The sequence below is a fragment of the Henckelia pumila genome, chromosome 4 (assembly GCF_033568475.1).
Source record: "Henckelia pumila isolate YLH828 chromosome 4, ASM3356847v2, whole genome shotgun sequence".
Classification (NCBI taxonomy): domain Eukaryota; kingdom Viridiplantae; phylum Streptophyta; class Magnoliopsida; order Lamiales; family Gesneriaceae; genus Henckelia; species Henckelia pumila.
Window position 1 is genome coordinate 41235649 of NC_133123.1, and position 144179 is coordinate 41379827.

Consider the following 144179-nt stretch of genomic DNA (forward strand, 5'->3'; position numbering starts at 1 on the left):
GTGACTCGCTACCTCCCCATCGCGGATTCTTCTGTGCTTCGGCATCTCCAGCCAAAGTCTTGGTTGTTTTGATGATTTTCGACCAAGGAAGGGTGAAAGTCAACCTTAGGAACCGGCTGCTCGAAGCTCAACCTCTTTCTCTAAGTTTGAGTTCGTTCCAGCTGCGTTTTCAAACTGTCCGCCGCACCGTCGCCGTGGAAAGTGGCTGTTTGGATTCCAACCTGATTTAGCTTCGATTCTTGTTATGGATTTGAGGTCTGCTCTTTGCCAATTTTTTTAATTAATAACCGAAGACTAAATTTTTAAGTAATGTTTCTTTTGCCCACATATACTTGTCTTTTATATTTTATATCATCTTTTAGTTAACTTAAATATGTTTGTATTTAGCTTCGTGATTTTACATCATTTTCTTACCAGCTTTTTTTGTAAAAAAATAAAAGCAATAAAGATGATCTTGGAGATTGCTCTGCTCCTGGTTCTGATGGTGTAATTCTTGTTCACCTACTGGTAAGAATAGTTATGATTCAATATATTCAATCTCAATGTGAAATTTAGGAGTGCTTTTATTATGTTCATTACTTTTTTTTATCTACCCCTTATAGAGTATAATGGTAGTTCCAATAACCCATATATACTCCCGTTGATTTGTCTACTAATTCATTAATTATTTATCTTCCCCTTCAAATATTTCTTTCAATTTAAATCTATTAATCCAAAAAACGACAAAATGTATTTAGTATTTTATTTAAACCATAAAGTAAAAAGAATTTTCACAAATTGATTCCATGTTACACGTTGTTTGTCATGTAAAGATGGTTTTTTTCTATAGACGTTTGGTAAAATTTAGTGTGTTTGTTTTTCATAGATTGGATCTCTTTTTACAATAGCTTTCTATAGAAGTTTGGCAAAAAACATTGTATGAAATTTCATGTTATTACGAGTGTTCCGAGGAGTAATTATACAGTCCAGGTACTTCAAACTTTTAGCTTTGCTCAGGTTTTTATTTCCTTCAGTGTGCTTGTTTTCATAGATACCGGGAAATTTTACTGATTTATGAAGTTGATTGGGAAGATTTTATATTGTTGGGGCCCGTCCCTGAATTCCAGTAGTTTTTTGGTGGGAGAACGAAGGATTTGGAGGTTGAGTTTTTGAAATTTCAACGTTTTTTGCAGTTAGATAGTGTTTGGGGGCACATTTTACTTACATTGGATACGCGTGTGTGTGTTGTTGAATTGAATGACGCTTGCTATTCTGTGGGAGTGGTTGATAAGTGCATTTTGTGTGCATTATTTTATGTCTATTTTGCATGCATATGTTTGATCTCATATTGTTTTATGTATTGTTTTTGTGTGATTTATTGCTTATTTGTGCATTTCACTCTTCGGGTTAATTTTGTAGGAATATGGGTTTTTGAAGAATGAATTACGGAGTATCCTTGGTCAAAAATTCAAATTTAATTCTAAATTGCTCTAAATTCAATCTCCACCATTCAGATTGTAGTACAAGATGTTTTGAAGCTTCTGTCCAAATTTCAACTCGATCCGACGGCTGGAACTCAAGTTATGAATTTTTCAAGAAAACTGTGCGCTGGGAAGAAAATATGGCGCCTAGGCGCAAGTTTTGAGCGCCTAGGTGCGACCTGGACGGAAAAAAGACATTTGGGACAGAACTTTTCACGCCATGGCGCGACACGGAAGGAAAAAAATCAGAATTTTCGAGATTTTAAAAGTCTTGAGTCACGGGCTTTATTTTACGGGCTTTCAAGTACATATAAAAAGGAGATCAGAGGGAGACGAAAAAGAGGAGAGAGGCGGCCACCAAGCGATAACCAAGAGCAAATGAGGGAGACGGCGTGAAGATCTCAAGAACCGCGCAAACTAGTTTCTTCTTTTCTCTCTTATTTTTGTTGGGATTTAGGGGATCCTATCCCCAAAACTTTGTTTTGATTTCTTCTTGAAGATTGAATTTGGTTTTTATGCATTCTTGATTATATTACTGTGTTTATTGATTATTTGGAGATTGATCAACTTCGAATTGATTTTATGTGTTATAATTGATACTGAAATGAGATTTTATAACATGATAGGGTAATATAGTTCATGGATCTACAACTTTCATAGACATATGAGGTTGGATACATGTTGATAGTCATAGTCCAATAGGTCAAAAGCTAGTGGATTCCACAAATCGTAATGCAATTGCAATTGTTAAATAACACAAGTACACTTGGTTATTGCAATTTGTTAATTAGATTAATATAGCTCGACAGAGTATATTGATAGATTAGGGAATTCCGTCAAAAGCATGACTTGAGAACCGAATTTCGATCATTAGAGAAGAAAAATGGGTAGGTGAACCGAGATCCTAACAATTGTTTATTTATTTATTTTTAATTTAATTTTATTATTTTGCTTTTATTTCATTTTTTATTTTAGTTTATTAATTTATTATCATCTTATCTTAATTAACTAAAGAATAATACTTGAATAATTTTGTCAGACATCAATCTCTATGGGACGATACTCGTACTTTGTACACTATATTATTACTTGACTCGTGCACTTGCGATATATTCGAGCTTAATTGATATATATATATATATATATATATATATATATATATTTAGGTTGATTTTCAGTAGTAGTATTTGCTCGATCAGTGGTGTTTATGTATTTGTTGACTGTTGTAGCTGCGATTGATCTGCTAGAAGGAAACCTTGATTCTGAGGGCTTAAGCTGTAAGATTTAAATAAGCCCTGCAAATATTTATAGATCAAACATGTACCTCAATGGAGCAGAGAGGTGCCCTTTAAAATCCCTTTAAAATCAAAAGGAAAAATTAATTATTTGGTGTGTAAATTTCTTCTAAGGTACAAGTTTATTGAATTAAATTGTATAAAGTTAGTTGGCCTCTCTTTTTAAAACCTATGGTTACACTTATTTATAGGTCATTTTGACCATACTGACAGCAGCAGCCGAGGGGAATCTCTTGTGATGTTTGTTTGAACCTACTGCAGCTGTTTTGATGAAGTTTGAAGTTTGAAGTTTGCACTTTTAGTACTCTTCATGTAACGCCCCACTGTATCAAGACAGGTCTTTTCAGCGTGCTTATGTCCTCGCTCACACGCACCCTGAGAAACTTTCCAGGGGGTCACCCATCCTATAATTGCCCCAAGTCAAGCACGCTTAACTTTGGAGTTCTTATGTGATGAGCTCCCGAAAAGAAGATGCACCTTCTTGATATGAGCAGTTACATATGAAATCTTTTAATCCCTCCTCAACTATGTAGTCTCATACCTACACAGTCTCAGAATCCCCTCTCATTCCGGCACGGGATCGGTTCATTCATGTCTCCCTCCGCCTAGAAGCCTACCAGGAGCCGCTCATTGTCCGTGCAACCTCTTGGCACCGGCGATCACTCCCTGCCTCTTCAGCCCCGGGCGTCACATGCCCACCAGCTTCCGCTTGGTTCGTCCCTGAACCATACCGTACTAAGAGAGGTCGGCTCTGATACCATTTGTAACGCCCCACTGTATCAAGACAGGTCTTTTCAGCGTGCTTATGTCCTCACTCACACGCACCCTGAGAAACTTCCCAGGGGGTCACCCATCCTATAATTGCCCCAAGTCAAGCACGCTTAACTTTGGAGTTCTTATGTGATGAGCTCCCGAAAAGAAGATGCACCTTCTTGATATGAGCAGTACATATGAAATCTTTTAATCCCTCCTCAACTATGTAGTCCCATACCTACACAGTCTCAGAATCCCCTCTCATTCCGGCACGGGATCGGTTCATTCATGTCTCCCTCCGCCTAGAAGCCTACCAGGAGCCGCTCATTGTCCGTGCAACCTCTTGGCACCGGCGATCACTCCCTGCCTTTTCAGCCCCGGGCGTCACACTTCAAGCTTTCAATTTGTTTATCATATCTTATCTATAGGTGATGGAAGTTGAGTCATGTTTGTTTCCATTCCAGAATTGCACTTGTCTGCCTCTTTTTGGTATTTAAAAGATTGCATTTCGAAGAAGAAACCTGTGGTGGATGGTTATTTGGAAGACTATCGAGGTCTGTGCGACAGAAGACAGGTTAGTTTCTGTTTTCTAGTATTTTCATCACATTTATTGGATCTGGTAACTTCATTGGGAGGATTAAGCAAAAGGGCCGACACTAACTTCTGTTTTCTAGTATTTGGATCACATTTATTGGATAGTGTGAATTTTGTGTTAAAGTATATCTGATTCTTTTTTTCCCCTTTTTTCTTTCTGAAAGGAGATGGAATCAATTTGCTAAATATTGTGCAAGACGGCTGCCTCAAAGCACAGAAGTTTGGAGGATAAGATTGAAACGAGGGCTCCAAGTTTATCAAGACTAGTTCATAGGTCTATTTTCTAGCGTGTATCGAATTAAAATTTGAATTTTGAGTAATTTGTAATATTGAAAAAGTGTATATTAAACTTATTTTTGAAATTTTATATTTTTATTGATTTATAATATTGAAATTTGTATATTAAATTTTCAAATGTTTTTTGTTTTCTATTTGAAAAAAGACAACGATTTTTATCCGTTGTTAAATACTTAAAAAACTGTTGTTAAATGATGTGGTGTTCCAATGTATTGCTCATAGACAACAGTTTTTAACTGTTGTCTTTGAAGAAAAAGACAACGGTTTTTTTATTGTTGTAATACTGTTGTCTTTGTCATCAACGACAACAGTTTTTAACCGTTGTCTTTGAGCATCACATTTAACAACACAACATTTAGCAACAGTTTTTTATGGCCTTTAACAACGGATAAAAACTGTTGTTGTTTTGCATTTTTCTTTTAGTGACGTTTTTCTTATCTGTAGGCATATCAATACCAGATTGGTCACAAAATTTACCAAGTTGTCTTTTTTCTAACAAATTTTGTCTTTTTATTTGTTTATCTAGCTTTATTTCATTACAAAGAGCTAGACCTTCTTGGACACAAGTGCTAATAAGTTTTTCATAAGTATAACTATCATAAGGAATAGACAAATTATCTTTTCTTAGAATTTTTCTAATTCTTTCAGCAAATAAACCTGGAAGACCATCAATAAATTTGGCTTTTCATTGACTAGTATTACAGTCAGGTAATTCATAAATTCTAGAAAGAAAAGTATTTTTATACTGTTGAATCCGACATTTTGGTGATAACAAACAACAACTCATTGTATAGGAATGTGCTACCAATCTTTTGTATTTCAGGAATCTACTACAACTCCTACCGCAACCGTCTAAACCCTTCAAGTTATCTACCGAAAGCTTGTCAACCGCCTTTGTCTCTCGACCGGTTGCTGTCACAAGCCTATCAACTGGTTATTCAAACCAGCAGAGGATAAATCTATCTACCGGTAGAGTGCCAACTGCTTATCAAGATATCTCAAGACAAGTACTTGTGACAAGACGTTCATTGCAAAATCTTTATCAAAAGCAGAACCGGCGTATCAGAAGATCTGTTGACTCTTGCATCGAAACAACAGGTTGCACTAAAATGGCAAAAACGCAGAATGGCTACAGATAAAGTATTCGACCGTTTATACCAGTTTTGGACCCTGGAAGTTGTCTGCATTTAAAGAAGTGTACGATCTTCATGCAGAATCATCAATGCATTTATGAAGCATTAAATGTGCATTCAATGCAGCATCAGAACGTTCAAAATAAAGACGTTGATGATTGACCTATATAAAGGGAAGATTGCTCAAGAAGTGAAAAGAAGACAAGCAACACAAAAAATCTCAATCAACTCAATCACTTGAATACTATCAGAAGTCCTCATCTGATATACTGAAGCAATACTTGAGCACACTTACAAGATCATTCACTTGTTGCTCAAATAAACCCTCGCCTACAGTTTACATATCTGATCTTCAAGGATCATCCTAGGGTTTCCAAGCCTCTCGACCGCTCTGCAGTTCGAGAAGCTCAACCGAACTATACTCATTATTGAAGAGACTTGAAGCTACTCTGAAAGCTTCCACCAGTCTGATGAGAACTGAGAATCTTATCTGTGTAAATCTAGGAGTTTCGGATTAGGCATTGGATAAGTCCTAAGTCTGAAGTGGGTGTATTGCAAGACGTTGTAATAACCAAAATCTTCTAGTGAATTCCTTCCTAGTGGAAGAAGGGGAGACGTAGAAGGATTAAGCCTTCGAAATTCCAAAAATCGTGCCTTAGTCTTTACTGCTATTTATCTTACATATTGCTCATACATTGTGTTCTAAACTTTGCATCACTAAAACCTCTGAACTATTTCCGCACTATTTAAGTTGTTCAAACCGTTTTAGAAGTTGAGAAAACAGATTAAGTGAACTAAACTTCACTTGATCATTTTGAAAAGAAAGAAGAAAAGTTTCAGAGTGTATTCACCCCCCCCCCTCTACCCTCTGAACCGATCCCAACATGTGGTATCAGAGCGGGTTCCTTTCTCAACTGCTGATCTAAAGTTTTAAAATCATGACTTCTTTCAACAAAATTCCTATGTTTTCTAAAGAAGATTATGATGACTGGAAAATTCGCATGCAGGCACATCTTGCAGCACAGGACGATGACATGCTATATGTCATAACAGACGGTCCCATCAAAATCATGAAGGTCAACCCAGCTCTAACCGATGGTGCAGGACAAATGATTGAGAAACCAAGAGCTGAGTGGACTACTGAGGACAAAAAGAAGGCCAATCTTGACAATGTGGCCCGGGACATCCTATACAAAACACTGGACAAGAACATGTTTAGCAAAATCAAGTCATGCTCCACAGCAAAGGAGATTTGGGAGAAGCTCACTCAGCTGTGTGAAGGAAATGACCAGACCAAGGAAAACAAGCTCACCATGGCCATTCAAAAATATGACAATGCCAAAATGAAGCCAGGGGAAACCATGGCTGAATTTGATGAACGGTTTAGTAGTATCATTCGTGACCTTATTGCTTTAGGAAAAACTTATAATAACCGTGAAATTGCTGTGAAGGTTATGAGAGCTTTGCCCAAAGAATGGGAAATCAAGACAGTGGCCATGAGGGAGTCAAAAGACTTAAGCAAGGTTGAACTGCATGATCTCTTTGCAGATCTCAAAGCCTACGAGTTCGAGCTCAACATGAGGACAGAAGATGAACCATCTAACTCTCAACCAACCAAGGCCTTAACCTCAATGGTGATGCGTCCACCGGTCGAGGAAGCTCCAAAGAGATCAGCTGAGCAAATCAGCAACGAAGTCATGACACTCTTTGTCAAGAAATTTGGTAGATTTATGCGTAAAAACAATTCTAAATTTAAAAAATATCATAAATCGGACCATACAGACGATGGTCCCACTTGTTTTAACTGTGGCAAGCCAGACCATTTCATTGCAGATTGCACCAAGCCTAAGAGCAATGATCAGAAGCAAGTCTTCGAAAAAAGAAGGGGCAAGGAGGACAAGAGGACGTTTAGAAAAGGTAGAGACCAAAGGGTTCTAGTAGCAGATGAAAGCAAAAGCAAGTGGGCTGAATCTGACTCTGACAACCCCGATACCGGAAGCTCTTCAGATGACAGCGAAGATGAAAAGGTGGAATGCCTCATGGCTGACATCGAAGAAGAAGCTGAGGAGGTATTTGACTTTGGTTCACCTGAATTTACTCACAGTGATCTAGTTACTGCTTTACACGAAATGGCTAATGAATACAAAGCATTATCCAAGGAATTCGAGGAGGTAAAGGCAGAAAGAGCTGACCTAAAAGATAAGTCAAGCGAATCAAGCTGCATGCAGCGAAAAGAGCTTGATGGTCTTAAGGTCAAGCTAAGTCTGCTGGCTACTGAGAATGACACCTTGAAAAGAGTGTTCCAAGCAACCTTGACTGAGAACAAAAAACTACTTGAAATAATTAAGGCTTGGAATAAATCTTCTGTAACCATTGACAAGATTCAGGAAATCCAAAGACCGGCACATGACAAAACCGGTCTAGGGTTTGGAACAAATGAACAGTCTATGGAATCTTGTATTCAGTCAAGCCTGGACAAAGGCAATCTTAACAAAATAAGATTTGTCAGGTCCAGCACGATATATGAACATGATGAGTGCAGCTTTGACAAAAATCAGAAAGTATCTAACGAACGAAGCTCTAAGCATAGAGGGCTGGGATATGTGGATCCCCAGATCTCCAATCAAAGAGGAACTTGGGTCAAACCAAAACCTAATGAAAGAAGAAAGGGAAACCAATCTAATTTCAAAAGGCCATGGAATGAGTCTAACTACTCTAAGAGAAGATGGTCAAAGGAGAAGCCTTACCAGTACTTTAATTGCAGGCCAGTTCAAAAGAGGTACAGGCTAACTGATAAAGATCAAAAAGGCAAGCAGCACACAGCAACCTCACAAGCACACACATTTACTGCTTATCGACCGCACAGATTTCTGGACACACACACGGGCAAACCTGTAAGGGTGTTTCAGGTGTGGGTCCCGAAAGGGCTAATCCAACCTGGACCCTACTAGATATGGGTACCAAAAGTTCTTCACTTTTTGCAGGTACTAAAAGTCCAAACGGGCGAGAAGACCACTTCTATCAAGGACACTACCTGGTACTTAGATAGTGGTTGCTCACGGCACATGACAGGGAATCCAGAACTTCTAACAGAAGTGGTGTTGTGCAAAGGACCAAAGATCAGCTTTGGAGACAACTCCAAAGGTAAAACCGTGGGTAAGGGTAAGATTATCCATGGTAACATCATTATTAAAGATGTGTTGCTTGTTGACAAACTGTGCTATAATTTGATAAGTATTAGTCAACTATGTGACAATGATCATTCGGTCGAGTTTCACAAACACACTTGCATCATCAAAAATGACAAAGGTGAAACTCTTATGACCGGTGTAAGAGACCTAAACACCTACAAGGTAAACTGGTCTTGCTCACATATTTCTTCACCTACTTGTCTTACTGCTCATCATGATAAACATTGGTTGTGGCATAAGCGGTTAAATCATCTAAATTTTAAGTCCATTTCTAACTTGAGGAAGCATGATTTGGTTTCTGGTCTGCCTGAAGGAGATTTTATAAAAGACAAAGTTTGTCCTTCTTGTCAACTAGGAAAGCAGGTGAGAGCAACCTTTAAAAATAAAGGGTGTATGTCTTCTTCCAAATGTTTAGATTTACTTCACATGGACCTATTTGGTCCTATACCAGTAAGAAGCATAGGGGGAATGAGATATGCTCTTGTTGTTTTAGATGACTTTTCTCGATTTACCTGGGTCATCTTTCTCTCTTCAAAAGATCAAACTGCACCTCACCTGATTAAGCTTTTTAAACGCTTGCAAAATGAACAATCTACTGTGATAGATAGAATCAGGAGTGATAGAGGGACTGAGTTTTTAAACACCACTCTTATGACTTATCTAGATGATCAGGGAATCAAGCATGAGCTGTCAGCTGCTAGATCCCCACAGCAAAATGGGGTGGCTGAAAGAAGGAACCGTACTTTAAAAGAAGCAGCCAGAACTATGATTGCTGATTCAAATGTTTCTCAAAGGCTTTGGGCAGAAGCAGTTAACACAGCTTGTTATACTCAAAACAGATCTATGATTAATAAACGATTTAACAAAACTCCATATGAGATCTGGAATGACACAAAACCTGATATTTCTTACTTCAAAATTTTTGGGTGCAAATGCTTTATCCACAACAATGGCAAAAATCATTTGACAGCCTTCGATGCCAAAGCAGACAAAGGAACTTTTATTGGTTACTCAGCCGTTAGCAGAGCTTATCGAGTGTTCAATCAAAGGTCACTAACGGTCGAGGAAACCATTCATGTTGTTTTTGATGAATCTACTCTTTGTACAGAACAAACTCAAGGGAGCATAAATGATCTGAGTCATAGACTGGAAAACACAAATCTACAGGAAGAGAGTGACAGTGATCCATATCCTCCAAAGAAGGATGATCCAGTTCCCTCTACCGTGTGTGATCAAACAAGGCCAGAAAAGGATCCATCAGTTGATAACGATCCTCCTGCCAATAATGATCCAGTAAACGAGGACGTTCATCAACCAATTGATGACAACCCTTTAGGGAATTATTTTAGGTGGAACAAAGATCATCCACCTGGGTTGGTCATAGGTGACCCTTCTGCTCCTCGAAAAACACGTGGTCAAATGATTAATAAATTCTTGCATGCAGCTTTCATATCTCAGGTAGAGCCCAAGAAGATAGATGAAGCTCTATCAGATGCCAGCTGGATTGAAGCTATGCAAGAAGAGTTGAATCAATTCACCCGCAACAATGTTTGGCATCTAGTTCCTCGACCGGAAAATCAAAATGTGATTGGAACTAGATGGGTGTTTCGTAACAAGCTCGATGAACATGGCACTATTGTGCGTAACAAAGCTCGACTTGTTGCCCAAGGATTCAGACAAGAAGAAGGCATAGACTTTGAGGAATCCTTCGCGCCAGTTGCAAGACTAGAAGCAATCCGCATCTTTCTTGCCTATACAGCTTTCAAGGACTTTAAAGTTTATCAAATGGATGTCAAGTCTGCATTCCTCAATGGTCTACTTCAAGAAGAGGTGTACGTTGAACAACCACCAGGTTTTGTCAATCCAACTCATCCTCAATATATCTATAAACTTAACAAAGCCCTCTATGGATTAAAACAAGCACCGCGTGCATGGTATGATACATTACTAAAATTTTTACTGGAACATGATTTCCAAATTGGAACGGTCGATAAGACCTTGTTTAAATTTGTAAAAGGTAATCATGTGTTACTAGTACAAATTTATGTTGATGACATTATATTTGGGTCAACTAACCCCAAGTTGTGCTCAAAGTTCTCTAAGATGATGCAGGAGAAATTTGAAATGAGCATGATGGGCGAGCTAAACTTCTTTCTTGGATTGCAAGTAAAGCAACTTGAAACTGGAATATTTATCAATCAATCCAAATATGCCAAGGAATTGGTAAAGAAGTTTGGAATGGAACAGTGCTCAACTGTATCTACCCCCATGAGTACATCAATCAAGCTTGATAAAGATGAAGGGGGAACCCCGGTCGAGGTAACAATGTATCGAGGCCTTATTGGCTCATTGCTTTATTTGACTGCCAGTCGACCGGATATCATGTATTCAGTTTGTTTATGTGCTAGATTTCAAGCAGCACCTAAGCAATCTCATTTCATTGCCGCCAAACGAATAATTAAATATATTAAAGGAACTACTAATGTGGGTCTTTGGTATCCCAAAGATTCAAATCTTAATCTTATTGGCTATTCAGATGTAGATTATGCAGGTTGTAGAATTGATCGCAAAAGTACAAGTGGCACATGTCAATTCCTTGGAGATAGACTAATTTCGTGGTCAAGTAAGAAGCAGACATCAATTGCTATCTCGACCGCCGAAGCAGAATACCTTGCTGCTGGTAGCTGTTGTGCTCAAATACTCTGGATCCAACAGCAGCTTAATGATTATGGAATCCAGTCGAGTGAAGCTCCAATCTACTGTGACAATACAAGTGCCATAGCCATCACTCACAATCCAGTGATGCACTCTAGGACAAAGCACATTGATGTCAGGCATCACTTTATCCGAGATCATGTCTTAAAGAAGGAAATCAGGCTGGAATACATCTCTACCGATCAGCAAGCAGCAGACATATTCACCAAGCCTTTACCGGACGCTAAGTTTTCATATTTTCGAAATATTCTTGGCTTAGTAGATCTAAGTTAGTATGCATGTTTTTAGGGGGAATGATTGCCAGTATGACGTTAATAGCTTAGCTGTTACATTGCCATAAATGTTGGCATATCATCCGCCTTTAGCTAGTCTCTGACAGGCTCCGTACTAGCAGCTTTGTGCTTTGAACCAAATGACATTAATTGGGCACGGTGATTATACTCTTCAAAACTTTTTGAATTTCAAAAATACTTTTCATGACGTCACCCTATGGCCCATAGGTTCCTATATATACTTCTTTACACTCGTATATCAACCTTTCACCGTTGCTAAAGCTTTCATATTGCATTAAAAGTTCTACCGTATTACTATCAAGCTTTTGCTTACTCTCTGCTCGAGTTCTTATCTACAGCTATCATGTCGATCCAGAAGACTTGCCTTGCAATCAACTTTGATTCCGTTATTGAGGCAAACAATGCAGGAATCACTGAGGTCTTCACCATGCTTGAAGCCTCTGGACTAAAGAAGTTTCTGGGAAGCAGCGCCATCTGCGATCTGCCTGTATTGAAGGAGTTCTTTGCAACCACTCAAATCGAGCATGGGACTGTCAAATGCTTGATACGGACAGAGTCTTACTCCTTCAATCAAAAGTTCTTCGCCAGCACATTTGATCTGCCCTCCAGGGGTTTGACAAAATGCGCGGATCTTCCCGATGGTAACTGCTCATACTGGTTGAAGGAGTTCTCAACCACTGATGCTCCGATCAAACTGCCGGCTCAGAAGACATCTCTTAAAGCTCCATTCAGGCTATTGACCAGCATCGTGGCCAAAAATCTTCTTGCCAAGGCTGGATCATACGACAAGGTGACGATGGAGAAATTCCAATACATGGCTTGTATCGCCTCCAAAATCAACATCAACTGGTCAGACATATTGTTCACTACCTTATGTGAAATGATCAGGGGAAAAGGGCAATTCGAGGGATTTTCTCTGCAAATTTGCCACATCTTGAGCGTCCTTGGAGTAGACTTCTCCAAGACTGAGCCTCTGCATCCCACCAAATGGCTCAACAAGTCTACAATCTTCAAATTTCTGAACAAGAAAGAGGTTGCGGTCGACACTCTGCCTTCAACCGCAAGTGTTGTTGCTGTCACTCAACCGCTTTCAACAGTTCCGGTAATGGCCAAACCAGCCCATACCAAGAAATCTGCCAAGCGTCAACTTATCATAGAGTCTGACTCTGAAGACGAATCACGTGAGAACGTTCCACTGATTCAAGCCTTCAGCAAGTCATCTCCTTCTGTCTCCAAAGCATCCGTGTCATCCACGTCTGCAGGCGAGAAGAAGAGGCAGCACAAGAAGTTAAAGTTCCTTTCTGGACTTGCTCCTACCGTTCCAACACTAATTCTGCCAACGGTTGAGACTACTACCACTGCTGCTACTACTGCTCCACGTCCTACCAAGGGTGTGATAATCAGGGAAGGTGCCTCATCAACTCCAAAGGTCACTCTCGCTGATCCTAAGGACAAAGGGAAAGGTGTGATGATCTACTCACCTAAGGCTCAACCAGCAGCTACTGTGGAGCTCAACTTGATCATCTCTCATGTTTTCCGCACTGTCAAGCGTCACCTACAGCGCTTTGACAGATGGCATCATTCCCGTACTCACCTGACGCTTGCTCAAATATTTCCTAAGTGGAAAGCTCTGAATGTTATTGAGCAAAAGATGCTTCTTTTTGCTGACACTGAAGACATCGTGGAGGCTCTGGGAAGAAGACAGCTCATCGACTTGAAGCTTCGAGGAAGCCTGTTATCTCTGTTGATTAATGAGCGTGTCAAGAACTTCAAATCCAAGAGTCCTACCGCCGCCGATGACTTTGTAATTTTGACTGGACTACAGAATAGTCTACGTCAAATCACTCAACTACTTCAGCACTTCCAAGCTCTTAACAACGTAAAAACGACAGCTTCAGCAGCTTGTTTACAGGCTTATGGACTGGAAGCACAGGTGATGATGAAGACTTTTCTTACCCAAGATCAGGGTGAAGAAGACGTCTCTGCTCTTACTCTTTCAGATGGGATTCTAACCGGTCTCATCACTGCTGACCTGTTTCAGTCATCCGCTCTAGGATCGATTGTGGGCGCATCTTCATCGGTCGACCCCGCCTCAACCGCAGTCCAAGCAGTAATTCAACCGGAAGCAGCTGTGACTGCTCACTCATCTCCAGCGACGACCGTTCACACCTCTCCCAGTCGTCCACAAGATTCTTTCGAAGTGATTGAAAAAGAGATTCCTGTCACCTCTGTGACAGAGGCTCCTTGCAGCAGTGAAGCAGTAGTGCCCCCAACAGAGATACCAAGCACTATTGTATCATTTGCACCTCCAGAACAGCCAGTGACTGAAGCTGACCCAACACTTCAACCGTCTCCATCTACTGAAAAGTTTGTGGAAGATCTCCTAATGGATGAACCGAGTGCTGATCCTGCTACTCCACCAACCATCTTGGATGCAGTCGAGACTCCTACATCTCCAACTGTACCACTATTGGAAGGTCCATCAGCTAGCTCTCCAGCCAGATCACTAGCACCACATCATCTTGAGTCTGGCCCGGTTTCACCAAGGAATTACCCACAGAGTCAAATGCTTCAGACTGATGACTCATTAATTGAAGCCATGGCCGCAGCTCTGGATCACACTTTGATAAATAGGCTTCATGAGCTTATGCAAATAGTTCGATCCTTCTCACAAGACATCACAAACTCATCCTTATCGGTTGACAATTCACGCCAGACGATGATTCGGCATTTTGAGACCGTGTCTCGCGACCTTGCTCATCTGTCCAACGAGATCACTGCCCATCATCGCACTCAAATCAATACGCTCTCTACCGTCTCCGAACAAGTTGTCAGATCCGAAAACCGCCTTCATAGGCAGTTGAATGATCGGATGGACACTATGCAAGCTACTCTACTTGCTCAACTAAATGCAAAAATTGATACTATGCAAGCCTTCCTTGGCACTCAACTCACCGAGATCATCCTTCGACTCAACCAAGGTGATGCCAAAAAGGGGGAAGAAGAGCAACGAAGAGCAGAAGAGGCAAGAAGACATGAGGAAGAAGCCGACAGAAGAAGAAGAGAAGGCGATAGGTCAGGAGGAGCCAGTTGGTTCAAAAGATGAACAACTTGTCTCTTCTTTACTTATCGCAGCTGTATCTCATTTTGTTTTTCTTCAGTAGGTGTAATAAGAATGCTTATTGTAATTAATGAAATTCATTCTCTCAATGAAGTTCATTTTAATGCTTTCATATTGTTCTTGGAGCACTTAAGTTTGGTCATCACCAAAAAGGGGGAAATTGTTGAATCCGACATTTTGGTGATAACAAACAACAACTCATTGTATAGGAATGTGCTACCAATCTTTTGTATTTCAGGAATCTACTACAAATCCTACCGCAACCGTCTAAACCCTTCAAGTTATCTACCGGAAGCTTGTCAACCGTCTTTGTCTCTCGACCGGTTGCAGTCACAAGCCTATCAACTGGTTATTCAAACCAGCAGAGGATAAATCTATCTACCGCTAGAGTGCCAACTGCTTATCAAGATATCTCAAGACAAGTACTTGTGACAAGACGTTCATTGCAAAATCTTTATCAAAAGCAGAACCGGCGTATCAGAAGATCTGTTGACTCTTGCATCGAAACAACAGGTTGCACTAAAATGGCAAAAACGCAGAATGGCTACAGATAAAGTATTCGACCGTTTATACCAATTTTGGACCCTGGAAGTTGTCTGCATTTAAAGAAGTGTACGATCTTCATACAGAATCATCAATGCATTTATGAAGTATTAAATGTGCATTCAATGCAGCATCAGAACGTTCAAAATAAATACGTTGATGATTGACCTATATAAAGGGAAGATTGCTCAAGAAGTGAAAAGAAGACAAGCAACACGAAAAATCTCAATCAACTTAATCACTTGAATACTATCAGAAGTCCTCATCTGATATACTGAAGCAATACTTGAGCACACTTACAAGATCATTCACTTGCTGCTCAAATAAACCCTCGCCTACAGTTTACATATCTGATCTTCAAGGATCATCCTAGGGTTTCCAAGCCTCTCGATCGCTCTGCAGTTTGAGAAGCTCAACCGAACTATACTCATTATTGAAGAGACTTGAAGCTACTCTGAAAGCTTCCACCAGTCTGATAAGAACTGAGAATCTTATCTGTGTAAATCTAGGAGTTTCGGATTAGGCATTGGATAAGTCCTAAGTCTGAAGTGGGTGTATTGCAAGACGTTGTAATAACCAAAGTCTTCTAGTGAATTCCTTCCTAAGTGGAAGAAGAGGAGACGTAGAAGGATTAAGCCTTCGAACTTCCAAAAATCGTGTCTTAGTCTTTACTGCTATTTATCTTACATATTGCTCATACATTGTGTTCTAAACTTTGCATCACTAAAACCTCTGAACTATTTCCGCACTATTTAAGTTGTTCAAACCGTTTTAGAAGTTGAGAAAACAGATTAAGTGAACTAAACTTCACTTGATCATTTTGAAAAGAAAGAAGAAAAGTTTCAGAGTGTATTCACCCTCCCTCTACCCTCTGAACCGATCCCAACATATACCATCTAAAATCAGTAAGAGTTTTGCAACGTAAATTACTAAGCAAAATACGAATATTCTCATTATTATCAGTAAATCTTCATGTAAAATGATCAATCATAGTCATAATTAAAGTATATACTGCATTCTCAGTCGGAATATTATTCTCAATTTTAATAGTTCCTAAAATTTCATCTCTGTGAGCTTGAGATAAATAATTATCCCACCAACCTTTAAGTTGTCCAGTAAAACCAGCTATAAGCATTTTAGCAATATTCTTGTCAGTATTACCATTATTCTTACAAACAGTACTATACATAAGCATACGGTGAGCAATATTATAAATATGATTATCTGCAAAACCATCAATATTCCATTCATTAATGCTTTTACCATTATAATTATTAGAAATAATATATTCTTGTTCTTCATTAAGAACATCCATAGGAGTAGACCCACTATAATAATATTTATTATGAGTAGGTCTATCAGCCCATTTTAATTTATTAATCTCATTATCTGAGATAGAAGAATTTTCATTCATTTTACCATCTAAAGTGGGAACATTAAAATTTTTAAAATTTTCTTCTATGAAATTTTCTAATTCAGACATGGAAGATTTTAACTTAAAATATTTTATTTCAGGAGGAGGCTGAACAGAAGAAGAAGCTATGAGGACAATATTGGTCTCTTCCTTCTGTTGTATATGAACATCTGGTTTAATCTGATTTATAGCAGAAATAATCATTTCAACTCTATTATTTAAAGAAGTAATTTCTTCTCCTAAAATAGTCAAATATAAATTTGTATAATTTTGTTTTTCCAATATTTGGTTAATATGTTTAACAGTAACTTGTAAAGTGTCATTCTCAAACAATTTAGAGAAAGAAGCAAAACTTAAGATTTTATTATTATTTTTAATTTGAAAAGATTGCTGAGGGAAATACAAAGATTTCTGTATAGAACAAGAACAAAGTTTATAAGTTCTTTCAATAACATTGATATAATCAATCACATAAGTTTTAATAAACCAAGAGACAAAAGGAATCAATTTATTATGCTTTTCACAAAAGGAATAAAATTCATATCTTATTTTATCATATTTTTTTTCAGAAAAACTTTAAAAATATCATTTTCTGAAAAGATTCCATTTTGGAAGATAAAATTCACAATTAATCTTTTTTCTAGCAAAAGATCCTTTAGCAAAATCAATTTTGGGTGTATTATCCATAAAAATCATATAAAGTTCATTTCTGATATCGTATCAGTTTCTCTAATATTTTGAACATTATGAATACCATGAACAATATTATTCTTGTTGATAATTAATTCATCAACTACATCCTCTTTAGAGGACTGAGATCCATTGTCTTCTCTTATTCGAGAAGTGGATGCTCTGGACGATTGAGGTATATCAATCATGTATAATCTACATGAGAAATATGAGAGTACATAGATCTAGATCTAGCAAGAGATCTGGCAGAAAATGACAATAATCTTATTTGTTTGTTATGAAACTGTATTTCTACAGATCCTTCATTATTCTGAACAATATTTTGTAAATCACTATTTATAATAGGATTTCTAGGAACAGCTTGTTCAATTTTCCAATTTTCAGGAAATATAATTTCTTCCCATTTTATAGATCTACGAGTAATAATCTTCGATCTACTAAAATTGGTTTCTATAAGAATTGTCTCATTTAAATCTTTATCTACACTTTTACACATAAGATTAAGAGTAAATAAGAGTTTAAAATATATTATGTAACAAATACATATAACCTCTGTTCCAAGAATATAATTATAACAATGAGTTTTAACATTTAATGTTAAAGCATCTAGAATATTTATATCAGTTAAAGATAAAGAAAGATTTGGAAAAACATCAAAATAAACTGGTCCATGAACCAGACTAGATTGAATAATTCCCATAAGGGATCGTTTCCAATTTAAATTTCTACCATTTCGTAAAGCTGCTAAAAAGCTTTCTGGTAGACCTTCTAAAGTAAGAGGTTTAAAAGCAATTTGTACTAAACCGATATGTAAAAACTTATGAGTTTTTTGAAAAGGTAAAATATCCTTTTTGTTTAACAAACCAATTACCATTTCATTTCTATAGAGAGGAATAGATTCTTCAGTAGTTTTTACTACTTGTTTTAAACCTAATCTTTCAAAAGTTCATAATTTATAAACAATTTAGGTTCTACTTTAGGAATAGTCCATTTATTCAATAAATCCAAATTATCAGGAATATCATATTCTTCAATAATACTGTTTTGAACAGTATCATTATTAATCTTAGAAAGATTCATTTCTATGAAAATTTTGTACTAAATCAATCACTAACAACACATTATTTACCACCAAGGCTCTTATACCATTATGGAACCAGGAAAACATAAAGATCGCATTATTATAGGATATTACAAATCAGTATAGGATATTAAAAAATCATACACAAGTTCAAATATTTGATTAAAAGTTCTCTTTCAGCTCTTTAGCCGTTTTAAGCTGTGTGAAGGCGTTTAGGCGTTTCCGAGCGATTTTTTTGAGAACTGATAATCAAATTATTTTTATAAGTAGGTCTATCAGCCCATTTTAATTTATTAATCTCATTATCTGAGATAGAAGAATTTTCATCCATTTTACCATCTAAAGTGGAAACATTAAAATTTTTAAATTTTTCTTCTATGAATTTTTCTAATTCAGACATGGAAGATTTTAACTTAAAATCATTTATTTCAGGAGGAGGCTGAATAGAAGAAGAAGCTATGGAGACAATATTGGTCTCTTCCTTCTGTTGTATATGAACATCTGGTTTAATCTGATTTATAGCAGAAATAATCATTTCAACTCTATTATGTAAAGAAGTAATTTCTTCTCCTAAAATAGTCAAATATAAATTTGTATAATTTTTTCCCAATATTTGGTTAATATGTTTAACAGTAACTTGTAAAGTGTCATTCTCAAACAATTTAGAGAAAGAAGCAAAACTTAAGATTTTATTATTATTTTTAATTTGAAAAGATTGCTGAGGGGGATACAAAGATTTATGTATAGAACCATGATACTATAGTGTTATTGTAGTGTAAATTTATTTATACTATAGTATAATACTAGTGTAATATAAGTTATAATGTAGTGTTATTGTAGTGTAAATTAAGTAATTTTACAGTATAATACTAATGTTATTTTAGTTATAATATAGTGTTATTGTAGTGTAAATTTAGTTATACTATAGTGTAATCCTAGTGTAATTTAATTATGCTATAGTGTTATTGTAGTGTAAATTTAGTTATACACTATAGTGTAATGCTAGTGTAATTTGAGTTATACTATAATGTTATTGTAGTGTAAATTAAGTTATACTATGGTGTAATTTTAGTTTGTCTTTGATCGAGTTTTTCCCATATTGAATTTAATCCAAAATTTCTGCTACGTTTTTAATTGAACTTTAATTGCAATTTAATTTCATTTAGTTATAAATCTGAAAATTCATCACTTTTATTGGCCAGTCTAGATTAAATAGGTATAATCATATTTTGGTACTCATACATATACAGTCTCTGTGAGTTCGACATCTGGACCTTTGTCCACTTTACTATTACTTGACTCGATACGTACGCTTGCCAGTAGATTTTTATCACACCGATTTAAGTGATCAGTAATCCTAGCATTATTTTAGTTATATTATAGTGTTATTGTATTGTAAATTTAGTTACACTATAGTGTAATCCTATTGTAATTTTAGTTATACTATAATGTAATGCTAATGTTATTTTTGTTATGATACAATGTTATTGTAGTGTAAATTTAGTTATATTATATTGTAATTTTAGTTATACTATAGTGTTATTGTAGTGTAAATTTTGTTACAGTATAGTGTAAACCTAATGTAATTTTAGTTATACTATATTGTAATTTTAGTGTAAATTTAGTTATACAATAGTGTAATTTTAGTGTAAATTTAGTTATACAATAGTGTAATTCTAGTGTAATTTTAGTTATAATATAGTGTGATGCTAATGTTATTTTAGTTATACTATGATGTTATTGTAGAGTAAATTTAGTTATACTATAATGTAATCCTAGTGCAATTTTAGTTATACTATAGTCTAATCCTAGTGTTATTTTAATTATACTATAGTGTTATTGTTGTGTAAATTTAGTTATACTATAGTGTAAACCTAGTGTAATTTTAGTTATACTATAGTGTTATTGTAGTGTAAATTTAGTTATACTATAGTGTAATCCTAGTATAATTTTAGTTACATTTTTATTGTAATGCTAGTGTTATTTTAGTTATATTATAGTGTTATTGTATTGTAAATTTAGTTACACTTTTGTGTAAATTTAGTGTAATTTTAGTTATACTATAGTGTTATTGTATTGTAAATTTAGTTATACTATAGTGTAATTATAGCGTAATTTTAGTTATACTATATTGTTATTGTAGTGTAAATTTAGTTATACTATAGTGTAAATTTTGTTTCTAAAAAAAATATTATTGTTTTATCTTGCTATAATTGTTTTATTAAACTTATTTCGTGTTTTCAATTTTTCCATTAAATATGCATTTCTAAACAAATATTAAATACGTAAAAGTACCAAAATATTGAACTAAAATGATAAGTTCAAACATATTACTTATGACTATATAGTATTGAACCAAATTCTAAATTTTTGAGAAGATGAATTGCTTAATTTGCAATAAATAATAAAAAAAATAAAATGGTTATATAATGATAAAATTTAATATTAATTCTATATTTAATTGAATAAAATATTATTTTTAATTAAATAACTATGAAAATTATTAGTTATTTTATCTTACTATTAGTTATATGAAAATTATATTTTAATAGAAAATTTATCATTATATATATACTTTATTTTTTTATTATTTAATACAAATTGTGCAATGCATTTTTTCGAAAAATTTAGATTTTGGTTCAATACTATATAGTCCTAAATCGAAAAGTAATATGCATAAACTTATCTTTTTGGTTCAAGGTACTTTTAGGTATTTTTCTTGTTTATGACTGCATGTTTAATGAAGAAGTTGGAAAGAGTTTAATAAAATAATAATAGCAAGATAAAATAATAATATTTTTTAGAAACAAATTAATTAAGAATAATAAATTTAAAATAAAAATAAAATAAAAATTAATAAAATATAAAATATTTGATAAATATTTTATAATTGGATCTTTATAAAAATTGTGTATTATGCGTTGAATGGATTTAAAGATTATACTCTCAAGGGGTCATATATGTATTTTTTATATTTCACAGGGGTATTTTGTGCAAAAAAGATTAAAATGGTTTTTCGGTCGCATGAGTGGCGCGTGCGCAAAAATCACTCATACGAAGGGACAAATATGCTAATTTTTATAAAAGGTCATGGTTGAAGATGTCTATTAAATTTCACAGGGGAGAAGTGTATATTTTCAATATTTCACAGTGGTATTTGATTCAAATAACTCTATAATAATATGTATATGATTGATATATATTGACTCGATATATTAACGTAGTTTTAAAAATTTATTAACACGAATGTGTGTGTGTATATATATATATATAGATATTAAATAAATAAGGATATTATATAAAATTAAATATATTCAAATTTTATAGAGTTGTATTAATTTCTTAGTTACAATAAATTACTACTTATCGATTTTTGTAAACCAAATTGATAAGTAAACATTATTTTACATTGATAGATAAAAATATTTTAAAGAAATATAATTATTTTAAAGAAAAATGAATATAAGTTATTGACACTCTATTAATAATTTTAAGAAATAAATCAAAATCAAAATCATGAATTACAAAATTCATAAGATTTTAGGATAAGTTTACAAATGTCAATAAAAATCATGAAAAACAAACCTGCAAGATTCTGTGATAATTTTTAAAAGTATGTGAGATTCTATAAAAGTCTGTAGAAATCAATCAACTAGTACTACACAAAAGTTTGTCATTTAAAAAAAATCAGTAAATCTCTGCAACGAATACATAGAAGACAAAGATGAATAATATTATTTTTGAAATGTTAAAATTTTTTTATTGTATAATTGTCCAAACACATATTTATTCTTAAAATAATTTTTAAAATATTTTATAAATTTTTTTTAAAAACACTTTTATTTACAATTATTGGTTCAAACAAAACATCAAAAGAGTCTTAAATGTATATTAATATTAATATTATGCAATGTTTGGTACAAGAGATTAGTTAGGTTTGTGTGTGATTTTTGATTTAATCCATTGTTTGATAAGATTTTTATTAAAACAAGCTAATCTAACCTAAAAAGAATAAAGTTGTGTTATGGTAGGTTAACTAAACCTTCCTCCCACCCTAGTATCATTTATCCTTGTTTTTATCTTACATAAATTCCATAATTACTCTTTTCCTCCAACTTAAAATCACTAATCCAATAAAATATAAATGATATTTTTGTCAAAAAATTTTAAACTATTATTTAATCTTATTATTAATAATAAAATCAAACACAATATTATTTTCGACACAAATTACCAATCCTTATTTATCATATATTTTATCATGCATTTAATAACCATTCAATAATCCCGTCAGTTAAACCAAACACTCCCCTAAATGACTCTTGATTAACTAGTCGCATTTCCTTGATCAAGTTAAAAAGTCGGAACGGCGCACTGCAGAACTCATCACTGTCCCCTGCTCTCTTTGAGCCACCACCTAAAACCCTAACACAGAGCCCCAGTGAGAGCTATTCCCACCGTTTCATTCACTTCTCTGATCGAGATGGAACCCAATGGTGGCAGTCCAATGGAGTTGCTGATTGTTGTCTCTCCTTCAGTCTCGACGCCGTCCACGAAGCGGCGAATTCAGATCTTCCGCAGTCAGATTCCATCCATTCTCAACAATTTAGGTATTATTTCCTCCATATAAGGCAATGGATTGTGCTTTCTGATGTATTGGTTAATGTGCGATTTTCTAAATTGTTATCAGTCGAGTTAGAAAATTTGGATGGTAAGGATGATACTGTTTCCTTCTTTAGAGGTGCAAAAGTTTAATCCCAAGTTACACTTCTAGGGGGCTTGGAAGCAGAATTTTTCTCTTGGATTTTAGTTTAATTATGTATGGTTCAAGGACTAAAATTTGGCTTCATCTCCGTCTGCAGATAACTTATATGCTTTTTGTAATTATCACATGATAATTTTATATATATATAATATGATCTCGTTTCTTATACAAAAAAATGTTCTAAGTGCTAAGCCTGTCTTTTTACTGGTATTATTATTATTATTATTATTTTACTAGTTACTACATATGCTTTCCATGTTATTTATGTGATATTGTTCATATGATGCAGTATGATGTGGACCCTCAGGGTGGGTGGTGAGTCGGTTTAAACAGGTCTTGAAACATTTTTCAATTTCTTTGCATTTCTTGGAAACAAACCAAATGATAATAATGGGAGAACTTGTTTGCTCTGTAATCACGTCTGTAGATTCTTTAAACTAAGATGTAAAATTTGACGGATGGAAATTGGAATAAACCTTGCAAGTTGTACCCGAGTTAGCAAGTATATGAAATGCTTCACATACTGATTTTAAACTTTACTATTTGGCGCAAGAGCAAAGAATGTAACTACAAATCATTCATAAGATTTTTAGGAGTTTGAAGTTAAGGCAATAATTTCATCTTCTTTTCTAGGAGACTAGGAGTGGACGAAGGGAGGAATTTACTAGTGTTGATCTCTTAGACCACCTCACTCAGATTATAGGCCTGCAATACTAGTAGACATGCTTAGATGTCCCTCGAATTTCCTGGGGCTGATTTCGTAGACAGTTAGACTGATACCGTTACAATGGTTATTGAATCTTTAACTTCTATTAAATGGTTAAGCTCATCCTTTTTCTGTTAGATCGAATTCTCTTGTGTTGGTTTCAATGCTTGTGTGCTAAAAGCATCCTCTAAATTTGTTTAACAACAAAGGCATCTTCTTGCGGTGCTCACCATCTTCTTCTTCTTTTTTTCATTGACCCTACATCTCTGCCCAACTGATTGTCTGTAGTCCAAAGGATGATTTCGTTGTTAGACACCAAAATATAGGCATGGGTGATTTTTCTGCAGTGTCTCTACTGCTTAAATGGTCGTATTTTCTAAGCTCAGCTGTCTGTTCATCTTTATCTCTCCCCCCCGGTTGTTATTCTGTTCATTTCTCCTGTTGAAAAGAGTTTCTATGCTATCTGGAAGTGCTTTTTGCTCTATGCTTGTCCATTCTGTTACTTTTTATTGCCAAGAGTAAAGGTATATTACACTAAGACATAGCTATTAAAATCCCATGGGACGGGCACATACATTCAAGGTGTAACAAGTCCCAAATCTTCGCTCCTAAGGACATGCCCAGGCTTGGCACTTTAGAGAGGCTCGTGCCTTGGGCATAATGCTCCCACCTTGGTCTGACTTACATAACATGCCCAAAACGCATTTGAGTGCATCTCAAATGGAAGGATTGCATAGTTAAAGTGAATTTAAGCCGATTTGGCTGCTGGAAAGCTCGTATTTCTCTTTCCTGCACTTGATCTTCTCTCTTTGTTTGACAATTCAGTTTTCTCTTCTAAAATCTAACCATTATTTGGATCCCGATCAAGTTCATGTAGTTTTGGAAATGTATTGCTTCATATTTAGAAAGATTCACGATGTATCAGCGAGGAAACAACTTTCGATGCCTTCGACATCAAAAAGTGCATGTTATAAAGCTTGTGGGGAATATGAATATTATATCTCGCTGTTCAAATTTCAGAATGTTTTATTGGTGTAAGCTTTTGAGATGATTGAGTTTTCACCTGTTTGGCCAGCAAAAACAATAGGTTTAAAGGAAATATGTTATTTGCTTAGAAGACAAATATGCTGAAACTATGGCAGCAACCAAGGAAGTAATAGTGGCAGTTGTTTGGGAATCATGAAAAGAGAGGAAGATATAGGGCTAGGGGACACGACTCAAATGTGAGAGAAAATCAACTAGTGGATGCATCACGGGAATAATTAGGCAGGACCTTGAAGGTTCCCTCTATTGTTCATTGCTAACTGGATGACAGCTCACAGCATATATTTGTCTGACCCAGGGTTTTGTATTTATTGTATGCTTAATTTTTACGATTATAAGTTGGAATGATTAAGAATGCTTTGGTTTTGTTTTATTGAAATTGCTGCCTGTTGGCTGTCGCCACTCTCTCAATCACGTTGGCTATAAAAACAAACAAAGCATGCTGAGCAGTTGAAGTTCTTACAATTAAAAACTTGAAAACGTGCAGAAACAAAGAAGCACAGACTCTCATCTTTCTTTTTTTCTTTTTTGTTTCTGTAGTGGCAAATTCATGAATAAACGAACATCCTGTTTGACATTTCTATCCCCAAAATTTGTTTAATTTGCCTGAATATCGATGTTTGAAGGTGTTTGTCAAATATCTGCACAGAAAAAATAGATACTTCTGACACAATTCTTCAGATTCTTCGCAGATGACTATCGAAATCGTGTCCCTACTGGTTGATTTAATTTTTCAAACATTATCAATATATGATGACCATGGATCAAGGAAAGCAGTGGATGAAGTTATTATCAAAGCTTTACTTGAGGATCTATTTATGAAAAGTTTTGCTACAACCCTTGTACAGGCCATGGAAAGGCAATCAAAGATCCAATCCATCACAGGAAGCTACAGGCTTCTAAAGTGGTCTTGTCTCCTCTTAACTTATAGTCAGTTTGCTACTTTATCGAACAGTGCTTTATGCAGAGTAGCCCAAGCTCAGGCATATGTGCTTAACATCATCTTGCAAGGATCATTTCGTGTGAGAAGGGCAAGCAAGAAAGCCCTTTTTCATTTGTTCTCTAAGGTCCCATTTCTTCTTTTGCCATGAATAACTTTTCGCCAATCTTTTGCGGTTTCAGATTTGTATAGGGAATGGAGATTAGTCTTGGGTTAACTTACTTGGTGGCTTTTCTTCTAGATTCTATGCATGGACCCTGGTCCGCTTTTTGTAATTATCACACCCTTTATCTATATAATATTATCGTTTCTGATAAAAAAAAAACTTTTACCATTTTTCTTGGGAGTGATTTTTTTGTCCCCCAGGTCAATTGTACCATATATATTTACTTGCCTTTGCTGTTCAGTCACCAGACATATATAAAGCGTACATGGAGGGATTCCGAGATTCAAGGATATCATACAAAGACAGTGCAGAGTTAATATACTTGATGCTTGATTTTTTGAATTCAAATCCTGTCACATTTGATGAACGAAAGGTGAAGGTTACCTTTTTCATTTATAATATCCACGTTAGTGAAAAGAATATGTATATTCCGTAGATAATGGGGTTTTATCTGTGTTTATTGTTTCCTTTTGGTTTTACAGGAACTATTTCTTGATATCTATGTTAAAGCAGTTCTAAATGCAAGGGAAAAGCCAGCCATAGGCCTCAGTAAAGCATTTCTGCCATTATTTTCTCGTTTATCACACGAGGATTTTAAGAACACGATACTCCCATCATCTGTCAAGATGTTGAAACGGAATCCGGAGCTTGTCATAGAATCAATTGGAGTTCTTTTGAAATCTACGAACCTTGACCTTAGTAAATACGCTGTGGAAATTCTCTCAGTAGTATTGACTCAGGCAAGGCATGGAGATGAAGGAAGAAGATTTGATGCTTTAGCCATAGTTAGGAGCTTGAGCCAAAAATCAAGCAGTCCTGATTCTGTAGAATCACTGTTTAATGCTGTCAAATTGGTTATGGGAGGTTCGTTTATTTGTATTAGCTTTTCTGTATTCGGTTAATAGCAAGACTGTTGGTAAGGACTCCTTCAGTTTGCAGCTAACCAGTTGCTTTATGTTTGGTTGTCATATACTCACTGCTTTAGTGCATAAACAGGTTCTGAAGGCAGGCTTACATTTCCATACCAGAGAGTTGGAATGATTAATGCGCTGCAAGAAATTTCTCATGCTCCTGAAGGAAAATATGTCAATAGCTTGGCACCTACCGTATGCAGATTTCTTTTGTCTTGTTACAAGGATGATGGTAGGTTGTTTACTTCATCTCTCTATATGTACATATTACACATGCATTGTAAAATTGTCGCATATATGCTCCGATCTTGTTAACTGTTGTTTTCCTTTTGCTTTTAAGATATCTAAATGTGCACATATGCAAAAAATGCACGTATAGAAAGTATGGTTGGTTATGTACATTCTTTAGTAGTATTGATTTGTTTAAAATTATTCCCATTATGCTCTCACTTTTTTTTAATTTAATTAATATCGATGTTTATTAATCTATTAGTTAAATGTAATTCCAGGAAATGAAGAGGTGAAACTGTCAAGTTTGACTTGTTTAGCAGCTTGGACTGTAAAATCGGCAGATGCCATTTCCCAAGATCTAGTTACTTTCTTTGTTCATGGGCTGAAGGAGAAGGAAGCTCTGAGAAGGGGTCAGCTTCGTTGTTTGCGATTAATTTGCAAAAAAACTGATTCAGTTATGCAGGTGAGATTATACATGATTTATGATCTGTATTGTTGCTCTTGGCTGTTCTAAATGTTATACGAATATCAAAGTTTATGATGCATACTCCAGATGACAGAGTTGTTGCTACCTCTTCTCCAACTTGTTAAAACTGGTTTTAGCAAAGCTGTACAGAGATTGGAGGGTATTTATGCATTGTTCTGTGTGGTGAAAATTGCTGCTGTTGACGTGAAAGCAGGTTTTATTACTTGCTGATTTTTTTTTTTGCGTGAACTAACCATCTCCGTTTTACATTGAATGGAGTTACTTTATGATTTACGTACTTCCACTATGAGCGGTCGTAATCGTTTCCAATATTTTTCGTTTCTCATTCCTGCCATTTTTCTAGAGGAAACGGTATCGAAGGAGAAGATCTGGCAGTTGATATTACAGAATGAACCTTCAGTCATTCCAATTTCTTTGGTAAATATTTAACTTCTTTACTCTTTCTAAGTCAAGTTACAGCCACAGATTAGTAATATAAATCTCCCCCCGATGATTTTTTGAAAGTAATTCTTTCTTGAAACACTTTTGATTTAGCCATACATTTTCAAATCTAATGAATATTTTAGTTTCCTATCACATTTTTTTTGGAAAGTAATTAGCTTGTGGTGCTATAAATGAATTTCATTATATGAGGAGTTCATAACTGTGTCTTAAAAGATTTTGGTTGGAAATTGGGTTAATGGGATTCGATACACTAAAAAATGAGAGTTTAAAATCCTGATATCCATTGACGATAAATTGATAATGGAGGAAAATGATTATATAATAAAAGTGCTTTCATATGTTCATGTTCATGTTCCTTTCTGCCTTTTTCTGGAACCTTCGAGCTTATCCTCATGTAACTTGACAGGCTTCAAAATTATCAGCTGATGATTTGTTGGCATGCATTGACCTTATCGAGGTTCTCATTGTCGATTATCCTCAAAGGTGTGCTTTGAACCATCTTTGATCATATTGATGTGTTATGTGCTAAAGAAGAAATAGTTATCCTTTGTTGGATTGGAACCGCTTGCAGTTCTTATTTTATTTTAGATTGAATCTCTCACTTATTGTCTACTAAAGCTCTAAAAGAAGCAATGGTTCTACCAATGCGTGAAGACATATCATTCTTGATCTAGGCAGTAAGGGCCAAAATTAGATGAACTTTTCATACTCTTGAGAAACCCAGAATGTTTCCGATCTTGGAGGAACTTATATATTTTCTAACATGGGGTTTTAGCATCTTCAATCTGGCTAAAAGCCCAAATAACATGCAAATCGGCATGTGTAGTAGGCTTCTAGGAAGAAATCCAACCCTAGTCCAATTCTTTTGATGGGCTGAGGGTAGTCTCTTCAATTTCTTCAAACTAAATTGAAGAGAGTAGGGCCTGCTATTAAGATGGACTTGGATCGATGCTTTCGAACAGATTAATGAGCAAATTATATTTTCAGCACCAGACTCAAATAAGTGTAACATTGTGGGCCCTTCTTTGGAAAGTGGTAGAGCCACAAGCAATAATAATTCACAGAAGAATAGGAGCTGCCAGTCTAAACCTGGAAAACTCAGATATGCTAGTTTTGGCTACTGGAGCCCTTGCATTATTCTCAGGGGAATCTAGTATGGAATTTTTTTTAGGAAACGAGATTATATTTATATAATAAGCGGCTATTAATTACAAAAACGGACAAGATATCCGCGCACTAAGCACCCAAAGCTCAAACCATATTAACAAAATTTAACACTTCAATCCCTAGCTAAATCTGAGAGCGAGAATGTAATCTCCTTTTTTTCGGATAAGAAACTCATATTAATATTATTAAAGAAAAGGATAACTACAAGGGTGGACCAAAGCTCAAGATGACAGAAACGACCCAAAAAAAATCAAGCTAACACCTCATAATAATACTCCAAACCCTATACATATCAGGCACTAGAAAAAGGTTTAAATTCCGCAATCGAATGAAGCCAACAGGGAGCCCGAAACTTAATCCTGTCCCAACACCCTTCCACCTATTCAGAATCTTTGAAAACCCTCTTATTTCTTTCTAAGCAAACAGACCAGCAAATGCACTGAACCACTATATTCCAAAAATTCCTGCCATTCCTTCCCAAATCTCGACCTAAATCCAGTTCAAAAAGATCCCAAGTAGATTTAGGAAGTTTTTCAAGAACAGATGCCCACGTGAACACTTTGACCTTGGAAGGAGTTTGCGTTTTCCAGATTATTTGAAAAAGAGGGAAAGAAGGGACCAGGAAAAAAGACTTGCAAAAAGATTTAACAGAGAATTCACCCGAAGATTCTAGCGCCCAAGATCTACAATCTGCAACCCCTTGAACTAGAGAAACTTTCTCCAAGACACCTAACAGCACGGTCAACTCATTCATCTCCCCATCCCTATGTTCCTTGTGGAAATGCAAATCCCAAGAAGTATACCGGAAGACAAAGATTTAACAGAAAATTCACCCGAAAAGTGTAATAAACTCCTTATGCTTTCTTATCTAGGTCGATGCCCGAATCTTGATCTTTTTCCCAACACTCTTCGCCCTACTCTTTTATATCATAAAAAATTCTTTTATTCCTTTCCAACCAAACCGACCAACAAATACAATGTACCACCGCTGTCCAAAAAATTATACCCCTCCTACCAATGTCACGACCAAGATCAAGAAAAAATAGTTCCTTCGTAGATTTCAGAGCTACCCAAACCAGACCCAGCTCTCCCAAAGCTCAAAACCATAGAGGCATAGATATGTCGTGAAGGGGCAGTGAATAAAGATGTGGTCCTAGGTCTCCACTTCTTTCCGACACAATACACACCAACTCGGACAAAGGCAACAAGTAGGCCAACGCATTTGCATTGTCTCACAAGTTGATAGCTTTTCTTCCACAGCAATTCACGGAAAAACCCTGTACCTTCGATAGTTCGATGGGATAGGCATTGCCCACAAGTATGGAAAATCAATATTGTAAAATCTTAAACCATCTCAAATACCCTTTGTGTCCGGCTCGACTGCATGATCTCATAAACAACCTAATGTATTAGCTCGTCAATAAAATATTCAGCTATAAGTTCGCGAAACATTTAAACTAGAAAGGAGGAAGAAGTCTTGGGTTGAGGAAATTCAATAGTTCGAAGTAGATTGCGAGATTAATGACTCTTTTGGATTTTGACCAGTTGCTATCATTCCTTGGAATAGTCTGACGAGGAGATGGAAGAATTAAAATTTAAAACGTTTGATGGCATCTCTTGAATTGCCTTGGAGGGGGCTAATGGATTTTATCCGGGAACACAAAGGGGGCTCCAATAATAACAGGAGTATTACTAAAAGCATTTGTAAGAAGTCTGGGGGCTCCCTATCTAAATTTTAGCTTAACTTGTGTAATTGTTTTATTGTATTTTTCACGAATGGTGATTTAATGTTTGCACTTCCTAATAGTCCCCCTTCCTGGTACGTGTTTTTATCATTCTCAATAATATCAAACCAGCGTGCCTGTTAAATTTTTTTTTGGTTACACTAGAAACACCCTTGATACTTGTGATTCTTTCACTGTGAAGCAAAAATATATGCTCGCACTTCATGACTATTTTGCCCTTGAAATGATAAAAGATGCTGTAGAAAGGAGAGGCGGAAGTGTTGATAATAGCATGCAATAATCTGGCAAAATTTTTAAGATCTGGTTGTTCATTACTTGTATTTGTTGTGCTGCAGACTGTTGGAGATTTTTCCGACAAAAAAATTCCTTCAGGTGATTAATACGACCTTTTTTCACTTTATATTTTGAGACGTGGTTATTAACTGATAACCATTATGCTTCAGTTCATGTTGTTTTTGCAATGCCATCCTAATTGGAGTATAAGGAAAGCAGTCCATGATACTATGAAAAAGATTCTTGCTGTTTCTCCTCCGCTGTGTGATGCTGTTCTGGTTGAGTTCTCGAGTTATCTCTCTGTCATGGAAGAAAAAGCTACTTTTCTAAGGATGAGGTGGAATTCAACTGTCTTTCACTCTCCTTTCACCCTCTTTGACTACTCGTGTCTTGTTTCTTATTCACCAGGATAGATTACTTGATATTTCTGAGATGGAAGATATAATGTTTTTACTGTTAAATTTAACGAAAACGCACCTTTAATGTTGTATACATTTGGTTCTGATGAAAGCTTGACTTTTATTATCTTTGTTATTTTTTATAACAACGGTTTTAGATTGTCGATGCTCATATTTGCCCCTAAAAATTCAATATTAAATCCAAGTAGATGTTTGAAAGTGATGGCCTTGAGTTACAACCTCATCTACCTTAGATCCCCACAAAAAAGTCATTGCTCCTCAGTGCCACTGACATCATTCCTTTTTATGTTTTTTTTTTATGAATATAAGAACAGCACTAGCATAGTTTTTCTGTAGTTAAGGGAAAAGGTAGAGTAAGATTTTTTTTCGAGGAGAGGAGGATTGTTTTCAAACACATGGCTTGTTTAGATTCTATACTAGGGGGTTTGGGCCATATGGTGCTTCCTATGTTACTTCTATTGAGTGGGTACATATCTTTGCTCAATGGGGGCAAAAGGTGCACGATAATCCGAAATTTGGAACTCATTGTTCATACATTGAGATATAGTATTTGCGGTTGTGCTACAGACAGGGATCTATATCGTGTATTTGCTTCATTTGTGTTCCCGTGGTCAGACCTTTATTAAGTGTCAGAGGCTGAATTATGACTCTACACTCAGCCTCTGACACTGGGCTGGTGCATCTACAGGATAAAGTGTTTTTGTACGTAGCAAGCTCAATTTCTGGAGGATAATGTGAAGCACTGATTCACTTCATAGCTTCTAGAGTGTCTATTGATCTTTACTATATTGGAGCCCATAGATCATCATAACCTTTCCAGATACCAAGGGAAACACCAGAGCATGATTTTGTTCTTTTTTGTATTTTACTTTTCGCCAAGAAATATTTTCTGCCACTCAAGCTGGTGATACTTCTTTGACAGAGAGGTTTTGTATATTCAATTTTTGAGGTTTAGTGAAGTGACGGTTGCTATTCTCCCATTTGTTGGGAAATCCTCTGCCTTCGTGTTCAATAAGCCACACCCAGTTTCCCGTATTCAGAATAGTGAGGATGGTTGTTTTCTTTATATATCGAAATTGATTGAGTGATCTTGTTTATTCTTTTCTTGAAAACTTTAAAAATGACTAGAACACCAGTTTACATATTTAACTTGCATTGCCGCAGAGAATGCAGATGATCATGCACGTATGGTAGAGCGTCAAGCTTAATGGGATTAGATAATGAGTCTAGGATATGTTTGAAATAAAAAAGATGCTCAAAACATTTTAAGTTTCAATGACAAGTTTGGGTTCAACGGTTTTTTTTTTGATAAGAAATGAGATCATATTATATATATGTAAAAAGGATCATGTGATAATTGCAAAAGGCGGATAAGATATCTGCAGACAGAACCCTTAGTACCCACTAAATATCAACAAAATATAACATTCCATTCTCTGACTTAATCTACAATCGAGAACATAGCAAACTCTTTATGATTTCTAATCCACGTAGAGGCCCTCAGTTTGATCTTTTCCCAACACATAACTCCCGATTCCGCATTATCTTAAAAAATTATCTGTTCCTCCCAGCCAAACGTGCCAGCAAATACAATGTATCACCACGGTCCAAAATAGTCTCCCCCTCCTACCAAGTTCGTGCCCTAAGTCAGTCAAAATTTAAGGTTCTAGCAGCGACAAAACTCAAAAACATCATGGCTATGTTTGTTTCTCTTTCTCCTTATAAAATTTTCTCTCAAAATTTGAAAGTATTACATCTCCAACTAACACTTTTTTTACCTAATTTTTAAAAATGTTCATCCACCTCAATACCTCATTTGATAACTTTGTTTTTCATGTTTTTTTTTTTTTTTTTTGATCAGAAACAGAAATATTATTAATAGTAAAAATAGTTAAATTACAAATGTGGACCAGTGATCCACTAATTATCAAAAGAGGTTCAAGTAAATCTAACTCAAAGCTAAACTCCAATCCCTATACAAATCTGAAATAGCAAAAGGTTGAAATTCTTTGATATTGTGTAACCAAGTTGATCCGCTCAGCTTTATCTTGTCCCAACTAACTTCAATCGAATTTTTTTCATCTTGAAAGATCCTTTTGTTTCTTTCTAGCCACACAGTCCAACAAACACAATGCACTAACACACCCCACAAAATTTTCCCCCTAGTTCCCAGTGACCAACCCCAATCTGCTCCGAATAACTCTCTCGTGGTGCCTGGAGTCACCCAAGTCAACCCCACCTCCTTCAGCAGCAACCACCATAAGGAACTAGTCCACATGGCAAATCATTTTTCCAAATCCATTGTACTTTTAACAATTTCCTAACAATCATCACTCAGTATTATTTCATTGCAAGTCACACAACCTTTTAAAACATACTATCCAAGCACTATCTCTAATTTTTGATACTTAACCAATCTCAAATTTGCGAAGTTATTCTCCCAAAAACGTATGTTACAAATAAAATACCACCTTTGCTTATTCAAGATCATTCTAGTCTCTTTCATTTTTACTGGGCCCATCTATGATTCACAAGTGGTTGGATCTTAATGTGTTACAAGTTTTTATATTTGCCATAATTTCTTCTTTACATGTTTAACAGTTGTGCTTTGTGAACCCACTTATTTTACAAACTTTAGCTTTATATGAGTGTTTCTTCATTGCCTGTTCACGAGATGCCTTTGGCATAGAGTTCTGAGGGAACGGGGCTGGTTTGGTTAGCTCCGAGATCAACGAAGGATTTATTTGTTGCTGATCTAGGACGTGACCTTGTTAGGAGGGGGAGATTGCTTTGGATGGTAGTGGTTCATTGTATTTGCTGTTCTGTCTGATTGGAAAGGAATATGAAAGTTTTTGAAGATTAGCGGACTTGGGTGAAGCGTGTTGGAACAAGATCAAGCTGTGGGCTTCTATATTAAAATTAAAAAATATAATCTCTTTTCTATAAAATAATTTTTTTGTTGAATGGATATCTTCTGGTTATTTTAATAGATGTTCAATGAAAAATTAATCACTCTCACTGATCCTTGTAAAATTATCTGATATCCAGTGAAGCAGAAAATCCAGTGGATTCACAAGTTCCATTCCTTCCATCAGTTGAAGTTTTGGTGAAGGTTTTAGTTGCAGTTGCGCCTGCAGTATTTGCTGCTGGCCCAGATGCTTGCCTGCAGCTCCTGTTTTGCTCACATCATCCTTGCCTAGTAGGGACAGGAAAAAAGGATGTGGTTTGGAGGGTATATTCTCTATTTCTTAATTTTGTTGAGCTCAACAACATTTTATATTAACTAACAAGCAATTAACTTGGTGCCAGTCAAAATGTAACTAAATTTCTATCGTTATGATTTTTGAGGTCGGTGCATTATCAGGAGGATTGAGGTGGATGGGTGGTGGAAGTAAATTATGCAATTGAGCTGATTTCCTTATGTTTCATAGTATATGCCAATTTTGTTTTATATATTCGATAACTGTCATGATTATTATTAATTTTGCATGAAACAGATGTAAAAACATATTTAACCATGTTGCTGATATTATTTTATTTTCAGAGGGTGCAAAAGTGTTTGCAGAAGTTTGGTTTTGATGTGATTGGTCGTGTTACAGCTAATGTGGCTGAGTTATGTAAGGTGAGTGTTTGTACATCTTACCAACACTACTTACTGTCCAGATTGTCTGATACTCTTTTGCTCCTTGTTTGCTTTGGCTTCCCCAAACTTTTTCCTTCTGACAAAATAAAAACAAACACTTAACAATTATTTTTCTTTTCTGTTCCCAAAAATATGTTCCCCTCCTTTTCACATCTTCAGACATAACCATCACTTTTAATTAAAATTTTCAATCATTTTTGAGGAAGAAGAGGTTTCGAGGGAAGAGATTTGGGACAAGATTAAGTTGGGAGTAGCAACTTGGTTACATTATTCACCTCTATTCGAGTCGTTTTCAGTTTCAGAGTTGTATAGGGACTGGAGTTTGGTTTTCATTTAGTACCTTCCTAGATCTTGTATAGTGAATTTAGTGGACCACTGGTCCACCTTCCTATGTAACTATTATTAAATTTTAATATTAAATATGTTTCTTATAAAAAAAAAAAAATAACTATCGTTTGGAACTATTCTCAAAAGTTGGTTTAAGTGGCTGATGTACTTAATAAGGACCCAACTGTTTGTCTTTTCAGTTGAGTGTTCCACTTTGTTGTTTATTGCTGTTTACATTTTGAATTATTTTTCAGTTGACTTATTTTTCATGTACGCCTTTTTGTGATCGGAAACGATATTTTATTATATTAAAAAAAGAAGGATAATTACAATAAGCGGACCAAAGGTCCACGCAAGATAAGGTAAAAACCAGAGTCAAATTAACATAGTATTAAACTCCAATCCCTATACAAATCGGTAACTGCAAAAATTTGGAAATCAGCAATCTTCGAAGTGCAATATGGAACCCTAAATTTTGTCTTGTCCCAAAGATCTTCAAAAGAGTCTTCATCATTTCAACCAGCATACTTGTATTGCTGCATGTTTATTTACTCATTCAATGGAAGTTAATGTTCATGTCATCAATGATGAATAAACCATCATGCACCAAATGATATTAAATGCCTTATCATAATTTAAAACCTATCATGAACTTTTTCTTTCTGATCAATGAAGACACATACTTCAAATATTTTGCTTAGATTTTTTTTTTATTCTTATTGACTTTGTTCTAATATCGTTTGGGTTTGGAAGGGCTTATTTGGTTCAACGGGATTGATGAGCCCAAATTATCTTGATCAAGAAGGGGCTATAAATTCGTTGTCAACGTTGATGTCCATTATACCGGGAGATACCTATGCACAGTTTGAAAAGGTTAACTCAATTTTTTCAATTCTGCAATAATCTTTCATGAACATCCGTTTTACGATTTTTTATGTGTTACCGTGTTACCCGTTTGGCAGCACTTTATCGATCTCCCGGATCTTCGTACACACAACACTCTTTCAGAAATTGATATTCAGGTCATTTTCTTAACATAATTTTTATCTCTTTGTTGCTATCATCTAAAAAGCCCCTTTGCTACTGGTATGTAACAGGTTCTTGAAACTTATTTCTTCTTTATTGTACATTATATTTATGATAATGCTTGTTTGATTGTTTGTATCCATATAGTTGCACTCAGAATTTATACGCCATAGATTCGCTCAGTTTACATTCTTTTTTCTTTTTGATAAGAAACATATATAATATTAAAACTTAGTAATAGTTACATAGGAAGGTGGACCAGTGGTCCACTATATTCACTAAACAAGATCTAGGAAAGTACTATTTGAAAACCAAACTCCAATCCCTATACAACTCTGAAAATGAAAACGATTCGAAGAGAGGTGAATTATGTAACCAAGCTGCTACTCTCAACTTAATCTTATCCCAAATCTCTTCCCTCGAAACCTCTTCTTCCTAAAAAATCCTCCTATTTCTTTCTAGCCAAACGAACCAGCAAATGCAATGAGTTATGGCTGCCCAAAGAATTCTCCCCCTTTTGCCCAGGTAGCTCCCCAAATCTGCTGCGAAGAATTCTTCGTAGTCTTCGGAGTCACCCATGACAATCCCAAATCCTTCAACGCTAACCACCATAAGGATGATACGAATGGACAATGCACCAACATATGATCCTGACACTCACCCTCTTGCTTGCAAAGCACACACCAATTCCGATTAAGAAAACATTTTGGGAACCTCTTTTGGATCATTTCACAAGTCGGTATCCTTCCCAGAATTGCAGCCCAAGAGAACACCTTTACCTTTGAAGGAATCAGATCTTTCCATATCGATTGAAGAAGATCAAATTTTGGGAACCGAGTTTCCGGAGAAAAAGAATGAAAGAAAGATTTCACTGAAAACTCACCAAAGGACATCCCATTTCCAACACCTAATATCCTCTCCTCCCTCCCTAAGACTAACCCTACCCAAACCTTCCAACCAATTGATTAAATCACCCATCTCCTCATCTCTGAGATTGCGACGAAAATGCAAATTCCAAGAGGACGAATTAATGGGTGAAAAAGATTCTCTAGAAAGGAAGTGTGAGATAGGCTTATTATGAGCTCTGGAAATTTGGAAAAGCACTGGGAAAAGTATTTTAAAAGAGCAGCACCCCACCCAAGAATCCTCCCAAAATCTAACTCTATCTCCCCCCTTGACTACAAACCTCTGTGATTGTAAAAAAACCGGATAAATCCTAGAGATGAACTTCCATGGGCTACGAAACGTGCTATTTCTTGCCAATCCCGCGTCCCAGCCATTCTCTTGCATGCCGTATTTGCTAATAACAATTCTACTCCACAACGTGTTTCCCTCCTTAGAGAAACGCCACCACCATTTTCCCAACAAGGCCTTGTTCCGCAGACCGATATTGCCAATCCCCAGTCCTCCCCTATTCTTTGCAATGATAACCTTATCCCAAGCTACCCAATGACAGTGCTTATCCCCATCCGGCCCGTCCCACAAAAAATTCCTCATTAACTTCTCCATGGATGCCGCCATCCCTTTAGGTATTCTGAAAAGCGACAAATAATACAACGGTATGACGTTCATAACTGCCGAAATCAGTGTAAGTCTTCCCCCTCTCGAAAGGAAAGATTTCTTCCAACTCGCTAGCTTTTTTGACATCCTAAATAACACCGGTTCCCAAAAAGATGCCTTGATTGGATTTCCTCCCAGAGGAACCTCCAAGTATTGGATTGGCCAGGACTCCAGCCCGCATCCAAACTCCCTGGCCATCTCCACCTCCACTTCTGCTTCGTAGTTAATGCTCAATAAAACACTCTTTTCTAAATTGATCTTTAGCCCTGACATGTCACAAAAAGTATTCAGAACGTCCTTCAAAAATCTCAAGTGTTCATCCTTTACAAAAAAATATAGTGTCGTCTGCAAATTGTAAGTGAGAAACCTCTACACTAACTTTTCCTATGACCCACCCTTGAATAAAGTTCTTGGATTTCGCCTTATCCACCAACCTAGCCAAAACATCCGCCACCAAATTAAAAAGGAAAGGAGATAAAGAGTCACCCTGCCTCAAGCCCTTTTCGCCTTTGATTTTTCCACACGGCCTGCCATTAATTATAATCGAGTAGCTAACATTGTCGAGACAGCCCCTGATCCATCTCCTCCACCTGTCTCCGAAGCCCTTCTTCATGAGAACAAAGTCCAAAAATCGGAAATCCACATTATCGTAAGCTTTCTCAAAATCTGCCTTGAAAACCCATCCTTTCTTCTTTTTCAATCTAAAATCTTCTACCATCTCATTGGCTATGAGGCTACAATCGAGGATCTGTCGTCCTTCAATAAAAGCTCTTTGCAAATCCGCAATCGTAGTACCTATTACTTTCTTCAAACGCGAAGCCAATACTTTAGCCAAAATCTTGTACAAGCTGGTTACTAAACTTATAGGCCTAAAATCCTTAATACGCAATGAATCTTTCTTTTTCGGAATTAAACAAATATATGTTTCATTAGTCACTCCATTAACAATCTCTTTTTCATAAAATTCCGCAAAAACCTTCACCAAATCCCCTTTAATGACGTGCCAACACTCCTGGTAGATTTGTAACGAAAACCCATCAGCTCCCGGAGATTTTGATCCATCAGACTCAAACACTGCTTTTTTGATTTCATTCTCCGAAAAAGGAAGCTCAAGCTGAACCATTTCGTCACGGTCAATAGGACTCCATTCCACACCTTCTATGCCAAAGGCCCGACTGCCCGATTTGCTAAAAAACTTTCGGTAAAATTCAATCAATTGCGCCTTGATATGCTCGCTGTCCGTGCAAAAACTCCCATCTTCCATTTCCAATTTCTCAATCCTTGATCTACCCCTTCTTTGGCTAAGTAACGAGTGAAAGAATTTCGTGTTACAATCCCCCTCCTTCAACCATTTAACTTTTGCTTTCTGTTGTTCTTTTTGAGCGTTTCTGCATACTATCTCTTCTAGCTCGCTTCTAATAGCCCTTCTCTCTAGCACCATGCTGTCTACCCACCGACCCTCGCTCTCCTGAACGTCCAACTCAAGAATCTTATTCTCCAGCTCCTTTTTTCTCGCATCAAGGTTCCCGAACTTTTCTGAATTCCACTTTTTTATTTTTTTGATGATAGGAAGATAAAATATTATAGATAAAATGAGATTACTAGATTACAAAAAGTGGACCAGTGGTCCACAACAGCTAACTATTTTCCAATGCCAACAAAGGCAGCTATCAATCTAAATCAAAGCCAATTGGCTTTGATCTAGATTGTTAGAAGCCCTTTTTGGCTTTGAATATAGCTAGCTAGCGTGGATCGCTGGTCCACTTTTTGTAATCTATCATTTTCATTTATATATAATACATATGTTTCCTATAAAAAAAAAAAGATTGAAAGTTAGAACCCTTGTGAGCCCACATGGAAACTCTCAATTTGATCTTGTCCCAAATTTCCTTTACTGTTTCTTCACTATCTTCAAAAATTCTTCTGTTTCTCTCCAGCCATAGCGACCAACACACGCAATGAATTCCTTAATTTCCTTTATTGTTGAATTCCACTTTCTAACGTCCGATTTTATATCCTTCAGCTTTTTCATAAATTTGTATCCCTCCCAACCCCGCAAATTTGAACTCACCCACCCTTAGAGAATTCATCTCTGAAATTCTTATGTTTTAACCACATGTTTTCGAACCTGAAAGGTGTTGGCCCCACTCCCCCTGTGTTGTGTCCAGAATGACAGGGTTATTATTTGAAGTTAATCTCGGCAAAATCGTCTGTCTACTAAACTTGAACATATCTCTCCAGCCTCCAGAGAATAGAAATCTATCCAGCCTACAACAAATAGGGGATGCTCGCATGTTGGACCAAGTGAATTTACCGTTCAAAAGCGGGGGATCACACAATTCTAGCTCTATGATTAAAGAGTCAAAACTTCTCATGCTGCTGGTCATAGTACCGCTGTTCAATTTTTCACTCAAAGATCTCACCACGTTAAAGTCCCCTCCTACGCACCAATTAGGACCACATAAAACCTTCAAACCTGCTAACTCATCCCCTCCTAACTCATCCCAGTTTACATTCGGAGTGTTTGCCTTTGCTCATGAAAGGGTTATTTTTTTCTATGAGAAGTGGCTAATAAATTTGGCATGTTCTCCCTAAATTAATTGTCGTATTACCTGAATCCTTATATTTTTTTTGTTCTTTGTGAATGGCCATTTTCATGGGCACAATTAATAGTCTTGACTTGTAAATATAATTCTTAGATGGACCTTTTTTTTTTTTGATAGGAAACATATGTATTATATATAAATGAAAATGATAGATTACAAAAAGTGGACCAGCGATCCACGCTAGCTAGCTATATTCAAAGCCAAAAAGGGCCTCTAACAATCTAGATCAAAGCCAATTTCCAATCCCTATACAAGTCTAACATAGACAAAGATTTAAAGTTAGAACCCTTGAGAGCCCACGTGGCAACTCTCAGTTTGATTTTATCCCAAGTTTCCTTCTCTGATTCTTCACTATCTTCAAAAACTCTTCCGTTCCTCTCCAACCATATCGACCAACACACGCAATGAACCACTACTAGCCAAAGAACTCTCCCTTTTTCACCTAGCAAACCTCCTAGATCAGTGGCAATGGCAAAAAGATCTTTCGTTGTTTTCGGGATTACCCAAGATAATCCCAATTCCTTGAGGACCAGGTTCCACAAGTTCCCTGAATACGGGCAATGAATAATCATGTGATCTTGAGTTTCTCCTCCCTGCTTGCATAGCACACACCTGTTTGGGCTAAGGGACATGTTTGGGAGCCTCTTTTGAATCAAGTCGCAGGTAGGCAATCTTTCCAACGCAGCTGTCCATGAGAAAACCTGAACCTTTGTCGGAATGGTGGCTTTCCAGATTGGGTAGAAAAGAGGGAAGCTTGGGAAACGCTCCTCTGGAAAGAAAGACTCGAAGAAGGACTTTACCGAAAAGACTCCGGAACTGTCCCAAACCCATTTCCTCACATCCTCCGCTCCCTCTACTAAGTTCGCCCCCCTCAAAACTTCCAGCAGGTTACCTAGCTGGCTCAATTCAGCATCCCTCAAATCGCGTCTAAGATGCAAGTTCCAGGTCAAAGAGTTAGAGGAAAAAGACGAGTCTCGACAGACGAAAAAAGAAATCTGCCTATTGTGCTCCCTAGATATCTGAAAGAGATTAGGAAAGAGGTCCTTAAAACTAGAATTCCCCACCCAACAATCTTCCCAGAATCGAAATCTATTTCCTCCTAGAACCACTGCCCTCACAGAGTGACTGAAAGCCATATCTGATTTGTATCTTCTGTTGATGATCACACGAGAATCACCTGGATATTTCTCATGAAAAAAAGTCTGAAGTTGGCCAAATCTTCAAAAGATTTCATTGCTGTGGTCCAAGCACAAATTTGAAACAAAAATCCTAGATTTTAAAACAGATAATGCAAAATAATATTTCAAATTTGTTTTGGGTGATTAGGTAGTTGTAAAAGGCGAGCACCTAGCTGGGCCTAGGTGCCAGCCCTTGCATAAGGCGTGTGCCTTTTGCAGAACTCATTAAAACAGACCAATTGCTTTATAATTTTTTTTAGAAACCTAATCGTAAACCTACAAAGTGTTATTAATTTCGCTTGCATCCATGTTTTGTTTTTACTTTTCAGTTTCACAATAGCATTCAGGGTTGCGGCAGCCCTTATTTTTCTTTTTCTTTTTACTATTCTGGCAGGCAGTCTGTTTTTTTGCTTTTGACAGGAAACAATATGTTAATAGAATAGTATAATAACAAAAAGTGGACCAGAGATCCACGCATTAAGGCTCAAAAGCTGCTTTCAAAATACAAAACTCCAACTCCTATATAGATCTGACATGGAAAATGATTTACTCTGCATTCTTCAAACTCCGTGACTCTAAACTTGATCTTATCCCAAAATTCTTCAAGCGAGTGTTCTAGATCGTCAAAATCCTTCTATTCCTTTCTAACCAAACCAACCGACATAAACAATTAACAACCATATCCCAAAAAATACTACCTCTCCTCTCGGACTGCGCCGAAAATCCGCTGCTAATAAATTCCAAGTTGATCACGAAAGTACCCAAACCAAACACATCTCCTCTAAAGCTTTAGATCAAATATTGTACTTAAATGGGAATGAATAAGTAAGTGATCCTGAGTCTATGCCTGTTGTTGGCAAAGCACACACCGGCTTGGACATAGAGAACATAAATTGTTTCTCCTTTGCATCAAATCACACGTCGGTGATTTTCCAAATACAGCTGGCCATGTGAAGACTTTTTTTTTTGGATAAAATACAATATTATATTAATTACAGGAAAACTATTAATTACAATACGCGGACGAGTGATCCGCTAACAACAAAAGTTTAAGCATGACCCTACTCATATCAACAATAGACAAAAGCCCAATCTCTGAATAAATCTGAGATCGAGACATTCTCAAACTCTACATGAGACCCAAGCTAAATAGATATTTGAATTTTGATCTTTTCCCCACACTCGTCAATCGAAATTCTATGTTGTCGAAAATTCTTCTATTCCTCCCCAACCACGCGGACCAACATATGCCATGAACCACCACTATCCAAAAAATTCTGCTTTTTTGCCAAGAAGATGTCCAAGATCTGTACCGAATAATTCTTGCGATGATCTTGGAACCACCCAAAACCAACCTCATCTGTGCCAAAGCTCAAGCCCACAACGCCCACAACCAACTCGTAAAAGTTCAATGAATCAACATGTGGTCCTTCTTCTCCATGTCTTTCCGACACAACACAAAGCATTTTGGGCACAAAGCACATGTGGGCCACCTCTTTTGCATCATCTCCGAAGTCGGCTACTTGCCCAACACCACAGTCCACGAAAATACTTGAACCTTCGTTGGGACCGGAACCTTCCAGATAACATTGAAAAAGGAAAAAACGGGAAAGCTACTACTCGAAAAGAATGACTCGAAGGACTTAAATGAAAAGAAACCTGAAGGATCCCCATCCCACACTCTGATATCGTCTACCCCTTCAATCAACCTTACCCTATCTAATCTACATAACAAAACGCTCAACTCATCTAATTCCTCGTCCCTCAGAACCCTTCGAACATGCAAAATAATAAATAGGCATATTGTGGACTGATGAGATCTGAAATAAAGATGGGTACAAATCACGAAGGGAAGAAACCCCCCCCCCCCCCCCCCACCTATCCTCCCAAAACCTGACCTTGGTACCCCCTTTAACCACCGTCCTCACTAATTGGTGAAAAGCCGAGTAAGATCTAGAAATAAATTTCCGTGGGCACCTGATAGTAACATTCCTTGCAAACCCAGCTGGCCATGTGAACACTTGAACCTTGGAAAGGGTAGAAGCTTTCCACATGGTTCGACACAGTGGAAATGGTGGGTGATTGCTATTATCAAAGAATGACTCGAAGAAAAATTTAACATTAAATTGACCTGATGACTCCCAAACCCACTTTCTCCCATCTGCAACTCCGTCGCATGACCTAACCACCTTACGTAAGTCAAGCAATAAGCTCAAATCACTCACCTTCTCCTTGATATTCCTCCGAAAGTGAAGATTCCAACTTCCTAGAAAGCAGTGTTGTAATTGGCGATAGGCGGTGGCGGGCGGTTGACTGCCTACAAAACCGCCCAAGGCTAAGATTGTGTGGTCGATGGCTACCTCCCGCCTAGGCCTCCGCCTCGACCGCCATTTAGAACACTGCAAGAAAGAGTTTAAGTATTGGGCATGGATCCAAAGGTCACAAAATGAGAAATCGGTTGATTATGGACCAAAGAAAGTTGAAAAAGAGACGGGAAAAGATTTTGAAAAAAAACTTCCCCCCGCCATCTGTCCTCCCAGAACCATCACCTTCACTGATCGGACAAAAGCCGGGTAGATCCTAGAATCAAATTTCCAAAGTATCCTAAAAGTTACGTTCAAAGCCAACCCTGCATCCCGTCCATTACCTAGTTAACCGTATTTACTTATCTTCTTCTAAACTGAATCTCCTCATTGTAAAATCTCTACTCCCATTTGCCTCATAACGCCCTGTTCCCATACAAATATTACCAATACCTAGACCCCCTCCTATCCTTAGGCCGACAAACTTGTTCTCAAGCAATCAGATGATTATGGTGATTCCCATCTGGTCCATCCCATAAGAAATCTCTCATAAGAAATCTGAACAATGACATATATTACAATGGTAAAGCATCCAAGACTGCTGAAATGAGTGTCAATCTCCCTTCTCTGGATTTCTTCAAACTCGCTAGTTTCTTAGTCATCTTGAACAAGACTGGTTCCCGAAAGGAAACTTTTATAGGATTCTCACTTAAGGGAACTCCCAAATATTTAAAGGGCCAAGATTCCTTCACACACCCAATCTCACTTTCTAGTCTTTTCACTGTCTTTTCATCACAAGTAACCCCTAGAAAAGCGCTCTTTTCCAAATTGGTCTTCAGCCCAGACATGTCACAAAAAGATATTTATTGAATCCTTTGGTATTGCAAAATTAGTCCACATAAAGGCTTGTTCTTTAGTAAGAACACATGCTGGAAGATAGAGATATTTATTGATTTGTATCGTATTGGCCAAGCTCAATAACAGATCGTAAATACAACATCAAGATACAATAGCTTCATATGGACAAACTTGGTACTTGGAAGCATAAAAAACAAACATAGGTGTCAAGGAGCTGTGGTCGAGCAAAATTCAGAGCTATGACTCATGGAATTTCGAGGGAATGTGGCTTTAGAAACTCTTGGAACTAACAGTATGTTTGGAACCATGGAATTTGACCGGATTTGGAATTAAAAATACCGTTTTAGCGTTTGGCAAAATGAGATTTCAAAATGGGATTAATATTTGATGGGAATGAAATCCTTACAAAATTTGTTGGATTCACGAGATTTTTTTTTTTTTTTTATCAGAAACATTAATATTATTAATAATTAAAATAATTAAAGTACAAATTGTGCCTCAAAAGAGGTTTAAGTAAATCTAGCTCAAAGCTAAGCTCCAATCCCTATACAAATCTGAAATAGCAAAAGGTTGAAATTCTTTTATATTGTGTAACCAAGTTGATCCGCTCAACTTTATCTTGTCCCAAGTAACTTCAATCGAATCTTTTTCATCTTCAAAGATCCTTCTGTTTCTTTCTAGCCAAACAATCCAACAAACGCAATGCACTAAAACACCCCACAAAATTTGCCCCCTAGTTCCCAGTGACCAACCCAAATCTGCTCCGAATAGCTCTCTCGTGGAACCTGCACGAGATTTGGGATTATAAGAACAATAAAATAATTTTACTAATAATTTTTTTTTATAAATTTAAGTCTTTTTTAATTTTTTTTATTCAAATCACCATTTATTCAAAATTTATACTATCAAATTTCAAATAAAATTATATTTTTTGTCAAACACTAAAATGGAATTCCATTTCCAATTTCCATTTTTTAGGCATCCAAACACACAGTAAGAACCCTAGATGAAGAGTCTTCACAAATGTATTGTGACAATCAAGCTAAGCACTGTTAAAAATCTAGTTCATCACCACAAAACAAACATGTGGATCTGTATGCTATATTATCAGAGAGAAGATAAAAGATGGGGTAATTTGGTTAGCAACTATAAAATAGGATAAAATTCATTTCAACATACATGGGTATATAGTAGGTGATAAACTACAATGACATTGGAGGATCCTTATAGCCTCCCCCTCTTAGTGGGAGAAAGGCTTGTTGGTACCAACTTTTCTCTTAACATTTTGCAAAATGCGTTTTCTTGTTTATGATGTTTGGTAACCAAACTTTTGTTTGCTAATGTTCTCATACCATTTCAGATCTTTTGTACACCTGATGGAATGCTTTCAAGTGAACGAGGTGTTTATGTTGCAGAGTCTGTTGTCTCCAAGAATGTGAGACAGGCAAAAGGCCGTTTCCGAGTATATGATAATGATGATGGCATGGTAATAGTTTGTGAGGTTGCAAATTAAAATATTCTTGATGTTCACATTTGAGATTCTAACAATTAGGTGTATAATTTCAGGACCAAGCAAACACAAATCAAATTGTTGTGACCTCAAATCACTCTACAAGACGGGGCACCCAGAATAAAGAGGTTTCTGGTGCCGGGAAAAAGGATTTGGCAAAATCGATCAAGAAACCTGGTAAGTGATTTTTCTCTCTTGCTTATTGTGCCAGTTTAGTCACATTTTCTGTTGAGTATATTTTTTCCTCGTCCTGTAATTTTTCCAGAGAAGACTAAAACTGCAAAGGAAGAAGCTCGTGAATTGCAGCTTAGGGAAGAGGGACAAATTCGTGAAAAGGTTGTTGCTGTGCAGAACCATATTTCTTTGATGCTGAAAGCTTTGGAAGAAATGGCCCTAGCTAATCCCATTTTTATGCACAGTCAACTTCCTTCTGCGGTTAGTTTCCTTCAATGATGTCGAGTTGTCTGGTAGATACTTATACTTGTGTTAGAATTAACTTAACAGACAGCTTGTTCGAAAATATGCTGTTCATGAAAATATATGTTTGTGATTGTCACGGGCCTTTTACATACCCAATGAATTATTCTGCTATCGTCTTTAATTTAGAAATAGGGTTTATTATCTTATCTTTTTTGAATAATAATATCATTCCATAGTTAGGGTGGATCTTCTATTTATGTGGGATTTGATTTTTTTAATTTTAGGAGTATAAGCTATCTTTCATTTGACAAAAAAAAGTTGTGGAATTATCCAAATCTATAGGATTCTTAGGGATTTGATTTTCGATTTAATCTTGTAAGCTCTATTATTTATAGGGCAGAATTATTATGAATAAGATTATCAGAAAAAAATTATTCACAATGTTGTGTTAAAAGATTTGAGTTGCTCTCCCGACGAGCCTCAAACCAAGAGATCGAGAGGTTCTCTCCTAAGTCCTAACAAGCCTCAAATTCACAATAGACAGCCCCTGACGAGATCCATAACGTAGCGGTGTTTCAGATTGTAATAAGGATTTTTGAACAAGTGAGATTGTAAGATGCTGCTGATTGCCTCGTGTTTCTGAGTTTTCTCTTTGAGATTTAATAGGTAAGGGAGATTCTTTTTGTATTGTAGTAATGACATGCTATGGCAGATTTTTTGGTGGAAACTTCTAGCTCTTGTGTTATTATAATAATGCATTCCCCCAGTCTTGCAGCTCATGAGAATGGGTTTCTGTTGAATAATGTGGTTGTACCAATTTAAATTTCATAAATTTTCAGGTTAAGTTTGTGAATCCTTTGCTGCGTTCACCAATTGCCGGTGAAGCTGCGTTTGAGTCCTTGACGAAACTTTCAAAATGCACTGTCGATCCTCTTTGCAATTGGGCTCTAGAGATTGCAACTGTATTACGATTGATTGCCATAGAAGAAATTAACATCTTGTGGGAGTTACTTCCACCTGTTGGCGAAGGAGAGGGCAATGGAGCACCATATTTGAGTCTTTTTGATCGCTTAGTCAATGGTTTATCCATTTCTTGCAAATCTGGACCCCTTCCAGTGGACTCATTTGCGTTTATTTTTCCGGTACTTGTCTATTACTTCTTTATTATCTTTTCTTAGATCAAACAATTAATTAATATCTATTAATATTTGCAGGTAATTGAAAGGATACTCCTCTGTCCGAAGAAGACAGGTCTTCACGATGATGTCCTCAAGATACTTTTCTTGCACATGGATCCAATTTTACCTCTACCAAGGATTCGAATGCTTTCAGTTAGGGCCACATTTATCTAAGCAAACTGCACTTTGGAATTTCAAGTTATTTATGTTCTTACGCTGTATTCTTCAGGTGCTGTACCATGTTCTAGGTGTTGCTCCTGCTTACCAAACATCCATTGGGCCAGCTTTGAATGAATTGTGTCTTGGCCTGCAACCAGATGAAGTGGCACCTGTACGGCCTTATTTTTTGTCCACTTTGAGAGACTTTCACTTTTGACTCCATGCTAATTGTAATTTTGCATATCTTTTGACAGGCTCTATGCGGTGTTTATGCGAAAGATATTCATGTAAGAATGGCTTGCTTAAATGCTGTCAGGTGCATACCTTCTGTTTCCAATTGTTCAATACCCAAGAATGTGGAGATTGCAACCAGCATTTGGCTTGCTTTGCATGATACAGAAAAGGTATGATATTTACTTGATTTCCTTTTTCCCATTGTTCACGTTCCATTTATTCTTCATTTTATATTATTCGAGTGCGATCCGATGTTTTAACAGCATAACAAATGGGGTGTAATGTAGTATTTGCTGCAGGTGTTAAGAGGATGTTTTATCCTCGTGTTGCCATTTTTGTTTACGAGTGAACTTATTTTATTATCAAAAGAAAAAATATTTTATTTGTATAATGTTGAGCAGTTAGAAACCCTTTCAAGGGAATTTCTTGTGTTAGACTTTTGCTCTGAAGCCTTCTTGTAATTTGAGATAATGAAAGTTTAAATAGATTATTTTTAACAAAATAAAAATTGAAAGTTAAAATAACCCCGGCTTTTCTCCAGTCAGTGAAGGTGGTGGTGGTTAGAGGGGGAAATAAGATTAGGTTTTGCGAGGATAGGTGGTGGGGAGATTCTTTCTTTCAGGAACTGTATCCATCTTTGTTCTAGATTTCTTTGGCTCTTGATAAGCCTATCTTTTCTTTTTTTAAGTCAAGACTCGTCTCACAACTCTCAAAATCGTTCTTGGATTTTGTTCTTTCATTGGGATGTGAGGGATGTTGAGGTGTTAGAGTTAGTGCACTGTTGGAGTCTATGGACAGGGTTTGTTTGATCGAGGGAGCGGATGCTATTAGGAAATGGGTGTGGAATTCTTCGGGGCTTTTCTTGGTAAATTTTTTTTTTCGATCCTTCTTTCCGGATATTATTTCTCGTTATTTTTCTCTTTATCCTATTATTTGCTCATTCATTGCCCTTTTATGAGTATTCTCTGGTTCAGAGTGTTGGTAGGAGTTGGACTTGGTATGGCATTGGGAGGAGTTGGGCTTGGTATGGGTATCTCCAAGATCAGTGAGGGACTTGCTTGAAGCAAATATGGGTGGTGATCTGGGCAGGAGGGTAGAATCTTTTGTACTGTGTTAGTTAATTGTATTTGTTGGATGGTTTGGTTGGGGAGAAACAAGAGAATTTTCATTTCGATAACGAAGAAGAATTGGTTGGGATTAGATAAAATATACGGTCCTGTTTTGGATTTCAAAGAGGAAGGAGTTCAGAGACTTTTCGGTTTCAGATTTGTATAGGGATTGGAGTCTTATTTTATGCTAAGTTGACTCCGGTTTTTATCTCTTTTGGTATGGATCTCTGGTACACTTTTTGTAATTATTATCTTTTATATCTTAATGCATAAATTTCGTTTCGTATAATAAAAAAAGTTGAAACATATTTGGTGATACACCCATGTATATATTATTATATTTGAAAGTTACATGGCATTATTAAAATAGGCTCCGTCTGCGAATAACTTATCCGCTTTTTGTAATTATTACATGATCCTCTTTATATATATATATATATATATATATCCTGCACACTAGGGTGCGTGGTATCAAAATTACATATATATATAATATGATCTCGTTTCTTATAAAAAAAATAGCATTATTAAAATAAAACAGACATCAAATTAATCAAAAGTAGTATATCGATACGTATTTATTTTTCTAAAAGCATCTTCTATTTCTATTGCTAATAACTTCAAAAATACAAAAGCAAGTCTGAAGAAACGTTGGTGGCAGAGAAAGGAAATTGGACCTGAAATTTAGGTGGTGGGGGGATTCTTCCTTTCGGGATTTATCCGTCTTTATTTCAGATTTCATCGGTCCACAATATGCCTCTTTCTTATTTTGCTACGTTCGAGAATCCTTCTTCTTCCCTCTCATGGACTTCATTTTCGAAGGGTTCTGAGGGATGATGAATTAGATGAGTTGAACGCTTTGTTAGAAGGATTAGACAGGGTGAGGTTGATTGAAGGGGGAGACGATATCAAAGTGTGGGATGGGGATCCTTCAGGTCTCTTTTCAGTCAAATCCTTCTTCGAGTCATTCTTTCCGAGTAGTGGTTTTTCCGTTTTTTTTCCTTTTTCAATGTTATCTGGAAGGTTCCGGTTCAAACAAAGGTCCGAGTATTTTCGTGGACCGCGGTGTTGGGCAAGGTGCCGACTTTGGAGACGATGCAAAAGAGGTGGCCCACATGTGCTCTGTGCCCAAGTTGGTGTGTGCTGTGTCGGAAAGAGAGGGAGACGCAAGACCACATGTCGATTCATTGTACTTTTACGAGTGGGCTGTGGGCTCTGCTTTGGCAGAGATGAGGCTGGTTTGGGTGGTTCCAAGATCAGCGCAAGAATTATTCGCTATAGATCTTGGACATCTCCTTGGCAAGAAGGGCAGAACTTTTTTGGGTGGTGGTCATTCATGGTATACGTTGGTCCGTGTGGTTGGAGAGGTATAGAAGAATTTTCGAAAACATTGAAGAGCCGATTGACGTGTGCTGGGAAAAGATAAAAATTCGAATTTCTAGAGTTTGAGAATGTCTTAATCTCAGATTTATTAAGAGATTGGATTTTTGTCTATTGTTGATATGAGTAGGATCATGACTAGTTTTTTGTTGACTGTGGATCACTTGTCCGCCTATTGTACTCAATAGTTTTCTCGTAATTAATATAATATTGTTTCTTATATAAAAAAAAAATTGGACCTGAAATTATAATAGAGAAGAAAACCTCAATTTTTTTAAATAGGCTGTTCTTGTTCGGCGAGGACCGCGATGGCCGAGAAATTACCGGTTTTGCAACACAAAATGACCTTCCAGGATTTCCCCTCGCGCCGACTGGAACTTTGTCTTGTCATCAGCTGTTCCCGTTCCAGAATGGTTGTTTCATGATGGTGACGGTGAACCATGAGTATATGCTCTATCATGTACTGTATTTGTCTGTTTTTCTGACATTTACCTGTACTGTACTTGCTTGGGTAGAAAACATTGTGTAAAAAAAGTGGTAAGGTGGATAAATGATCCTTGGGAGGCTGAGATTCTCGGTAAAGGTAGGAGCTGCAGAAGTTGTCTCGATTTTTTTGCAGCACCAATCACGAGACCAGCAGAAAATTATTTTCCTGGGTTTGTCTTACTTTCTTGAAAAACATAGTTCCCACCTAACTGATTAAATTCTTCCTCACTGTACAGTCAGTCGTAGGAGCTGCAGAAGTTGTGTGGGATTGTTATCGATATGACTTTGGCACTGATTACTCTGGACTTTTTAAAGCACTTTCACATCTTAATTATTCCGTTCGAGTTGCTGCTGCGGAGGCACTTGCTGCGGCCATGGATGAAAACCCTGATACAATTCAGGTGATTCACTGATCTAACTTTCAGACTGGTGGTGTATAGCTAATGTCGTTTTCTAATGGTGACTAATACTAATTTTAGGAGTCTCTATCAACCTTGTTTTCTTTATATATCCGTGATGTTGGAATTCCTGAGGAGAATATTGACGCTGGTTGGGTGGGCAGACAAGGTATTGCTTTAGCTTTACTCTGTGCAGCAGATGTTCTTCGAACCAAAGATCTTCCGGTTGTGATGACATTCCTGATATCACGAGCTCTGGTATTTATCCTTCACTTCTCGCAACCTAGGTCGATAAACCTTTAGTTTGCTACTTTTTTTGGTTCCTCAAATGTCCTTGCCTTTAGTTATATCTGTCTGGAAAATAATGAACATGCATCACAAACAATATATGACTGCAGGCTGATCCAAATGCAGACGTTCGAGGAAGAATGATTGATGCTGGTATTATGATTATTGACAAGCATGGAAGAGATAGTGTTTCGTTGTTGTTTCCCATATTTGAGAATTACTTGAACAAAAAGGTTAGTACCTGCATCTTCAAATGTTGGATGTTAGATTTTCATCTATTCCGTTCCACTTGGTTGAGGAGTTTAAATTGTTGACAATGTATTCATATGGATCGTAGCATAATGATTCTTAATATCTTTGGGATTCTCTTGCAGGCGTCAGACGAGGAAATATACGATTTGGTGCGTGAAGGTGTGGTTATATTCACGGGAGCTTTGGCAAAACATTTAAAGAAGGTCTTAATCTTTTCCTTGCAAATACTATACTGCTCACACAAATTTGTAAATTTTCTGCAAGTTTCAATTGAATTTTGTTATGTAATAGGGTGATCCCAAGGTTCATGCTGTGGTGGAAAAGTTGTTGGAAGTTTTGAACACTCCCTCTGAAGCTGTTCAACGGGCAGTTTCAACGTGCTTGTCACCACTAATGCCATCAAAACAGGTATTCTGATGGTAGATTTGATGATAGCATATCGTTTACGCTATACACATAAATATTAGAAATAATCTGAGATTTTATTTTACAATTTCAAGGAAATTCCTTTTTGTAGATATGTGTTGGTTCCTGGAATATACCGAAATGTAATATCTTTGACAAAACATATTCTGCATCAACGGAAGGTTTATATCTTTTATTTCATGAATCATATTTTTAATAATATATTTTAAAAGGTTTCTTGGTTAAATATTTGTTAATTTGTACTTTCATATATTTTATACAAAATAAAATTTTATTAATTTGGATGATAAAAAAACTTTTGTTTGGTCAGTTTTTCATTTCGAAATTTAAACTATTATGCTAATATCATGAGTATAAATTTTTCTATATATTGCAGTCTATGTACTTGCCATAAAGATCATGGCTTGAGTTTATATATATATTATTAAAAACTCTTGATAGGTTACAAATTCCATGGAATACTTTTTCTGCCTCTGTATAGGTTCATTTGGATTAGATCGGCCATTCCTTCAATCCTCAAAATTTTAAGGATTCTGTTAAAACATGTTCTATCCCTTTATGCCACTAAACACCCCAAGCTTCTTTCGTTTTGTTTTTCTTTGTTTGAAATTTTTTTTTTCGTTTTTGCTAAATTTTAGTTTTTTTTTTTTGATAAGAAACTATAATATTATTGATAATATGAAATTACTTGGAATACAAACAGTGGACCAGTGGTCCACAAAAGCAAACTAGTTTCCAAAGCAAACAAAGGCAGCTATCAATCTAAATCAAAGCCAATTTACAATCCCTATACAAGTCTAATATCGCCAAAGATTGAAAATTTGAACCCTTGTGAGCCCAAATGGATACTCTCAATTTGATCTTGTCCCGAAGTTCTTTCACCTCTTCTTCACTGCCTTAAAAAATTCTTCTGTTTCTTTCCAGCCATAACGACCAACACACGCAATGAACCACTATTAACCAAAAGTCTCTCCCTCTCTCCAAGCCGACCTCCTAAATCAGTAGCATATAAGTCTTTTGTTGAGTTCGGAATTACCCATGATAATCCCAATTCCTTGAGAGCTAGGTTCCACAACGAACCAGAAAACGGGCCGTGAATAACCATATGATCCTGAGTCTCTCCCCCCTGTTTGCATAGCACACACCAGTTCGGGCTAAGGGAGATATTCGGGAGCCTCTTTTGAATCAAATCGCAGGTAGGTAATCTTCCCAACGCAGCTGTCCATGAGAAAACCTGAACATTCGTGTAAAAGCTGGCGATTCTTGGATTTTGTTCTTCATAAGAAAGAGTTTGGAAATAGATGGAGAAACTGAATTAAAGGCGTAAATTATTCAATAATTGTTAACGGGAGACCGACCGGTAAATTTAAGGGGGAGAAAGGGTTACGACAGGGAGACCCTTTATCTCCGTTCCTGTTTAACTTGGTGGCAGATGTTTTGGGAAGACTGATCGACAAGGCAAAGTCTTTAGATCTTTTTAGAGGTTGGGAGATAGGGAGGGATAGAATTGAGGTCTCTCACATTCAATTTACACGAAATCTCTTTTTGTTTTTCTCAATGCATTAAGCCGACAAGGTGCTGGACATTCAAGAGAGCGAGGGACAATGGGCAGACAGCTTGGTGTTAGAAAGAAGAGCTATAAGGAATGAATTAGAGGAGTTAGTGTGCAGAAATGCCCAGAAGGAACAACAGAAATCGAAAATTAAGTGGCTGAAGGAAGGGGATTGTAACACGAAATTTTTCCATTCGCCACTCAGTCAGAGGAGGAGTAGGTCAAGGATCGAGAAGCTGGAATTGGAGGACGGGAATCTCTGTACGGACAGCGAGCTTATTAAGGAACAGTTGATTGAATTCTATCGCAAGTTGTTCGGTAAATCTGGAAATCAGAGTTATGGCATAGAAGGTGTGGAGTGGAGCCCAATAAATCTTGACGAAATGCTACAGCTTGAGCAGCCGTTTTCGGAACAAGAAATAAAAAAGGCAGTGTTTGATTGTGACGGATCGAAATCTCCAGGCGCTGATGGTTTTTCACTCGAGGTTTACAAGGAGTGTTGGCATGTGATCAAAAGCGATTTAGTGAAGGTTTTTGATGAGTTTCATGAGAAAGGTATTATTAACGGAGTGACAAACGAAACTTATATTTGTTTGATTCCAAAAAAGAAAGATTCTTGTCGAATCAAGGATTTCAGACCTATCAGCTTAGTAACAAGTCTGTACAAGATAATGGCCAAAGTGTTGGCTCTGCGTCTGAAGAAGGTGATGAACACAACTATTGCGGATTCACAAAGAGCTTTCATCGAAGGACGCCAGATCCTCGACTGCTGCCTCACAACAAATGAGATGGTAGAAGAATTCAGATTGAAGAAGAAGAAAGGATGGGTTTTTAAGGCAGATTTCGAGAAAGCATACGACAATGTGGATTGACAATTTTTAGATTTTGTGCTCATGAAGAAGGGATTTGGTGATAGATGGAGAAAATGGATTAAGGGCTGCCTCAACAATGTTAATTACTCGATCATGATTAATGGCAGACGTTGTGGCAAAATAAGAGGAGAAAAAGGTCTAAGGCAGGGTGATTCTTTATCTCCTTTCCTATTTAACTTGGTTGCTGACGATATGGCAAGATTGATGGACAAGGCTAAGTCAATGAACCTTATTCAGGGATGGGAAGTAGGTAGAGAGGGGATCGAGGTTTCACACATACAATTTGCTGACGACTCACTAATTTTTGTGAAGGACGAAGGTCATTTGAGATTTCTGAAGGACATGCTGCTATCATTTTGTGACATGTCGTGTTAAAAAATAAATTTAGAGAAGAGTGCTTTGTTGAGCATTAACTACGAGGCTGAAGTAGAAATGGAGATGGCATCTGAGTTTGGTTGTGGGTTGGAGTCTTGGCCCATTCAATACCTAGGGGTTCCTTTGGGAGGAAATCCAGTTAAAGTCTCCTTTTGGGAACCAGTGATGTTTAAATTGACAAAAAAACTAGCAAGTTGGAAGAAAGCTTTCCTATCGAGGGGAGGGAGACTTACGTTGATCTCGGCAGTTATGAATGTCATACCGTTGTATTACTTGTCGCTATTTAGAATCCCAAGAGGGGTAGCTGAGTTCATGGAGAAGCTAATGATGGATTTTTTGTGGGATGGGCCGGACGGAGACAAACACAACCACTTGATAGCATGGGATAAGATTAACATCCCGAAAAACAGAGGTGGCTTGGGAATTGGAAACATTCGCTTGAGGAATAAAGCTTTGTTGGGTAAATGGTGGTGGCGTTTTTCAAAGGAAGGGAATTCGCTGTGGAAGAGAATCGTAGTCAGCAAATACGGGTTGCAAGAAAATGGTTGGGACGCGGGGCTGGCAAGGAATAACACCTTTCGGAGTCCTTGGAAGTTCATCTCTAGGATTTATCCGGCTTTTATCCAATCTTTGAGGTTAGTGGTCAAGGGGGGAGATAGAATTAGATTTTGGGAGGACCGTTGGGTATGACATTCAGCTTTTAAATTCCGTTTTCCTTTGCTTTTTCAGATTTCTAGATCTCACAATAAGCCAATATCTTATTTATTTCTTTAAATTCAGCCTCTCCGTCCAGTTCATTATCTTGGGATCTCCACTTCCGTCGGGATCTTAGGGACGAGGAATTGAGTGACTTAATAACTTTATTGTATATCTTGTGCGGGGTTAGTATTTCGGAGAGGGAAGAGGATCAGAGGACGTTAGGCTTTGGAAGTGGGATGCTTCGGGAGAGTTTTCAGTGAAATCTTTCTTCGATTCTTTCTTTCCAGAAGCACTGTTCCCAAAATTCGATCTGTTTCGAACCATTTGGAATCGCCGATTCCTTCTAAGGTAAAGGTATTCCGAAATGTCTTTTAAATCCTAATTGGTGTGTGCTGTGCAAGAAAGGGGGAGAGAGTATAGATCATCTACTGGTGCATTGTCCATTCACGAGTACCTTATGGTAGTCAGTGCTAAAGGATCTGGGATTGTTGTTGGTGACACCAAAGACAACGAAGGATTTGTACGCATCAGATTTGGGATGTTCATTGGGCAAAAGAGGAAAACTCTATGGGAAATTACAATACATTGTGTTTGTTGGAACGTATGGCTGAAAAGAAATCGAAGAATCTTCGAAGACTGATTGAAGAGATTTGGGATAAGATCAAACTGAGAGTGGCATTGGTTACATAGTTTAAATGATTTCCAAGCTTTTACGATTTCAGATTTGTATAGGGGTTGGAGTCTGGTTTTGAATTAGCATAATCTTCATATTAGACCCCTAGACTAACTCGTGGACCTCTGGTCCACATTTGTATGTAACTTTTAACTTTTTTACCTATCAATAACATATTGTTTCTGATTAAAAAAAAAATAATTCAGTTTCCTATAAGAAAAAGGAGCTAGATAAATACTTATTTCTGGTTGAGTCTTAGATTACTGAATCAGTCTCTTATGTTATTTCTATTCTTTGCAATGAGCTTAAACTAATTGGCATTATGATATCAAATGCATCAGGAAGAGGCCCCTGCTCTTGTTTCCAAACTGCTCGATCAGCTTATGAAAAGTGAGAAATACGGTGAACGTCGTGGCGCAGCATTTGGATTAGCAGGAGTGGTGAAGGGATTTGGAATCTCATGTTTAAAGAAGTACAATATCATGACAGCCTTGCGAGTTGGTCTTTCAGATAGGTATGCTACTATGAAATCGTTAGCTTTTGTGGACCACTGGTCCACTTTTTGTAAATCTTCTAATCTAATTTTATCAATAATATTATAGTTTCCTATCAAAAAAAAAAAAAATCTGCGATTCTGCAATGTGTTACTTCCGCAAGATGAGAGCAGTGTAAAAATCCGAAGTACTTCATAGATGATCTTACGTTTTAGCTTTTTTACTGCACGCCTGTGACTTCTTATGAACCTTGTGGATGACAAATTATTATTATTATTTAATCAGAAACGATAATATTATATAAATAAAGGGTGTAATAATTACAAAAAGCAGACCAGGACAACAAATTATTAATTTCTGTGCTCAATCTATATAGCTCAAATTATTTCTTCACGGTTATTCTGTATGAGGTTCATTTTTTACCATTCTTCAACTTGCAAATCAACCTTGTGGTTGAAACAAATGTTATTTGTTATTGCATAGGGAAATGACCTATTTGTGGTACATTACAACTTAAAAGGATTATTATATCCAACTCAAGTTTTTTCTGTCTGAGGCAGACACTTGATTAATTGCTCGACCATTTTCCGTGTGTTCTTTTTCAGGTTGCACCACACCGCTTTTGCTTGTCTGTATTGACGTTGTTGAAAGACTCTATTCATTTGGTTTCCAATTGTATATAATTATATTCCTGATTTGGTTGGTCTAGTGGAAAGCTCCATATATATGTATGTGCATCTATATATATACATAGTTTCATTTTTTACCTCCTACGATTTATGATTCAGTTTTTACCTAGGCACGGTTGTTGCTATGCCGTGAACAGTTGCATATTTACGAGATGTACAAAACAATATTTGATTCAGATTATGGACATGTTCTACAAATGTTTCAGTGCCGATTAGATTATTTTCTTAATGATTTTCATTCACTTCCTGTTGAAGGATCCAAATTAACACAAGCTATTTGTGGGCAACCCGTGAATTTCAACGTGATGGATGTTGCATATGTTTCTTATACATTCTTAAAAACATTTTGTATATTCTTGATATCAGATTTCACCAATGTTCCCTAAGACCACCTTTTGCAACGATCCTGTCATTGCGTCATTCTGCTTATTTACGCCGAATGGGCTTTGTAATTCAAATAATTTTTCATTCTTTGTCATCACAGAATTTCTGCAAAAAGCCGAGAAGGGGCTTTGCTAGCCTTTGAATGTTTCTGTGAAAAGCTGGGAAGATTGTTTGAACCGTAAGTCCACACTTATATGCTTTGGAACACTTTCTCATTGTGCATGTACTGAGAAATTTTCTGAACTTTTTCAGGTATGTTATTCAAATGTTGCCCCTGCTTCTAGTGTCCTTTTCTGATCAAGTTATTGCAGTTCGTGAAGCTGCTGAGTGTGCAGCTCGTGCAATGATGTCTAAACTTACTGCTCAGGGAGTCAAATTAGTTCTTCCATCCCTTTTGAAGGTTTATTTTAGATTCTTTCCCTGTAGTGAAATTGTTTCACTATAATAGCCACAAAACTTGGAAATGTTTTAGTTTTATTTATGGTTGTGGAATTAAAAAGAATTAGCTTGGGTATTACCGTATTGGGGTAAAATCTTTCTTTTATTCCCCTGATTGTGAATAGGTATGAGTTTGTTTGTGTTTTCCGAAGTTGACCGTTGATGTGCTATGTTTGATAATCTCGGATAGATAAATTTGTGTTTTAGTTATTAATCGCTTGTTGAGGGTTGACATTGCCTACATGAAGCAACCTTGCACTGCTAATTTAGTGATTTATGATTAGAGACGGTGTTATCCTGTATTGAAATCAAGTGGAAGTTCATTTCTAGGATCTATCCGACTTTTATTCAATCAGTGAGGCTAGTGGTTAAGTGGGAAGATAAAATCAGATTTTGGGAGGATTGTTGGGCAGGGTTTTCTCCTTTCAAGAACCTTTTTCCTTCGCTTTTTCAGATTTCTGGGGTGCATAATAAGTCCATTTCACACTTTTTTTCTTCGAGATTCCTTCTCATCATCTAATTCATTATCTTGGAATTTGCATGTCCGACGAGATCTTAGGGATGAGGAGTTGAGTGAAATAATCAGCTTGATGTTTCTCCTGGGTAGGGTTAGACTAGTGGAGGGAGGAGAGGATGTTAGGCTTTGGAAGTGGGATAACTCGGGGATGTTTTCTGTGAAATTCTTCTTTAAATCGTTCTTTCCAGAAGCTTTGTATCCAAAATTTGATATTTGTCGTATGATATGGAAAGCTCCGATTCCTTCAAAGGTTCAGGTATTTGCATGGACTGCAGTGTTGGGAAGACTACCGACTTGTGTGTTCATTCAAAAAAGGTTTCCGAATTGTTCTCTAAATCCTAATTGGTGTGTGCTATGCAAGAAGGGGGGAGAGAGTCACGATCATTTGCTTGTTCATTGTCAATACACAAGATCCATATGGTGGTTAGTGCTGAAGAATTTGGGACTATCGTGGGTGACACCACAGACTACGAAGGATCTTTTCATTGCAGATTTAGGGGGACTTTTGGGAAAAAAAGGGAGATTACTTTGGGGGATAGTAGTGCATTGTGTTTGCTGGATCATTTGGCTGGAAAGAAACAAGAGGATCTTTGAAGATGAAGAAGAATCGGTGGATGAACTTTGGGACAAGATTAAATTAAGAGCCTCAACTTGGATTCATAATATCTCAGAATTTCAATCTTTTGCAATTTCTGATTTGTATAGGGATTGGAGTGTGGTTTTGAGTTAGTTTATTCGCTGATTTAGTCCGGTGTGTTTTATTTTGATCATTTTGTGGACCGCTGGTCCACCTCTTGTATTGAATTTCCTTAGTCTATTATTAATATATAAGTTTCTTATCCAAAAAAAAAAAATCAAGTGGTGCGAGAACAATGTGTATAAACAATTGTCAATTTGCGATTGTTCTGCTGAACACGCCCACCTGTACCCTGAAGTAAGCCCGACCTGATGCCCACCCCTAAATGAGTTCCCTCTTTTGCCTGTTCTCAATGGAAATGCCAGAATGGGTTTATTTACTGGTGAAAAACATCCAATTTTCCTCAATAATTTATAGATGCTTTTTCTGAAGATTATTTTATGAAATGGAATGAAATGAAATGAAATGAAATGAAATGAAATATCTATTTTTTTTTTTATAAGAAACATATTTAATATTAAAACTTAATAATAGTTACATAGGAAGGTGGACCAGTGGTCCACTAAATTCACTATACAAGATCTAGGAAGGTACTAAATGAAAACCAAACTCCAGTCCCTATACAACTCTGAAACTGAAAACGACTCGAATAGAGGTGAATAATGTAACCAAGTTGCTACTCCCAACTTAATCTTGTCCCAAATCTCTTCCCTCGAAACCTCTATTTTTCAGTGTCTAGAAATCTTCTTTTGCTAATCCGTCCAATAGAACCAAGTTGATGATGAGTTACCTATTAATTTTTCACTATAGGGCCTTGAAGATAAAGCCTGGAGAACAAAGCAAAGTAGTGTACAATTACTGGGTGCAATGGCTTTCTGTGCTCCACAGCAGTTGTCTCAGTGTCTTCCTAAGATTGTTCCGAAGTTGACTGAGGTTTGTTTGTACATGATGCATAAACAAACACAACTATTATCAAATTCGCTTCTGTATGTTCGATTATAGACGAGTTGCCTTCTTGATTTTAATGCAGGTTTTGACAGATACTCATCCCAAAGTTCAGTCAGCTGGGCAAACCGCCCTCCAGCAAGTAAGTAAAAAAAAATTCTTGTTTCAGTGATTGCCTTGTTGCCAAATATTTTGTGAAAGGGTATTTCTTTTTCAGGTTGGAAGTGTAATTAAAAATCCCGAAATATCTGCTTTAGTGCCCACTCTCTTGATGGGTCTAATGGATCCCAATGATCATACAAAGTATTCTCTTGATATTCTTCTCCAGGTAACTTAATTTACTGCATTCACTTCCATGTTTGTGTTTATCCAAATTGTATAATCAGTGTCCAATTTGTTATATTATATCTGCAGACAACCTTCATAAATACTGTAGATGCCCCATCTCTTGCACTCGTGGTGCCTATAGTGCACAGAGGGTTGAGGGAGAGGAGTGCTGAAACAAAAAAGAAGGCTGCTCAAATAGTTGGAAACATGTGTTCATTAGTCACCGAGCCAAAGGATATGATTCCATATATAGGCTTACTTCTTCCTGAAGTAAAGAAGGTACCTTTATTAATTCCTAAGTATCCAATGCTGATGATTGTTGAATTTCATATTACAGTAACGATAAGTTATTATTTGGCAGGTCCTTCTTGATCCAATTCCTGAAGTCAGGTCTGTTGCCGCAAGAGCCCTTGGTTCTCTTATAAAAGGAATGGGAGAAGAGAACTTCCCGGACCTTGTCCCGTGGTTATTAGCTACTCTGAAGTCCGATGGCAGTAACGTTGAGCGGTCTGGAGCTGCTCAAGGACTGAGTGAGGTTAGAATATCATCTTTAATTTCCAACATGTTTCATGCAAGGGGATGCTTTATTTTTATTTTCAGGATCTATCGTTTGTCTTTGTGCTTCTCCCTTTGAGGCCAATAGGACGATTATTAATATGCTGAAAATCAATTGATTCATTAGGGTTATCTGTATGGAAAAGATGCTAGGGACCTATTCAACATCCAGTTTACTGATTACAGTAGATTGGTTTTGAATTGCCAATATGCTCAGTATAGGCATCAACCAAAATGATTTTCCATCTTTCTTGATGTTACTCTTACTCCTGCAGTGCCAATGACCTGACTCTTACTGGTTGTTGCATAATTAGAGGCCGCTATTATACACTTGGTTCCATGCTGTAATGCATAATTGCATTGGCACAATTTTTTTCCTTTTTTCATTCCAGGTCACCAGCAAACGTAGTAGTCAAGAAGTAAATTATTCTCACACTCCTTTAATTCTATTGCAACATATAGATTAGGGCTGTTATACCGTACCGAAATACCGGAAATTTGGCATACCGTACCGAAATTTTTTCGAGATACATACATTTTTTCGGTATAACAAATTTTTTTTGGTATTTATACGATATCAATATGGATTTTTTTCGTACCAAAGTTTCGGAATTTTATTATCGGTATCGGTATGAATTTTTTTCATACCAATATTTGTAGCAAGGTATACCGAAAAACCACCCCTAATATAGATCACATCCTCGAAGTTTGGTTGTATATTAACTTTTGTATGATGAATATATATACGAGAATTTTCTCTTCCATATTGTGGTGTTTTGGTTGAGACTGGTGCTATGATTCTGCAAGTAAAGTTTTCACAAGTTTTACACCATCAATAGTTCAGTGCTTTGCATGGTTCTAAAATTCGCTAGACGCTAGTCGGACGTCAGACCAGCGCCTAGGCGGATTCCACGGTATAACATAATAAACCACATATTATAACTCCTACATGATAACTTCAAATTTAGTATGAGTTCAAAATTACGTAACTATTAAAATTCCACAAATTTACTCTATTTCTTCTTCTCCATAAATTTCTCTACTTATTTTTTTTTATCTTCCCTTTGGAAACGGCATTGAAAGGGTTTTGTGGAAGGGCGAATAAAATTTTTCGTCGGTGTTTTTATTGGGCTTATGATTTGAAAGCCAAAAAAAATATTTATTTCCGCCTAGGGCTGCCTAAGGCCGCCTAGAGCCCGCCTAGGGGCCAAGGATGCCTTGGCTGGCCGACCAGCACTTTTTCGGTGCGGTCGGCCGGCGCCTAGCGCTTAGGCGCTGCCTAGGTCGAGTTTTAGAACACGGGTGCTTTGCATTCTTTGCATATAGGTAAAGTAAAAAGTGGAGAAAGAATTATGTAGTTGTTTGGAGAAAGAATTATGTAGTTGTTTTATGATGTAATGGTGCCATTCTCTAATCAGTTTAATATCTCCATTATTTACTTGGGTAGAATATGGTATTGTGATTCATACCTGCCGATAACGGATGCTCAAATGTACTATTTGAGATGGTGCTTATAGCTTTAGATGAAGCATGATTGTTGCCTTTACTTCCAGTTTCTCTAGTATGTAAGTTTATAGATTTTACCTTAGTCTCATCTACATGGTCAAGATGCCTCGCCTCCTTGGTGGTTTATTTTCCTTTTTCATGTCGATCGATATGACCATGCATTATACTCAATCCTCCTTTTTTAGGTATTGGCTGCACTTGGAACAAATTATTTTGAGAGTATACTTCCTGACATCATTAGGAACTGCTCCCACTCAAAAGCTCCTGTTCGTGATGGTCACTTGACACTTTTCAAGGTGAATTTTGCTATGGGTGCTTATGGGTGCTTATTTTGGTTTTGTCAGTTTCTGTTTACGATTTTATGTAGTTATCTTTGCATTCTACTTGCAGTATCTACCAAGGTCTTTAAATGTTCAGTTTCAGAAGTACTTGCAACTGGTTCTTCCTGCCATTTTAGATGGTACTGCCTCTTTGAAATCTCATGATGTCTTTTGATGTTAATAGTTGAGCTGAATGTGCAATGCAATTGTTTTCTGGTCAATCAAATTGTGTTTTGTACTTGTGTTTGGTGCTTTAATGTTATTTTACATTTCATTCAGGTCTAGCTGATGAGAATGAATCAGTTCGGGATGCAGCCCTCAGTGCTGGGCATGTATTGGTCCAACATTATGCGACAACGTATGCACTTCACGCATATATATGCGTCTTAGACAATTTTAGCTCATTTAACTTGCATTATGTCTACGATTAAATAATTTTCATCACCAATATTATGATGATGATGATGAAATAAAAAGCCGTGATTATAATTTTTAGTGTGTAAAAAAAAAGCTATTACCAAATGGTTGATTATCAATGTATAAAAACCATATACATAGACCTGGAAGTGGACTGTAGACGGTACTAACTCCAAGAAAGAATGAGAGATTGAATAATTACCAGATTGTCGGAGATCACATGATTGGAGCCCTGTCAAGATTACACTCGAAGGCTGGACTAGTATTTTAAAATTTAAGTTAAATTATTGCTACGATATGACTTACAATGTACCTGTTAGCCATTCACTTAATTTGAAAGCATATGTCCTGTTTATTGCCCGTGTTGTTAGATCTTTGCCTCTACTCCTTCCTGCCGTGGAGGATGGCATATTCAATGATAATTGGCGTATTCGGCAGAGTTCAGTGGAATTATTGGGGGATCTCTTATTCAAGGTGTGTATACTGGTGTTTTCTGTGTCTTTGTTCACAAGTTGAAGCTACTTACAGCATGCATCATCTTATTTAGGTAGCCGGAACCTCTGGGAAAGCACTTCTTGAAGGTGGCAGTGATGATGAAGGTGCTAGTACTGAGGCACAAGGACGGGCGATCATTGAAGTACTTGGAAGAGAGAAACGTAATGAAGTTCTTGCCGCATTGTACATGGTCCGTACTGATGTCAGCATAACGGTCCGCCAGGTATGCATACTGATGCTTACTTTTGTTTTGCTATTCTAGTTATATACTGTCATACTTTTATTACAAGTTCCTTTTTTCACAGGCTGCGTTGCATGTATGGAAGACTATAGTTGCAAATACACCAAAGACCCTGAAAGAAATAATGCCAGTTTTAATGAACACGTTGATCATTTCTCTCGCATCATCATCTTCGGAGAGGCGACAGGTCTCATATCTCATTTAGTCTGAGGAGAATAACTGACACAATGTATTTAAATGTAGTTGCTCTTTGAAATTTGTGTGCTGTTATTTTTTAGGTTGCTGGGCGATCCTTGGGTGAGCTTGTGCGGAAGCTTGGTGACAGAGTGCTTCCACTTATTGTTCCTATTTTGTCTCAGGGCCTTAACGATCCAAATCCTAGCAGAAGACAAGTGAGTCTTTCTTTTCTGCACTCATATAATTTGTTCTTTTGCATCAATTTAACATGGGTTGGAAGAGAAATTTTGGTATGGGTTGAGTTGTTTCTTGGCTAAAGTGATTTGCTTCACTCCCATGATTTGTATGTACCAGTTAAAACACTCAACACAATCCATTGATTTCAATGAAAGTGCTTCATAGATCTTCGCTTAAATATCTCCATAGGAATATGTATTTGATGTCACACCCTCGGCCTTGCATTGAGAACCATGAAAACTTTTGCAAGCAATGGTTAAGGAGACGTGTCGAAGAGAGAAGGAATTGTTTCGATAAGCTCTGTGACGAATAACAGGCTTCTGGAAAAGCTCGTGGTCTTGCGTGATTAGGTTAAAACTGTGGGTGTAGAATTGTGCTTTCATTGTAGAAATGGTTCATATTGCTATTACCTCACATTGTAGAAAATTAGAAATAGTTCATGCAGAAGTTGTAGAATTGTTTCAATAAGCTCTGTGAGGAATAACGGGTGTGTCTTGAAAGCTCGTGGTCGTGCGTGGTTAAAACTGTGGGTGTAGAATTGTGCTTCATTGTAGAAATGGTTCATGTTGCTATCACCTCACATTGTAGAAATATTTCATGCAGAAGTTGTAGAATTGTTTCAATAAGCTCTGTGAGGAATAGTGGCTGTCTAAAAAAAGTAATTTAATAATATGTTTGTTCTAACTACCTCGATTCAGATTTGACCATAATGTTTCCGGATAAAATTAAAACGATGCATCTATTTGTACAAATATGATTTCATTAAACTCACATTAATTGTTCCTTGAATGGTTGCTTTTGGAATACCGGGTAAAACTTACATTTGGTCACCTCCAAATTCAACAATCTTCTCATCCAATGATTGTCGAATATCAGTTACTTGTAAACTTCTATAGATGGCTTCAAGTACCAAAGTGTTTTGCCATTTTGATTTTTTTTTTTATATCAATAACTTGTATCTAATTCTTCCTATAGAAAACTCAGTCTCTCAATAGTCAACTTTGTTAGACGACTCCGACCCGACCTGACTTGTGAAAAATGCATTACTTTTGTCCAAAATATTACTTTTCATTAAAGATATGAATCGGTTCGACCAGTCACACGGACATAGATCCATGAGACCGTCTCATAAAAGATTTCTTTTTCCAATGATATTTTTTTATCATCTTTATGTTCGTTGCTCTATTATCATCTTGAGCATTGGATCTGTCTTTTTATTTTAAATTATTGGCTTTTAAAAAATCTGCAATGAAAATTTTTAGAAAATCACGATTTTTATTTTAATTGAAATTCAAGTGAAACAAGTAGATAAAGAGATTTTTTATAGTTGGAGAGTTATCGTAATCCACGGTGTCACACTCATCTATTAAGAAAAATTGTTACCAACACTTATGTATTTATACAATTAGAGACTCGCAGAGGCGATGGAGAAGGTTACGAGGGAATTCTTTTGGGATGGGGCTGATGGTGACAAACATTGTCATTTGGTCGCTTGGGAGCAGGTGTGCAAGCCCGAGGATAGAGGGGGTTGGGAATTGGGAACATTTGTTTGAGGAACGGGACATTGTTGGGGAAATGGTGGTGGAGGTTTTATGTCGAGGACGAACCGTTGTGGAAAAGGATCATCGTGAGTAAATACGGGTGACAAGAGAATGGATGAGATGGTTTAGCAAGGAATGTTAATTTCAGGTGCTCATGGAAATTTATTTCTAGATCTTAGTCGGCTTTTCACCAATTAGTGAGGACGGTGGTTAAAGGGGGTACCAAGGTCAGGTTTTGGGAGGATAGGTGGTAGGGGGATTCTTCCTTTCGGGATCTGTATCCGTCGTTATTTCAGATTTCATCAGTCCACATTATGCCTATTTCTTCTTTTGCTATGTTCGAGATTGGACTTTTGCTTACTGTTGATATGATCAGGGAGTCGGTATTTTCTTGTCATTCGCGGACCTCTTGTCCGTTTTTTGTAATTATATCTTTATCGTATATAATATATTCCTTTTTCCTTCTCATGGGACTTGTTTCGAAGGGTTCTGAGGGATGAGGAATTAGATGAGTTGAGCGCTTTGTTAGGTGGATTAGACAGGGTAAGGTTAATTGAAGGGGTAGACGATATCAGATTGTGGGATGGGGATCCTTCATGTCTCTTTTCAGTTAAGTCTTTCTTCGAGTCATTCTTTCCGAGTAGCAGCTTTCCCATTTTTTCCTTTTTCAATGTTATCTGGAAGGTTCCGGTCCCAACAAAGGTCCAAGTATTTTCGGGGATTGTGTCGTTGGGCAAGTTGCCGACTTCGGAGAAGATGCAAAAATGGTGGCTTACATGTGCTTTGTGCCCAAGTTGGTGTGTGCTGTGTCGGAAAGAGTGGGAAATGCATGACCACATGTTGATTCATTGTATTTTTACGAGTGGGCTTGGGCTAGAGCTTTGGCAGTGATGAGGTTGGTCTGGGTGGTTCCAAGATCATCGCAAGAATTATTCGCTACAGATATTGGACATCTTCTTGGCAAGAATGGCAGAATTTTTTGGATAGTGGTGGTTCATGGCATATGTAGGTCCGTGTGGTTGGAGAGGAATAGAAGAATTTTCAACAACATTGAAGAGTCGATGATTGTATATTTAAGTTTTTGCTCTGGGAGTTTATTTAATCACAGATATATAAATTAGTAGTTAGCAGATTAACCAAGTAACTCATTCAGGGCTTTCAGTGTTTTTTTTATTATAGTATAGTATATTTCATAGAACATGTTGTTTTAAACATTGTTGTAGTGTCGCGTGGAGATTGTTACAAGAACAATCAATTAGTAGGGTAATTTATTGGCATGAGTAAGCATCCGAAAGCGTAGTATCTAACTACGAAGCTGTTTTATGTTTCTTTATTGTTTGCCAGTAAGCTATCAGCAAGCAAGCAGCGAGTGAAATGCATAAAGATGTAGCTTCCGTATTGATGTTTCTTATTAGCCTAACTTTCTTACAAATGCTCTAACATACTATTTATGGGCATTTTAAAGCCTGCTTTGCTCTTGTTTTCAGATTATTGTTTAACTCCATGCCTTACTTGAGATGCAGGGTGTCTGTGTTGGTCTCAGTGAAGTGATGGCCAGTGCTGGCAAGAGTCAGATACTGACTTTCATGGATGAGCTGATTCCAACAATCAGGACTGCTCTTTGTGATAGGCATGTCATCATTTTGTTTAATTTATGATAGAGCATTGGTTAGCAATGATGTGGTTACTATATACCTCTTTTATAACTTTCAGCATGATTGAGGTACGTGAGGCTGCAGGTTTAGCATTCAGTACACTGTATAAGGTATGCCTTCTGTGTTACATTACATCCTAGTATCTGCTGTAATGCATAGAATTGAGAATTAGAGTTGGGTTTTAAGTTTTTCTTGTGTGATGATGTAGAGTGCTGGGATGCAAGCAATTGATGAAATTGTTCCTACACTTCTTCATGCTTTGGAAGATGATCAAACTTCTGATACTGCTCTCGATGGCTTAAAACAAATATTGAGGTATGTTTTCGGGTCTTATTTTAAGTGGTTGTATGTTTTTCTTTCAATATTTATACGAATAGTTTTGCTTTTTCAGTGTCAGGACCTCTGCTGTGCTACCTCATATACTTCCTAAGCTTGTTCAGCTGCCACTTTCGTACGTACTAACATTTCCTAGCGGTTAAACACTTTTTGTATGAATAGTACTTTACACGCCTTGTCAAATATATTCGGTTTTCCTCTAGTGCATTCAATGCGCATGCTTTAGGAGCTTTGGCGGAGGTTGCAGGAGCTGGTCTTAGCCTCCACCTTGGTACAGTCCTTCCAGCTTTACTTGCTTCTATGGGTGACGACAATGAGGTACGTGGTCCTCTGTCTTTCTCTGAGGAACAGTTTAGTTTGATTTTGTCCATAACCTAATATTCATTTATTTATCTAATGATGTTAAGCTACTTCGTTTCTTTTTGTCAAAGTCACTTCTTTTTTTGTCCAATTGGCTTTTCTTTTTGTTGTTATTTGTGTTCCTTTATTAAATCCAATAGCTTGATTGTTTGCTCTTTTAATCTGAAATCGTAGGATGTTCAACCATTGGCAAAGAAGTCAGCAGAAACAGTTGTCTTGGTTATCGATGAGGAAGGTGTTGAGTCTTTGATTTCAGAGCTTCTTAAAGGAGTTGCAGATAGTCAGGCAGGGTTTTTGGTTTACGTGATCTACGATATTGTGGTCTTGCTCTGAAGAATAATTTTACCAAATTCATATAAAAAAGTTCTAATTTGAACCATATTTCCAGGCTTCAATAAGGAGAAGTTCTTCATATCTGATAGGATACTTCTTCCAGAATAGCAAACTGTATCTGGTTGATGAAGCACCAAACATGATATCTAGCTTGATAATTTTGCTCAGTGATCCAGATTCTGCAACGGTCTCAGTATGTAAAAGATATTTCTCATATTATCAAATTAAGTTCCCTTTTTACCTTCCAATGTTCTCTACAGGTTTCTTGGGAAGCTTTGTTGAGGGTTGTTAGTTCGGTTCCTAAAGAGGCTCTTCCTTCATATATCAAGCTGGTTCGTGATGCAGTGTCAACATCCCGGGACAAAGAACGAAGAAAGAAAAAAGTAACTACACAGACTTTAGCTTTTTTGATTTCAACATGTCGAGAAAGTTGATGGCCTAGTATTTTCTGTTTAATTCTTCTGTTGTCAATAGTATTACAGTTGGGGGTCTACATCAGCTTCAATCATTTCTCTTAATCATAGTAAGTGTTGCTAATGGTGAACTTGTGACATTATGTTCTACGAATACAGGGAGGACCGGTTCTGATACCTGGATTTTGTCTACCTAAAGCTCTTCAACCTGTCCTGCCTTTATTTCTTCAGGTATTTCTGGGTAACCTGTGAAAGATTGAAAGTAGAGATTTACTTATTTCAAAATAGATTTGTTGGTTAAAGCTTCTCTGTTGACACCAAGAAACTACTCTGAGATAGATAGGGTGGAAGAAAAACAGAAATGAGAAAATTGCCAAAATTACCTGGAACTGCAACATACCTCTTTCAAACATATTTTGCTCTATAATTTTTTCTTTATATGGTTTAGTATTTGAAAATAGCTTCTGGAGAGTAGCAGTGTGGTTAGTTTAAATGAATTCCAAACTTTTGCGATTTCAGATTTGTATAGGGTCTGGAATCTGGTTTTGAATTAGCATAATCTTCAAGCTATACTCCTAGAGGAACTTGGGGACCTCTAGTCCACATATGTATTTAACTCTTTTAACTTATTAATAACAATATTTATGTTTCTGATAAAAAATAAAAAAAAAAGTTTGTCAATTTCCTGTAAAGAAAAACATAGTTTGCTGTGTCCAAAATATATATGTGATTGCGGGGTGCACATGAACTTGCGTTCCTGTGTATTAGTGTAGTCAGGGGCTGCCTTGACATTTATGGTGTTTCTGTTGAATAAATTCTGGTTTTTCATTTGCTGAAGCTTTCACTTAAAATTCATCAATCAACAGTAACTAGACATGCTGAAGCCTACCCATCCACACGCTAAAAAACAGATACAAAATAATCTGCGTAACCTCTTGATTGGAAGCAAACCATGAGCTAGAACTATATATGTCAAAAGTTGCATCTGAAGGTGGTTATCAAAGGAAACAATTTTTGTCAGTTTTCTTTGGAATATATTTTTCGTCTGTCAATAAATTGAGATGCCCCTTTAGCTTCTCCACTCTTACGTGCAGTTCGTCTTTTTTTTTATTTATTTAAATTTTGTGCACCCATTTCTTGTGTTTTGCATTTGTGGTCTGCTGCTACAGCTCCTTTCATTGCAGTGCTTGCAAGCCATAACTCCTTTAATTGCCAGAGTTCTTAAAAAAGAGTTTTTTTCTCCTTTCTGAATTCCTTTTATCAAGTTATTTATGTGCTTCAATTGCTTCGGACACAACTTTGTTTTTAAAATTGTCTCGACAGTCGGTCGATATGTCCATTTAATGAAAAATAAAATAGGTCCAAAAATTTCCAAGTGGAAAGATTTCAATTCGAATTTTGTCTTATCATATTTTATATACAAAAGATATCTGAACAGATATAATAATGATGTAATGAACGGGTTATTTAACTTCAAAACAAAATGATGTTTACTGAGTGGGATGCACCATATCACATTGGTTTTTTTTTAATGTTTATTTAAATCAAGTATGAGTAGTTGGTTTAAAAACAACTAGTTGATTATGCTAGTTCTTGGAATTTTCTCCATCTGAGTTGATAAACTGAACCTATTTTTGTTGAGAAGGGCTCATTTTACATTTATTATTTTTGGCATTGTAAATTGTTGTTGGCCATTTACAGTGTTATTCGCATCACTTGATTTTAAATGTATATGCTATGACCGATAAGGCGCATTGTAAATTGTTGTTGGCCATTTACAGTGTTATTCGCATCACTTGATTTTAAATGTATATGCTATGACCGATAAGGCAAAGACTTTAGATCTCATCCGAGATCGGGAGGTAGGTAGAGAAAGGGTGGAGATATCACATATTCAATTCGCGGATGACACATCGCCCTTGCCCTTTGTAAAGAACCGTAGCCATTTAAATTTCTGATGGAAATTCTGTACTCCTTTTATGAGATATCGGGATTAAAAATTAATTTGGGGAAAAACGCCTTATTGAGGCTTAATCACGAGGAAGAGGATCCGATTTGGACGAATTAGCTAGAGAAATTGGTTGTGGGATAGGGTCTTAGCCCATTATGTATTTGGGGGTTCCATTAGGTGGGAATCCTTGAAAAGTTTCTTTTTGGGAGCTTGTATTTTTCAAGATGTCTAAGAAGCTAGTGTATTGGAAGAAAGTGTTTCTTTCAAAATGAGGTAGATTAACTCTAATATTAGTTGTGTTGACTGCTCTACCGATGTATTTTTTGTCATTTTTTAGTACTTCTGGTGGTTAGTGGCGGCCATGGAGAAGATTATGAGGGATTTTTTGTGGGATGGACTTAATGGGGAATGCCATTGTCACTTGGTCGCGTGGGATCAAGTTTGTGGACCAAAGGAGAAAGGGGGCTTGGGTATCGGTGACATTTGTTTGAGGAACAGAGCCCTGTTAGGAAAATGGTGGTGGAGATTTTGCAATGAAAGGGAGTCTCCGTGGAAGAAGATTGCGGTTAGTAAATATGGTTTACAGGAAAACGGATGGGATGCGGTCTAGCTAGGAGTGCGACTTTTATGAGCCCTTGGAAATTTATTTCGAAAATATACCCGGTTTTCTTTAATTAGTGAAGCTTGTGGTAAGAGGGGTAATAAGATTAGGTTTTGGGAGGATAGATGGTGGGGGGACTCATCCTTTCAGGAGCTTTATCCATCTTTATTCCAAATTTGTTTGGTTCACAATCAGCCTATCTCCCACTTTTTCCATTCCGAATCATCGTCCAATCCTCCCGTTCATTGTTGGAATTCGCACTTTCGTTGGGATTTGAGGGATGATGAGGTGATTGATTTGGTGTTTACTGGGGTTCTTGGACAAAGTAGTTTTGATTGAAGGAGTTGATGACATTAGGAAATGGGTATTGAACTCGTCAGGGCTTTCCTCAGTAAAATCCCTCTGATTCTTTCTTTCTGGACCCTTTTAAAGACTATATGGAAAACTCCAATTCTGCCGAAGGTTCAAGTGTTTTTGTGGATTACTGTACTTGGAAAACTACCTACTTGTGAGAGGATGCAAAAGAGGTATCCCACTTGTTCGTTATGCCCAAGTTTGTGTGTTGTGTAGGCAAGAGGTGGAGATCCAGGACCATTTGCTTATTCATTGTCCCTTTACGAGTTTCTTTGGTTCAAAGCTTTGGCGGAGTCGGGTCTGGTTTGTGTATCCCCGAGATCAACTAGGGATGTGTTCGTTGCTGATCTTGGTTGCAATCTGGGTAGGAGGGGTAGAATTTTTTGGATGGTGGTAGTCCATTGTATATGATGGTTGGTTTGGTTGGAGAGGAATAGGAGGATCTTTGATAGTGGAGAATCAGAAGACACGGTTGCTGATTGTTGGGACAAGATAAAATTCACTGTTTCGTTTTGAATTTTGAAGAATGCGGAGTTGAAACTTTTTGGTATTAGAGTCTTATTTTGGGCTAACATGACTTCGGTTTTTTTCTCATTTTGCATGAACTTCTGGTCCACTTGTTATCAATATCTTTCATTTCTTTATTATATAGTTTCTTTCCTATAAAAAGAGAGATTCTACTCATTGTGGTGCCATGTCTGTCCGTGCAAAACATTTTTTAATTTTTTATAAAATTTTATTCATTAAAAGAGCTTACCTGCAATTTTACCTTTTCAGGGTCTTGTAAGTGGGTCAGCTGAACTGAGGGAGCAAGCAGCTTTAGGTCTTGGGGAGTTGATTGAAGTGACCAGCGAAAAGGCACTGAGAGAATTTGTCATTCCAATTACAGGGTAAATAGGATAAAAGTTTTGATTGGGAAATCAAGAAGCTAATTTTTTGAATAACCACTCAATGAATGAATATCTATTTGGTTTTCCACTAAAAAATAATCAATTTCACCAGACATGTGATCGGTTTTTTCCTTGGGAATGCTAATTAAGCGTCGGATATACCTTACGTACTTTTTTATTTACCATACTATGTGTTCTCATTCGATGTCAGAATTTTTATCATGCAACTTCCTTGTTTTATATCAACTAGTGTCATATATAAGATTTGTTCTTTTCCTCTTGGCTCAAATATTTTTTGTTTTTGCTATGATCTCTACTTCTGTGTTCTGTTGTCAAAAGATATTTTATTATTTTTTCTCAATTATCAATTTCATGGCTAAGATACTATATTTATAAATACCTTTGATGGGTTGACATCAATCTTGCATGTTACTTCTGCAGCCCACTAATTAGAATCATAGGTGATCGATTTCCCTGGCAAGTAAAGAGTGCAATTTTGTCAACTTTGAGCATCATGATACAGAAGGGTGGGATAGCGCTGAAGCCTTTTCTACCCCAACTTCAAACAACTTTCATCAAATGTTTACAAGACAACACAAGGTCAGTTCATAATAGGGATGCTTATCGAATCTGGTCGAAATCGGTTCCGGATTGAATTGAATCTTGCATCAATGTTGAATTGAATCGGGTTGCTTGAAAATGGATCCAGAAACATTTTAATACAGTCTTGTTGAATCCGTTTCCGTAATATATTTAAGTTTTCATTGTTTATTTCATAAAAAGTTATATTTGTTTATTTCATAAATAACTTTTTATTTACATATTTGTTGGAATAGAAAAAAAAAGGATTTTGATGATGAATAAATCAGATTTATTTGGGTTTCGGTTTCGGATTGAATTATGCTTCTAAAATCCAATCCGGTATATCCTATATGATTGGTATGGTTCCCTTGCCCGATATCTTGAACTGCTCCGGTAACGTCCCAAGTTCGTAATAGCTAATATTGGTTGATAGTTAAGTGGAAACGCATGCTTTACTAGCAAGCGTTGTATTTTTGAGACATTGAATGCCATCGATTGGGGATTAGTTCACTGCAAGTACTAACGAGATTGAAATGAAACTACTAATTTCTGCTTGATAAATTCCTTTTCCAGGACTGTTCGTTCAAGTGCTGCCTTAGCCCTCGGGAAGCTTAGTGCTCTCAGTACTAGGATTGATCCTTTAGTTGGTGATTTGTTATCCGGTCTACAGGTGATGATCATAGTTTTGTGCTTTCTGATTACTAGTCTTGAAGCTCTATGACATAATGTAGATTATCAAAATTAACCAGGCATCAGAGCCTGCAATTCGGGAGGCAATTTTAACAGCTCTGGAAGGTGTGATCAAGAATGCTGGAAAAAGTTTAAGCAACGTTGTAGTAACTCGTGTTCACACTCTGCTAAAGGATATGATATACAATGAAGATGATCAAATACGAAATTCTGCTGCAAGCATTTTGGGTATCTTATCTCAGGTGAATAGCAAGACTCTTTGTTTCATTAACATCACTTCCTTTTATTTGAAATTTCCATCTTTGTTTGGTATACTAATGTTAATAGTAACGGTGGTCTTCTGCTGATTGTGATATCCTAAGCTGAACTACTTAGCATTCCCAAAAGCTAGAATGCCCGAAGGGTGAAACAAGAAAGAACTATTTTCACATTACATCAAAATAATGCAATGGGACTAAGTGTGACATAAAAGATCATGACAGTCCGTATAAAAAATCATTGCGTATCTGCAGGTATGTGGAGAGGTGTTGGTCATGATGGTGTCTGGAGTGAGGGAGGACTTGTTGACCATATATTATTGCATTTAAATTAATCAACCCTCCACTATAGCTTGGAAGCTATATTAACGATCTATTTGATGCACCGCATTTCTGCAAATGTCGAACTCTTATTAATGTGCCTGTAGTTTTCAAGGCCAAGTTGTAAGTAAAATAGTTAATTTAGTTATTCTGATGTTCGATCATTGGAATTTGTTTGCTTGAATAAATTTCGGACTGTTTGAATTAACTATTAAGATAAAGTTGATCTTATTGATAAGCAATGCTACATTTGTGCAACAGTACTTGGACGACACTCAAATTTCTGAAGTACTCAAAGAAGTTGCAGATTCGGTCTCCTCTTCTTCCTGGATAACGAGACATGGATCAATACTTGCAATAACTTCAATGCTTAGGCATAATGTGTCCATTATATATGGCTCTCCATTGCTTCCAATCATTGTTGATTGCCTGAAAAGTGGTTTGAAGGATGAAAAGGTAATGCCCTACTTCTCTAACTTGAATATTCACCTGTTATTCTGTTGCTAAATTAAAGGATATTTTGTAATGGCCTCAGAATTTATCGACTGTGAATCATATAATTTGCAAACTGATCTCTTCTTTTGCATGGTGTGAACCTACTAGGAGTATGATCCTTTTTTACCGGTTAAAAAAACCATAAAAAATTTAGAAATACAAATACACTGGGTATACCTGGCGATAGTGCATCAGATTTTCAAACAACATCCCTTGTGAATGTATTGTAAGGGTATAAACTACCTTGTTGACTTTGCGCTAAAAATGTTTTTACAAAAACTTCAAGCATTTAGAAGGCGCAATTAATAAAAATGCTTGTCTTGTGGATCTAATACTTATTTTTTATGTAGTTCCCTGTTCGTGAATCATCAGTACGAGCTCTGGGAAGACTTTTACTTTACCAAGTCCGAATTGAGCCTTCTAACACCTCTATGCATTTGGCAACCTTGACTTCTTTGGTATCGGCCATGCAAGATGACTCGAGTGAAGTCAGAAGAAGGGCCTTAAGTACCGTGAAGACAGTCTCCAAAGTACATATATTGCACGGGCTTAGTTTAGTCAATAATAGTGCAATAGTTGTGTTAAATTGCGAATTGTGTACTTTATCCTTCACAAATCTCATAAATAATATTTTTGGCAGGCTAATCCTCAGGCAGTCATAATTCATGCTTCATTATTTGGTCCTGTGCTTGCTGAATGCTTGAAGGATGGATCTACCCCTGTTAGGCTGGCTGCTGAAAGATGTGCACTACACAGCTTTCAATTGGTCAAGGGTATGTATTTCTTGCTTTCCATTTCCCTCATATGCATCTTGATTACTTTTTGCATCAGCTACGGGAGCCAAGGTTGGTGATTCTATATTTATGCACAAGAGTATTTCCACAATACATTTTTGCTTTGAATCAATTTTTAACACCCATTTTTCTCTTTCATCATCCAGGCACAGAAAGTGTACAAGCTGCACAAAAGTATATCACAGGCTTAGATGCCAGGAGAATATCAAAGCTCCCGGAATACAGGTGAAGTGCCATGTTTTATTTTATAGGATCTTGTTAGAGTGAGAATACTGAATCAGATCCTTTTTAGGTTTTTGCCCCTGAAAATGGGATTGAATCAGATCCCTAATAAATTATTGATGCATCATTAGAGTGAATACCGAATCAGATCCTTGATAAATTTGCTGTACAATCACTAATTAAATGAACCAGAAGCCGATGAATAGACCTCAAGTGTCAGAAATGTTGTCTAAAGAAGTGACAATTGAAAAGGAAATGTATCCATATCAATAGGTATTGGATATTGACAGGGGCTGAGCCACTACTTATATCTGGAGTGCCCTTATATTGAAGATACATTTAATGGGCCATCTCTATATCCATTGCTATTGTAACTTGCATTCATCTCTTGTTATGTGATCCGAGGATTCGAGTGAGGACATATTTGTAATCATAAAATCTGTTTGTAGAAACTAGATTCTCACGACATAACTGAGGCTCCTTTTGTGCAGTGATGACAGTGAAGACGAGCCGACAAGCTCTGAATGAAATAGTGTTTCAGTGATACACAGTTTTGGTTTGTTGTCAAAGAAGATCGAGGATCAAAACAGATCACCAACTCATTTTCCTGTTGCGAAGAACATATACAAACACAATATACGTACACATACGCCTGTGATGGAAATGTGATTCTTCGTTCCGAGTGCTCCGATTCTGTTGTATTTATTGGAATATATCACTCTGAACGATCAGTTTTGAGTTAACTGGAACTTAGGGATGGCTCCTAGTTATGATATATCATTATGGAGAATCAGTTTTGACTTTTGAGCGAACAGGAACTTAGAGAAGGCTCCTGGTTGTGTATCAAATATCAACTTTTGCACAACAATAAATCTTCGGCTCTATGAAGTTAATTGGAATGTATTCTTAGAATGTATAATTTATCAAGAACTTCATCTTGGTGAAATTATGGTATGTTACCTAAATTTGTATTTTTGAATTTTTTGTGCTGTATTATTTATTAATAATATTTCTCATGTAATTTCGTTTACTTAACAGTTATTCATATAAATATTTGTTTATTTTCTGTTCAACTTAAATCGTAATTATTATAATATTTTATCATAAATATTAAGTAAAATAATTCTTATGCACTAAGTTCACTAATTTTTGTTATTATTGTTATTATATACATTTATTAATCTTTGTAAAATATGAGAAATAATTGTAACACCCGGTATTTTTTAAATACGTAAATCCGCATGCATAATTAGGATATTTAATTATTTAAATTTTAGATTTATGGGTTAAATAATTATGTGAATTATTTGTGCATGATTTAATTTATTTTTAAGCATTTAACCCATAATTAGTGATTTTTATGATTTTTAGTATTTTAATTAATTGTTTTGATCGCGTAGACGGGAACGTGGACGGACGAGATACCAAAATATTTTTAGCCAAAAATATTTTATGAGTTTTATGAGCCTCAAAATAATATTTTAAGGTGTTTTGTCAAGAAAATTATAGTATTTAAGTATATATTTATTTAGGAGTTTATTTTTAGCCAAAATAAGTCATTTTAATGACCTTTATTAATGTTTAAAAATCCCTTAAATTTATATTTCGGGATTTATCTTTTATATCAGATTATTTTGTATTTTTAAAAGTTTAAAATCTTATATTTATGTTATATTATCTACTTAATTATTTTATGTTAGTTATTATCCTAGATTATTTCTAATTATCAAAATTTAAAACAAAAACCTATCCTACTCTAACTCCATCAGCCGACACCTTCTCCTTCCACCCCATTCTCACGTTTTCAGCAGAAACCTTCAAGCTTCCATAGCCAACTTTCGAACGTTTTGTCAAGTTTTCGTCCAATCGTCGTTCCGGAAACGTCCTACGCACTTAGCTCTTTATTTGCATCGGTGAAAGGCATGTTTTCTTCCACTTTTTAAGACCATATCAGTGGGTATATGTGTGAGTGTGTATGCATCAGGTTATGTACTGTCATGTTCGATTTTTGTAAGAAACTTTGGATTTTGAATGAACTATTCACGTTTTTCTGCATGTGTTGGCTTGTTCATGATGCATACTCATGTTTTTAAGGAAGGGGCCGATCCAGGGCTGCTGGCCACGTCTAGGGTGATGTCTTAGGGTCCCTAGGATTGAATGGCTTGCCTGGTTCGAGCCATGCATGGCCAGGAGAGGAGCTGGTTCAGAACAGGTCCTAGGGTGCGCAGGTTGAGCGATGTTGGGAGATTGGGTCGTTCTCGGTCCATAAGGCGTGTTTTAGACTGATTCCAATTGGGTTAGAACCACAAGACATAGGGGAAGGTAATCCAAGTTGTGCTCCGGCCAGTGGTGGCCGGATCTGGGCGGCCGAACGGTCGGAACTCTGCTGTCGCGCGCAGGAGGCGAGCAGAATAAGGGCTAGTTTGTTTTGGTTCGTTCTCCTTCGTTAGGGCTCGGATTGGGCTGGTTTTTAGCTTGTTGGAAACGTCTTGAAGAGGGATAGGGGTAGGTGGTGGTGCTCCGGCCAGGGGACGGCCGGAGCACGGCGGCAGCAGCCCCGGAAAGCTGCTGCTCGCGGCCGAGGAGAAGGATTAGAGAGGGGTTTGGGTTCTAGGGTTTCTAGCTGGTCCGGGTCGGGCTGTGGGTTCCGGGTCGGGTCGGTGGGTCATGGGTTATGTTAGTTGGGTCCGGGTCCGGGTTAAGTGAGTCGTGCTCGGGTATTTTTATTTTTAAGTTTTAAGTTTAATTAAGTATTTAATGGGCCTAATTAAATCCCAAAATTTAATTGGGCTCCATTTAATTATTTTGAGTCAAATTTATTTATTTTGGGCTTAATTAATTTAATTAAGTAAGTCCATTAATTTTATGGGCCTTGGGGGCCCATGGAAATTATTGGGCCAATCTTTGGGCTTTTGGGCCCATTGGGCCAGAATAGAGTGTTAATGGGCTTAAATTAATTATTTGGGCTTAGAATTGTATTTTTGGGCTTAAGTATATTATTGGGCCATTCTCAGTGTTAATGGGCCAGATTTAAGAAAAATGGGCTTAAGTGTTAGGGCCAGCAGTTCAGGACAACCCATGATAAATTGCATGTGTCCTGAATATATATTTAATTATTTTTTTTTTATGCATGGAAGTTATTTTTATATTTATATGATAGTATGAAATTTAAATTAAATATATATGAAGGACACACATTTTATTCAAGTACATGCATTCATGAAATAATATTTTATGCATGATTTAATGTTTAAGGTTGAGCAAGAAAATATTTTATGTTGGAAGTTGAAGTAGTGTGACAATTTAAGGGGGATTCGTCCCCATATGATTGAAGGGCAGTTTACTGCCAATTTAAGAGGTGATTCGTCACCGGCCACGTACGTTGGTTTCCACGCTGATCAGTATTTAATGTATGATTTAAGGTTACACTACGGATACAACCATGCGATGTTAGAAAATTAATTGCTCAACATTGTTATGTATTATATTATTTAAGTTTATTTAAGTTAAGTTATGTTACGTAATTTTTTTAAGCATTCTCATTCATGTATATGTATGTATTAGTATTTAATTGTTTTAAATTATTTTTAAACCCTTGTTATGTTAGCATGTTGGGCCTCTAGGCTCACTACACTGGTATGGTACAGGTGAGGACGTTGAGGATGATGTTGTCCCCACCGGAGGCGAGGATGTATGAGCAGACATGCAGTGACCCCGTGACCGTGATAGATGTCTGAGTCACCTTGCATGTTTTTGAATATTTTAGCATGATACATTTTTATTATTTTTCAGTGGTTGTGAGTTTAGAATATTTTATTAAATATTTCAGTGCATGCAGAATTTTCTCATTTTTATTTTTGCAGTATTTTTTTTATTAAATGTTTGACTCAGATGTTTATTTTATTTTAAAGAATGCATTTTTATTTAAGTATTTATTTGTTTATTTATTTATTTATTTATTTTAAATCTTTTTATTCTGTGCATATATGTATGGGCATATATGTACATATTTTATTTAGTAAGTATAAAAAAAAAAAAAAATTTCCGCATATTTATTTATTAATTATAGAGTTAGGGTCGTTCCAGTTGGTATCAGAGCACGGTCCTTGGAGGGGTCATTATTGCTATGCAAGCTCAAAAATCCACGCTACCGGTCTGTAAGTTTTAAGTGTTTATAGTATGATTTATTTTTTTAAGGATTTAAGTTAGCATTAATTTTAAACCACTTAGTTATGCATGACGATTTACGTAAAGAAACATGTGGTAAATTACATTACCCAGTTCGAGAGAGGGTGTCGCTTCGTGCCTCTTTTGCTGAGTGCACCAGACAAGTTGAGACAGTTTGTGGATTGCGGGCTGACATCAAGCATGACGTTCGCATGTTGGATGTCACTACTTATGAGGCGGCACTTAGCAGAGCATTGCGTTCTGAGGAAGGGAGACGAAAGATGCAGAGGTAACAGCAAGGCAAGAGGCAGTTCCAGCCAGGAGCTTATCGACCATCTTCGCAGCCTTCTGCGAAGAAGCAGTTTACTGGGCCATCTAAGGGCCCGAATCAGCAGGGACAGCAGCAGAGGCCTTAGGGGCGCCAGCCGCAGCAGCAGCAGAGGGGCGGGGCCCCTAAGACAGGAGTAGTTCCCTTGTGCCCATAGTGTCAGAGGCCTCACTCAGGTCAGTGTTTGATCGGTTCCAACGTTTGCTACCACTGTAAGGAGCTAGGGAATGGGGCATACAACTGCTCAAGGAATAAGAACACCACTGGGCGGGTGTTTGTCATGTAGGCTGAGGAGGCAGACCTAGATACCTCCTTAATCATCGGAAGAATTCTAGTAGGAGGAAACTCCACATTTGCGTTGCTAGATTCAGGGGCTACACATTCTTTTATCTCCCTAGAGTTTATCAGACGGATATGTTGGAAAACTGGCGTTCAGATCAATCACGATTGATACCCGGTGCAGCGGAAGTTTAAAATTTTTAGTATGGAACAATTCCATAGTGTGGGTATCAACCATACGATTAAATTATTTGTGTGTGTAAAATTAAATAACTATTATTAAATTTTACCTTCAATCTCGAAGCGAGATTATTGGACACCACACAGATTTCTCTGCGCTTCTTGTATCTCCCTGGAACTGATGAACAAGCTTTCCTTCAATCAGGTCCACGAATGGAGGTTTAATCCCTCTGATAGATTGCACTAGAAAATCTATCAGAAGTTTTCTGCGAAGAGAATAACGAATTTGATCGCTAATCCTGTCTGCAATTCAAAATCACAGACCGGAAAATCTCTGACAGAGAGAGGGAGGGGCGGCCGAATTTCTAGAGAGAGCTAGGGTTTTTTTTTCGAAAACTGTCTCTCAAAATTATGACCAACTGTGTGTAATTTCTGTACTGCAATAACTTATTTATAATGCAGGCCACTAACACCTTAGGGCCCATTAGTCATAAGTTGAGGCCCGACAAGCAAAGCCCGCATGTTCAGAAATTAATATAAAATTCATCGTGACTCCGATTGATAAACCGATTTTACCAATGTGCACAGAAACTATTTCTGCACATTTTAAAGTCAAGATAAATTTTCCTGAATCCGAATTCAGTGGTTTCCAAAAATGTACATCCCTATGTCATTTTAGGAAATCCTACTCCCTTACTCTTATTTAAGAAGTCCAACTTTTTTATTCATTAAATTTAACTCTTTAAATTTAACTATCTCAACGGGGATTAAAACTCCATTACACTTTGTGACCCTCAATGGTTCAGGGATACAGCTAGCCGTGGGCTCACAACTCCTTGTGACTCGGAACAACGATTTCCGACTTGCCCAACGAATCATGGTAAAGCGCCTAGCAACATCGCCCCATGATTCCCTAGGTATCACTGATAGTGCCTACAAGAACCAGTAGATTTTGGTTAGCGTACAGTACGGTCCCTTCATCCATATATCCCGATCGAATCAACAACCATTGGTATATCGAGAGTCGCTCAAGATTCGATAACTATGCAATACATCTTGAAGATCAAATTAGTGACATCGCATGTGCTACTAAGAAACCATTTCTTAAATCACATCAAGTACTCTGGCCAGAGATTCGTCACACTAATATCTCCTCAGATCGCATAGGATATCCACACTCGCAAGTATGTGGTGAATCCTTGACAACAATGCATCGACTCCTATATGTGTTGTAACTGTACCCAATCCCGACACCTGATGACCCCCATAGAGTCGGTAAACGAGTCAAAGCACAGTACTAGCATATAGAGTCTCCATGATGTTTCAAGTAGTAAGGACTAATGGTGTACAACCAAAACCGCGGACTTTATCCACTCGATAAGTGATAACCACTTGGAAAGTCCGGATAGGGTAGTTCGATTATTCATCCTATGAATATCCATTTGCATGCTTCGAACATCTCCATGTTCCCTACCAATGAAACGTGGTACTCCGCATCGCAAATGCTAGTCTCAAACTCGAGCGATCCTTATCCTTATTATCGGACGGCTCAATCGACTAGGAACATTTTAGAATATACAGTGACTATAAGATGTATTTCATGATAGACATCCCCATGTTCTACCACATCTTACATACACTATAGTATATTCAAGGTCTTTATCAAAACAACAATAGTATATGTTGAATCCGATATTTTGGTGATAACAAACAACAACTCATTGTATAGGAATGTGCTGCCAACCATTGTATTTCAGGAATCTACTACAACTTCTACCGGAAGCTTGTCAACCGCCTTTGCTCTCGACCGGCTGAAGTCACAAGCCTATCGACTGGCTATCAAAACCAGCAGAGGATAAATCTATCTACCGGAAGCTTGTCAACCGCCTTTGTCTCTCGACCGGTTGAAGTCACAAGCTTATCGACTGGTTATTCAAACCAGCAGAGGACAAATATCTCTACAGGTAGAATGCCAACTGCTTATCAGGATATCTCAAAGACAAGTACCTGTGACAAGATGTTCTTTGCAAGATCTTTTATTAAAAGCAGAACCGGCGTGTCAGAAGATATGTTGACTCCTGCAATCGAGACAACAGGTTGCACCAAAATGGCAAAAACACAGAATGACTACAGATAAAGCATTCGACCGTTTATTCCAGTTTTGGACCCTGGAAGTTGTCTGCAGTGTACGATCTTCATGCAGAATCATCAATGCATTTATGAGCATTAAATGTGCATTCAATGCAGCATCAGAACGTTCAAAATAAAGACGTTGATGATTGACCTATATAAAGGGAAGATTGCTCAAGAAGTGAGACAACAAAAAAAAGGGTAGACAACAAAGAGAGACAAGCAATTCAGAAAAATCTCAATCAACTCAATCACTTGAATAATATCAGAAGTCCTCATCTGATATACTTGAGCACACTTACAAGATCATTCATTTGCTGCTCAAATAAACCCTCGCCTACAGTTCACATATCTGATCGTCAAGGATCATCCTAGGGTTTTCAAGCCTCTCGACCGCTCTGCAGTTTGAGAAGCTCAACTCAACTATACTCATTGTTGAAGAGAATTGAAGCTACTCTGAAAGCTTCCACCAGTCTGATAAGAACTGAGAATCTTATCTGTGTAAATCTAGGAGTTTCGGATTAGGCATTGGATAAGTCCTAAGTCTGAAGTGGGTGTATTACAAGACGTTGTAATAACCAAAGTCTTCTAGTGAATTCCTTCCTAAGTGGAAGAAGGGGAGACGTAGAAGGATTAAGCCTTCGAACTTCCATAAATCGTGCCTTAGTCTTTATTGCTATTTATCTTACATTCTGCTCATACATTGCATTATAAACTTTGCATCACTAAAACCTCTGAACTATTTCCGCACTATTTAAGTTGTTCAAACCGTTTTAGAAGTTGAGAAAACAGATTAAGTGAACTAAACCTCACTTGATCATTTTGAAAGAAGAAGAAGAAAAGTTTCAGAGTGTATTCACCCCCCCTCTACCCTCTGAACCGATCCCAACAAGTGGTATCAGAGCGGGTTCCTTTCTCAACTGCTGATCTGAAGTTTTAAAATCATGACTTCTTTCAACAGAATTCCTATGTTTTCTAAAGAAGAGTATGATGATTGGAAAATTCGCATGCAGGCACATCTTGCAGCACAGGATGATGACATGCTATATGTCATAACAGACGGTCCTATCAAAATTATGAAGGTCAACCCAGCTCTAGCCGATGGTGCAGGACAAATGATTGAGAAACCAAGAGCTGAGTGGACCACTGAGGACAAAAAGAAGGCCAATCTTGACAATGTGGCCCGGGACATCCTATACAAAACACTGGATAAGAATATGTTCAGCAAAATCAAGTCATGTTCCACAGCAAAGGAGATTTGGGAGAAGCTCACTCAGCTATGTGAAGGGAATGACCAGACAAAGGAAAACAAGCTCACTTTGGCCATTCAAAAATATGACAACGCCAAAATGAAGCCAGGGGAAACCATGGCTGAATTTGATGAACGGTTCAGTAGTATCATCTGTGATCTTATTGCTTTAGGTAAAACTTATACTAACCGTGAAATTGCTGTGAAGGTTATGAGAGCTTTACCCAAAGAATGGGAGATCAAGACAGTGGCCATGAGAGAGTCAAAAGACTTAAGCAAGGTTGAACTGCATGATCTCTTTGCAGATCTCAAAGCCTACGAGTTCGAGCTCAACATGAGAACAGAAGATGAACCATCTACTTCTCAACCAACCAAGGCCTTAACCTCAACCGTGATATGTACCGGTCGAGGAAGCTCCAAAGAGATCAGCTGAGCAAATCAGCAATGAAGCCATGACACTCTTTGTCAAGAAATTTGGTAGATTTATGCGTAAAAACAATTCTAAATTTAAAAATTATCATAAATCGGACCATACAAAGGATGGTCCTACTTGTTTTAACTGTGGCAAGTCAGGCCACTTCATTGCAGACTGCACCAAGCCTAAGAACAATGATCAGAAGCAATTCTCCGAAAGAAGAAGGGGTAAGGAGGATAAAAGGACGTTTAGAAAAGGAAGAGACCAAAGGGTTCTAGTAGCAGACGAAAGCAAAAGCAAGTGGGCTGAGTCTGACTCTGACAACTCCAATACCGGAAGCTCTTCAGATGACAGCGATGATGAAAAAGTGGAATGCCTTATGGCCGACATCGAAGAAGAAGCTGAGGAGGTATTTGACTTTGGCTCACCTGAATTTACTCACAGTGATTTAGTTACTGCTTTACACGAAATGGCTAATGAATACAAAGCATTATCCAAGGAGTTCGAGGAAGTAAAGGCAGAAAGAGCTGACCTAAAAGATAAGTCAAGCAAATCAAGCTGCATGCAGCAAAAAGAGCTTGATGGTCTTAAGGTCAAGCTAAGTCTGCTGGCTACTGAGAACGACACCTTGAAAAGAGTATTCCAAGCTACCTTGATTGAGAATAAAAAACTACTTGAAACCATTAAGGCTTGGAATAAATCTTCTGTAACCATTGACAAGATTCAAGAAATCCAAAGACCGGTACATGATAAAACCGGTCTAGGGTTTGGAACAAATGAACAGTCTATGGAATCCTATATTCAGTCAAGCCTGGACAAAGGCAATCTTAACAAAATAAGATTTGTCAGGTCCAGCACGATATATGAACACGATAAGTGCAGCTTTGACAAAAATCAGAAAGTATCTAACGAACGAAGCTCTAAGCATAGAGGGCTGGGATATGTGGATCCCCAGACCTCTAATCAAAGAGGAACTTGGATCAAACCAAAACCTAATGAAAGAAGAAAGGGAAACCAATCTAATTTCAAAAGGCCATGGAATGAGTCTAACTACTCTAAGAAAAGATGGTCAAAGGAGAAGCCTTACCAGTACTTTAATTGCAGGCCAGTTCAAAAGAGGTACAGGCTAACTGATGAAAATCAAAAAGGCAAGCAGCACACAGCAACCTCACAAGCACACACATTTACTGCCTATCGACCGCACAGATTTCTGGACACACACACGGGCAAACCTGTAAGGGTGTTCCAGGTGTGGGTCCCGAAAGGGCTAATCCGACCTGGACCCTACTAGATATGGGTACCAAAAGTTCTTCACTCTTTGCAGGTACTAAAAGTCCAAACGGGCGAGAAAACCACTTCTATCAAGGACACTACCTGGTATTTAGATAGCGGTTGCTCACGACACATGACAGGGAATCCAGAACTTCTAACAGAAGTGGTGTTGTGCAAAGGACCAAAGATCAGCTTTGGAGACAACTCCAAAGGTAAAACCGTGGGTAAGGGTAAGATTATCCATGGTAACATCATTATTAAAGATGTGTTACTTGTTGACAAACTATGCTATAATTTGATAAGTATTAGTCAACTATGTGACAATGATCATTCGGTCGAGTTTCACAAACACACTTGCCTCATAAAAAATGACAAAGGTGAGACTCTTATGACCGGTGTACGAGACCTAAACACCTACAAGGTAAACTGGTCTTGCTCACATATTTCTTCACCTACTTGTCTTACTGCTCATCATGATAAACATTGGTTGTGGCATAAGCGGTTAAATCATCTAAATTTTAAGTCCATTTTTAACTTGAGGAAGCATGATTTGGTTTCTGGTCTGCCCGAAGGAGATTTTATAAAAGACAAAGTTTGTCCTGCTTGTCAACTAGGAAAGCAGGTGAGAGCAACCTTTAAAAATAAAGGGTGTATGTCTTCTTCCAAATGTTTAGACTTACTTCACATGGACCTATTTGGTCCTATACCAGTAAGAAGCATAGGGGGAATGAGATATGCTCTTGTTGTTATAGATGACTTTTCTCGATTTACTTGGGTCATTTTTCTCTCTTCAAAAGATCAAACTGCACCTCACCTGATTAAGCTTTTTAAACGCTTGCAAAATGAACAATCTACTGTGATAGATAGAATCAGGAGTGATAGAGGGACTGAATTTTTAAACACCACTCTTATGACTTATCTAGATGATCAGGGAATCAAGCATGAGTTGTCAGCTGCTAGATCCCCACAGCAAAATGGGGTGGCTGAAAGAAGGAACCGTACTTTAAAAGAAGCAGACAGAACTATGATTGCTGATTCAAATGTTTCTCAAAGGCTTTGGGCAGAAGCAGTTAACACAGCTTGCTATACTCAAAAAAGATCTATGATTAATAAACGATTTAACAAAACTCCATATGAGATCTGGAATGGCACAAAACCTGATATTTCATACTTCAAAATTTTTGGGTGCAAATGCTTTATCCACAACAATGGCAAAAACCATTTGACAGCCTTCGATGCCAAAGCAGACGAAGGAACTTTTATTGGTTACTCAGCCGTTAGCAGAGCTTATCGAGTGTTCAATCAAAGATCACTAACGGTCGAGGAAACCATTCATGTTGTTTTTGATGAATCTACTCTTTGTACAGAACAAACTCAAGGGAGCATAAATGATCTGAGTCATAGACTGGAAAACACAAATCTACAGGAAGAGAGTGACAGTGATCTATATCCTCCAAAGAATGATGATCCAGTTCCCTCTACCGGGTGTGATCAAACAAGGCCAGAAGTGGATCCACCGGTTGATAACAATCCTCCAGCCAATGATGATCCAGTAAACGAGGACGTTCATCAACCAATTGATGACAACCCTTTAGGGAATTATTTTAGGTGGAACAAAGATCATCCACCTGGGTTGGTCATAGGTGACCCTTCTGCTCCTCGAAAAACACGTGGTCAAATGATTAATGAATTCTTGCATGCAGCTTTCATATCTCAGGTAGAGCCCAAGAAAATAGATGAAGCTCTATCAGATGCCAGCTGGATTGAAGCTATGCAAGAAGAGTTGAATCAATTCACCCGCAACAATGTTTGGCATCTAGTTCCTCGACCGAAAAATCAAAATGTGATTGGAACTAGATGGGTGTTTCGTAACAAGCTCGATGAACATGGCACTGTTGTGCGTAACAAAGCTCGACTTGTTGCTCAAGGATTCAGACAAGAAGAAGGCATAGACTTTGAGGAATCCTTCGCGCCAGTTGCAAGACTAGAAGCAATCCGCATCTTTCTTGCTTATGCAGCCTTCAAGAATTTTAAAGTTTATCAAATGGATGTGAAGTCTGCATTCCTCAATGGTCTACTTCAAGAAGAGGTGTACGTTGAACAACCACCAGGTTTTTTCAATCCTACTCATCCTCAATATATCTATAAACTTAACAAAGCTCTCTATGGATTAAAACAAGCACCGCGTGCTTGGTATGACACATTACTAAAATTTTTACTGGAACATGATTTCCAAATTGGAACGGTCGATAAGACCCTGTTTAAATTTGTAAAAGGTGATCATGTGTTACTAGTACAAATTTATGTTGATGACATTATATTTGGGTCAACTAACCCCAAGTTGTGCTCGAAGTTCTCTAAACTGATGCAGGAGAAGTTTGAAATGAGCATGATGGGCGAGCTAAACTTCTTTCTTGGACTTCAAGTGAAGCAACTTGAAACTGGAATATTCATCAATCAGTCCAAGTATGCCAAGGAATTGGTAAAGAAGTTTGAAATGGAACAATGCTCAACTGTATCTACCCCCATGAGTACATCAATTAAGCTTGATAAAGATGAAGGGGGAATTCCGGTCGAGGTAACCATGTATCGAGGCCTTATTGGTTCACTGCTCTATTTGACTGCCAGTCGACCGGATATCATGTATTCAGTTTGTTTATGTGCTAGATTTCAAGCTGCACCTAAGCAATCTCATTTCATTGCTACCAAACGAATACTTAAATATATTAAAGGAACTACTAATGTGGGTCTTTGGTATCCCAAAGATTCAAATCTCAATCTTATTGGCTATTCAGATGCAGATTATGCAGGTTGTAGAATTGATCGCAAAAGTACAAGTGGCACATGTCAATTCCTTGGAGATAGACTAATTTCGTGGTCAAGTAAGAAGCAGACATCAATTGCTACCTCGACCGCCGAAGCAGAATACCTTGCTGCTGGCAGCTGTTGTGCTCAAATACTCTGGATTCAACAGCAGCTTAATGATTATGGGATTCGGTCGAGTGAAGCTCCAATCTACTGTGACAATACAAGTGCCATAGCCATCACTCACAATCCAGTGATGCACTCTAGGACAAAGCACATTGATGTCAGGCATCACTTTATCCGAGATCATGTCTTAAAGAAGAAAATCAGGCTGGAATACATCTCTACCAAACAGCAAGCAGCAGACATATTCACCAAGCCTCTACCGGACGCTAAGTTTTCATATTTTCGAAATATTCTTGGCTTAGTAGATTTAAGTTAGTATGCATGTGTTTAGGGGGAATGATTGTCAATATGACATTAATAGATTAGCTGTCACGTTGCCATAAATATTGGCATATCATCCGCCTTTAACTAGTCTCTGACAGGCTTCGTACTAGCAGCTTGGTGCTTTGAACCAAATGACATTAATTGGGCGCCGTGATTATGCTCTTCAAAACTTTTTGAATTTCAAAAATACTTTTCATGACGTCACCCTATGGCCCATAGGTTCCTATATATACTTCTTTACACTCGTATATCAATCTTTCACCTTTGCTAAAAGCTTTCATATTGTATTAAACGCATCATCGAATTACTCTCTAGATTTTGCTTACTCTCTGCTCGAGTTCTTATCTACAGCTAACATGTCGATCCAGAAGACTTGCCTCGCAATCAACTTTGATTCCGTTGTTAAGGCAAACAACGCAGGAATATCTGAGGTCTTCACCATGCTTGAAGCCTCTGGTGAAGAAATTTCTGGAATGCAGCTCCATCTGCGATTTGCCTGTTTTGAAGGAGTTCTTCGCAACCGCTCAAATCGAGCATGGGACTATCAAATGCTTGATCAAGACAGAGGTCTACTCCTTCAATCAGAAGTTCTTCGCCAGCACATTTGATCTGCCCTCCAGGGGTTTGACAAAATGCACGGATCTTCCAGATGGTAACTGCTCTTATTGGTTGAAGGAGTTCTCAACTACTGATGCTCCGATCAAACTTCCGGCCCAGAAGACATCTCTCAAAGCTCCATTCAGGCTACTGACTAATATCGTGGCCAAGAATCTTCTGGCCAAGGCTGGATCTTACGACAAGGTGACGCTGGAGAAATTTCAATACATGGCTTGTATTGCCTCCAAGATCAACATAAACTGGTCAGACATTCTGTTCAATATTCTATGTGAAATGATCAGGGGCAAAGGGCAATCCGAGGGATTTGCTTTGCAAATCTGCCACATCTTGGGCGTCCTTGGAGTGGACTTTTCCAAGACTGAGCCTCTGCATCCCACCAAATGGCTCAACAAGTCTACGATTCTCAAATTCCTGAACAAGAAAGAGACTGCGGTCGACACCTTGCCCTCAACCGCAAAGGTTATTGCTATCCCTCAACCGCTTTCAACGGTTCCGGTCGTGGCCAAACCAGTCCATACCAAAAAGTCTGCCAAGCGTCAACTGATCATCGAATCTGACTCTGAAGATGAATCACGTGAGAATGTTCCACTGATTCAAGCTTTCAGCAAGTCATCCCCTTCGGTCTCCAAAGCAGCTGTGTCATCCACGCCTGCAGGCGAGAAGAAGAGGCAGCACAAGAAGCTAAAGTCTCTTTCTGGACTTGCTCCTACCCTGCCAACGGTCGAGACTACTACCGTTGTTGCTTCTACTGCTCCTCGTCCTACAAAGGGTGTGATAATCCGGGAAGGTGCCTCATCAGCTCCTGAGGTCACTCTAGCTGATCCCAAAGACAAAGGGAAAGGTGTGATGATCTACACACCCAAGGCTCAACCAGCAGCTACGATAGAACTCAATGTGATCATCTCTCACGTGCTCCGTACTGTCAAGCGTCATCTACAACGTTTTGACAGATGGCATCACTCCCGCACTCACTTGACACTCGCTCAAATATTTCCTAAATGGAAATCTCTAAACGTCATTGAGCAGAAGATGCTTCTATTTGCTGATACTGAAGACATCGTGGAGGCTCTGGGAAGAAAGACATCTCATAGACTTGAAGCTTCGAGGAAGCCTGCTATCTCTGCTAATTAATGAGCGTGTCAAGAATTTCAAATCCAAGAGTCCTACCGCTGCCGATGACTTTGTGATTTTGACTGGACTACAGGATAGTCTACGTCAAATCACTCAACTACTTCAGCACTTCCAAGCTCTCAACAATGTCAAAACACCAGCTTCAGCAGCCTGTTTACAAGCTTATGTGCTGGAAGCACAAGTGATGATGAAAACCTTTCTCACTCAAGATCAGGGTGAAGAAGACGTCTATGCTCTCCCTTCTTCAGATGGGATTCTGACCGATCTCATCACTGCTGACCTCTTTCAATCATCTGCTCTAAGATCGAGTGTGGCAGCATCTTCATCGGTCGACCCCTCCTCAACCGCAGTCCAAGCAGTTACTCAACCGGAAGCAGTTGTGATTGCTCACTCCTCTCCAGTGACGACCGCTCACACTTCTCCCGGTCATTCACAATATGTTTTAGAAGTGGTTGCACAAGAGATACCTGTCACCTCTGTGACAGAGGCTCCTTGCAGTAGTGAAGCAACAGTGCCCCCAACGGAGATATCAAGCACTATTGTATCACCTGCATCTCCAGAACAGCAAGTGACTGATGCTGATCCAGCACTTCAACCGTCTCCATCTACTGAAAAGTTTATGGAAGATCTCATTATGGATGAACCAAGTGCTGATCCTGGTACTCCACCAACCATATTGGCTGCAGTCGAAACTATTACATCTCCAACTGTACCATTATTGGAAGGTCCATCGGGTAGCTCTCCAGCCAGTTCACCCGCACCACATCATCGTGAGTCTAGCCCGGTTTCACCAAGAAATGACCCAGAAGGGCAAATGCTTCAGACTGATGATTCTTTAATTGAAGCCATGGCCGCAGCTCTAGATCATACCTTGATAAATTGGCTTCATGAGCTCATGCAAACGGTTAGGTCCTTCTCTCAAGACATAACAAACTCATCCTTATCGGTCGATAATTCACGCCAGACGATGATTCGGCATTTCGAGACCGTGTCTCGAGACCTTGCTCGTCTGTCCACAGAGATCACTAATCATCATCGCACTCAAATCAACACGCTCTCTACCGTCTCCGAACAAGTTATCCGATCCGAAAACCGCCTTCATAAGCAGTTGAATGATCGGATGGACACTATGCAAGCCACTCTACTTGCTCAAATCGATGCAAAAATAGACACTATGCAAGCCTGCCTTGGCACTCAACTCACTAAGGTCATCCTTCGACTCAACCAAGGTGATGCCAAAAAGGGGGAAGAAGAGCAACGTAGAGCAGCAGAGGCAAGAAGACGTGAAGAAGAGTCCAGAAGAAAAGAAGAAGCCGACAGAAGAAGAAGAGAAGGCGATAGGTCAGGAGGAGCCAGTTGGTTCAAAAGATGAACAACTTATCTCTTCTTTACTTATCGCAGCTGCATCTTTTTTTTTTCTGTAGGTGTAATAAAAATGCTTATTGTACTTAATGAAATTCATTCTCTCAATGAAGTTCATTTTAATGCTTTCATATTGTTCTTGGAGCACTTAAGTTTTGTCATCACCAAAAAGGGGGAAATTGTTAAATCCGATATTTTGGTGATAACAAACAACAACTCATTGTATAGGAATGTGCTGCCAACCATTGTATTTCAGGAATCTACTACAACTTCTACCGGAAGCTTGTCAACCGCCTTTGCTCTCGACCGGCTGAAGTCACAAGCCTATCGACTGGCTATCAAAACCAGCAGAGGATAAATCTATCTACCGGAAGCTTGTCAACCGCCTTTGTCTCTCGACCGGTTGAAGTCACAAGCTTATCGACTGGTTATTCAAACCAGCAGAGGACAAATATCTCTACAGGTAGAATGCCAACTGCTTATCAGGATATCTCAAAGACAAGTACCTGTGACAAGATGTTCTTTGCAAGATCTTTTATTAAAAGCAGAACCGGCGTGTCAGAAGATATGTTGACTCCTGCAATCGAGACAACAGGTTGCACCAAAATGGCAAAAACACAGAATGACTACAGATAAAGCATTCGACCGTTTATTCCAGTTTTGGACCCTGGAAGTTGTCTGCAGTGTACGATCTTCATGCAGAATCATCAATGCATTTATGAGCATTAAATGTGCATTCAATGCAGCATCAGAACGTTCAAAATAAAGACGTTGATGATTGACCTATATAAAGGGAAGATTGCTCAAGAAGTGAGACAACAAAAAAAAGGGTAGACAACAAAGAGAGACAAGCAATTCAGAAAAATCTCAATCAACTCAATCACTTGAATAATATCAGAAGTCCTCATCTGATATACTTGAGCACACTTACAAGATCATTCATTTGCTGCTCAAATAAACCCTCGCCTACAGTTCACATATCTGATCGTCAAGGATCATCCTAGGGTTTTCAAGCCTCTCGACCGCTCTGCAGTTTGAGAAGCTCAACTCAACTATACTCATTGTTGAAGAGAATTGAAGCTACTCTGAAAGCTTCCACCAGTCTGATAAGAACTGAGAATCTTATCTGTGTAAATCTAGGAGTTTCGGATTAGGCATTGGATAAGTCCTAAGTCTGAAGTGGGTGTATTACAAGACGTTGTAATAACCAAAGTCTTCTAGTGAATTCCTTCCTAAGTGGAAGAAGGGGAGACGTAGAAGGATTAAGCCTTCGAACTTCCATAAATCGTGTCTTAGTCTTTACTGCTATTTATCTTACATTCTGCTCATACATTGCATTATAAACTTTGCATCACTAAAACCTCTGAACTATTTCCGCACTATTTAAGTTGTTCAAACCGTTTTAGAAGTTGAGAAAACAGATTAAGTGAACTAAACCTCACTTGATCATTTTGAAAGAAGAAGAAGAAAAGTTTCAGAGTGTATTCACCCCCCCTCTACCCTCTGAACCGATCCCAACAGTATATCATAATATAACAATATGAAGAAAGATAAAGTCATTGCCATTAATAAAAGTGTAAATTACATTAAACAAAAGATCGTTTGTACAAAGAGTCATCAAAGCCCATAGCCACAAGTTGGCTCACTGGGCACCCACTCTTTCAATCTCCCACTTGCCCTATAGCCAACTAGTCATACTACGTAGACCCATTGCTTCGCGATGTTTGTCAAACAATGGTCCTGGCAAGGGCTTAGTAAGCGGATCAGCGATATTGTCTGCAGAGGCCACTCGTTCGACAGTGATGTCTCCTCTTTCCACAATCTCCCGGATGATGTGGTATTTCCTCAGTACGTGTTTGGATCTTTGATGAGACCTTGGTTCCTTTGCTTGAGCAACGGCACCCGTGTTGTCACAGTACACCGGGACTGGACCAACAAATTCAGGAATGACGCCCAACTCTTGGACGAACTTCCTCATCCAAACGGCCTCTTTAGCAGCAGCTGATGCTGCAATGTATTCAGCCTCAGTGGTGGAATCCGCTGTGGTGTCCTGCTTGGAACTCTTCCAAGAGACAGCACCGCCATTGAGCATGAACACAAATCCAGAGGTTGACTTCGAGTCATCCACGTCACTTTGGAAGCTAGAGTCGGTATAGCCTTCCAATTTCAGATCTCGTCCTCCATATACCATGAACATATTCTTAGTCCTTCGTAAGTACTTAAGAATGTCCTTCACGGCTTTCCAATGCATTTGACCAGGATTAGCCTGATATCTGCTCGTGACACTCAGAGCAAATGCTACATCCGGTCTGGTAGATATCATCCCATACATGATACTACCTATAGCTGACGCATATGGTACATGTGTCATATTCTCTATCTCTGCATCAGTCTTGGGACACATAGACTTGGATAAAGAAACTCCATGACACATGGGTAGATGTCCTCTCTTGGACCCATCCATTGAAAACCGTTTCAATATGGTGTCGATGTAGGTTGATTGAGTGAGTCCTATCATTCTCTTAGATCTATCTCTATAGATCTGTATCCCAAGAATGTAGGATGCCTCACCCAAATCCTTCATCGAGAATCTACCTGATAACCATATCTTTGTTGACTGCAACATCCCTACATCATTCCCAATGAGTAGGATGTCATCAACATAAAGTACTAAGAATGTCACAGCATCCTTAACTACTTTCTTGTACACGCACGGTTCCTCCGGGTTCTTGATGAAACCAAAATCTTTTATTGTTTCATCAAATTTCTGGTTCCAACTTCTTGATGCATGTTTTAGACTATAAATTGATCTCTGAAGCTTGCATACCTTATGCTCGCTTCCCATGGATGTGAACCCCTCCGGCTGCTTCATATAGATTTCTTCCTTAATGTCTCCATTAAGAAAAGCAGTCTTCACATCCATTTGCCATATCTCATAGTCATACCATGCAGCTATGGCAATAAGGATTCTTATGGACTTGAACATTGCAACTGGTGAAAAGGTTTCATCATAGTCAACTCCTTGTCTTTGAGTGTAACCTTTCGCCACCAATCGCGCCTTGTAGGTCAATACCTTACCATCAGGCCCAAGCTTTCTCTTGTAGATCCATTTACACCCTATTGGAACAATTCCATCAGGGGGATCTACTAAAGACCAAACTTGGTTTGTATGCATTGAATCCAATTCAGACTGCATAGCTTCAAGCCATAAATTTGAATCCGCATCAGAATTGCTTCCTTGAAGTTTCTTGGATCACATCCAATGTCGGGTTCATCTTGATCCCCTTCAAGAAGAAGACCATATCGAACAGGAGGTCTAGAAGTCCTCTCGGATCTTCTAGGTTCAGGCGTGTCCAGTAATGGTTCCTGAGGCGTAGGATCGTTATTTTGTATTTCGGGTTCTTCTCGAACTTCTTCGAGTTCCATCATCTCGCCTTTCTTATCCAATAAGAACTCCTTCTCCAAGAAGGTGGCATTCCTAGAAACAAACACCTTTGTTTCAGCAGGATAATAGAAATAATCCGATTGAATTCTTCGGATGCCCTACAAAATAACATAAGCTGGATCGACTATCCAACTTATCTCCCACTGTCTGCTTCACGTAAGCAGGACATCCCCAAATCCTTAAGTACGAATACTTAGGAGCTTTGCCATTCCATAACTCGTATGGTGTTTTGTCCACTGCTTTAGTGTGGACGTTGTTCAACAACAATACCGCCGTTTCAAGCGCATAGCCCCAAAACGAAAGTGGAAGCTCAGTGAAGCTCATCATGGATCGAACCATGTCCAACAAAGTTCGATTACGACGCTCCGATACACCATTAAGCTGTGGTGTCATAGGAGGAGTCCACTGAGAGAGAATCCCATTCTCTTTTAGATAGTCCAAAAAATCGGTACTTAAGTATTCTCCACCTCGATCCGATCGAAGTGCTTTAATACTTTTACCTAGCTTATTTTCTACTTCAGCCTTGAATTCTTTGAACTTTTCAAATGCTTCATACTTATATTTCATTAAATATAAATACCCATACCTTGAATAATCATCAGTAAAGGTAATGAAGTAGGTGTGGCCATGTTGAGTCCCAACTCTAAATGGACCACAAACATCTGTATGGATCAAATCCAACAGATTTTGACTACGCTCAGGTTTCCCCTTAAAAGGAGATTTAGTCATTTTCCCTTTTAGGCAGGATTCACAAGTAGGTAGAGAGTTAATATCAGACATATCAAACATGCCCTCTCCCACTAGCTTGTTCATCCTCCTTGAGGAAATATGACCTAGTCTAGCGTGCCAAAGGTTTGCCGGGTTTTTGCTATCGATTTTCCTTTTGTTTGTTGTTGCCGGTTTATCAGCATAATTTATTGGAACGTCTTTTAGTTTTAAGTTGTATAGATCGTTTTCAAGTTGTCCATTTCCAATCAAACATTCATTCTTGTAAATATTGCAAATCCCATTCACAAAATTGCAAGAATAACTATCTCTATCAAGCATAGAAACAGAAATAATGTTTTTAATCAAATCTGGAACAAATAAAACATCTCTCAAAAAAACTTAAAATTGTTCTGCAAAAATGTCTCCTATAGCTTTGGATTTATCTCTGGAACCATTCCCGAGCCTTGACTGGGTCTCACACATCCTTAGCCTATTACTTCTTGTCATCATTTGCAACTCATTGCAAATATGAGATCTACATCTGGTATCCAATACCCAAGAAGTAGTATTAAGAAAAACATTTTAATGTAAAACATACCCTTTGCAGTTCGCAACTGCTTGAGGTATTCCTTGCAGTTACGTTTCCAATGACCGGGTTTCTTGCAGTGATGGCAAACTTGTTTAGACTTGTCCAATTTTGCATGTAACATTTGGCCTTGAGATCATGGTCCAACCATTTCTCTAGTTCGGCCAACCTTTCGGCAGTTACATCAGCCGGGGCTGTTTTCGGAGAAGCCTTTTCTAACACTTTAGAAAATCTTTTCCGAACTTAGGACAATCTTAACTTATGGAATCATTCTGTATTGTTTGCGCCAATAAGTTTGTTTTGTTGGAGAATAGAAACATGTGGATTACTGAGATGAAACAGACAATTATCGATGATTGTTTAAGCAATTTACTAAGACATAAAATAGGCGAATTTAATTTTATGAATCTCACTCCCACTATTTTAACGATTTCACTACCCTCTAGTGAAAACGGGAAACTTTTTCCTTAGTGAGAACATGGAGTCCAATTGACAAACTTATGGTCCCGAATAATATCAGCCAACCATAATTCTCAAAAGGTAGAGCCCAATTGCTTCCAAAGCAACCCCCATGTATTTACCTCATGTCCAATAAGGGCCCAATAATATGACGCCGTTTATAGTGACATGTCAAGATGACCCATCAATATTAAGTTGTGATGGACGGTCGCCATGTGGATCCCCCAATAATATGAGCCGATCCCATGGGAGTTCCACCCAACTTACAACATGTGTCGATCCAATGTACAGCTTTCCGACGGACGGGCCCCCCCAATAATATGAGCCGGACCGTATCCGCGGGTAGCATCACATACATTGACCGTTGATGGAAGGTAGGAACATTTAAACAAATTTAAATTTCCTTTATTTATCTTGATATCAATTTTAAATCATATTTAAAATGAGGGATTTTTAATTATGAAAATTTGTCTCATCATTTTTCAATTTATTGTATGCTTGCCGGATTCATACAATTATGTCTAAAACATGCATACAATCATAATATCATATATTATATATAGGATGATCGATTCCATTTCTAATTGACTCGTGGTTGTCAATCACGAGTCTTAGTCCAATCCTAGGTAATATGCAGTATGCTATGCAATCCTATTACATTAGCTTCCAATTTACATTTCTTCGTCTTTATTGTCTGCTGGGCCCACCATCTTCAAATCTTGATCTCCCACTAAATCTAATGTATTTACAATAAATAGCAATGACAAGTAGGGGATACATTTTAGGGGTGGGAACGGGCCATAAACCAAGCCCACTTTTATTACATATGACATTCATATTGGGCCATAAACCAGGCCCATTAATAAAACCAACAACAATAAAACAAATGTAAATTCCTAACATACACCTACAAAATTGGTCATGGCAATCGATCATCCTTATCCAATAACATTTAATTCAAAATTAATTTATTGGATATCAGGCATATGGCAATTTAAATTTAAACAGGATAAAATCATATTTTATATATAAAATCATATTTTACATATAAAATCATATTTTACCTTTTATTAAATAAAATCATATTTTATCTACAGAATCTAATTTTATAGATAAAATCATATTTTACTTAATATATACATAAGATCAAATCTTATCATCAATTGTACCAAAAATAATTGATTTCAAAATTCAATTTAAGGATAAAATATTAAAATTTTCCAAAAATTCAAATTTATCCAAAAATCAATTTTAAAATTTTCGGACTCGAACAATTCGATCCGATGCCTCGTGAACCAATCAAAAACAATTTTTGACCGGACCAAAAATAAAATTTTAACACATTAAAATTAATTTAAATAAAAAATAATAATTTTTCCCGCGGGCCGCCCGGGACACTCCCGGGCCGGCCCGCACCCGTGGGCGCGGGCCGGGGCAGCCCGGCTGCCCCTTTAGGGCAGCGACAATCGCTGCCCTGGCGACGCCTGGCGCCGCCCTTGGGCAGCGCCGAGAGCTGCCCTGCGCAGCGCTCTGCGCTGCGCTGCGCTGCGCTGCCCTGGCGGCGCTGAGCGCTGCCCCTGGGCGGCGACGTGCGCCGCCGTGGGCGGCGCCGTGCGCCGCCCGGGGCCGCGACCGTCGCTGCCCCACCGGGCAGCGATCCAATCGCTGCCCGGGTTTTGCCCGAAAAAATTTTTTTTTTATTTAAAATATTTATTTTGTTTTTTTTAAAAAAAAAACAAGACTCAAAAATTTTTGTACAATCGATTAATTTAATCGTTTGATCTGAGCAACCTGGCTCTGATACCACTGTTGGAAAACTGGCGTTCAGATCAATCACGATTGATACCCGGTGCAGCGGAAGTTTAAAATTTTTAGTATGGAACAATTCCATAGTGTGGGTATCAACCATACGATTAAATTATTTGTGTGTGTAAAATTAAATAACTATTATTAAATTTTACCTTCAATCTCGAAGCGAGATTATTGGACACCACACAGATTTCTCTGCGCTTCTTGTATCTCCCTGGAACTGATGAACAAGCTTTCCTTCAATCAGGTCCACGAATGGAGGTTTAATCCCTCTGATAGATTGCACTAGAAAATCTATCAGAAGTTTTCTGCGAAGAGAATAACGAATTTGATTCGCTAATCCTGTCTGCAATTCAAAATCACAGACCGGAAAATCTCTGACAGAGAGAGGGAGGGGCGGCCGAATTTCTAGAGAGAGCTAGGGTTTTTTTTTTCGAAAACTGTCTCTCAAAATTATGACCAACTGTGTGTAATTTCTGTACTGCAATAACTTATTTATAATGCAGGCCACTAACACCTTAGGGCCCATTAGTCATAAGTTGAGGCCCGACAAGCAAAGCCCGCATGTTCAGAAATTAATATAAAATTCATCGTGACTCCGATTGATAAACCGATTTTACCAATGTGCACAGAAACCATTTCTGCACATTTTAAAGTCAAGATAAATTTTCCTGAATCCGAATTCAGTGGTTTCCAAAAATGTACATCCCTATGTCATTTTAGGAAATCCTACTCCCTTACTCTTATTTAAGAAGTCCAACTTCTTTATTCATTAAATTTAACTCTTTAAATTTAACTATCTCAACGGGGATTAAAACTCCATTACACTGTGTGACCCTCAATGGTTCAGGGATACAGCTAGCCGTGGGCTCACAACTCCTTGTGACTCGGAACAACGATTTCCGACTTGCCCAACGAATCATGGTAAAGCGCCTAGCAACATCGCCCCATGATTCCCTAGGTATCACTGATAGTGCCTACAAGAACCAGTAGATTTTGGTTAGCGTACAGTACGGTCCCTTCATCCATATATCCCGATCGAATCAACAACCATTGGTATATCGAGAGTCGCTCAAGATTCGATAACTATGCAATACATCTTGAAGATCAAATTAGTGACATCGCATGTGCTACTAAGAAACCATTTCTTAAATCACATCAAGTACTCTGGCCAGAGATTCGTCACACTAATATCTCCTCAGATCGCATAGGATATCCACACTCGCAAGTATGTGGTGAATCCTTGACAACAATGCATCGACTCCTATATGTGTTGTAACTGTACCCAATCCCGACACCTGATGACCCCCATAGAGTCGGTAAACGAGTCAAAGCACAGTACTAGCATATAGAGTCTCCATGATGTTTCAAGTAGTAAGGACTAATGGTGTACAACCAAAACCGCGGACTTTATCCACTCGATAAGTGATAACCACTTGGAAAGTCCGGATAGGGTAGTTCGATTATTCATCCTATGAATATCCATTTGCATGCTTCGAACATCTCCATGTTCCCTACCAATGAAACGTGGTACTCCGCATCGCAAATGCTAGTCTCAAACTCGAGCGATCATTATCCTTATTATCGGACGGCTCAATCGACTAGGAACAGTTTAGAATATACAGTGACTATAAGATGTATTTCATGATAGACATCCCCATGTTCTACCACATCTTACATACACTATAGTATATTCAAGGTCTTTATCAAAACAACAATAGTATATCATAATATAACAATATGAAGAAAGATAAAGTCATTGCCATTAATAAAAGTGTAAATTACATTAAACAAAAGATCGTTTGTACAAAGAGTCATCAAAGCCCATAGCCACAAGTTGGCTCACTGGGCACCCACTCTTTCAGGATAGGCATCACACCTGAGATTTCCAACAGTGGTTATGATGTCACTATGCCATCAAGACAGATTATTACTACCTCTAGTGTCATTCGAGAACTGGAGTTGGAGCTTCAGGGGCACTCCATTCGCGCAGATGTGGTGGTTTTGCCGTTGAGTGGATTTGATTTGATATTGGGTATGGACTGGTTGACAGTCAATGGAGCTTCGATTGATTTTCGTCGAAGGTCAGTGTCAATGAAACCGTCAGAAGGCGACCCGTTTACTTTCTATGCATCTCAGAGCAGTAGTACTCCTCAGGTGATATCTCTTATTCAGGCGAGAAAGTTGTTGAGACGGGGTTGCCGAGGTTTTCTAGCGAGTATTGGCACGGCCTCAGAACCATCTAGCAGATCATTATCAGAGATAGAGGTGGTTCGTGATTTTTCGGACGTCTTTCCGGAGGGTGTTGCAGGAATTCCACCAGTGAGAGATGTGGAGTTCAGCATTGAGTTAGTACCAGACACCGTGCCTATCTCTAAGGCATCGTACAGACTTGCTCCTACCGAAATGAAAGAGTTGAAGGAGCAGATTCAGGAGCTATTAGAGAAAGTCTTTGTTCGTCCTAGCTTTTCTCCATGGGGAGCTCCGGTGTTATTTGTGAAGAAGAAGGATGGCAGTATGAGATTGTGCATCGATTACCGAGAAACTCAACAGGGTCACAGTGAAGAACAAGTATCCACTGCCGAGGATAGAGAATTTATTTGATCAGTTGCAGGGAGCTTCAGTGTTCTCCAAGATCGACCTGCGATCTGGTTATCATCAGCTGCGGGTTAGAGAGGCAGATGTGTCCAAGACTGCTTTTCGGACCCGGTATGGGCATTACGAGTTCCTAGTGATGCCATTTGGGATGACCAATGCTCCAGCGGTTTTCATGGATCTCATGAACCGAGTTTTTCAGCCGTATCTAGATCAGTTCATCATAGTCTTCATTGATGATATCTTGATCTACTCTATGAGCATTGAGGAGCATAGACAACATCTACAGGAAGCCTTGCAGACCTTGAGGGAGCATCGGTTGTATGCCAAGTTCAGCAAGTGCGAGTTTTGGCTCGAGCAGGTGGCATTTCTTGACCAGATTATTTCGAGAGATGGGATTGCAGTTGATCAGTCGAAGGTTGAGACAGTGCAGAATTGGGGTATTCCGAATAATGCTTCGGAGATTCGCAGTTTCTTGGGTTTGGCAGGGTATTATAGGAAGTTCATCAAGGGTTTTTCCTCTATTGCAGTACCCTTGACTTCCTTAACCAAGAAGAATGCGAAGTTTATCTGGAGTTCAGACTGTCAGAGGAGCTTCGATCAGCTGAAGGAAGCACTCACTACTGCACCAGTGTTAGCGATGACAGTACCACACGAGGAGTTAGTGGTGTACACCGACGCGTCTAAACTAGGTTTAGGCGCAGTGCTTATGCAGTGTGGTAAGGTTATTGCGTATGCGTCGAGGCAGCTGAAGATTCATGAGCAGAATTATCCGACGCATGACTTGGAGTTGGCAGCAGTGGTTTTCGCTTTAAAAATCTGGAGGCACTATCTGTATGGCGAGAAGTGCAAGATTTTCACAGACCATAAGAGTCTCAAGTACTTCTTCACACAGAAGGAGTTGAACATGAGACAGCGCAGATGGTTGGAGTTGGTGAAGGACTATGATTGTGACATTAGCTACCATCCGGGTAAAGCTAATGTAGTGGCCGATGCTTTGAGTCGGAAGTCGTCAGTGGTATCATGTTTGACCGTACAGTTACCACTACAGAGCGAGATTCAGAGATTTGGCTTGGAGTGTTATCCGAGTGGTCGTGCACCGAGCTTGTCAGTGTTGACGGTGCAGCCAGTTCTGCGAGATCGGATTAGAGAGGGACAGTCTACTGATGAGGAGTTGCAGCGATGGAGACAGAGAGATGAGGCTAGAGGTAATCTCTTGTATACAGTGGAGGATGGTATCGTTCAGTACCGTGGTAGGATGTGGGTACCGAACGTCGATCAGTTGAGAGCTGAGATTTTAGCAGAGGCTCACACATCTCCGTACTCCATTCACCCCGGAAGTACGAAGATGTACAAAGATTTGCAGCTATTGTATTGGTGGCCCGGGATGAAGAGTGACATCGGGAGAGTGGTGTCAGAGTGCTTGACTTGTCAGCAAGTCAAGGCAGAGCATCAGCATCCAGCAGGACTTCTTAGACCTCTTCCTATTCCGGAGTGGAAATGGGAGAATATTACGATGGACTTTGTGGTTGGCTTACCGAGGAGTGCCAGAGGTTGCACAGCGATTTGGGTGATTGTGGATAGACTCACCAAGTCAGCTCATTTCTTGCCGGTAAGGACTACTTATTCTTTGACACAATATGCAGAGCTTTACATCAGAGAGATTGTTAGACTGCATGGCATACCAGTGTCTATTGTGTCAGACAGAGATCCGAGATTCACATCTGCGTTTTGGAAGAGTCTGCACACAGCTTTGGGGACGAGGCTTTTGTTCAGTACCGCATTTCATCTCCAGACAGATGGTCAGTCTGCGAGGGTGATCCAGGTTCTCGAGGATCTTCTGAGAGCTTGTGTCATTGATTTTCGGGGTTCTTGGGAGACTAGACTGCCATTAGTGGAGTTTACCTATAACAATAGTTTTCAGTCGTCTATAGGTATGGCTCCTTATGCAGCATTGTATGGGAGGAGATGTAGATCTCCTGTGCATTGGGATGAGGTTGGTGAGCGGATTTTGCTGGGTCCTGAGATTGTGCAGCAGACAGCTGACATTGTGACTCAGATTCGGGATCGGATGAGGACTGCTCAGAGTCGGCAGAAGAGTTATGCGGATGCCAGACGACGAGATTTGGAGTTCGCTGTAGGTGATCACGTATTCCTGAAGGTGTCACCTATGAAGGGAGTAGTGCGTTTTGGCCGGAGAGGCAAGCTTAATCCGAGGTATATAGGGCCATTCGAGATCTTGGAGAGAGTTGGCACGTTGGCCTACCGTTTAGCTCTATCTCCAGGGCTAGCGGCAGTGCACAACGTTTTCCATGTATCCATGCTTCGGAGATATGTCTCCAACCCGTCGCATGTGTTGGATTTCGAGCCCTTACAGTTGCCACCAGATCTAGTGTATGAGGAAAGACCAGCACGGATCTTGGCAAGGGTGGAGCGGAGGCTTAGGACGCGGGTCATACCGATGGTCAGAGTCCAATGGCTGAATCACTCGGAGGAGGAAGCTACTTGGGAGACCGAGGCAGACATGAGGACTCGCTACCCGGAGTTGTTCGGGTAAGTACTTTAATTTCGAGGACGAAATTCAATTTAAGGGGGGGAGAATTGTAACACCCGGTATTTTTTAAATACGTAAATCCGCATACATAATTAGGATATTTAATTATTTAAATTTTAGATTTATGGGTTAAATAATTATGTGAATTATTTGTGCATGATTTAATTTATTTTTAAGCATTTAACCCATAATTAGTGATTTTTATGATTTTTAGTATTTTAATTAATTGTTTTGATCGCGTAGACGGGAACGTGGACGGACGAGATACCAAAATATTTTTAGCCAAAAATATTTTATGAGTTTTATGAGCCTCAAAATAATATTTTAAGGTGTTTTGTCAAGAAAATTATAGTATTTAATTATATATTTATTTAGGAGTTTATTTTTAGCCAAAATAAGTCATTTTAATGACTTTTATTAATGTTTAAAAATCCCTTAAATTTATATTTCGGGATTTATCTTTTATATCAGATTATTTTGTATTTTTAAAAGTTTAAAATCTTATATTTATGTTATATTATCTACCTAATTATTTTATGTTAGTTATTATCCTAGATTATTCCTAATTATCAAAATTTAAAACAAAAACCTATCCTACTCTAACTCCATCAGCCGACACCTTCTCCTTCCACCCCATTCTCATGTTTTCAGCAGAAACCTTCAAGCTTCCATAGCCAACTTTCGAACGTTTTGTCAAGTTTTCGTCCAATCGTCGTCCCGGAAACGTCCTACGCACTTAGCTCTTTATTTGCATCGGTGAAAGGCATGTTTTCTTCCACTTTTTAAGACCATATCAGTGGGTATATGTGTGAGTGTGTATGCATCAGATTATGTACTGTCCTGTTCGATTTTTGTAAGAAACTTTGGATTTTGAATGAACTATTCACGTTTTGCTGCATGTGTTGGCTTGTTCATGATGCATACTCATGTTTTTAAGGAAGAGGCCGATCCAGGGCTGCTGGCCACGTCTAGGGTGATGTCTTAGGGTCCCTAGGATTGAATGGCTTGCCTGGTTCGAGCCATGCATGGCCAGGAGAGGAGCTGGTTCAGAACAGGTCCTAGGGTGCGCAGGTTGAGCGATGTTGGGAGATTGGGTCGTTATCGGTCCATAAGGCGTGTTTTAGACTGATTCCAGTTGGGTTAGAACCACAATACATAGGGGAAGGTAATCCAAGTTGTGCTCCGGCCAGTGGTGGCCGGAGCTGGGCGGCCGAACGGTCGGAACTCTGCTGTCGCGCGCAGGAGGCGAGCAGAATAAGGGCTAGTTTGTTTTGGTTCGTTCTCCTTCGTTAGGGCTCGGATTGGGCTGGTTTTAGCTTGTTGGAAACGTCTTGAAGAGGGCTAGGGGTAGGTGGTGGTGCTCCGGCCAGGGGACGGCCGGAGCACGGCGGCAGCAGCCCCGGAAAGCTGCTGTTCGCGGCCGAGGAGAAGGATAAGAGAGGGGTTCGGGTTCTAGGGTTTCTAGCTGGTCCGGGTCGGGCTGTGGGTTCCGGGTCGGGTCAGTGGGTCATGGGTTATGTTAGTTGGGTCCGGATCCGAGTTAAGTGAGTCGGGCTCGGGTATTTTTATTTTTAAGTTTTAAGTTTAATTAAGTATTTAATGGGCCTAATTAAATCCCAAAATTTAATTGAGCTCTATTTAATTATTTTGAGTCAAATTTATTTATTTTGGGCTTAATTAATTTAATTAAGTAAGTCCATTAATTTTATGGGCCTTGGGGGCCCATGGAAATTATTGGGCCAGTCTTTGGGCTTTTGGGCCCATTGGGCCAGAATAGAGTGTTAATGGGCTTAAATTAATTATTTGGGCTTAGAATTGTATTTTTGGGCTTAAGTATGTTATTGGGCCATTCTCAGTGTTAATGGGCCAGATTTAAGAAAAATGGGCTTGAGTGTTAGGGCCAGCAGTTCAGGACAACCCATGAGAAATTGCATGTGTCCTGAATATATATTTAATTATTTTTTTTTATGCATGGAAGTTATTTTTATATTTATATGATAGTATGAAATTTAAATTAAATATATATGAAGGACACACATTTTATTCAAGTACATGAATTCATGAAATAATATTTTATGCATGATTTAATGTTTAAGGTTGAGCAAGAAAATATTTTATGTTGGAAGTTGAAGTAGTGTGACAATTTAAGGGGGATTCGTCCCCATATGATTGAAGGGCAGTTTACTGCCAATTTAAGAGGTGATTCGTCACCGGTCACGTACGTTGGTTTCCACGCTGATCAGTATTTAATGTATGATTTAAGGTTACACTACGGATACAACCATGCGATGTTAGAAAATTAATTGCTCAACATTGTTATGTATTATATTATTTAAGTTTATTTAAGTTAAGTTATGTTACGTAATTTTTTTAAGCATGCTCATTCATGTATATGTATGTATTAGTATTTAATTGTTTTAAATTATTTTTAAACCATTGTTATGTTAGCATGTTGGGCCTCTAGGCTCACTACACTGGTATGGTGCAGGTGAGAACGTTGAGGATGATGTTGTCCCCACGGGAGGCGAGGATGTATGAGCAGACATGCAGTGACCCCGTGACCGTGATAGATGTCTGAGTCACCTTGCATGTTTTTGAATATTTTAGCATGATACATTTTTATTATTTTTCAGTGGTTGTGAGTTTAGAATATTTTATTAAATATTTTCAGTGCATGCAGAATTTTCTCATTTTTATTTTTGCAGTATTTTTTTTATTAAATGTTTGACTCAGATGTTTATTTTATTTTAAAGAATGCATTTTTATTTAAGTATTTATTTGTTTATTTATTTATTTATTTATTTTAAATCTTTTTATTCTGTGCATATATGTATGGGCATATATGTACATATTTTATTTAGAAAGTATAAAAAAAAAAAAAATTCGCATATTTATTTATTAATTATAGAGTTAGGGTCGTTTCAATAATTATCATAATTTTTAGTATGCTTTATTTTTTATTACAGATATGAAAGTGTCAGGGTGGGTGGTTGTGTGTAGATGGTGCAGGGGGGTAAAAAATAGATCGGACCCGAGTCGACCCAAAAAATATCAGGTTAGGATCGGAGGTTTCGGGTTGGACTCAAAATCTGATCTGAAAAATTAATTGGATTAGATCGGATTTGGGTCAATCTTAGTTGACTCGATATGACCCAAAATTTATATTTTTTATTATTATATATATGTATATATATATATATATATTATTAAGACATATGGACTACATTTTCATATATTATATAGTTGAAATATTTTTTATTGTACATTATCATAATTTCATCAATTAATATTTATTTTGTAAAATATTGATTTTTTAAAACAGTTTTTATTTAATGTAGCAAGTGTGTTTTAAATTTTTAAAATTAAAATTTCAAATAATTTAATTCATATGTAGCTGAGATTTTGTTATTTTGTGTTTAAAGTAAATTTTTATTTTTATTTTTATTATTATTATTTTAATTTTCTTCGCTGAGAGCAATTAAAAATCATTATCAATTGATTTTATTAGAATTACTAGCAAAAGTACATTGGAAGTTAAATATGGATATCACAAAATTCTGCATGGAATTATCGAAAAATATTTGTTTGTGTTTGGGAGTTTTCACATTTTGTGGAAGTAAATATGTCGATTGAAGTTGGTGATACCTTACAATTTGTTTTGGAAAATTCTGACATGCGGTATATACATTAGCATAAGCTTTAAAATGCAGAGTCGATTAACCTTTACTTTTAGTCATACTCATTGTTTGAAAAACAGGATTAGACATGAAACTTAACAAAAACACCCCGATTGGGCAAAACATGGAGGGTAATATTTTTAAGGTAGATTGAATTCAACCTCATTGTAGATTGATCGCATTAATCTTCATTAAAGATGCTCAATCGCAATTAGGCACGATTCTTCTTCTTTTTTTTTAAATTCTAAATTAACTTATTTAAAATTAAAATCCTTTCAATGTCTATCAATTTAAAACTCAAAAATATATTAATAAATTAAATACACACATAGAGTTATCATATGGGTCAACCACTGGCGGACGGGAGTGGGCCGACCCATCATTCCAACGGGATGTAAATTCTCAACTCAACCCAATCCAAAGTGAGTTACGAGTTAAGGGCCGGGTTGGCTCACAAAAATGAAAATAAATAAATAAAAGTTAAAAATATATTATAATTAATTATAAATTTTATTTTATAAATAAATATTTATAAAAAAATATCGATAATAATAGGATCGAAAACGTGTATAGAGGGGGTGAATACACACTTTTAAAATATTTAGCTCGTTCTTGAAATGTCCAAAAATGAACCAAGCACCGAGAGATTATATCGAGTTTGGTTACAAAACCAAGCAGAAAACACTCAACATAATCCTCTAAAAACCGATTAAGCATTTTGGAAATCGTTATAATACAAATATTTAAGTTGAAGCATTTTATCAAAAATTTTGTATGCAATATTTTGGTACTTTAAAGAACATATAAAATGTTTCAATAAATCATCCAAAAAAAACAACAAGAAGTAAATGTGAAGTAAAGAGGCAACAATTTGTTTATGGATGTTCGAAGCTCAATATCCTACGTCACCTCTTCTTCCTCCTCGGAAGGATCCACTAGAAGACTTTGATTAGTATACAACTTTTTACAAACCCATTTTGACTTAGGACTTATCACTTGCCTAATCGAAACTCCTAGCATACTCTCGATTGTAGACCTTAACCTCACAATCCGCATAATGTTTAACGTCTCTTATGCCAAGACTACAAACACAATCTTTAATGTCTCTGTGTGAATACTCACTCAACTAAACTTTGAAGCTCATCTATCTTGTATATGTGTGAGTGATTGTGTGTGAGGATTTAATCCTTTACAGTGTATTAATCTCTCAAATGTATCCTCACACATTGGAGAAAAGCTCTCACAAAGCTAATATATCTATTTTGGCTCCCCTTCTTGGGCTTACTCTTATTCAAGCTTATAAATATGTTTAGCCGCCTTTCTTCTCTCTTTTGTTTTCTGAATGATGTTGTATTTATAGCCTCCAAGAGAGATATATACGTTAGACACAAGAATATTCTCATTAATAAAGGTATTGTACTGTTTCTGATATTGAAACGGTCATATTCACGCTTTTGGCGCTTTCCTGATCTTCTGCTGATTTTGAGCTCTACTAGTGTAGTAGCTACTGGTTGGCTACCATGGTTTCATCCACTATTGGTTTCCTTGGCTACTGGTTTTTAGCGGCTACTGGTTCGGACTCTGCTGCATTTTGGAGTCTACTACTTTTCTGCACTTCTGTTTTTCGCACCGCTGTTTTGCTTATATCTCTTGATTCATTAACTTTTTGGCAAAGTTATGAACATGAAAATTGTAACTCTTTGTATAGGATTTCCATAGAATCAAGAATCACTCGATTTCAAATTCGTACGAGAGAGATATGCTCAAAATAATCATTTGGATCCGAAATTCTGCTCTCACTGCAGAACCTGATTCTTGAGTGCAGTTTATCAGCTCCTTATGCTCCGATTCAGACTTTGCTTCTGAATATTATTTGTAGATCATTTTCGTATCTTTGTAAAGCATACTAAATCATTTCATTTGGATTACTTAGCTGCAAGATATGGCCTAAATATCAAAACTGCTCAGCGACTACTGGTTTCTGTTTTATGCTCATCCGGTTCAGCTCTAGTAGCGCCTTTAGACAGCAGTTTGATCTAATTAACATCCAATTTAATCCTACTGGTATGAGATATGAGTTGAATATTTTTGAGTTGGATGTCTAGTAGTTTTGGCCGCCGGTCATTTGGATCATCGAGTTATGAGATATCATCAAAAACAATGTAGCTCGTCAGAAAACTAATTATGCTGGAATTTTGTTTCACAAGCTTATCACTTCCAAAATGTGATGTATGACCTACACACTTAAGTAAATATGTTAGAAACACAATAACAAGTTTGTTATCATCAAAATCAAGATTGCTTGTGTTTCACATCCGAACAGATAAAATTTATAATTATTGATTTCTCATGTGTGAATTTTATACAAAGTGATTAATAAAAATAATTCACTAACTTTAATTAAAAATTTAAATATATCACCATAAATTTATAATTTTAAAAAATTAATTTTTCTCCAAGCCCACGAGCCAATTTAGGCCAACCTCGGGCTGGCCGCAACCCGTGTGGGTTGCCCTGCCTAGGACCGCCTTTAAATGGGTTGAAATTTTTTTAACTCAACTCACTAAAATTGTATGATGACGGATCGACCCGAAATACCCAACTTAAATTGCAGTCTTTACACACACATAAATCATCATGTCCCATTAGAAAAAAAATCGAGAATTTATGCATAACTCTTAAATTTATTATATACCTATGTTTTGTTAGCACAGAGATCAATAAGGATCATGTCCCATCAAAACCCTTCTCTTCAATTTTGAATTTTTTTTAGAACCAAACAGTTACGGATTTACCAAAAGCTATGAATAATAGTAGATGGTGTAACTCAAAATTTTTAAACTGCACAACCACTCAAGCGCTGTATTTTTATCAATGTTCTAAAAAGCTTGATTAAGTCTCGCTTAATTTTGCTTAAGTTTGAAGCTTCTCTAAAATTTTTCGCTTCGGCCAAAAGCGGTAAAAAAAGCGGTCAGACATAGGTTGACCATGTCAAGTGTCATTAAATACGCATAAATGTGATTTTTCTAAAAACCAAAATTGATTAATAAAATGAAAATATATTATAAATTAGCGTTTTTACTGGTGAGTGATTATTAGCAATATTAGAAATGTATAATATTGTATGGCCAAGTGTAGCGATGATGTGAATGCAGCACATATTGAGAAATTTTACCTCTAATGTTTTAAATTAGACCAATTAATTTAGGTTATGTTCGATGACACGGGATATGAAATGAATGATGAAATATATTGAATTATAATCTCACAAAGAATTAATGCATTACACTTGATTTGTTTGAGATGATTAAAATTATAGTTTAAATTGAAAACATTTTTTTACTCTTAAGAATACGATTAAGCTCGCAGTAATCACGCTTAAGCTTAAAAAGCTTGAAACTTGGCTCCCACGCTTCGACACGCTTCACGCTTTTTAGAACTTTGATTTTTATTGATCTACCAAACAGAGACAATTATTGCACATCAACACTGTCATTCCCTCTCATTAATGCACTCCTTGTCATCCGTGCGAATCGTAACTGGAGCTAACAATGTAACTCAAATCTTTTAAATCTTATAACAGTTTAAATACTGTGTTTCGATTGTTCTATACAAAGAGACGATTACAACCCTCTAACAGTGTTGTTTAGCCTAATTATTGATACGTTTCGCATGTTTTAGAACCTGGTTTTTAGTAACTCCATTATTTGTGAATTAAATAGATCTATGAAACAAATGCACCCGCAAGGCTTGCTTGGACAAGTCATAGAAATATATTAATATACATTGTCCTTCAATAGTTATATATTGTAATTACAATTTACAAAGGATAAAATTCACATTTCCAAATAAGTGAATTCACCGTTTTAATAATAAATTTATACAAAAAGTATCATTTTCACTAATCAATTTTGTGAGATAGATTTTTAACTCACGTAATTAATAAAAGTTATTATTTTTTCACTACAAATATAAATCGAGTCGAATCATTTCATAAAAAATATGTTTTTGTGATACTATGCCCCATAGTATTAAAATCACAATTCAAAACAAATATACTAACAATCCATACGTTGACCTCTCTCAAGAATAAAGATCCGTAAAACCATCTCACATACTAAAAATTGGTTAATTGGATTTTTACTATTATTTTTTTATAAAGGTTAATTGAATGTTATTCTCGAGATAGTATTTAAGTTTTCTTATCTCAACCAATTCAACACATGCGTAGTATTAATGCTGGTAATATTAATATAGTGTTTACCTGATACCAAAGGAGGTGTATTCAATCCGGAGAATTAATGACTTTTATGGATTTTAAAAGTCTAGTGGTATTCAATCATGACTTTTATAAACTCTATAGAAGTTTTATGGTATTCAAAATAAACTTTTTTAGAGTTTTAAAAGTCAAGTGGTATTCAACCTTGACTTTTAAAAACTCTATAAAAGTCTAGTGTTATTCAAAATGTCAATGAACTTTTAATAACTCCATGAAAATCATGGACATACAAACATTAATGCTTAAGGTACAACTATATTTTGTAAAAAAATGTCTTTAGTCTAACCCAAAGATTTGGATGGATTTCTAAACTTATAAAACCCATAATTTATATTTTTTTCTCACATTTTCTCACTCTTCACTATCTCACCCCTCTCTATCTCACTCTCTCCTATATATGTATTTTTTCGTTCTTCTCTAAAAATCAAAAGAAAAAATATTATTTAAAAATTTGAAATTTTCCAAATATTTTGTGCTTTTTAATATATGATTTATATCAATAATTATAATATTTAATGATAATAATATATGATTCAATAAATTATAATATGATTTAATTCAAATATTTGAATAGCGGATAACAGACATGATAAAAAAACAAATAAATTTTTATGATATAATTGATAAAATAATTTATAAGTTATCATATGTTTTTTTAAAAAAATAATTTTACAGTCGCAAAGTTTTTAGTTTATAATTTTGTTACAATAATATATATATACATTTAAAATAAATGAAATCCATTTTCATCAATAAATTAAAAAAATATTTCAAATAAATTTAGGAAAAATTATTTTTTTGTCCTGTATGTTTATCATTTTGCGATTTCAGTCCTTTATATTTTCATATTTTAATTTTAGTCCGTTATCTTTATTTTTTTTTGACAATTAGTCTTTTTTTACGTGACATCAATTCAATGCTGATGTGAGCTAACGTAAACAGTGTCACATAAGCATTTTTGAATAAAAGAACCGAAATTGTCAAAAATAAAACATGCAGGACTAACTTAAATGTGAAAACATAGAGGACCAAAATCGCAAACCGCTATCTTAATTTTTTCGGCAATTTTAATCCTTTTCCGACGTGGCGCTGACGTGACACAAATTCAGTGCTGATGTGGAGTTGACATGTACAGTGCCACGTAAGCATTTTTTAATAAAAAGGACCGAAATTGCCAAAAATAGAACATGAATAACTAAAACTGAAACGTGAAAATATAGAGAACTAAAATCGCAAAGTGTCAAACATACATGACTAAATTTGCAATTTTCCCATAAAGTTATTATTTATGTCAAACAATTATTATTTCAAAGAAAAAAAAAAGATATATTTAAGATACAAATTCATGTAATTGTATGAAAAGTTTACAAATCTCTATAAAAGTCCTACAAAAGTCTACAAAGAATCCATGAAAATCTGTTTGTAAATCCGTGAGATTCTATAAAAGTCAATAAAAATTCATCAACTCCACAAAAGTCTATCATTTTAAAAAGTTACTAAAAGTCATTAAAACTCTGGATTGAATACACCCACCAAAATCTCAAATTTAGATGGTATCTGAGTTCGAGAACTAAGTTGTAATAATCCAATTTCAACATGGGTCATTAGATTTAAAATTAAGATAGTCCCTTGTGGGAGTCTGAACTCAAGTACAGATTTGTGTTAAAAAAAAAAATTAAAAAAAGGAAAAGGAAAAAAAGGGGATGTAAAAAAAGAAAAAAAGAGAAGAAGAAGAATAGAATAAAAGGGGGTTCATTTCAACCTGCATATGATTATTACCCCAATGATAGATCTAATGTCCCATGATTTGTCACGTCAACAATATATAATTAATTACGCCAATGTGTAAAAATAAGAACCGTTGGATGCATAGTTTGGGTATTACCCATGTGCTAGGATCTCATCTATCAATAAAAGGGCTCATCTGTCCACAGGGGCATAGGCGAGTTGGTAAGGCCCGAGGTGACGTGGGAAAAAATTCCCAGCGTTGCGGGTTCGATCCTCGTGTGGAGCATATTCCTCATTGAAATATTTGGGGTATGCTCTGGGGGTTGGACCATGTTGTTCCCTCTCTCAGGTCGAGTGGCCTACTCATGCACATCCCTCGATTTAACTCCACATGAGTCAATGAGCCTCTGACTCATATGAGACGGGGTCCCCCTTTTTCAAATAAAAGGGTTCATCTGCTTTACATACATTGCTAAATATACCCTAAAAAATTTATTTTTATTACACAAAAGCCCAAAATCACCATAGAATTTCACACAACCGCGGGAGGGCCTGAGGAAAGAAAGAACGAGAGCTGCAAAAACCTACATTCTGACCCTCTAATAGCAAACTGAGAAGAGGGATTCACTTGCGCTTTCTGAACACAAAGAATGGAAGGCGAAACTTTCGTGACGCCAGGTGAATTACTGGGAAAAGCCGCCGAGTTGAGAGCAGGAAGAGGAGCCTACGTCTCAACCCATGATAAAACCGTGTACGCTTCCCTCACTGGGTTCATCTCTATCACCCCTGCTCTCCCGGAATCGAATGACCAGGTAAATCATCTGGGAAACCCATCTTTGTTTTCATGTTTTGGTGTTGAATTTGGATAAAAGATTCAATCTTTTTGTTAAAAAAACTTGCTTGTGTTGTTTGATGTTTTTTACCAGAGGCCAATGGTGGAGGTGACGGGTCATAAGGCGCATGGTCCAGTTCCAGAACCTGGTGCTATTGTCATTGCAAGAGTAAGATTTTGTTCAAGGAGGATTAGTTTTTCTAAATAGGATACTGGGCTTGCTTTGCGTTAAAAGTTTGTGGTGGTGGTGCGAGGTTCTAATGCCAGAGTGTGTTGAGTATTGTTGTTATTTTATCCTAAGATTGCTTTGAGAATTTGAGTGATGTTTGTTCTTGAGAGGTGCCGAGAAAGCAAGAGGTGGGGGCTCCTAATTTTGTTTGAGAAGGTGTTGCAAAGTTCAAAATTCAGATATGAGGATGGTTGAATTGTTCTATTTCCCAGAAAGACAAATGCTAGTGATCAGTAGCTAGTAAAATTTCATTAGCTATGCATGTCGTTCTAAGAAGAATGCGAGGAGTTATATGTGAGAAAGTGGATAGTATTTCTGGTGATTTTACTTTGACGAATATTGTTTGGGAGTTGTCATTTCAACAGAAAAATGAATTGATGATTTAAAAGTTCCGAACTGATCGGTTACTCAATTAAACACTACGTGGTTGTTGCTGAAGAATGTTGTTACTTGTTGGTTTAACATATTCTTTCAAGTTATTTTACAGCAAAAAAATTTTAAGTCTTGGTGCTAACTTTTTGTTATTTCCACTTTATTTTTCCTTTTTTTGTGAGGATGATGATGTTTTTATTCATCTTTTGACTTGTTCTATTCACTGTGACAGGTAACAAAAGTGATGGCTAAAATGGCTTCAGCAGATATAATGTGCGTGGGTCCCAAGTCTGTAAGAGAAAAGTTTTCCGGCACTATTAGGTACAAAAAATATCTCCGAGGAGGTATTACGGGTACCACTAGTATGGAGAAGATTGTGGTTTACATGTTGGTAACATCAGGAAATGGCTGATATCATGAATCTTGGTATTGTACTAACTAGAAAGTCAATAATGTAACTGAAGCTTCAGTTTATTTTTTGTTCGTTACATGTATTGACGAGCACGTGTACGACACACCCAAAATACTTATAGCCTTCATTTTATGTTTTTCTATGTCTTATCTTGTATTGCTTTTGATCCCAATCATGATTAATTTGGATTTCTTCACTGTTTGTTTTTATGATTTCTAACAGACAACAAGATGTCAGAGCAACTGAGATTGACAAAGTAGATATGCACTCCTCATTTCAGCCCGGTGACGTTGTTAAAGCATTAGTTGTATCCTCCATGCTTCAAGATTACATACTATATTCAAGTATTGTTTTGTAACATGAATAATTGTTTATCATTGAATTACCATTGTCATATCATATTTTCGTTATGACAAGTTATATGCAATCCTTGGTTTGATTGAGTTAATATCCCACTGATTACTTTGTTAAACCTTTTGGTTTGTGGAATTGGATAATAAAAGGGTGTATCACATGGATAACAAGATGAAAGAATATGGATGACACAAAGAAATATAACTCCAATAATTGTAAAAACTCTAGTCAAGTGACAGATTAAACAAGGATAAGGAAACAAATGAATGTCTTATCAAATGTTTTATCTTTCGAACCAAACGATGTCTATGCATATGTTCGTATTGGATTAGTTTTAGTTTTTGAATAATTAGCATCTGCTCTGTTGATTTGGAACTTATTTGCTCATTGTATCTGGTTTGTTCGCCTTGATATTTCTCCTTGAAAAAGCTCTCCCTCGGCGATGCACGATCTTATTATTTATCAACCGCCCAAAATGAACTTGGTGTTGTTTCTGCTGAAAGTGTCAGTGGTATGTGTTCCTCTTTTCTATTTCAACAGTTTCTGAAAACTTTATTCGACCTTGAAAGACTATATTTCAAGCTAGCAAGGTTGTCTATATTGAATTGGTTGGCCTTGATATCATAGTTTTAGGTACTCAGGCTGAATGAGTTATCAGTATTCCTATATAATTCTCAATTGTTGCTTTCCAGTTCACATTGTTCAAGGGATTCCTCTGGTATATTTCATTGAAATCTTTGTACATTTATATATCCCACTTGGTTATGCATCAAGGAAGCTTTGGTTTTTATTATTGATTTTCATGTTTTGCTTTTTGAAGCTTTCAGCACTAGGGGCAAAAAAAAAGTTTCGGGCAATTCTTAGTTACCTATTTATATCAACCTGAAAAAGTGTCGTTAAAAGTATAGTGCTAGATGCTTTCGGGATAAATGGGGATGTAATTCACTCAAGTCTTTTATTTTTTTTCTTTTGGACTTTGGGATGGACCATTTCAGTATCAGTTATGTAGAACTTGAGCACTGACGGAAGTAATATAAGCTAAGCTTTTTAAGTTTGTTTAAACAGGATGTTAAAATTCTTTGAAACTGTAAGTTAATCGGGTATTGTATTTCTCTTTAGTTTCAATCTTTCAAATTAGGCTCGTGTTATCTATGCATACAACTCTTTCTTTGTTCTTTCACCAACCCTTCTAGAATTGCTGTGTGAACCGTGTGATGATTATATGTAGGTGCAGCAATGGTTCCCATTAGCTGGACAGAAATGCAGTGTCCCTTAACAGGACAAATCGAGCAGAGAAAAGTTGCCAAAGTTGGAGCTTGACTCATGGAAGTATGTTTTAGCTTGAAATCGACTTGCAAAATGAGGCAACTGGCGAAAAGTGACGTTGGAGAGTACACAAATGTGCTTGTAGTAACACTAACTTGCTTTCTCCTATCCTTGCTTGGAAAATTTGTAAGAGAACACTCCGGCTTCAAAGTTTTGGCACAAAGTAAACATTGATTATTTGTATGTTCAATCTTCAACTTGCAATTAAATTTTTTGGGTATGGTAAATTCTAGGTTTTATTCAAGAAAAAGCTTGCCCATATTTTGTGGCGCACGTGTATTACCTCGATTTGTTTTGGAGCTCAAGTATTTGTATATATTTGCAGCAAAGACATTCGTGCTTAGGAATAGTTAGGATTGGTTCTCTTTTCTATTCGCTTGTAGGAGTTCTTATCTAATACCCACAACCCCATTTTAGTCTTGTCTTTAGGGTGAAAAGAGAGAAATCGAAACATGACGCATTGACTGTTTTAGATATCGAGTTGTTTCGTTAATATTTTCCAAAGATTTTAATCCTGAAGTAAACATGACATGGATCATATGTTAAAGTGTTCAAGATACCGGGTCCTCGGATTGGGTAGGTTGTAAAGATTTTTTGCATTACTCGAAAATTCAACATTGTTAAATTACATTCTAAATTACTAATGATTGCTAGAATTAGTAAAATATGAATTTTGCATTAAACATGACTTGTCGACCTTTTGAATCGGCCTCGCCTTTTTATTTTTATTAGTTAAACGCCTCGCTAAATTTTACTTGGCTTTACTTCGGACGCTCGTCTTGATATTTGCATATAATAATTCAATCTCACATTGATTTATCCGTGGTGCCCAGGGTGGTTTATGAAGAGACTTATGGTATAGAGATTATTTGTTAGATAAGTTTAATTTGCATAGTCGAGCTTATCGGGCTTAGTTTCTAGGGCACGGTATTTATAAACGTTCTCATTATATTAAAGTAATACAAAAGACAAAATATTGCGTTTATGTAGCTGTCAAAATCGACCAGGTCTGTCGGACTATGAAAAATAGATGAGTTGCGTTACTATTTTAGTGGCATTCTTCAGGCCAGCCTGTTTGGGTTGCAGTTCACTATTTATATTGTTTTTCTATATTTTTTTATTAGATTATTTCAATATTTTATGCATGGTTGATGAGTTTTAATATAATTCATGTATGGTCTTTTACGTAGTAAGGTCGAGTTAACGAAGTGAAGGAGAGCTCAAGCCCCCCATCTTCCGAACCTGCTCTCACAGAAATAGTAATGCTTTAAAACATGCGCGCTTTATCTCTAAATAAAAAAGTATCATTAGAGAGAAAATTCCAAATGTCTTTGAAGCCGAATAAACGATCCACATTATTGTAACTAGAATTGTCACGACCTATGCAACTATGAATGTTTTTAGCCCTACCTTTTCTATTCGGATCTTTTACACTAGGTATTAACAAAATTTTAACTATCCATTAGTAGGGCTACTATTGGAAAAGGCTTTCTTCATTTTCGGGGATTAGAGAGCTCCTAGCTACTACTGGATTTCATAATATCGTATTATGACAGTCGAGATCACCAGCTTACCATTTAATTAAAGAAATCTCTGCAAGCAGGCTACGTCCCAAGTACCAGATTTGATGGAAATGAATCTCCTCAACCATTGTCGCATGCCAGTGAAGTTTTATTTCCTATTCGATGTCAAGGCATGGAATATTGGAATGTATGGTCTCCATCCGAGAAGTCCAGTCTGGAAGACAAACTGATACTGACATTCCAAGGAAAGGGAAGGATCACGCATGTCGAATAGTTGTTGTTCTTGAAAAATATCAAACCACATAATCCTCACGCTTTGATAAGTTTTAAATTATTCGTATTATTTATAATGGTTTATTAATTATTATACTTGATGAAAAATATGTTGGACGTTAGACTTAGCTTGTTGTGTTTGGGTTTCATGTGAATGAAAAATTGGATAAGTAATTGGGCTTGTTAAAGTGGATGGTTAAGTGTGTAATAAATGAGTGTCTCCCAAAGAAAAATAAGCATGACATATGTGAGCTTATATTGTGTTACGTTTTATGAAGGTGTAAAAATGATTGGTCAAGAGACTCTCTCTCGCACTCCCCTGCGAAGGTGCACCCGAAGTCAAAGGTCCTAGGGCAGTACATAGTCCGCAATATGGGTGGGGTTAATACCTGAAATATGGAAGCCGTACCCCACCAATGAATGAGTGACGGGTGACATGAATGAACCGATCTCACACCGGAATAAGAGGTACATATGATTTGATATGCACACTTATATCACGAATGAACATCTTCTTTGTGGGAGCTCATCACATAAGAAATCCAAATTTAAACGTGTTTGACTTGGGACAATTTAGGATGGGTGACCCCTGGGAAGTTTTCCGGGGTGCGTGTGAGGGGAAAAACCATCTGTTACAAATTAGTGTAACATTTTCTGTCACACCAATTACTTATTGACATGTGTTAGATGGAGAGAGAAATTGAACTTTGTCTTTGATGTAGTGAGATAAGAGACACATGTCAAGAAGTGATTGGTGTAACAGATATGATTTTTTAACGCGTGTGAGTGAGGACATAAGCACGCTGAAAAGACCCGTCTTGATACAATGAAGATAGTCGTCGAATCTTGGGCGTTACAAAAAGGGGGTGCAAATCAAGGGCCCAATTTGCACTGAAAAAGGCTTGACATGTGTACAAGCGTATGAGTGCAACCTCGGTGCGTCGAATGTCGAACCGATAAAGGCAAAATTGCCCACCAAGTTCACCCGGCTTTTGCTATTTTCTCTAGATGTGACCTTCCATCTACTTGGATGTTGGTGCTTCATCTGAGCAACCACCTGCTTGGTTGTTGGTGCTTCATTTGAGCAAGCTTTGGCCTATCATATGACATCATGTGACTGTTGATATGGCACCTGGGTGCCTATATATAATGGTAGTCTCCAATATTTCAAACACACCAACATTTCGAAGGCTTCTCTCTATTTTCTGCTCTCTATTTCTGCTCAATTCATAATAAAGTCCATATACATCATCAGTTCGTCGGTGCAGTACCTTCATGCTAGGTGTCTACAAGGTTTTAGCCGTTATATCCTAGGTAACAATCGTCCGTCTTGATCACCAAAATTTCGAAGCTTTATCTCTATATTTTTCTCTTTATTTTTGATCGATTCGTGATAAAGTGAAGGTGCATCCTCAGTTCGTCAGTGTAGTACCTTCGTGCTAGGTGTTTACAAGATTTTAGCCGTTGTATCCTAGGAAACAGTCGTTTGTCTTGATCCTCGAAGCACATACCTGAGGGGACGAATCTGTTTCAAGGACACCGTATTTTTTTAGCTGTTTATTTCATAGTGTTCACACACTCGTTCTATTACTCCATTGTTTAATCTTGCTATATTGTTTTTGTTATATTCACAGTTCTGAATTTAGCATTTTGGCTAACAAAATAATTATCAATTGATGGATTTTGAAATGTGTATATATTATTTATAATAATTTATTTTTGCCTTTGTCAGGATATATATATACTAGTAAAATGCATGTGCTCCGTACTAAGATCACTTATTTTATGACCAATTAGTTATATAATTGAATTAAATATGATACTAATAATGAAAAATGATAATAATAATGAATTTGAATTAAAAACCCTTCAAAATTATATCGAATTGAATTTTGATAATAAATGTTGTAATTTAACAAGCAAAAAAATGAGAAAATATTTTAACAAAATAGTTTTGATATTAGATATAATATAAAATTAAAATTTACTCATATTGTAATAGGAATAAAATAAGTATTAATAATCAAATAATCTATTTTTTTGAGATGTATTATTTTTCTAATAGTAGTTAAAAATCTTATGTTTGGATGTTAAGTTTCTTTTGATAGTTGTGAATTAAGTTTTAAGATTTATTTTTCAATAATTATCTTCGTATTATTAATACTTCTAAATTTAATGTTTTATATTGATTTTTTTATATACCAATTTATTTCAATATTTTTGTTGTAATTTCAATTTACGCCACTACAAAAAAAGTTTCATTTTTAAATTATAATTTATTTTTAAATTTAAATAACTTAACATAATTTTAATAGTAGTTAATTTCAGCGCAATACATTAATTATTATGTCATTACATTCAAATGCATCGATCTATTTATCACTTACATGTAGTATATGTAGATATATTAGGAAGAAATATATAAAAAAATTTGTCTTAACAAAAATTTTATCTGTTATTTTATTTATTATATTTTAAAATATAATATTTTTTAATTAATAATTATATCTGATAATATTAAATAAATTTTTTCTTAATCATTATTATATATATGATAATTTCATGTATTATTAATTAATAGTTTTGATTATGATTTTAATATTCGTTCCAAATTTATAATATTTAATTAACATTTTATTTTCTTTTACCAATTAAAAATTAAAGATAACAATTATAATAAAGATAATTTTATATTAACTTTTAAATTATAAACATTTATTATTAGACAATATGATTTATTCTATTCATTTTATTCACTTTATGAAAATATTTGATTATTGACATATTACTCAACCCTATTATTATGTTAAAAAAAATACATGTAAACATAAAAAATGAGAAAATATTTGAACAAAATATTTTTTATATATAAGTATAAAATATAATAAATATCTCCTTCACATAATAATTTACATATTCAAAGTATTATTTGTAAATAAATGATTTTTGCTCAACTTTTTTACTAATATTATTAATTGATAATTGATAGTTTTATTTTCAATCATTTAAATCATTGTTATCTAACCATACTATTTAAATTTATTAAAAGTAATGTATGTTTATAATTTGCTACGTTTTTATTAATCTATTGATTTTTATATCAATTCATGTATATATATAAATATATGCATAACATTTTATTTATTAAATTGATCATCTAAATGCATGATATTTTATTTTTATATTAGAATTATCTTTTGTAAAGAAATATTAATAATTATTGGTTTATAATCTACACAATAATAAATTTAGATGACCAATATTTTTTATTTGAAATAATGTAATCATTTTTTAAACAACCAAACTAATACAATAATCATGAAAAAAATAATATAAGTATAGAATATATTATCAAACGCATAGAACTTTGAAATAAATCATCATAATAAATAGTTGAAATAAATATTGAAATTATTAATAATTGTCTAGTTACTTAAAATATTTTGAAAATACTACATAATTTTTACTATAATAATTTATTTATGTTCCAAATTTTTTTATTAATATACTATTTGAATTTTTCTCATGATAATTTATTTGTACATACTATTACAATATAAGTACAATGAAGGAATAAATTATTTTCAAATAGTTTATTTGTTATTAAAAATACATTGTGTCAATTCGCAAGCCTCTTATTTAATTATAAAAATTCACCTTCAATGAATTGGTTTATAAGGTACACAATAATAAATTTAGAATGCAGGATATTTTATTTTTATATTAGAATTTTTCTTTCGTATAGAGATATTAGCAATTATTGGTTCATAAGCTACACAATAATAAATTTAGATGACTAATGTTTTTCTTTGAAATAATGTAACCATTTTTTAAACAACCAAATTAATACCATAATCGTGAAAAAATAATATAAGTATAGAACATATTATCAAATGCATAGAACTTTGAAATAAATCATCATAATAAATAATTGAAATAAATATTGAAATTTTGATTAATTGTCTAGTTACTTCAAATATTTTGAAATTTTTTGAAAATACTATATAGTTTTTACGATAATCATTTATTTATGTTGCAAAAATTTTTTATTAATATGCTATTTGAATTTTTCTCATGTAATTTATTTTTATATTAGAATGTATCTTTCGTAAAGAAATATGTAATTATTGGTTTATAAGCTACACAATAATAAATTGACGTGACCAATGATTTTCTTTGAAATAATGTAACTATTTTTTAAACAACGTCCAAACTAATGTCATAATTATAAACAAAATAATATGAGTATAGAATTATTAAACACAATCATAATATTGAATATTTTTCTAGTTACTTAAAATATTTTGAAAAATTTTGCAACATAAATAAATAATTATAGTGAAAATATATACTATATAACTTTTACTATCATTTTGAATCATTTATTCAATCTTCGATTATATTGAATATTAATAAAATAATATTACAAAAATTTATATTAGAATCTTGCAAATACATGGATGAAATGAAAAAAATTCATATAATAACATATAAAATTTATGTATGATAATTTTTTAGACAATTTGACACAATCAATAGTAAACAATGAAAGTTATAGAATCAAATAACTTCTATTAAGATGGAAGTTAAATGTGAGAAATTATTACACCCAATCAATTATTTTGCGTATTTTTTCATTTTTATCTTATCTTTCTTGTAATTTTACTTATATAACTTTCATTAACATATCATTCATATGAAACAAAAGGATAAACATCAATATATACAATACTAAAACTTTGCACCTATATTAATATTTTTATAATAGGTAAATAATATATATATATATATATATATATATATATATATATATATATATATTTGCTACCCAATTTTTGGGGGTCAGTTTGGTTAGGTTTTTCTCAACCCGTTAAGATGGGAGGTCAGCTAGCACTCTACCCATTTGTTGGCGGGCGGACCCGTTGGACAACTCAGCCACATCTCAAACTTTTGGAGACAAAGTCACATAAACCACTTTGAATTCTTAGTTTTTTGTCGAGATAACATCACTTTATGATGATAGGTGAGAGTAATACCTCGATTCCATCTCCATTGATGCGAAGTGCTAGCTAGAATTAATATGAAGAGTTAATACACAATTATGAATGATCATTTTCGAATGTCAAAGACAGCTACATAGTTATTTTCACTCATGTTGGTTCGAGACTCGAGACGTGACAAATTATTTTTTTATGACGGGAACCTGTTGTCGCTATCTGTCTGTACACACCGAGTAAACCCCAGACTTCAATAGCCTCCAAACTATGCTAGACTGGTAAACGCACTAGATGCGATAACTATATAGTACTAATCCAAGAAAGTGTTGGTATGAGGAATTAAACTTTTGACTTTTGGTCAAACATTCATCTACTCTATCAATTCAGATACACTTTGAAGACGGGACATAATATTGTTTCTTGAGAAGAATCTTCTCCGTTTGAAATGGGATGTCCTTCTATTAATGCTTGATTTGTACGTAATTTCTTGGTTTTCGTCATGTTTGTAACTTTGACTCTTCTCAAATTGACATTTGATCTTATTATAATATTAATAGCAATAGTTTAAAATTTTTGTTCAAAGTGACCACTTCCTCCTCGAGAGGTCGCATTCGTAGTAAATTTTAGCCTCTTGGGATTAAATTTATTTGCAACCATCATTATCATGACATATATAAGCTATTCATTTCTGTCAACTTTATTTATTAATTTACTACAAATTCTTTATTTTTTTTCCTTAGTTTTTACATCGGTTCATCATACAAGTTGTAGTTATTTTAGTGCATTTATATACACGGTAAACACGTAACGTACGTGATTTTAAAAAATAAGTGAAATCGCTTTCAATTGGATGTTCAAGTTGGTAGAATAGGTGAACTCTTGGTCAGATGTCAGAAGTTCAATTCTTCCTACCAACACCTTCTTGGACTGTCTATCACACAGAGCTTGTCTAATGTGATTTATCTGGATAACGTATTTTGCAGGTTATTGTTTTAGTTCGAGAATTTATCCAGTGTGCACCGAAAGCTAGCGGCTGCGGGTTCCCAGGTCATAAAAAAAATTAAAATAAAATAAGTGAAGTCGTTTATATGAATAGTTATTATCTATTTTTGGTAGTATCATTTGAAATTAAAGCTTCAAGCCTTCAACTATAATGGCAAAATCAACTAAATTATGTGTACAACTAAATGTAGCGGGTGAAGGCGGTGCAATTTTACTCTTTAAAATTGTACAACAATTCAAGTATTACATTTCGATTGTTCTTCTAATAAATATAATTGAGTAGGTATCTTGTGAGATGGGTCAATCCAACATATATTTACAATAAAAAGTAATAATTTTGACATAAAATAATAGCTTTTTATGAATGACCTAAATAAATGATCTGTCTCACGAAATTGACCCCTGAGACCGCGTATCACAAGAATTTTTGTGAAAACAATTATGACTCCACAACATTATACTTGTATTAGTTTAGGGACAAAACTCCTATGAGACGGTCTCAAAGGTCATTTTTTTGAAACGGGTCTCTTATATGGATTATTATTTAAAAACTATTACATTTTATGCCAAAAGTATTACTTATTATTATAAATATGGATAGGGTTGACTTATCTCATGGATGAGACCGTCTCACATGAGTGTTACTCTAATTTAAGTTATCTTTAACGATATTTCTTAGACGTTTTTCTGTGTTCTAGAGGCATGGTTCAAAATATTTTAATTTAATATGTAAACAACAATTTTCTTTAATTAATTTTTTATTAATAAGTTCTTCAAAAGTTTCTTTATTGTCTTCTTTTAATTTCGAGTTTTGAACTCTCAATGTAGAGTTCCATCCAAAAAACACCAAATAAAAAAAAATTTATGAGAACAACGACCTGATGGAGTGTTTAATTGATTAAAACATAATTCTTTAAATTTAATTATTACAAAACATGAAGGGTGTTTATCTGTAAATTGTTTGACAATTGTGCCTCTATTTTTTTTTCATACTAGTTATAATGTTACTAGCTACGTGAAAAAATGTATTTAAATTAAATTAAAAATTTTAAAGAATTTTCTATAATCTTTCAAATTTCTAATAATCAATTATTAAGTTGATTATTAAACAGTTGACTTTGCATATGTACCCATTAATTAATTTAATTATTTCCCATTTACTTCTTTTTTAGCCGACACACATTCATTTAGCATACAATGCACAAATCACAATTACAACATATATATCTCGAAAAAAAAACTGAAATTTTACCGATGAATAAGTCTCGTTTGGATTTTCTACTGTTCTATCAAATTTCATTTTATTCCATTATTTTTATTTTGTAATTTGGTCCTTGTTTTTTCCACCTTGTAATGAAGTGAGAACACCATAACCCTTATTAAACGTTGTCGCAGTGCTCGCATTCACATCAACACTCTCCACGGAGATGAAGTGATGAACTAAAATTTTTCATAACTTGAAAGATGAAGGACCAAAAATCAAATTTAACAATATAGATACAAAATTGCAATGACAAACAAACACACTGGATGAAAATTGCAATTTTTCCAAAAATAAATGATATAAATGTAGTTATAAAGTGTGTCTTTTTTTTTAATATGGAAATTTGTAAGACTTTATTAATAGAGGGTGTCACGAGTTACAAGTCGGTCCAACCAAAAAAAAAACATTCCAACACACCCATAAAAAAAATCTTGGTGAAAAAAGTTCAAATTTGCTAAAGATTTGGCTACTTAATTAGCCGTTCTCCTAGCATGATAAAAAGATAAACTATTAAAACTAGAGTATAGAGACTCTATCTCTAGAGTACACGAACCAGCGTAACTTAAATCACTTAAAAACACAAATTGTCGTTCCCTAAAAGATATACATTATCCTCTCAAAAAAAAAAAGATATACATTAATATTTCTAAAATTTTTATAATAATAATTGAATTCAATTAATAGATAAATTTTAACTTTAAAAATTTGCAAAAAAACTCGAGAATTCTCCGAGTTGGCTTCGATAGGTATGTGTCACTCGATAGATGAGATTCTAGCATATGGATAATACTCCAATAATGGATCTAACGGTTCGTATTTTTACATATAGGCGTAATTAATTATATATTGTTGACGTGGCAAATCATGAAACATTAGATCTATTATTTGGGTATTACCCATATGCTAGATTTAAATATACCGCGTCACTCATGACGTGCTCGATCGTTTTGTAGATTCACACTAATTAAAATCCAATTGTTACGTAAGATTTGTTATGCTATACTATAAATAAACAATTCATGCGATCGATACACAAAAAACTTGATTTGTATTAACCCAAAAATTTATTCTCACGCGTCGAAAAATAACGATAGTAGGTTTCATCTTAAAAAATATATAAACAAAAGTCGTAATCAACAAATAATAAAAGAATTTATATAGGTTGATAGGTGATAACTAATAAAATAACTAAATAGTTTTCTATTTTTTCCAGTTGTGTGACATCTGCCATTAATTTTATAAGCTATAGATTCTATTTATTTCTATTTTTGTATATCAAATTCATTTTGAGATTCTTTGAATCTTTTAATTTGAATCTTTCAACAAAAATGTTTTTACATAAAAGGAATCTTTCAACATTTTAATTATTCCAAACTTGGAATTTTCTTAAACGTAGGGTTGACATAAGAGCAAGCTGGACTAATTAATTGTTTAGTGATGATAGCTTACCCAAATTATCATATTATTTTTATGTGATGAGCGAATTATGAATTTTAGTCACTAGAAGAATGAAATTCGAAAAGGGTTGTGTGATTCATACGAAATTAAAAATTGTTAAATTAACACATTTTGTTTTTATTTTTCAAATTCATTACAATAGTCTTGATTTTTCATTCCAATTGTCTAAGACAAATATAAATCCTTTTTTATCACTTTTTTAATTACCCATAATTCATAAATTTTGGTTTGGCCAAAAAATTATGTCTAAAATTAATTCAATAAATATATAGGGACTCAACAGCTTTACATTTAAAAAATATATAAATTGAGAGTAGGTATCGTCTGACATAATCTCACGGATTTAATTCGTGAGACTGGTCAATTCGACCTATATATATAAATAGAGTCAAAAGTAATACTTTTAACATAAAAAATAAAAATAAATCATAAATCAAATTAAATAAAATATTCGTTTTATAAAACTAGTGACTCATAAGTCATAATACTGTTTTATGGAAATATTTATGATATATCAATCAACAGCTGCATTATCTAAAGAATAGAAAATTTATTGATTCAAAAAATATCTAAATATTGAACAAATCATATCAAGAATTTATATTTGAATTCTATCAAATCTTTCCATGACAAACGTAATGTACCTCACTTCGCGACAATTTGATGATGCGTTCGTTACCTGCACTATAATATTATATATTTCGTATGTACTTTTCATAACAATCGTTTTGGTGTGTTAGATGACAAAAAAATTTCTTTTCACTTTAAATATCCCAAAATGTAACAACTAAATTATCTCATTTTTCTTTAAAATTTTAGGTCTTTTTATTTTTCTTTCTTTTTCCTTTTTCTTTTTTCTTTTAATTTATAGATATGATAATAATAAAAGAACTAAATTATCTCATTTTCTTTAAAAATTTTATCTTTTTTTTCTCTCTCTAACTTCTTTCTCAGATTTTATCAGTTATCAATTTTTATTACATTATCGATACAATTTTTGTAACCATAACTCATAAGTGCATAACTCTCACACACATTTATATTTATAATTAAAAAACCACATAAAATGTGTTTAATAAACAAAAAATAATAATTGTATCACTTTACTTAAATAAATTATAGTAATTATTTTAAAAAAAAGTTGACCCCAAAGGGGACCCCATCCCACATGAGTCAGATGCTCATTAGCTCATGCAAGAGTTAAATCGAGGGATGTACACGAGCGGCAGGGACTTGAGGGAGGGAGCAACATGGTCAACCCCCAGAGCATACCCCACAATATTTCAGTAGGGAATATGCTCCACACGATTATCGAACCCGCAACGCTGAAGAATTTATTCTCACGTCACCTCAAGCCTTACCAACTCGCTTATACTCATGTGGGTATTATAGTCATTATTTTACACGCGCAGTGTGTATGCATATATAGTTCACTAATTAGTAGTGTTTGCAACCTCTCTAAAAATAAGTGATTTTGAAGATTCTTTTAACAAATTTGTTAAGATAATCTTCAAAATCACTTATTTTTAGAGTTTGCAAACTCTACCTTATATTTGGTGTGGATTGTGAAACCAATTTCGGATTTTTACAAATATCACTCATCACTAGTTTATTTTCCATACACAGGTTAATCCAAAATGTATTATTTTTTTTCAAAAAGAAAAACGAGAAATTGATATTGTAACCACATGTTATTCAAACTCACGAGAAAAAATATATTAACTCACTGGATTAGCGACCAACAATTAATCCAAACCTCAAAAAAATCTTCGAAGTCCGTAAAACGAATATCTACCACAAAATCTGTTGTAACTAAGACAAATGTCTGAACTTTGAACACAACACATGGATAGTTAACGGGACACTAGGTGAGTTGTGACACACACGTGTGATCCGTAAATAAAATAAAAATAACTATTTTTGTTTTATTCTAAAATGACTTTCATCAATTTTTAAGTTGAAATGATATCCGAAAGTTTTTTAAATTGAAATGATAAAATATAATAATTGGGAGGATGGAAATAGATTTTGATAGTAATTGATAACATATATAGTAAAATTTAATAATATGATTTAATAATATGAAGATAATTTAGAAAAACAAGCAATTTTATCATGATTTCATTTGGACAAATCATTAATAGTTAGATCTCCTATTATAAGGTAATATCTTTGAGGTATGTTGAATTAAACTTTTTTGCTTGTATATGATGTCCATGTATTATTAATAGTAATAGATATATTTATAAACAAATTTATCGAAATTGTGTTTATTAATATGGGGAACACAAAGAAGATGATGTCACAATGTAATTTCTTTTTCGTGGACTCAAATATTTAATCTTATATATGCGGCTAATGAACAAGTTTAGTTTAGATAGTGATTATTTTTAAATATATATTTATATATATACGTACTATTAAATGAAGAGTTGAAAATTTAGATAATAAACATTGCCCAAAAAGTAAACATCTGACTTTTGACATGCATCATACACACATATATCAGTACTCTCGATACATTTGATTAAAATTTGGTCATATCAATATAATTAATTAATAAATAAGATTCATATAATCACTGATGAGATAAGGTAACCACTAATTAATTATATATTATTATTTATTCAAATGGTAGTGGACTAATTAATTCAAATTAGAAGCAACACATATATTATAATCTCGATAAATTAGTTGTACATAGCACACACACTCACACACACACATATATATATATATATATATATACAATTTTGCTATCATGCCCACTCACCGTGCCCACCTAATGTGTCCACCATGAGGTGACACTCAACTATTGGATGTGATGAATTGTGCGTCCAATAGTTGAGTGTCACCTCATGGTGGGCACATTATGTGGGCACGGTGGGTGGGCAGGATAGCAAAACTCTATATATATATATATATATATATATATATATATATATATATAATTTTTATTATTAGATTATATGTGTCTCAGGATTTTGGGCCGTATGTGTACTACGGGCAATGTTAGGCTTTTAACCGACTGAAACTTATTGATATGATAAGATTTTACCTTTTAAAATTTTGTAGTAAATATTGAGAATTAATAAAATATTGTATTTTTCTTGAATTAATAATTTTATTAATGGATGTATTCTCTTAAGTTTAAATATATTTTAACTTGTTTGTCATAAATTTATTCAAGTCTAATTAAATCTCATCTTCGACGATATTTTTTCTTATCGTATCAAATAAGTTATATGTCTTGTTTTTAACTCTACAAAATATCTAATAATAATTTTCTTTTTTAATCCCCTCAAAGTGTAAATCAATCATGATTGTCAAATGAAAAAATTGTAAAATTCATTTATATCATACTATCATGTGTTCATAATGTGAGTGGATAAAAACGTTTAATACATGGAGTGACCCGCGTTCTGATTTATATAATTAGATGTTAAAATATGTTTAAGAAGTTATTACTTAAGCTTAATAAGTCAAAAATCAACACCGAAAAAGCTCAGAAAAATCCGAAAGGCCCAAAACAATTCGGAACCAGTCGAACTGGTTTGGAAGAAACAAACACGGTCGGATCTAGGGTTGGGATACTGAACCAAAATATCGATTTTTCGGGATACCGTACCGAAATTTTTTCGATATATATATATTTTTTTGGTATATAGAATTTTTTTCGGTATCTATACGGTATTAGTATGAATTTTTTCCATACCAAAATTTCGAAATTCCGATATCGATATCGATATGAATTTTTTTCATACAAATATTTTTGATACGGTATACCGAAAACCCGACTAGATCTTCCAAATTAACCTAGAGATCCACAGATGCTCGTGACACGTCGTTTTGATTTTGACATGTAACAGTTGTGATCTTCCAAATCCAGGTGTTAAAATGATGTTACGCGTGGAAATCATGTACATCTCGGACCTTCCGATCCCGATTTGGATATTCCAAAATCCAAACTATGTCCGTAAACTGGAGGAAAATTCCCCATTTTAATTGCAAAATCAAGTGGTTTTCAAGCCATTCAGTGTATATTTGAATGTTTTCAGACATATTATCGAGGATGAAGCACTAGCAAGGGACTACCGTGGGCTCTCGACATCAGCGAGCTAACGACTGAGGGATATATAGACTTGAATCCCTGATAGTTATAATTAAGGAGTACTATCTATTGGACTAGTTAAGCCTTTTAGATGAGATACAATGATATGATATTCACTTGATATGTACTTGGATTTTAGATCATTGTGCTCCTAGACCAGTTGTTAAAAGTACGTAAGTACTGACTCAGATATCCAGCTGAGCATGCATGTTTATGTGATGCATTGTTATATGTTACATTATTATATGTCATATGATGCGTGTATATCTTGTCATGTTATGTATGCGGCATGTGCATACCAAGAACGAAGTCGTGTGACAAATATTTGATCGACAGAGCAATGTGTGCGGTTACCTAAGACGGTATTAGTCCAAGATCGTAGGAAGTATGTGTGGCACTCACTGGATATTCTGAGTAACATGCACATACTTGTGGTGTATTTAGTCTGAACATGATATTCTAGAGTTTGATCCCTTCTTACCATAACATTCATGTATAAAAACATGTACGTATACTCATACGTTACGTACTGGGCGAGTATCGCTCGTGTCCCTTATTTTATTATGGACATCCCATTAAACGGGTTAGTTTGCAGGTTGTTCAGAAGGTATATCAATATGCAGTTGGTGACCAGAGCCTGAGAGCAGAGACTACCTTTGATCTTAGTTTATGATTATTTATGTTTTTATGATATTATGCAATCGAGTTGTATAATTCATTCTTAAGTTTTGTTTAAGCATCTGTTTTATTTCTGATAAATTTATTATTAAGTTTAATTACATGTGTTAAGTTCTATTTCATTATGTTATTTGGATCGAGTCTCTACAGCACGTGCCAAAAAACTTATCATCGCAAACCAATTAAAGAAATAATTGGGATGTCTATTACAACCCGCAATAATTGTAAAATTTCATTCAAATAAATAAAGAATTACGACTTATCCCACTTTCGCCAAATACATCAAACAATATTATAAGGATTATCAGGGGCGATCCTAAAAAAAATGTGGTTCTGGGCGAAATTAAATATATTATTCCTTTTCGTTAATAATGTGTATAAATATATATATATATATATATATGTATATATATATGTTATTATTATTAAAGAACATGCACATTAGAAATAGTTTTACACGTAGTTTCTCAAAATAAATTATTCAACAACTAATATTATTTAAAATTCACTCTTATTAAACTTTTTTAAACAAAGTCAATATTTTTTAACATTTTTTATAAATATTTGTGCAAAAATGAAACTATTTAACTAAATTCGTAAAAAAATGTAAAATAGTACTAAATAATGAAGTCAAATACGAACAAAAAATATACATATATATAAGAGAGATATATTAATAAATTAGTGTAATATAAATTAATAAAATAATGATGCAACAATCCATTAGTAAATGAAAAAAAATGAAAAGAAAGATTTTACATTTTGTAAAATTATTCAATTTTATAATCTCCAATCTGAGTAATCAACATGACTTAATTGAATAATAAGTAAGAAAAACTTGACGGTATGTCTACCTATGAAGCAACAGAGTTCTGAAAAAAAATTTCGTGCATGAATTAAATTGGTTGGAGGGCCACATGAGGAAAGGAAATAGAAGTTGAACAGATTTAGTGAATCATGAGAGTTTGTGGTAATTTAACTCAATTGAAGCAAAATTTTTGTCATAAAAATCTATTCACGATTTTTTTATTTTGTTATATCACTATTTATTAATTAAATATATTTAGATATTAATTTAAATACTAATATTTTAAAAATAATCGAGGGCACGTTTCAAGGTGGGGCCCTGAGCGGTTGCCCGGCCCGCCCTACCTTAGGGCTTAGGGCCGCCCCTGAGGATTATATTGTATGTTATTGATATGTATAATGTAATGTGCACTCTAGTAATATTAGGATTATGACATAGACACAATTATTGAAACGGAGTGATAATAAAATTTCGCATGCAGATCTTCTTCATTATTCTATTTGTTTTTTAGTCAAATACCACTAATTTTATTTTATACCTACTATTTCCAATATACATTTTCAATAATTATCTAGTCAAAGATCTCTAATTCTAATAACCATTACAAATCGATGAATAAATATAATAAATTTTTTTTTTTTTTTTTTACAATTTCTCTTGCTTAAGAAAGACAGATGAAATCGATTTTTCCTAATTTCACGTTTTATTTTCTCTTTTTTCGACTAAATAAATATAAGATATGAATATAAGATAATCAAACATGTGATCACTAATTATTTAATCCAGATTATGTTCTGACAAAGTAGAAAAGACCAATAATTGCTGAAGTTTTGCTACTTCTTCTCACTCGTCATTGCTATTATTTATTAGAAAACTATATTAATTTATTTTTTTATTTATTAAATTCTTATATCTCACAATACATATTATTAATTCATTTCTTACTATTACTTATTAATATTGTCACTATTCTTGTCGTTTCTAGACCATTATTTATAATACATTTATTTCTCATTATATAACTATTATTATTAAAATAATATTATTAAATTATTTCATTTTAATTTATTTAATATATCTTATTACTTCATTTTTACATTGGTTATTACTATTTTACTATTTAGGATAATTGAATAATAATATAATATCATATTTTTTGACGAAGTAAAATTATTTGAAAATTTTAAAAATTTAAAAATATTAAGCAGTGAATCGTCAATCAGGGTTGACGATTTTAATAACAATATTATATTTTTAAAATATGTAAATTCACATTTTATTAGATTAATAAATTGAATTTCTAAGTAACCGCATTTTCCATTTTTCTCTCTATAAGCAGTAATAAAGTAAAATACTCTTTAAAAAAAAGTAATAAAGTAACATAATAATAAAACCACCAATTCAAAAGTCTGACGTATTCAAAATTCACAAGGGTATAAAAGTAAAAATAATAGTCATCATTAGATTTACGAAAACAATCACACGGCCCACCAAGTGATTAATAGTCTCCCTTTTTGTGTGAACAGTGCGGGCTTATGCGGGTTTCCTTGATAATTTGAAAGAGTAAAATCATACCAAACTAAAGATTATGAGAGATTAATAATTAATTTACCTCTTATTCCATGTACCAAACATGGCCTTACATGATTATTCATCACACATTATAACAAAACATCAATTTGTCTACATGTGATTGTGCTACAATAAATATTAAATTATTCGTACATCATTATAATCAGGCCCACCATATAACAAAAATTCAATTGGAATCTAATGAATCCAAATTGGTAAAAGTACTTGAGCCTCGCACTCCTTTATACGCTATGCCGTACCTATCTCACTTAATCATCATTGACTTGACCGAGCAATCGAGCATGGCTAATCGATTAATGAGATTCTACGTTGAAGATATTGTTGTTATAATATACGTGTTTGCCTGCTTTAAGTTAATATAAAATAATAAATGTTCATTTTTAAATATACAAGACATTACTTTTAGAAGCAGGATGAAATTTTTGCTTATTTCTTTATCCCTCACTATGAATATTACAATATCTCACATTGAAATACTAAACTAATAAATAGTTGATTATAAATCTTTGAGGCAACTCCACCTAATAGGCAAGCTTTTTGGGATGGACACCTCATGGGTTTATAATTTAATATTGGTGCTCTCGTTGAAAGTCAGCATACCGGAAGGGGCGACCTAGGAAAGAGCTACCACCAAACAGAAAGGTGAGTGAAAGCCGTCTAGAGTGGGCCGCTGCGGACGTCGGCAATATCTCACATTGAAATACTAAACTAATAAAGAGTTGGTTATAAACCCTTGAGCCAACCCCACCCAATAGGCAAGCCTTTTGAGATGGACACCCCATGAGTTTATAACCTAACAATGAATGTATGATATAGAGATCGAGAGTTTAACCTGAAATTTTGAGGGAAAATAGGTTTTTTTTGTCAACAAAAAATTTTCAATTTTAGGTTTTGATACATTAAGTTTTGAAATTTTAGTTTTGATTCGCTACATTTAATTTTCGATTATTTTGATAAATTATCGATGTGTCATAAAAAATAATGACATTGCATTGAAAAATATTAGCACGGAGAAAATTGCTAATTAATCAATGTCACGTCAGCAGTTGAATCAAAATTGTTAAAAATTAAAAGTTATAAGTATTCGCAAGCTAAACTTTGAAACTTAATAGATAAAAACTCAAAATTAGAAAGATTAATAAATTCAAAAAAACATTATCTCTAATTTTAACGAACAAACCCATGCATTCCCTAAAGCTTTAAACACGAACAGAGAAAAAAACATTTACATGCCTATAAGAGAGATAAAGATCCATTACTTCCCTCAAAATTATTATAAGATAAATTAATTGCTAAAAATGAATTGATATTTTTTTTTTGAAATAAAATTTATATAATATAAATTTTTGTTGACTATATTTGATATTATAAAGAGATTCAAAATTGTTCTCTTTTTTTTAGTATGCTTTCTGTGTCACGGAAATCAAATTTTATACTTTCCTCTAACGTTGTCCTTTCACGATATCTTTTTGAAAGGAAATATATTGTTGTGTTTACTAATATTATGAACATTTTTTAAGAATGAAAAAATTAAAAAAACAAGATCTAATTTTTTTGGATCAATGGAAATTAATTGCCCACATAAATTATTATTAATAATTATTAACCTAAAAAATCGTGAAGTGAGCCCACACCTCGCTGTCACCATTGACTCCAACTAAGCCAATCAATATAATTTTTAAAAATAAATACCTATATATATATAAATACATTTTCCTTTACTTTATTTCTAATTTTCTAAAAATAAAATTAATTTTGTCACATAAAATTCAAGCATTGATTGCCTATAAAATCCAATATTCCCAAGTATTCATTTGCACGAAACCCATCACACATTTTCCACACAGCCATGGCTGATCTCTTGAGCAGCTGCACGGCCAGCGACCTCCTCCCCCTCTTCGGCGGCTCCGCCAACGCCACGGCCGCAGCCTCCTTGATATGCAACAGCTTCGCAGCCGTCTCCGACCAGCTCACCACGGCCTCACACGCCATCGACAACACTTACCTCCTCTTCTCCGCGTACCTAGTTTTCGCCATGCAGCTCGGCTTCGCCATGCTGTGCGCCGGCTCGGTCCGAGCCAAGAACACCATGAACATAATGCTCACCAACGTCCTCGACGCGGCGGCGGGGGGGCTGAGCTACTACCTGTTCGGCTACGCCTTCGCATTCGGCGGACCCTCCAATGGATTCATCGGCAAACACTTCTTCGGCCTCAAGGAATTTCCCACGGATTCTGCGGATTACAGCTTCTTCCTTTACCAATGGGCTTTCGCCATTGCTGCAGCAGGTATCTATATATCTTTATTTAATATAATATTATAATAATTCATTTCAATTATTGGGAAGTAAATAATTATTATTATTATAAACTTATTTTTCATATTTTTTTCTCCCTTTCTCCCCAAAATTTGAATTAGTATCAAATTCGAGACCATGTAAAACCCACCCCAGATCTCAAGAGGAAAAAGAAATTAATTAGATATCTAGCTAGTTTAAATTTGTACCACACACAAATGAAAATTTAAAGCATTTAATGATGAAAATAGATGCAATAGGGCAGAAAGTCAACGCTTTGGTTCTCATATTTCTAGACTAGACAATTTCAATATTTTAGGTGTAAAAAGCCTAAAAGTCAAGAAATTATAAATGTTTGATAGTAACATCAAAAGGGGAAAAAGATTTTAAGTATAAGAAAAAAAGAGAGTTATAAAAAGTTTAAGGTAAAAGAATAAATATTAGACTAATTAGTTAAAAGCTCTGATATATATATGCGAGGACTTTTCAGCTGCCAACAATATTTTTCTACTTCGTCCCCGACTCGGGTTTTAGTTTTTTTTTTCGCATAACTAAAACACGGTAACAGATTTTAGTGGTCGGGGACGAGTTGAGCATCATTGGTTAAGCAGCTAAAAATTTTATATATATAGAGGACTTTTCAGCTGCCCAACAACATTTTCCCACCTCGTTTTCGACCACTAAAACTCGGTATCGGGTTTTAGTTGTTTTTTTTCGCATAACTAAAACACGGTACCGAGTTTTAGTGGTCGGGGATGAGTTGACATCATTGGTTGGACAGCTGAAAATTTATATATATATATATATATGTTAGCTACTTTTTAGATTCTCAAATTAAGTTTTATATATATATGTTTATTAATGTTTCTTGCAAATGTTATCATGTATTAGGTATCACTAGCGGGTCCATTGCAGAAAGGACACAGTTCGTTGCATACCTTATATACTCTTCATTCCTAACCGGTTTTGTGTACCCGGTCGTTTCACATTGGTTCTGGTCCGGTGACGGTTGGGCCGGAGCCGCAAGAACCAGTGGCAGCCTTCTCTTCGGCTCGGGAGCCATCGATTTCGCCGGCTCAGGCGTGGTCCACATGGTTGGTGGTATTGCTGGTCTGTGGGGAGCCTATATAGAAGGTCCGAGAATCGGCCGGTTCGCCCGGAGTGGCCGGTCCGTCGCCTTGCGTGGCCACAGCTCTTCACTAGTTGTGTTGGGGACTTTCTTGCTCTGGTTCGGGTGGTACGGGTTCAATCCCGGTTCGTTTTTAACGATAAACAAGGCGTACACTACAAAGGGTTCGTTTTACGGCCAATGGAGCGCCGTCGGGAGGACAGCCGTCACGACGACGCTGGCGGGGAGCACGGCGGCCCTCACCACCTTGTTCGGGAAGAGGCTTCTGGCTGGGCATTGGAATGTGATCGATGTGTGCAATGGCTTGCTAGGGGGGTTCGCGGCGATCACGTCCGGCTGCTCGGTGGTCGACCCGTGGGCCGCGATCATATGTGGGTTCGTGTCCGCTTGGGTGTTGATCGGGTTCAACTTGTTGGCGGAGAAACTCGAGTACGATGACCCGTTGGAAGCAGCACAATTGCATGGTGGGTGCGGTGCATGGGGTCTAATATTCACCGGATTATTTGCCAAGAAGGCTTATGTGAATGAGGCTTACGGTGGCGACCTCGGTCGGCCGCACGGGTTGTTCATGGGTGGAGGAGGGAAGCTTTTGGCAGCTCAGATCATCCAGATTCTGGTGATAGTCGGATGGGTAAGCGCGACGATGGGGCCGCTTTTCTTCGCTCTTAAAAAATTAGGGTTGCTCAGGATTTCGAGCGAAGACGAGATGGCCGGAATGGATATGACTAGCCATGGAGGGATGGCCTATATTTACCATGACGAGGAGGATTCCAACGGACCCCCGACGTTCAAACTTAAACGAATCGAACCGACAAATAGCATCACGCCGGAGCAACTTTCGTCTGATCATGTTTGATATCAGTATGTTTAAAATTTTAAAATTTACAAGTGAAGTAATTAATGTGTGACAAGTATATGTTAGCCATGGGAGTGGTTTCATTTGCAATATGGTTTTCATTGTCAGTGTGTTGTATAATGTTTTAACTTCTTTTGTGTGGGATTCTCTAGGATGTCGATACATAAATGAGATAGAATATGATAGTGCAAGTGGAATTGCCTTATAAATGCTATAAGTCAATTTGGCCCATTAAGTTTTCATAAAGTGTTGCATATATTGAGATCGAAATAATTTTGTTTCCCTTTTTCTTTTTGTGTGTCATTCTACAGCTTTTAAGTAATACAAATACTTGTTGTTGTTTTAATACTTTGATATAAAGTTTTTGCAATCTTGTTATACTAAATTATTATATGTTACTTCAAATTGAGTTGAATCTCGTGTTGTGCACAACAGGCAAATGATTCTTCCTCATACCCCTCCTATATTATAAGTTATAACACAGATCTACACATTTTATTTCTGATGAGATTTATTAATTTTGAGTTATAGTCTATCAATTTATTGGAATAAAGTCTCGATATTTTTAATAAACAACTTGATTCTCGAAAGAATACATGATTCCATTCCAAAGCCATCGGTATGGAAAGATCGAAATTTATCCGAATTTGTTTGTTGTGATGTATTTGTAGGGCGTATGATAGAGCTGCAATCACTAATTTTGATCCCACCAGTTATGAATCTATGATGATCAACTTAAAGTTGCAGGTAATTCACAAATTTTGGTTTGACGACCAAAAAATTATATATAAAATTAATTCAATAAGGCTGCGTTTACTTGCCTTGATAAATGAAGGATAACATATATAATATCAACTAATCCTATGTTTACTTGCAAAATTGAAAAATAGTATAAATCTTTAGGCCCGTTAATAATAGGATTGAGAGATGATTTTTAGTCCTAAATTTTTAATGGGATTATAAATATTATGGAGAGAGAATGAAAAAAATCAATTATATCCTTCCTTTTTATCTTCCACTTTCTTTTCTTCTTTACCGAACATATGATTATTATAATAGCTAAAAGGTGAAATCGTAATTTGTTCTTAATTATAATTTCAATCCCAAAATTAATTCATCCAACTAAACATATTATTATTTATCCATAACCACTCTCTATCATATCAAATTATATTAATAATCATACTTTAATCTATCACTGCCAAAATTCCATCATTCAAAGTAAACGTAGCCTAAATATATAGCGACTCAACAGCTTTACTTTCAAAATATATATAAATTAAGATAAGGTCTCGTTTGAGACAATTTCATGGATCTAATTCGTGAGATTGATTGATCGATAAATATATAGAGTAACACTCATAAGTCAAGTTGAATAAGATATTCGTCTAACAAAATCGACTCATAAGAATATTTGTGATATATCAATCAACAACGCGTTATCTAAAAGAATAGGAAATTTATTGATTCAAAAGATATCAAAATATTGAATAAAATCATATCAAGATTTTATAATTTTATTCTATCAAATATATATTTCTATTACAAACGTAATGTTCACATCCATGTACCTCACGTCTTTTTCATTCATTCTTTCTTTTTTTTAAAAAGTTACATCTGATAAAAATAACTAAATTATCTCATTTTTCTTTAACATTTTAATCTCTTTTTTTTTTTCTTCTTCTCTATCTCTCTTAACTTCTTTCTCAGATTTTATCAGTTATTTATTAAATTATCGATACAATATATTTTAATCATAACTCTCACACACTTTTATAATTAATTAAAAAACCACATAAAATGTACGTGTTTAATGAAACCAAAAAAATGATATTATCACTTAGGTTATATAAATTATAGTCATTATTTTACAAGCGCAATGTGTATGCATAGGATCACTACTAATACTTTTTGGTGTGGATTGTGAAACCAATTTCGGAATTTCACAAATATCGCTCATCGCTACTTTATTTTTCATACACAAGTTAATCCAAAATTTATTTATTTATTTTTTTAAAAAAACAAGTAATTAAGAGTCTAACCACGTGTTAGTCAAACTCACGAGAACAAATATATTAACTCACTGAATTAGTAACCAACAATTAATCCAAATTTCAAAAAAAATCTACAAAGTTCGTAATTACTAAAACCATTAATATCCCCACCACAAAATCTGATGTAACTAATTAAATGTCTGATCACAACAAATGGATAGATAACTGTGACACTAGTATATACTATTGATCGCTATTGATTGCTAGTGTGTCGTGACATACACGCGTGATCCGTAAATAAAATAAAAATTTTGTTTTATTTTAAAATGAAATTAACCAATTTTTAAGTTGAAATGATGTTCTTAGTTTCACAAAAATTCTTGAGACGGTTTCACGGGCCAATTTTGTGAGACAGATTTTTTAGTTGGGTTACCTATGAAAAATATTACTTTTTATGTCTAAAGTATTACTTTATATTGTAAATATGAGTTGAGTTGATACGTCTCACAAGAGATCTACTCCCAAAAATTTTGAAATTGAAATGATATAAAATCATTGATATGATGAAATAGATTTAGGCCCCGTTTGGTTACAAAAGCCGGACCAGAAAAACACTTTTTCAAAAATAAAAAGTGTTTTTTCAGTTAATATGGTGTTTGGATGACCAAATAAGTACCTAAAAAATCACTTTTTAAGTCAAAAAAAAGTTTTTTCAAAAGACAAAAATTATAGCTTAAAAAACACTTATTTTAAAAAATCTCTACAAAATCCAAACGGACTCTTAGTAGTAATTGATAACATATATGGAAAATTTTAATAATATGAAAGATAATTTAGGAAAACTGGCAATTATATCATGATCTCATTTTTTTGGTATAGGAT

General features: G+C 36.1%; 3 protein-coding genes and 1 long non-coding RNA gene across 4 annotated transcripts in view; all 4 read left to right on the forward strand.

Moving 5' to 3' along the window:
- The window catches only part of LOC140866518 (uncharacterized), a 3679-nt gene extending 1688 nt beyond the window's left edge, over positions 1 to 1991 (forward strand). The window contains exon 3 of the long non-coding RNA XR_012144911.1: positions 1 to 1991. This exon is cut by the window's left edge and continues 121 nt beyond it. This is a non-coding gene — a long non-coding RNA (uncharacterized lncRNA).
- Positions 1992 to 22928: 20937 nt separating this feature from the next.
- LOC140864011 (protein ILITYHIA) lies at positions 22929 to 78625 on the forward strand. The gene is made up of 60 exons (XM_073267874.1): positions 22929 to 23190; positions 25777 to 26162; positions 26443 to 26574; positions 26684 to 27065; positions 27198 to 27344; positions 27622 to 27806; positions 27897 to 28023; positions 28174 to 28247; positions 28681 to 28757; positions 31522 to 31558; positions 31630 to 31796; positions 34927 to 35110; positions 35423 to 35500; positions 36602 to 36721; positions 36811 to 36870; positions 46740 to 46865; positions 46946 to 47066; positions 47155 to 47324; positions 48149 to 48451; positions 48524 to 48640; positions 48717 to 48818; positions 48901 to 49050; positions 52092 to 52256; positions 52335 to 52511; positions 52652 to 52774; positions 52916 to 52996; positions 53085 to 53201; positions 57732 to 57904; positions 59058 to 59135; positions 59210 to 59357; positions 61360 to 61482; positions 61580 to 61636; positions 61712 to 61822; positions 61909 to 62100; positions 62183 to 62356; positions 64068 to 64178; positions 64273 to 64342; positions 64482 to 64560; positions 64991 to 65093; positions 65167 to 65337; positions 65420 to 65542; positions 65634 to 65747; positions 68834 to 68940; positions 69024 to 69075; positions 69174 to 69280; positions 69357 to 69416; positions 69505 to 69619; positions 69836 to 69946; positions 70050 to 70187; positions 70255 to 70377; positions 70567 to 70638; positions 74091 to 74203; positions 74645 to 74803; positions 75359 to 75455; positions 75535 to 75717; positions 76315 to 76509; positions 76899 to 77078; positions 77189 to 77321; positions 77489 to 77567; positions 78056 to 78625. Exons 1-60 carry the CDS (start codon positions 23064 to 23066, stop codon positions 78090 to 78092), a joined length of 7923 nt encoding a protein of 2640 aa, XP_073123975.1. The 5' UTR covers positions 22929 to 23063; the 3' UTR covers positions 78093 to 78625.
- A 37688-nt stretch (positions 78626 to 116313) lies between these two features.
- Positions 116314 to 119611, forward strand: LOC140863334 (uncharacterized). Its single transcript, XM_073266690.1, has 6 exons — positions 116314 to 116602; positions 116717 to 116791; positions 117456 to 117544; positions 117858 to 117942; positions 118419 to 118500; positions 119218 to 119611. Exons 1-6 carry the CDS (start codon positions 116441 to 116443, stop codon positions 119307 to 119309), a joined length of 585 nt encoding a protein of 194 aa, XP_073122791.1. The 5' UTR covers positions 116314 to 116440; the 3' UTR covers positions 119310 to 119611.
- Positions 119612 to 138826: 19215 nt separating this feature from the next.
- On the forward strand, positions 138827 to 141585 carry LOC140863332 (ammonium transporter 1 member 2-like). Its single transcript, XM_073266689.1, has 2 exons — positions 138827 to 139310; positions 140210 to 141585. The coding sequence occupies exons 1-2, from the start codon at positions 138872 to 138874 to the stop codon at positions 141301 to 141303; spliced, it is 1533 nt and encodes a 510-aa protein (XP_073122790.1). The 5' UTR covers positions 138827 to 138871; the 3' UTR covers positions 141304 to 141585.
- Positions 141586 to 144179: the final 2594 nt, after the last annotated feature.

Excerpts from the sequence above, each read along its gene's own strand:
- LOC140864011 (XM_073267874.1), top strand. The coding sequence starts at position 23,064 with ATGGAACCCAATGGTGGCAGTCCAATGGAGTTGCTGATTGTTGTCTCT. Across the intron at positions 31,559-31,629 it reads CGACAAAAAAATTCCTTCAG|TTCATGTTGTTTTTGCAATG; the intron begins GTGATTAATACG and ends ATTATGCTTCAG. Across the intron at positions 69,620-69,835 it reads CTATGGGTGACGACAATGAG|GATGTTCAACCATTGGCAAA; the intron begins GTACGTGGTCCT and ends CTGAAATCGTAG.
- LOC140863334 (XM_073266690.1), top strand. The coding sequence starts at position 116,441 with ATGGAAGGCGAAACTTTCGTGACGCCAGGTGAATTACTGGGAAAAGCC. Across the intron at positions 116,603-116,716 it reads TCCCGGAATCGAATGACCAG|AGGCCAATGGTGGAGGTGAC; the intron begins GTAAATCATCTG and ends GTTTTTTACCAG. Across the intron at positions 117,943-118,418 it reads ACGTTGTTAAAGCATTAGTT|CTCTCCCTCGGCGATGCACG; the intron begins GTATCCTCCATG and ends TCCTTGAAAAAG.
- LOC140863332 (XM_073266689.1), top strand. The coding sequence starts at position 138,872 with ATGGCTGATCTCTTGAGCAGCTGCACGGCCAGCGACCTCCTCCCCCTC. Across the intron at positions 139,311-140,209 it reads TTTCGCCATTGCTGCAGCAG|GTATCACTAGCGGGTCCATT; the intron begins GTATCTATATAT and ends ATCATGTATTAG.